A 144179-nucleotide genomic window follows, 5' to 3' on the forward strand; every position below is an offset into this window, starting at 1 on the left:
GCAGTGGCCCAAGCACTTGGGCCACCCTCCGCTGCCCTCCAGGGCCACAGCAGAGAGCTGAACTGGAAGAGGAGCAACTGGGACAAGAACCCAGCTCTCATATGGGATGCCGGCACTGCAGGCAGAGGATTAACCAAGTGAGCCATGCCACTGGCCCATGAATGTGTGTTTTAAACTAAAAAGTATCCGCACTAAAAATAAATAATGGTTCAGGCACCACCAGAGGCTGCCCGTAGGAGTGCTGGTGTTGGTTCATAATATAAAAACAACAGAAAAAATCAACAAAAGCCAAAGTTGCTTCTTTCAAAGGTTCAATAAGAATGAAAACCCCTTATATAAACTTTATAAAGAGAAAGAAAAATCAAATTATTAAAATAAGAACAGAAAAGGGGGCCATTACCATCAATTTTTTTTGATTTTTGGTTTTTTGTTTTTCTTTTTTTTTTAACTTTTATTTAATGAATATAAATTTCCAAAGTACAGCTTATGGATTACAATGGCTTCCCCCCCGCCCCATAACGTCCCTCCCACCCACAACCCTCCCCTTTCCCACTCCCTCTCCCCTTCCATTCACATCATGATTCATTTTCGATTCTCTTTATATACAGAAGATCAGTTTAGCATACATTAAGTAAAGATTTCAACAGTTTGCTCCCACACAGAGACATAAAGTGAAAAATACTGTTTGAATACTAGTTATAGCATTAAATCTCAATGTGCAGCACACTAAGGACATTACCATCAATATTTTTTCTTCTTTTTTTTATTTTTTTTTCTAATTTTTTTCTTTTTTTAATTTATTTTTAATTAATTAATTTTTTTGACAGGCAGAGTGGACAGTGAGAGAGAGACAGAGAGAAAGGTCTTCCTTTGCCATTGGTTCACCCTCCAATGGCCGCCATGGCCAGCGCGCTGCAGCCGGCGCACCGCGCTGATCCAATGGTAGGAGCCAGGTACTTATCCTGGTCTCCCATGGGGTACAGGGCCCAAGCACCTGGGCCATCCTCCACTGCACTCCCAGGCCACAGCAGAGAGCTGGCCTGGAAGAGGGGCAACCAGGAGAGAATCCGGTGCCCCGACCGGGACTAGAACCCGGTGTGCCGGCGCCGCAAGGTGGAGGATTAGCCTAGTGAGCCGCGGCGCCGGCCATTACCATCAATTTTAAGAAAATGAAAAGGATTGGCCAGCGCCGCAGGTCACTAGGCTAATCCTCCGCCTGCAGCACCGGATTCTGTCCAGGTTGCTCCTCTTCCAGTCCAGCTCTTTGCTGTGGCCCGGGAAGGCAGTGGAGGATGGCCCAAGTGCTTGGGCCCTGCACCTGCATGGGAAACCAGGAGGAAGCACCTGGCTTCTGGCTTCAGATTGATGCAGCGCTGGCCATAGGCACCATTTGGGGGGGTGAACCAACGGAAGGAAGACCTGTCTCTCTGTATCTTTCTCTCACTGTCTAACTCTACCTGTCATAAAAAGAAAATGAAAAGAATTATATTATACCATGAACAAAAGTATGCTAACCAATTAAATAACTTAGATGAAATGAAGAATTCTGAGAGATATCAATCACTGTATTTAGGAAAAAGTAGAAGGCATGGATAGACTTTAAGAAGCAGAGGGATTTTTTTTTTTTTTGGCTAATGTTAAAAATCCTCACAAAGAAAAGTCTAGGCCCAGAATCACCTTATTGTGAGTTACACCAAACAATTTAAAAAGAATTGAGATTGGACATATAGCTTAGTGGTTAAGGTGCCTGTGTCCCACATCAGAGTTGCTGGGTTCAGTCCTCAGCTCCAGTTCTTGACTCCAGCTTCCCATCAGTGCAGAATCTAGGAGGCAGCAGTGATAACTCACATAATTTGGTTCCTGTTACACACATGGGATTGTGTTTCTAGCTCCTAAGTTTAGCCATGGCCCAGCCTGAGACATTGTTCACATTTGGGAGGTGAACCAGCATATGGGAGCTCCCCCTCTCTCATTCTCTCTGCCCCTATAAAATGAATAAAACTTTTAAATGGACAGGGATTGATAAAATCAGTCACAGACATTTCTGAAACAGAAAAGGAGGAGATACTTTCCAACTCATTTTATATGGCCAATATAATCCTGATACTAAAACCAGATGATGACATCACTAGAAAATAAAACTGTAGATCAGCATCCCTTGTGAAAATAGATTCAAATATACTCAACAAAATGTCAGCAAATCAAATCCAGAATTTTTCAAAAATGATTATACACCATGATTTATCCCAGGAAGATAAAGATGGCCAATATGCAAAAATCAGTCAATGCATCACACCACAATAATAAGAAAAGGAGTGAAAGTCATATGGTCAATTCAGAAGATACAAAAAACACATTTGACCAAATCTAACATGCTTTCATTATAAAAACACTCAATAAACTAGGAATAGAGGAGAATGTCCTTAGTGTGATAATTGGTATCTATAAGAAACAGAAACTGACACCAAGAACAACACAAGATATCTGCTCTCACTACCTTTATTAATATTATTGTGGGTTTTATAACTGGAGTAATCAGGTAAAAAAGAAAAGGCATGTGGATTTGATAGAAAAAAGTAAAACTACCTCTATTTTTAGGTGGTATCATTTTATATACAGAAAAATCTTATGATTTCAGTAATATGCTGCAAAAATAAAAAATAAGTTAAGCAATGTTTTAAAACACTAGTTCATGATATAAAAATAAATTGTATTTCCATACACAAGCAATGAATAATGCAAAAGCAAAATTAATAAAGTAATTATATTAACGATAACAAAAAGAAGAAAATTAAGGAAGGAATTTCAGATTTTGTACTCTGAAAACCATAAAACATCATAGAAGAAATAAAAAAGTTCTAAGTAAATCCGAAGACATCCTATGTTCAGGGATAGGGAGACCTATTACTGCTAAGAAGTCTCTACTTCCTACAGATTCTGTCAAATTCTCAACTTTCTTTATTGTATAAATTGGAAAACTGATCCTAAAATTCAAATGGAAACTCAAGGGACCCAGAATAGTCAAAATAGAAAAAGCAAGAGTCACACTTCTGAATTAAAAATTTTTACCCAGTTGCAGTAACCAAGACACTGTGGCACTGGCATAAGGATGAACATATGGATCAATGGAATAGAATTGAGAATCTAGAAATAAATGATTTTCTGTGATTACTGATTTTCAACAAAGGTTCTGAGATAATACAATGAGAAAAAAATTTTTTAACAAAATGTGCTGGGAAAACTGGATTTGTATCTGTAAAAGCATTTTTCCTAATAATATATATTTGTCCCTTTATAACTACAGAGAGTTGCTTCCAGGACATCCTTGGAAACCACAATCTTTGGATTCTCAATCCCTCATATATATAGTGTTTCAATGTAATTGAAGTATGTTCTCCCTAGTATTTTAAGTAATCTCTAGAATACTTATAATACCTAATTAAAATATATGCTATGTACGTAATTGTTAAGTTGTATTTTCTAGGGAATAAGGACAAGAAAAACTCTGAGCATGTTCAGAACAGACAATTGTTTTTTCTTTTCTTTCTTTTCTTTTCTTTCTTTCTTTCTTTCTTTCTTTCTTTCTTTCTTTCTTTCTTTCTTTCTTTCTTTTAACAGGCAGAGTTAGTGAGAGAGAGAGAGAGAAACAGAGAGAAAGGTCTTCCTTTTCCGTTGGTTCACCCCCCAAGTGGCTGCTATGGCCGGCACGCAGGCGCGCTGTGCCAATCCAAAGCCAGGAGCCAGGTACTTCCTCCTGGTCTCCCATGCGGGTGCAGGGCCCAAGGACCTGGGTCATCCTCCACTGCACTCCTGGGCCACAGCAGAGAGCTGGACTGGAAGAGGAGCAACTGGGACAGAATTGGCGCCCCAACCGGGACTAGAACCCTGAGTACCGGTGCCGCAGGTGGAGGATTAGCCTAGTGAGCCGCGGCGCCAGCCCAGACAATTGTTTTTTCAAATATTGTTCATATTTTGATTGAATCAGAGGATGTGGACCTCATGTACATGTAGAGCCAACTACACATAAAAAATAACTCAAATACATTGTATAGCTAAATTTAAGTTTTAAAGCCATTAAAACCTTAGAGAAAAACTTAAGGATAAATTTCCATAACCATGAATTATGCTATAGATGACAAAAAAGTGTACACAGCAAAATAAAAAGTAGATAAATTAACTTCATCAAAAGTAAAAATTTTTCTATTGAAGGTGATACCATCAAGAAGGTGAAAAAAGTATCAGCATTGTGGCACACAAGTTAAGCCACTGCTTGTAACACTGACATAACATATCAGAGTACCAGTTGGAGTCCTGGCTGCTCTAGTTACTGTCCAGCTGTCTGCCAATGCACCCAGGAGGCAAAAAGTGATGACTCCAAAACTTAGGTTCCTCCCATCCATGTGCAAGGCTCAGTTGGACTTCCTGGCTCCTGGATTTGTCCTGGCCCACCCATGGCTGTTGTGGGAATTTAGGGAGTAAACTAGCAGATAGATCTCTCTGTGTTTCTCTTTCTCTCTCTGTTGCTATGCCTTTCAAATAAATAAATCTTTTCTTATAAAAATTGAAATCACACATAAAAATGTGAATGTTAATAGTAGCTTTGTTTATTTATTTATTTTTAAGATTTTATTTGAGAGGTAGAGTTACAGAGAGTGGGAGAGACTGAAAGAAAAGTCATTCATCTGCTGGTTCACTCCCCAAATAGCCACAACAGTCAGCCAGAGCTGCGCCAATCCAAAGCCAGGATCCAAGAACATCTTCTGTGTCTACCACGCGGGTGCTGGGGCCCAAGTGCCTGGACCACCTTCTACTGTTTCCCCAGATCATAGGAGAGAACTGGTCGGAAGAGGAGCAGATGGGACTAGACTCGGTGCCCATATGGGGTGCTGGTGCCACAGACAGAGGATTAACCTACTCAGGCACAGTGCCAGCCCTAGTAGCTTTATTTATAAAAGTCTGAAACTAGAAATAATTAAAATGTACATGAACTGAGGAATTGATAAATAAATGTGATATATCCATCCAATGGAATATTATATGACCATAAAATGGAATTAACTATTGATACATGCTACAACATAGGTGAACCTTGAACATAAGCAGTCAGTGAAAAAAAGACTACATATTTCATTATTCAAATTATATGAAATGTTCATAATCAGCAAATCCAGAAAGACAGAAAGGAGATTAGTGGTTGCCAGGTTTGGGTTAGGTGGTAGAAGGGAAACAAGGAGTGACTCTTAATGGATCAGGATTTCCTTTTAGAGTGAAGACAATGTTCTAAACTTGGATCATGGTAATGTTTGCACAGCTCTCTGAGTGTCCTAAAACCATTAAATCATATACTTTAGACAGGTGAGTTTTACACTATAAGGATTATATAACAGTACTATTTTGGAAAAAAAAAAAAAGCATAATGATGCTGATTGGCAAGCCTGTCCAGGCAGAAGAAAAACAATGGAAAGTGAAACCACCGTGGCCCCAGTCCTTGGGCTCCTGTCACACATGGGGGAGACAAGGACAGAGTTCTGCTTCCTGGCTTCATCCTGACCCAGATCATCTGGCTATTATGGTCATTCAGAGAGAGAACCAGTTGATGGAAGACCAATCTTTCTCTCTCTAGGTCTCTCTTTGTTTCCCTCTATCACATCTCTCTCTCTGTTTCCCTCTCTCTCCCACATCTCTCTCCCTCTCTCTCTCTGTTTCCCTCTCTCTCCCACATCTTTCTCTCTCTCTCTCTCTCTGTTGCTTTGCCTTTCAAATAAATAAATAAAGCTTTAAGGAAAGTACAATGACTAGAAGTAAATGAGTCTGGGGTTAGATGCAGTCTGCCTGACTTGAAAGGCTTACATGACTTCCAGCTGCCATTACAAAGGTGTGGGCTTTGGTAAATGTCACACGGAATAAAGTTCAGATGTTTGCTGACTGAAAATCTGTACTCAGGCCCAGGACTTCTGAAAGTCATAAAGAGCTTTATAAATAAATATAGATAATTAAAAAGTTATATACCTACATATCCATAAATACAACTATACATAAAATAATATATGTGCATTTTTCCTGAATAAGTATCTTGCTGTCCCGAATCTGCCAAGGCTGCTTCTCCCCAGATGGCAGGCAATGGCTGGCCTGGGTTGATTCTACACCCTTCATAAAAGCTCTTTCTTCCCCCTACACCACCTACACTTCTTCCAGGAGCTGCCTACTGTTCCTGGTCCTACAGCCCAGTCTCCACCTACATCAGCCAGGCCCAAACCAACTTGGATCCTAATTGCCGTGGAGTTGTGGGTAACCAGGGAAAAGTCTTGATGATTGATCTGTCTTTCCAGAGGATGCTAAAGCTGAGGCAGTAAGATGAAAATCTCAATGCTCCCCCACTTCCTAACTAGAAACCTTCTTTCCTCCCCCAAGCTCCTTTTTTTCATTTCTTTTTCCCTCTTCTCTTTCATTTTTTGGCCTGAGACACCTTGTTAATTTTCAAAGATTAACAGGCCGTTTAGCATGAGAAGAGTGTGGCAACGGGTCGCAGATGAATGAATTAATACCCAAACTTCACACTCAGATGGAAATCAAAGCTGTCTGTTTTATTGCTTAAAGTATCTATGGGTGCTGGGCAGGAGGAAATTGGTATCTCATTAAAAAAAATGAGAAAGTGAGGTAGAGAGGAAGCTGAAAGCTCGTTAAAAGTGGTGGAAAAGCCGTCTTAATTATGCTTTTCCATTTGCTAACAAGAGGACATTTGTTATGAGTTCAGGACACTTTATCCCAAGCAAAACAAACAGAGTTAACGACATTATTTTTGTCTTTTTAGCCAGCAGTGACTCTGGAGTCCTGTTTCAAAATAAAGGTTTCGCTGTGGGAAGTCAATTAGACCAGAGAATACTGGCAAAGGGTCAACTGCTTTCACTTTCCAAGATTGATTTGAGAGCTGCTACTCAACCTTTCACCTTGCTCCCTTGTAAGGGGGAAGGTGGGCAAGGGCTGCTTATTAGTGCAAGAATCTGTGTGTCTGGAGAGGCATTTAAAGGCCAAGCTGAGAGGCAGCCAGTCAGGAACAGCGATGGAGAGTCTGCTGCTTCTGTTAAGCTCTAGCTTTCTGTCTTGAATATTGGAAATCCCAATAACTTCGTGGTCTGGGTGATTAAATGAGATGTTACAGGAGAAAACACATGGCAATGACTGAGAGCTCCAAGGAACTTTAATCATACTGGCCATCTCTTAATGATGTTTTCTATGAGTTTAAGACATTATCCTACTGAATCTTCACACAATAACCATATGTAATGTTAAATCTCTATGAGTAAAAGAATATTAGATTACGTGATTTCCCACAAAGTCAACAAACAAGTGTGACAGTGGGCTTTGAATCCAAATCTGTCTTACAATTTCTGGTGAAAGTTTGCAGATATGACAAGGTCTGACTTCAAGGCCTATAGTGGAATAGAAACACATTTCAGTAATGAAGCAAGATACGATGAGTGGCCAAAATGATTTAATGTGCTAAGATAATTTAAAGAAAAGAGATTATTTCTGGATGGAGAATGATGCCACGGGATGGTATACAATGTCCAAGAGAATATTTGTACACACACACACACACACACACACAAGAACTTATTTCAAATGCCAGATTTCTTGGTTTCTGTAAGCTGTGAATTGCTTTTTTGAAAAACAGGATGTGTTTCATAGAAGAGGTAGTAAATTTAGGAGAGTCCTGAAGGACAGTGATAGGATTTCAACAGAGACATCTGAGTTTGGAAGGAAGTCTGAAGTGCCTCAGGTACAAACCTGCCTCATCTTACTGCACTGCACTTCCTTGCATTTTTGTTTACAAGTGGAAGATGAGTGGTGATCCTGTGTCCAGCACATTGACGGTGCGGTTTTCCCGATGCCATGTGTTCACTTTGTGTCTCTGTCACATCCTGCTAATCCTCAGGTTATCGTCATTATTATACCTATTCTGGTGATCTGAAAGCACACATCATTCCTGCAATTGCCATGCTTGTTTGGGGGCACCATGAATAGCACCCATGTAAGCCAGTGAACTTAACTGATAAATGTTATATCTGTTCTGATTGTGCCACTTACCACCTGTTCTCCCATTTCTCATCCTTTTCTCAGGCCTCCCTATTCTCCAAGAAGGATGATATTGAAATTAGGTCAATTAATAGCCTTATAATGACCTCCAAGTGTTCAAGAGAAAGGAAGAGTCTCACCTCTCTCATTCTATTAAAAAGCCAAGATGGTGAAAGTTAGGCCTTTCATGCCAGTTAGCCAAGTTTTCAATACAAAGGAAAAGTTCTTGAATGAAATCAAAGTCCTGCTTTTAAAATACAGACAATAACAAATAAAATAGCCTTATTGCTGAAATGGAGAAAGTTTCAGCACTCTGGATAGAATATCAAAGCAGCCACAACAACCTCCTATGAGAAAGCCTAACCCAGAGCAGTCCTAATGCTCTTTAATTTTGTGAAGATTGATAAAAATGAAGAAGTTACAGAAGAAAAGTGTGAAACTGTCAGAGGTTTGTTCATGAGGTTTAGGGAAATAAGTCATCTCCAGAATATAACAAGTGCAAGAAGGGGCAGTAAGTGTTAATGTAGAGATTGCAGCACGTTATCCAGATCTAGCAAGATAATTCATGGAGATGATTACACTAAGCAACAGATTCTCAGTGTAGATGGAAAGAAGAGGTACTCATTTAGGGCTTCCAAAGCTAGAAAAGAGAAATGAACATCTGGCTTCAGAGCTTCGAGGGACAGCTGCTTCTTCTTAGGAGTTAATGCACGTGGTGATTTGAAGTTGAACTCAATGCTCACTTGCCATTCCAAAAATCCTAAGGCCCTTAATGATACTAAATCTACTCTGCCTGGACTCTATAAATGGAACAGAAAAGCCTAGATGTCAGTACATTCGTTTACAACCTGGTTTCCTGCATATTTTAGACCAACTATTGATACCTAATATTCCGAAGAGAGTTCTTTCAATATATTATTACACATTAACAATACACTTGGTCACCCAAGAGGTCTGATGGAGATGTACAACAAAATCAATGTTATTTTCATACCTGCAAACATGTCCTTCATTCTACAGTCCATAGATGAAGGAGCAATTTCTGCTTTTACATCTTATTATTTAAGAAGTATAGTTCACAAGATTATAACAGCAATAGATGAATGGATATATAGATGATAGATCGGTCTCACAGATATGAACAAAGTAAACTGAAAACCTAATAGAAAGGCTTTACTCTTCCAAATTCCATTAAAAACAACTGTGATTTGTGAGATGAGGTCAAAATATCAATATAAGCAGGAATTTGTAAGAAGTTGATTCCAATATTTCTGGGTTACTTCAAGGGTTCAATATTTCAGATGAGGCAGTTAGAAATGTGGTAGAAATAGTATGAAAATCAAAGTTAGAAATGAAACCTGAAGATATGATTGAATCACTACAATCTCATGAGAAAACTCAGAAACAGAGTTGCATCTCACAAGTGAGCAAATAAAGTGTTTTATGAGATGGAATCTACTCCTGTTGAAGATGCCATGCACATTGCTGAGGCTGTAGAAACACAATTTTATTTATAATCAATTTAAAAATCTGGCAATAGAAATAGAGCTGTAGGCAAACCAGATATTGGAATGCACTAATTAAAGTCACAAATATATCACTGTAAACAACTGGGAAACTGAACAATATATAGGAAGTCAATAGTGGACATTAGACAACAAGACTGTGGTTCCTGAGAAAAGAAAAGCAAATTAAATGACCTCTGTTTTTACACAGATTTTTTTTGACTGGTCATAATTTCTGAATTGTGGTATAGGGATAGATACCCAAATATACGTCAACTATCTTGTCAAGTTGAAAAGGCAAAGAAGGAATGTCAAAGATGATAGAATTTGGGCAGCATACTCAAGAAGATGGATGTACCCAGAGAAAAGGTTCTAGAAGTCTTCATAGAAATCCCACTGAGTATGTAGCTGAATACCAGCCTGTGTTTATATGGATTAAAATGCCACAAGATCAAATAAGAACTAAAAACTGAAGGGCATTAAAATTCCTTGTATAAAATGCTGTAGAATTTGCATATAACCTCCTTATATTCTCCCATATACTTTAAATATCCCTAGAATACTTACAATCCCTATCTTAATGTAAGTAGTTGTTATTCTATATTGTTGAGAGAATAATAGGAAAAAATTGTGTTATAGTACAGTTGCAACTTTTAAAAATATTTTTTTCATTTGTCCACATAAAGAAAATGTACAAGATACTCAAAGATGGCTGAGTAGGGTTTAGCCCCTTAAGCTGGTCTAGGATATGAAAAGAACAAAGGAAGGACTGCATTTCCAGGGGGCTGACTGATGGAAATTTTGGTAAATAAATTGGAAAAAAAATCAAAAATGAAGATTCCTTGACATAAGAGCAGAGGACAGACACACCCCTGCAGACAGCCACACAGCACAGCCAGCTGCCCGCTGTGAGCTGCCTTCTTTCCAAGTCAAAGTAGGCAGAAATTGCCGTGCACCTCACCATTCAGTTTTACCTCAGAGGGATTTGCATGGTCACCCCCTGACTTTTACTCCAGCCTGGAGAGCTGACGGGAGTCTTAGCAGCGGCTGGACTTGGAGCAGGGAAGCCACCTTGCTTCCTTCCTCTCCCTCACTCCTGCAGAGTGCCATTCTTGGCAGTGGAAAGTCACACAGTGCACCACTGTTCTCCCACCAGCATCATAGTCAGAGTCAGGGCAATGTGTGGGGTCAAGGACCGATCCTCTGCAGCCTGCAACAGTGGGAGATTTTGGGCATGAGCCCCAGAGCTACACTCACACACTCTGTGTGAACAAGGGGGATTCACTTTAACTTTTAGGGGCTAACATCAGAAGCAGCTCATAAAAAAAATCTGCTGCGGGGGCCACTGCTGTGACATAGCAGGTAAAGCTGCCGCCTGCAGTGCCAGCATCCCATATGGGCACCGATTCAAGTCCCGGCTGCTCCACTTCCAATCCAGCTCTCTGTTGTGGCCTGGGAAAGTGGTAGAAGATGGCCCAAGCTCTTGGACCCCTGCACCCATGTGGGAGACCCAGAGGAAACTCCTGGCTTCAGATCATCTCAGCTCAGGCTGTTGCGGCCAATTGGGGATTGAACCAGCAAATGGAGGACCTCTCTCTCCCTCTCTCTCTCTCTCTCTGTCTCTCTCTCTGCCTCTCCTTCTCTCTATGTGTAACTATGACTTTCAAATAAATAAATGAATCTTAAAAAAAAATCTTCTCCGATCCTGGGAAATCTGGGTAATGACCCAAATATACCCTGCAATGCCAAGACTGTAAAAATCCTAAATTTCTCAGTGCCACAGGTATCTACCTAGTGGACATATGGAGAAACTTGCCCGCATACACCTCTCTGGACTCATATCCTCAGGAGTAAAATCTCCTATATACCTTGTAGTCACCCTGTATGACTGGAACAGGATTCAGTTCATATCCCTTGGCCTTAGGACTAGAGCTGTTGGTATTATAAGTCCCAGCACCAGTTGGACTCTCCTAACAGGACCTGTGGAAGCATCCATCCATATCACACAGTCCTAGAGTCTTAGCGATTGGTGCCACAAACTTCAATATCCCTCAGGGTTCCCAATAGGACAAGGGGCAGCCACCCCTGCCTCCCTCAGCACCAAGAACAAGGCCTTAACTATCACATTGACCAGGGAGGCTGACACTGAATGCACTATGAACCTAAGAGACACACCCAGGGAAATCCTTATTCTCAAAGCCACACATCTATCCCTATGAACTTCAGCAGATTAGTCTACTATGTCGCTTATGGACACAGCTGACATTGATTAGGACAAAAGAATCACTCAGAGACTATACTTCTGGGTTAACCTAGAACCAGCCAAAACAACAAGGCAGGTAATATCCTAAACCATAAACTCTTTTATGTTAAAATGTACTCCATATAAAAGAAGGGATGAATATACCAGATAGGCAGACAACAATATAGGGACACAGAAGACATAAAGAATCAAGGTAGCATGACACCTCCAAATGAGCACAGTACTCCACCAGAGTTAGATCCTGTATTGAAGGAAATGTATACAGTGAAATACTAAGCCTTTTTACTGTGATTTAAATTAATATATGTTATCTCAAAAACTAAAAACAAAAACAAAGGAGAAAGAAGGAGGGTGAGAGGGAGAGAGGGGGAGATGGGGTGGGGAAGGAGGAAATATTATGTTCTTAGAACTATATCTATAAAGCATATTGAATCTGTTAAAAACTAATTAAAAATTAAAATAAAAAATTTTTAAAAACTTACTTCTCATGTGGGATCTGTCCTTAATGTGTTGTCCAATGTGAAGTAATGTTATAACTAGTACTGAAACAGTATTTTACACTTTGTGTTTCTGTGTGGGTGAAAACTGATGAAATCTTTACTTAATATATACTAAATAGATCTTCTGAATAGAAAGATAATTGAAAATGAATCTTGATGTGAATGGAAGGGGAGAGGGAATGGGATATGGGAGGGGTGCGAGTGGGAGGGAAATTATGAGGGGGAAGCCATTGTAATCCATAAACCGTACTTTGGAAAATTATATTTACTAAATAAAAGTTTAAGAAAACTTAAAAAAAGAAACAGGTATCAGAAAACTGTAAAAGCAGCAATTCCAGAGCTTCCTCCAGGCTGGTAATCATTTTAACTCTTCACAGTCACTGTCAAGAAGCGTCACTGAGAGTAAGAAGTGTTCAGTAGAGACTGAAAAAGGGAATGCCTCAATGGGACTAAATCACCCCATGAACAAAGACCACTCTAGAACGTCCTTAAAGGAACTTAAAGTCATATTTTAAATAATCAAATTAATTTTTCATTATCCATCTATGTTGCATCTGTAATATAGATTTTTCACTTAAATATGGTTTATTTGCTTTTTTCTCTCATTTCCCTTGACCATTCTTACCAGAGATTTGCATTTCATTAATCTTTAAAAAATAACCAATTGTGATTTTTTTTAGTTTATGTGTGTTTTTGTTCTCTATTAATTTATATTCTCCATTACTTTTCCTCCTCTGCTATCTTTGGTTTTATTCTTTCATTTTAAAAAATTGTATGTAAGCTTTTCAATCTCTTAAATTGTCTAATATAAGCATTAGCAGTAAAGCTATTCATTTTCCTCTAATTACTGCTTTAGCTGTAGTCCAAAAAAAATTCACAGGTACTATTTTCATTTCATTTAGTACCACATATTTTCTAGTTTCTCTTATGGTGTGTTTACCAACAAGTATACTATTTACAATAATTTTTTTCTTTTTAATTTTTCTTTTTGTCATTGATTTCTATCTTATTTGAATGGTGGTTAGAAGCTGATGTCTATATGATGATACTCATTCTTCAAAATTATGGAGACTTGTTTTATGGACTAACATATGTTCAGTTTAAAAAAATATATTCTGTGTTCAGTCAGTTGTCACCGATCAGGGAGAACATATGGTATTTGTCCCTTTGGGACTGGCTTACTTCACTCAGCATGATGTGTTCCAGATTCCTCCATTTTGTTGCAAATGACTGGATTTCGTTGTTTCTTACTGCGGTATAGTATTCTAAAGAATACATATCCCATAATTTCTTTATCCAGTCTACCATTGATGGGCATTTAGGTTGGTTCCAGGTCTTGGCTATTGTGAATTGTGCTGCAATAAACATTAGGGTGCAGACCGCTTTTTTCTTTATCAATTTAAACTCCTTTGGGTAAATTCCAAGGAGTGGGATGGCTGGGTCGAACGGTAGGGTTATATTCAGGTTTCTGAGGAATCTCCAGACTGATTTCCATAGTGGCTTAACCAGTTTGCATTCCCACCAACAGTGGGTTAGTGTCCCTTTTTCCCCACATCCTCGCCAGCATCTGTTGTTGGTAGATTTCTGTATGTGAGCCATTCTAACTGGGGTGAGGTGAAACCTCATTGTGCTTTTGATTTGCATTTCCCTGATTGCTAGTGACCTTGAACATTTTTTCATGTGCCTGTTGGCCATTTGGATTTCCTCTTTTGAAAAATGTCTATTGAAGTCCTTGGCCCATCTCTTAAGTGGGTTGTTGGTTTTGTTTTTGTGGAGTTTCTTGATCTCTTTGTAGATTCTGGTTATTAACCCTTTATCTGTTGCATAGTTTGCAAATATTTTTTCCCATTCTGTCGGTTGTCTCTTCACTCTCCTGACTGTTTCTTTTGCAGTAAAGAAACTTCTCAATTTGATGCAATCCCAATAGTTGATTTTGGCTTTGACTGTCTGTGCCTCCCGGGTCTTTTCCAGAAATTCTTTGCCTGTGCCAATATCTTGAAGGGTTTCTCCAATGTTCTCTAATAACTTAATGGTGTCAGGACGTAGATTTAGGTCTTTAATCCACGTTGAGTGGATTTTTGTGTAAGGTGTAAGGTAGGGGTCTTGCTTCATGCTTCTGCACGTGGAAATCCAGTTTTCCCAGCACCATTTATTGAATAGACTGTCCTTGCTCCAGGAATTAGTTTTAGATCCTTGATCAAATATAAGTTGGCTGTAGATGTTTGGGTTGATTTCTGGTGTTTCAATTCTGTTCCATTGGTCTATCCATCTGTTTCTGTACCAGTACCATGCTGTTTTGATTACAACTGCCCTGTAGTATGTCCTGAAGTCTGGTATTGTGATGCCTCCGGCTTTGTTTTTGTTGTACAAGATTGCTTTAGCTATTCGAGGTCTAAACCTCCTGAAGTGAAATGGACACTATGAGAAATGGTGACTTGATCAGCATAGCCCTGACTGCTAATGGACAACTTAATACATTATCCCTCATAGTATTTTTTTTTTTTGTCTGTTCTACTTAATATGACTGGTTTAATTCTGTAATTATCACACAGTTATTCTTAAGTGTTGAAAATTAACTGAAATGTGATCCCTGTTAAACATAAAAGTGGGAATAAGAGAGGGAAGAGATGTATAATTTGGGGCATGCTCGGGCTGACTTGCCCCAATTGGTAGAGTTGGAAACATACTAGGGGATTCCAATTCAATCCCATCAAGGTGGCATGTGCCAATGCCATCTCACTATTCCAAGTGATCAATTTCAGTTCACAATTGATCATAATGAAAGGACTAAGAGTCAAAGGGAGCACATAAACAAGTCTAGTATCTGCTAACACTAACTGATAGAATAAATAAAGGGGAGAGTGATCCAACATGGGAAGTGAGATACTCAGCAGACTCATAGAATGGCAGATGTCCTAAATAGCACTCTGGCCTCAGAATCAGCCCTAAAGGCACTCGGATCTGGCTGAAAAGCCCATGAGAGTATTTCAGGCATGGAAAGCCAAGACACTCTGGCAAAAAGATCTCTGTGAGTGAGATCCCAGTGGAAAGAACAGGTCTTCAAAGAGGGAGGTGCCTTTCTCTGAAGGGAGGAGAGAACCTCCACTTTGACTATGACCTTGTCTAAACAAGATAAGAGTCGGAGAACTCAAGGGGCTTCCATAGCCTTGGAAACTCATGACTGGTGCATAGGGAGATTACTGATGCCATAAACAGGAGTGTCAATTTGTAAAGTCAACAACAGGAGTCACTGTGCACTTACTCCTCATGTAGGATCTCTGTCCTTAATGTGCTGTACACTGAGGCTTAATGCTATAACGAGTACTCAAACAGTATATTTCACTTTGTGTTTCTATGGGGGTGCAAACTGTTGAAATCTTTACTTAATGTACACTAAACTGATCTTCTGTTAAAAAAAAAAAAAGAAAAGAAAAGAAACTATCAATTCCCAACTTGACTCTCACTGGGATTAAACATGACAATAGGTCTGATCTGATTTCATCATCATTTAAAAAAAAATCATCTATTATTTTTCACTTTATGTTTCTGTGTGGGAACAAACTGTTGAAATCCTTACTTAAGGTATACTAAGCTGATCTTCTGTATACTAAGATAATCGAAAATGAATCTTGATGTGAATGGAAGGGGAGAGGGAGTGGGAAAGGGGAGGGTGGTGGGTGGGAGGGACGGTATGGGGGGGAAAGCCATTGTAACCCATGAGACGTACTTTGGAAATTTATATTCATTAAATAAAAGATAAAAAAATATATATATATATTCTGGTTTATGGGGCCAGCATTGTGGCATAGCAAGTAAAGCCACCTCCTACAACACTGGCATCCCTTGTTATGTTCAGCCTTCTCCACTTTGGATTGAGCTCCCTGATATCAGCCTGGCAAAAGCAGCAGGTGATGGCCCCAGTTTTTGGGCCCCTGACGCCTAAGTGGTAGACCTAGAAGAAGTTCCTAGCTCCTGGCTTCCACCAGGTACAGCCCTAGATGTTGTCAACATCTCAGGAGTGAACCAGCAGATAAAAAGTCTCCCTCTCTCTTTCTGTAACTCTGACCTCAAAATAAATGAATAAATAAATCCCTTTAAAAATATATTCAGGTTTAATAGCAAATAATTCTGGTTTAAAAACAGAAGATTTGTTTAGATTTTTACCCAAATCCTACAGCATTTAACTTGATAATGTAGGGAGAAGTGAGGATTCATGATTTGAAAACACCATTTTAAAATTATAGTTAATGTTACTCTACATCAGCAAATGTGATCCTTATTCAGAAAGTCAGAGAAGCAGTAAGCAGAGAAAGAGATGGGACCCATGACCTGGTGGTCCCTCAGGACAGGAGAATGAAAGAATCAGAAGTTTATGTTAGATAGTGGGTTAATTGTCCAATGGACTCTAACCTAACATTGCTCTGAGGTCTGACCTTCATGCACAGTTACAATCAATGCTTATCTTTTCTCCTTAAAAAAAAATATTCCTCTGGTAGCTCTACATGCCAGGCCTGCCAGCAACTCTCAAGTGTATCTAAATCCTGATGACAGAAATTAATGTATTCCATCAGCACCCATGTCTTACATACAGCTGTTTTTGTCTGAAATTTGCCACATTTGAGAGTCAGAACACTACCCCCTCCTCACAAGCCCCATCTTTCCTCTGAGCGCCTTTCCTCTTCTGTCTGGAATAACTTTCACTTAATGATTAGTGACTTTATCCAATCCATCAACACTGGTCAGAATTACATCAGTCTCTCGAGCATTCAGCACAATCCGACCTTACGGAAAACTGCCTAACAAAGAAATTCCCAGTCTGGAGCGCAGAGAGGAGGTAAAAAGGATGGCACAAAGAACAAGGCAAAGACTGAGGCTGAGGCGCAAGAAAACCTTGGGTAGAGAAATTGTCAGCATATGAAATGAAGCTTTTACTATCAAAGGAGAGGTTCTTCAGAGCTGGTTTTCATAAAAGCAATTGTGTTTAATCATTAAAAATGGTCATATTCTCGGCTTGTTTACTTTTTCCTTGCTCTTATTTAATGTAGAGAAATACTTTTTCGCCCCTAACCAGACTTGGTGATGCTGTTTTATTTTTTCTCTTGAGCAGTATTTTAAAATCAAGGATTAGATTAAACCTGCAGGGACAGGAACTTGAAGCCTGATGGTGTACAGAAGCTCCAGGGCTTTATGGGAGTAATTTGGGATCTTTAATCACCTGTGGAACTGTAAGTGGAAAACCATATGATGGGGTGTCTTTCCAGTGATGGAAGCCAGGCCACTTTCTTGAGTTTTCTGGGAGGTTGAGAGCAAGAAGTCAGAATTATCAAACAGGTTCCATTTGGTTTGTACTTGGTTGTCAAGTGGCCTAGCATACAGGGATCTATACAGGAAGTAGAGAAGCAGACACTTGGTTTCCCTTTCGTTGATCTCCAAGTTCACTCAAGGTCTAACCCACACTTTCTAATGGTTCTATCAACCAATAGAATTGCACTTGTGTTGTTAATTCTGTCCTTTGGATACTGAAGCATGGAACATCATGGTCAATGACTTCAGTAAAGACATTATTGTCACTGCTTTAGAAGGCCAATGTGTGTTGTGTGTATAGGATAATAACAAAAAGGCCTATAATTACCAATTTAGCTATTTCCTGTCCCTCAGCAAAATAAAAAACAATCCCAGGAGGATGGAAAGCTAGACTGGTAAGCACTGGTGGGAACTCTGCAAAAGAATGTGCTAGTTAATGGTGCTAGAAAAAGCAACCAGCCCAGGCAAGTGATGTAAATTTAAAAGCAGACGGCAGCTATGAGTGGGCTATGAGAAAGATATAGGGGTATCGGGATTATAAGAAGTTTATACTTGGGTTTACAATGACAAGCATTGAAAGCACAACTTGTCTACTTTTAAAGTCCACTTCTTTTCTTCTTTTCTTTCTCGCTCTGTTTTTAAAGATAGAGAGTTAGAGACAGATCTTCCATCTGCTGGTTCATTCTCCGGATGGTCACAATGGCTAGAATTAGGCCAGACTGAAGCCCAGAGATAGGAGCCAGGAACTTTCTCTGGATCTCCCACATGAGTGCAGGGGCCCAAGCACTTGGGTCATCTTTTGCTGCTTTTCCCAGGCCATTAGCAGGTTGCTGGATCATAGTTGAAGCACCTGGGAAATGAACAGGTGCTCATATGCCATGTTGGTTTTGGCAGGCGTCTACCTTATCTGAAATACCACAACACTAGGCCCTGAAATTTACTTTTTTTTTTTTTTGATAGGCAGAGTGGACAGTGAGAGAGAGAGACAGAGAGAAAGGTCTTCCTTTTGCCGGCCCTTAAATTTCTAATGTTAAAAAACTGTTCAGGGACAGTGCCGTGGCTCACTAGGCTAATCCTCCACCTAGCGGCACCGGCACACCAGGTTCTAGTCCCGGTCGGGGCGCCAGATTATTTCCCGGTTGCCCCTCTTCCAGGCCAGCGCTCTGCTGTGGCCAGGGAGTGCAGTGGAGGATGGCCCAAGTGCTTGGGCCCTGCACCCCATGGGAGACCAGGAGAAGTACAAGGCTCCTGCCTTCGGATCAGCACGGTGCGCCGGCCGCAGTGCCGGCCGTGGCGGCCATTGGAGAGTGAACCAACAGCAAAGGAAGACCTTTCTCTCTGTCCCTTTGTCTCTGTCAAGTACATGGGGTGCAGGGCCCAAGTACTTGGGCCATCCTCCACTGCACTCCCTGGCCACAGCAGAGAACTGGCCTGGAAGAGGGGCAACCGGGACAGAATGCGGCGCCCCGACCTGAACTAGAACCCGGTGTACCAGCGCCACAAGGCGGAGGATTAGCCTAGTGAGCCGCGGCGCTGGCCTGAAAGAGGCTTCTTTAATAGGGGAATGATCCCCATTGAATTGGCATTCATATATAACATAATATAATGTAGTATCATTATATATGTATCACCTATAGCTATATTTGTATTACGGTATATGACATGTGGGGGTCATATGTAGATACTTCTGTATAGCCATAAATATAGCCTCAAAATATCCAAACATTAGAGAAAAAGAATAGTATATCCCACCATCAAGTGGTTGATTTGTTTATATTGTTTTATTAAGGTATAATTAACATCCAATGCACATTTTTAAGTATTTTATTTATTTGAAAGGCAAAGCTACTGAGAGAGAGGGATAAGCAGGCAAACACTTGCACGCACACACACACACACACACAGCTTGAGAGAGAGAGGCAGAGGGACAGAGAGAGAGATCTTCTATCCACTGGTTCACTCCCCAAATGGCAGCAATGTTTAGGACAGGGCCAGGCTGAAGCCAGGAGCCTGTAACTCCATCCGGATCTCCCATGTGGGCCCAAGTATTTTAACTATCTGCTGCTACTTTCCCAGGCACATAGCGGGAAGCTGGATCTGAAGTGCAGCAGCCAGAACTTGAACTGGTGCTCCAAGCAGGCAGGAGCTTAAATTGCTGCATCACAATGCCAGCCCTATCCACAAATCCTAAATTATGAATTCAAGTACTGGCAAAGGCATGTAGCCATGTAACTCATTGCTGACTCAGAAGGTGAAATATTCCAGTCACTCCAAAAAGTTCCTACCGTGTCAATCAAGTCTTGCCAGAGACACCATTGTTCTGATTTCTTTTGCAATATGTTAACTTTTTAAAAATAATTTTTACAAGTGGAATCATCCAATATTACTCTTTGGCTTCTCTCTTTCAGAGTAATGGTTTTTATATCCTGCCGTTTTGTTGTACACTCCAGTCCTTTCTTCTTTGTTTTTTACTGGGCAATATTTCATTGAATGAATACATATCTCTCTATTTGCTTTTATGTTCTCCAATTGGTAGACTTTGAGCTGTTTCCAATTGGCTATTATTAACAAAGCTGCTATGACATTCTCACGTAAGACATTTTGTTGTCATGGGCTTTCATTACATTTGGAAAAATTCCTAGAGGTGGAATTGCTGAGTCATAGGATAGATGTATATTTTTATCTTTGTAGGAAAGTGCCTTTTTCCCAATATTGTACCCTTGTTCTACTGACTCAAGCAATGTACAGCCATTCTTGTAGTTGGACAAACTCTTTGATATTTGGTTTTCCAAATCTTTTCATTTTAGCCTTTCAAACTGTTTATAATAATATTTTATTTTAATTTTAATTTGGATTTTCCTTTTCACTAATGAGCATTTTTTACAGATTAACTGGTCATTTCTCTATCTCTTTTGGTGGAGACTATGACCACCTTTTTTTTTTTTACCCATTTTAATAAGTTTTTTTGTCTATAATTATTGGGGGAGAGTCTTAAAATATATGTGTATTGAAAATGTTTTCTACTGGTTTGTAGTTTGCTTATTGTTTACCTTTTTAGATTTATTTATTTATTTTAAAAACAGAGTGGTAGGGAGAAAGAGAGAGAGTGGGAAGAAAGGGAGAGAGAGGGAGGGAAAAAAAAAGTCTTTCATCCACTAGGTTATTTCCCAAATGCATGGAGACCAAAACCAGGAGCCAGGAACTCAATCAAGGTCTTCCACGTGGATGGTAGGAACACCAATGCTTCAGCCATCATTTGCTGCCTCCTGCTGCCTTCCAGGAAGCTGGAATGGAAGAAGAGTCAGGAGTCTATCCCAGACACTCTGATAAAGAATGCAGACCTTTCTAGTGTCAGCTCAACACACCGTGCCACAAAATCCACTTCCTATTGTTTTTCTGAATGGTGAATTTGTTGAATATAACTTTTGAATTTTAAAAGGCTCATTTTTAAAAACTATTTATTTATTTGAAAGAGTGAAACAGGAGACGCTGTGGTTCACTTGGTTAACCCTCCTGCGGCACTGGCATCCCATATGGGCACCGGGTTCTAGTGCTGGTTGCTCCTCTTCCAGTCTAGCTCTCTGCTGTGGCCTGGGAGGGCAGTAGAATATGGCCTGAGTGCTTGGGCCCCTGCACCCGCATGGGAGACCAGAAAGAAGCACCTGGCTCCTGGCTTCAGATCAAAGTAGCTCCGGCCATAGTGGCCATTTAGGGGGTGAACCAACGGAAAAAGGTAGACCTTTCTCTCTGTCTCTCTCTTTCTGTCTAACTCTATCTGTCAAAAAAAAAAAAAAAAAAAAAAGAGTGAAACAGGGAGAGGAAGAGACAGAGTTATCTTCTATATATCCCTCTCTCTGTCTCTATGCCTTTCAAATAAATAATATAAAATAAATTTAATGTTGTGATGCATAAACAGTATATTTCTTCATTAATACAGGTAATCTAATTTCTTTCATTAATATATATACTTAATTTAATGAATATGAATTGTATATAATATTGTTAGCTTACACAAAATATAACAATTTTAAATTACTATTCCAAAATTTTATTAAAGGCACATAAAAATTATTAATCTTAGACTATTGATGTTGTATACTGTGATCTTGAGAAATTTTCTTAGTTCATAGATTCCTCAAAATTTTCTATGTGCACAGACACAAATATAGTTTCATTTCTTTCCACTTTATTTTTCTTTTTTTCCTCAACTAATTGCATTGGCTAAAATTTTCAGTACAGTGTTGAGCAGGTGTGAGAGCAGATATTCTAGGATAAGCTTTACTTCATCATGATATATTGTGTTCTTTTTGTATTTTGTTTAATTTGATTTGCTAATATTTTGTTGAGATTTTTCAGTATATATTCATGAAGTATATTGGTCTTAAATATTTTTTTTTGATTTTGGAAAAAGGGTAATGTAAATTGAGTAAATAATTGACTTATTTCAATAAATAATTAATGAATTAAATGTTTTGTCTCCTCTACTTTGTAAAACTAATTGGAAGTACTTATTATTTATTTCCAGCTTGAAGAAGATTGTTCAAGCAGAAAAGCAAATAGGAATATGCCATTCTTTGCCTCCCAATCCCAGGTGTGGCTTTCATGGAATCTATGGAAGTAAATCATCTTGAGAGTCAGCCTTTGAGAACAAAGGGGCACCAAATTCCAAAAGATGCCTCTGAATAGATGAAAAATGAATCTTAGATGTTGGAATATTGACTTTTGTCATTATCAATACCATAGACAGGAAGATATGTAGAGAGGCTGACAAGCTTAGAGAGCACCTGCCCTTGCTCTCTTCCTCTTGGTGAGGCTGGACTTTGGAGAGAGAGGTTGCAGAAAATAGATAGATGGGGGTAATCTGAGGACAGCAGAAGGAAGAGGGCTTACTGTTATACCTTCCAGGGCACAGGCAGAGAATACTTTCTAAATCCTGTGGCAGCAGCTACATTTAATGCAATATAGGGGAAAATGGTGGTGCCCTCATGATAGCTTAGAATTGTGTGAGACAAGTATCTTTTGGGCAGCTTCAAAGACTCCTGCACAATTAAGTGTGTTGTGGAAGAGGTGGCTGCACTTCCTAAGCCTCTTTCTCAAGGTACCCACAAGTCGAAAGGCTGAGGATAGAATGAGTGCAAGGCCTACAAGGACTTTATTATCCAACACAGGGTCAGGAACTAAGAATCAAGCCTCTACTCCAAAAATTGGGTTCAACCAGTCCTGTCTCAGAAAATACATCAGATGCCCTGGCCAAGACAAGATCAACCAAATAACATCAGGGACCAGTGAATGACATAAACAAGGAAAAGATGTGAGTCCCATTCATTTTCTGTTAGAACATAGAAGCTTTTATTTACATTCAGAAGACATCATGACTGGCAGAGGGGGATTAGAAAGAAAACATTACTTACTTCCTGAAAAACCTATCTGAGTTAACTAGAAAACTATTGTTTCAAAGGAGATTCTGAATTTCATAATTTTCTTTAACTGGTAAGTATAAAATTCTGTCTCCCAAATATCTCACCTCCCTGGAGAACAGGAGCTATAGACGGCAAATTTTTCAAAAGAGAAATAATTGGTTGGATTGAGATGATGGACAAAATGGAGATAAGGCTTCCAAGTAGCTTGATTGTATGGTGGAGCCACTAAAAGAAAGAGAAGAGAGGTAGCATGTTTAGGTGGGAAAATGATAACTTCAAACACTGACACACTGATACTGAATAACTGTCAGTGAACTAGCCAGACAACAAGATAGATATGGACAATATGATATTAAGTCTTAAATCAGGCAGGCACCGCGGCTCACTAGGCTAATCCTCCGCCTTGTGGCGCTGGTACACCGGGTTCTAGTCCAGGTCGGGGCACCGCATTCTGTCCCGGTTGCCCCTCTTCCAGGCCAGCTCTCTGCTGTGGCCAGGGAGTGCAGTGGAGGATGGCCCAAGTACTTGGGCCCTGCACCCCATGGGAGACCAGGATAAGTACCTAGCTCCCGCCATCAGATCAGTGTGGTGCACCAGCTGCGGCGGCCATTAGAGGGTGAACCAACGGCAAAGGAAGACCTTTCTCTCTGTCTCTCTCTCTCACTGTCCACTCTGCCTGTCAAAAATAAATAAATAAAATAAAAATAAATTAAAAAAAAGTCTTAAATCAAAAGTTTGAAATGTCTGGATTGTGATTATAGCCATGATAGTAGTTAAATAACATGTTCATAATAGATAGTTAACATTAAAGGATACTTATTTTGTGGCAAATATCATGATGAACTCTGTAAATATTGTCCCAATTATCCTCACCAATAATTCTGGAAAATTGAGAATCAGAGTGGTTTAGTCTCTTACACAAAGTCAACCAACTAGTAAATAGCATAGCTCAGACATAAACTCTATTTTGTTTTGATCTAAGCTCATGTCTTTTTAATACTTCTATATCTAAGAAGCCATAATTATAGATATGAGGTTTGAGTGGACCAATGGACCCGAGAAGATACCTACGAAACACTGGCATATATGAGAAGTAGGAAAAGGAATTTTTGTCAAGGAAGAAGCAAGAGAAAAAAAAGAGACAAAAAAATCAAAAAATCACAACAGTATAGTGTTAAATATACCAAGAAAATTGATTTTTTAAGTTTGAGGACAGAATCAAGATTGTCAAATTCAGAGTAATTAGGGTGGCCTTAGCTGCAATCCACTACAAGACAGAGATGATATATCCTACAGTGAGCAGGAGTATGACCAGAAGACACCAGCAACACACATGAGCAAAGATGTCCAGACCTGTTTCACCCATTTTGGGCACTCAGTGCCCCTCCCAGCCCCTGCCTGCAGTAGAAGGAGCAGGCTAATCTTGGTTGATGGATAAATGGTCTGAAATGTGGATGGAAGCCAAAAATGAATGGTAGTTGCATTTGAGAAGGCTTCAAAGACAGGCAAGAGAATCTTCTGGGGAAACCCAGGCTTTAGGTGATTAACCTGGTCATTTGCTTTGATTTATGGAAAAGTATCCCTAAATTAGAATATAAATGGATTAGTCAGCTTTGCTTTTACATTCCAAACTTCGGAAGAGCTTCTGCCTGGATATCTTTCAGCATTAAAAAAAAATCCAATTCCCTCTGTGTCCAAAACACAGAGAAAATATTCTGAAGTTAGAGAGTGGGAGAGGCCCACGACAGAATTTGCAGAGATAAGGTTCTGGTTTTATGGAGCAGTGGGTTAAGCAATGTTGGCATCCCATATTAGAACACCAGTTCAAGTCTCATCTACACTGCTTGCAGTCCAGCTTCCTGTTAATGCACTTGGCAGAGTTGTGCTGTAGAGTAAGAACCAAGAACCGTTACATGGCGCCTCAATGGGGCAATGACTAGAAGAGCTGCAGGGACGAAGCTGCAATGGAGATCCCAGAAGGTAGAGCAGTTAGTAACACAAAACACCCACTTGGGAAACTTGGAAGCAATCTGTTACGAAAACCGTATAAAACTGTAGATATCCTCATGCAAAGCCAGCCTAAAGAAGAAACCGCAGGGGCTGTGACAAGACAAGCCCTAGGAGCAGGGCTACATAAGCTAGTGGGAGCTCATCCCTCGACTACAGTCCCAAATGCCAGACTTGGAAAATTAGCATTTGATCTTCACCATACTGAGTTGATCTTGTTTTGGGCTGATTGATCCTTTCATCTTATCAGTCACCCCTTTGGGGAATGGAAATGTATACTTTGTACCTGTCCCACCAGTGTGTCTTCAAATTTTACAGTCTAGCAGCTGAAAGAATTTGTTTTGAGTCTCACATGATAATTTGGATTTTGAAAACTTAAATTAAAACTGAACTGACTTAGGAGCTTAAAATTATTGAGGTGGAATGACTGTATTTGTTGTGAGTAAAACACAAGTTTTAGAGGGTCAGGAGTGGTTGTGATTTGGCCCTTAAACTTTGAATTTAAGCTCCAAATCATGAGTTAATCTTACTAGTGGTTGCAAACCTAATCCAATTCTGGTGTTTAAAAGGTAAGCCTAGTGGAAGGTCCTTTCGTCACTTGGGTGTGCCCTCAGAAGGTTAATTCTCGGTACAGGGTTGTTATGAAAGTCTGAGTTGGACCCAGTCACTCTCAGCTTCCCAGTTTACTGTGTAATTCTTCCTCTGCATGTCCTTCACCATTACCATATGCCAACCTCACAGAGGCCAAGCCAATAAGGACACATGATCGTGGGCTTGAGCTTCCAGAACTATGAGCTAAATAAAGATTTTCTTTTTATAAAGTTAGTTGGTCCAGGTATTTCATTATAGTGATGAAAATATGACTAGTACAGGAGGTGCTTAAGAGCCGTATGAATGACATTATGCAAGTGCCCTTATGCAAGAGATCCTAGGGGACTTCCTTCTCCCTTCCAGCATGTGAGCACACAGCAGGAACACAGTACCTACAAACCAGAAAGCGGGCCCTGAGAGACACTGAACTCTCTGGCTTCCTGACCTTGGGCTTCTTGGTGGCCAGAAGCATGAGAAATAGGTTTCTGCTTGTAAGTCATCCAATGGATGGCATTCTGCTAAAGTACCCTGCATACACCAAGAAAACTGCAGATTATGCTTTCCATTTTAATATCATATGAAAATATATTTTATACTTTTATATGAAAAATAAAACAGTAAATAAAATGACACAATGAATTCTTTTCTCTTTGGATTCTTCGGCCCAACAACATGTTCATAATCTTTAAAAATGTTGTTACATAGAGTAGATAAATTATTTTCACCATATTACACAATTATGATATATAATAATTGGTTATACCATATTTATTTTCTCCCAAATTTTAACCTTTACACTCTTGCACATATTACTTGGTTTATATCTGGATATAGTATTTGGTATATATGAGGATAGTTCAAAAAGATTATGGGAAAATGGAATTAAAGATAAGTTTATTTTAAGGCCAAAAATGTTTGAAACTGATTATTTTTAAAATCAAGCATTTTTCATAATATTCATTTTCCCTGAAACTTTGGAAGATTCATTATATCTGGGAATGAAATTGTAGTGTATTTAGATATGTGTATCAGCTCTAGTAGATAAATCATTTTCCTCATGTAGTAGTACCAATTTACAGTCTTATCATCAGTAAAGGGGATTTTTCAGTTGGTCTACATCCAGATGTTTTAATGATTCTGGTGAATTTATGGTAGTGTTTTATTTTGGTTATAACATGCATTTAAATAGCAGATTATACATATTTTTGTTAATATAGGAGCTCATTCTAGATACATTTCCTTTGATAATACTATGTTTAATAAATGCAGACTCTGGTCTTTGATTTCTCTCATCACCCTTTTAATGGTATCATTTGATAAGAAGACATATTTAATTTTAAAATACTCCAAGCTATCGATTGTTTAATTTATGCTTAGTCCTCTGTGTGGTTTTAAAAATCTTTGCCAATTCAAAGGTAATGAAAATCTTCTGCTATACTATGTGCTAGAATCTTGAGCCTTTTTTCTTACACATTAAGATGCAACAATTTACAACAATTTACCATCAGACAATTTTAGGAAATTCGGAAATAGGGGCTAAAATACATTTGCCCCCCACATGAACAGCCAATTGCCTAAGCACCCTTTATACAAAGAACACCAGCTGGTACAGCCTAGATGGAGGCTGAGTAGGAAGTTTCAGAAATCACTGCCTTCAAGTGAACAGTGTTACGCATACATGATTAGTCATCAGAGAAATGCAAGTCAAATCTGTAATGAGGTATGATCTCCTTTCAGTTAGAACAGCTGTTATCAAAAAGATAAAATGCTTAAAAATGCAAGTGAAGATGTGAGGAAAAGGTAATTCATATACATTGTTGGTAAGGATGGAAATTAGTAAAGCCATCATGAGAAGAGTATGAGGATTCCTCAAAGACTGAAAATAGATCTTCCGTACGATCCAGTTATTCCATTTCTGGATATATTTTCAAAGGAAATGAAGAGATACTTGCACCTCCATGTTTATTGCTGCACTATTCACAAGAGTTAAGACAGAGAATCAACCTAGATGCTTGCCAATGGGGATGAACGGATAAGGAAAATGTGGAATATACACAGAGTAGATAGTATTCAGCCATAAAAAAGAATGATGTCATTTGCAACAAAATGTATGAAATTGGAGTACATTATGTTATGTGAAGTAAGTCAGAGATTAAAAAACATTACATATTCTCTCTTGTATGTGGAAGATTAAAAAAATCTCAGCATAGAATAGTGGTTACTAGAGGTTGGGAAGGGGGCGGGGGAGATGAAGAGAGGTTGTATAATGGGTACTCAAAGTTAGATGGAAGGGAGAAATTCTAACCTCTTATATAGTCCATGAATAACTAGAAGAGAGGAGGTCAAATGCTCTGACTATAAAACAATGAAAGAAGATAAAAATGTTAATTACCTTGATTTAGCAGTACACATTAATACATATATTGAAACACCACATTATACCCCATAAATAAATATAATTAGCATATCTTAAGCAAAATAATTTAAAAATCATTAAGGAAATTTTCATCACACTTTGTATACATGTTTTGAAGTATCAGAATATATCCCCAGACATGACAATATAAATGTTTAGGAACAGCAAAAAGGCACAAATTACAAATATTAGAAATGTAAGAGAGGGGCAGGTTTGGATACGATCTGAGTGGATCCCCCAGGTGTCCATATGTTGGAAACTTGGTACTCAGTGTGGTGATGTTAAGAAGTAGTGGAAGCTTTTAGAGGTAGAACCTAGTGAGAAGTAATTAAATCATTAAGGGCACTGCCCTCTGAAGGGAAAAAGGTAATTCTTATGAGGCTCCTGTTAGTTCTTATGAAAGGGTTGTTGTAAGTGGGGAACCTTAACCCCCAAATCAGTTTCTGGCTTGCTATCTTACCATGTGATCTTTCCTTCATGGAAGCGCTTCCCCTGTGTTGCCATCTGCCAATGATATGTCTCAGAACCAGCACTAAATAATTTAGATTTTCAGCTTCTAAAACCATGAGCTTAATAAACCTCTTTTCTTTGTCTAGTCCTGGGTATTTCATTGTAGTAACTAAAAATGGACTAATACAGCATGCAGAAGACAGTAAAGAAATATTATGAACAATTTATGCTAATACAGTTGACAAGTTAAAGGGAATGAGAGAATCCTTGAAAGACAATAAAGAAAACCTGAAAAGCAAGAACTAGAAAACCTGAATAGCATTGTAACTACTAAAAAAATGAGCTCATTACTAAGCACTTTTTCACACACATCTAAAAAAGCTTAGCTGGTTAATTCTGTCAACATTTATTTAAGAAAGAGCACAGTTGGGGCTGGTGCTGTGGCATAGTGGGTAAAGCCGCTGCCTGCACTGCTGGCATCCCATATGGGTGCTGGTTCAAGACCCGGATGCTTCCACTTCAAATCTGGCTCTCTGCTATGGCCTGAGAAAGCAGTGGAGGATGACGCAAGTCCGTGGGCCCGTGCACTTGCATGGGGGACCAGGAGGAAGCTCCTGGCTCTGTCTTCGGATTGGCGCAGCTCTGGCCATTGCTGCCAATTGGGGAGCAAACCAGCGGATGGAGAACATCTCTCTCTCTCTCTCTCTCTCTCTCTCTCTCTGTCTCTCCTTCTATCTCTATGTAACTCTGACTTTCAAATAAAATAAATCTTTAAATCAAAATCTTTAAATAAAAAATCTGTAATAAAACAGAAAACATGAAATTCACTCAAATATTTTATACTCCACTTTGCCAAATATATTCTGTTTTCCTCTTCTGATCCACTCTTCATCCTTTCCAGACCTTCTCTCTTCCCCAGAAGAGTAACCTGACTGCCTTGGGCTTTCTTGCCTGTTGTCTTTAGGTTAGGGTCCATCAACAGGAAGCACCAGCAAAAGTTCTGAGGTTGAAAGTAAGTGAAGCTGGGGTTGTTGCGCTCCCAGCCTGTCCAGCAGCTCTCTAGCACAGTCACAGCTTCCCATCACCATTCTAGCAACTTCTCCCTCTCTGCACCTTCAGACCTAGCAAAGGTCACCTCCCACCTCTCACTAACTCTCCAGCAACATGCCATTCTTTGTTTCCCTGCATACCTCACAAATAACCCCTTAATTCAACTCTCTTTAAATTCTCTCAGGACCAGTACTGATAAACCTATCATACCCATATGATTTTATCAGCATGATTTGATCCATATTCCTTCAAGGTAGGACTTATAATGCTTAAAATTATCTCTATCCCCTCCCCTCATCATGAGAGTGCACTCAATGCCTTCTGAACGTCTTTATTGAGTTATTCATCTGCTGTGGACTGGACACTGTTTTAGGCATTGTGAATACAGAGATGAATAAACATCATATTCCTTTCCCTGTGGAGTCTAGACTGCCCTAACTCTATAGAAATTTTCCCATTAGAGTCTGCAATTTTTATTTTTTAAAGATTAGTTTATTTATTTGGGAAACAAAATTACAGAAAGAGAGAGGGAGAGACAGAGAGAAGTCTTCCATTTGCTGGTTCAATCCCTTAATGGCCAATCTGAAGTCAGGAGCCAAGAGCTTCTTCCGGGTCTCCCACTCAGGTGCAGGGGCCCAAGGACTTGGGACATCTGCTGTTGCTTTTCCCAGGCCATCAGCAAAGAGCTGGACCAGAAGTGGAGCAGACAGGACTCAAACGGGTGCCCTTATGGGATGCCAGTGCCACAGACAGAGACTTAACCTATTATGCCACAGTGCTGGCCCCTGAAATTTTTAATCAATAAAATGTGTAAATAGTTATTGATTATCTTTGTCACATTCCTTCTAAAAAATCTACTTCACCTATATCCCATTTGGTTATGAAAAAGAAGAGACATATATAAGTGAAATGTGAGGACGCAGAAATTGTGATTGAGCAGAGAAAGCAGGCTGGTATACTGGTAGAGTAGAGTATTGAAGGAAAAAAGGACAGAAAGAAATATGGATGCCATGATTAGTTGAGAGATCATTTGGCTTTTGCTCTTTTTGGAGTTCCCAGGAAGCCCTAATCTGCTCTCTGTTCTTAGCTTTCTAAGAATTTCATATTGGGGTGGGCATTGACCTGCATCCCATATTAGAGTATGTGGGATGCAGCTCCCGACTCCAGCTTCTTGCTAATTCATACCATGGGGGGCAGAAGTAATGGCTCAAATAGTAGGATTCCTGCCATCCACATAGGAGATCTGGATTCAGTTCCCATTTACCAGCATTGGCCTGGCTATCCTTAGCTCTTATGGGCATTTGGGGAGTGAACCAATGAGTGGGAGGGAGTACGTGCTCCCCTCTCTCTCTCCTCTCTCACTTTCTCTCTCTATCTCGCAAATTATAAAAAAAAAATAATTCCATGTTGATATTTTACAAGACAACTTCCTTCGCTTGGAGTACTTTGAGCAGCTCCTAGATCTTTACAACAAGATGATCTGAGGAAGCATGCTCCCTCCCCTCCATTTGAGTTTGATATTGCTGCTGCTAATGAGACAAGGGAACAAGCTGAACCACTGGGGGGCTGCTCTACTTTCCTGGCTGTGTTCAGTGAAGACTTGCATTGACCTACAGACAAAGCCATTGTTTTTATCATCTGTCACTACTTTGCTTCTCCAGTTAGGCTTTTAGGCAATCCTGCTCCATGAAGCACAACCTTGCAGTGTGTTTTTCTTTTCTAGACCCTCTCACTCCACAGCCCATCTCATCAACATTTTTTCCTCTGTATGATGGACAACTTCCAGGTGGATCTTTTGCTTTGCTTGATCCCTGGATCATTTATACACCTGTTGCTCCTGCTGATAGTTTTGCCACTGGGATTCCACTGTCTGAGAGGATGGCCAAGGTGCATTTGTCATATCCATGGCTCTTTGTCACAGAAACTAAGAGCAAATCCGCATCCTGAAACGTAATTACTGAAATTACCTCTAAGAGTCCTGTGAAGCTAAAAGGCAATTATGGAATATGTCCCAACATCATATCTTAAAATAATTAACTCTGTCAACCTTCTGACTGCCATTCTCCCATGTTCTTCCATCTTACAACTGGGAACTCATTTTTGAAATCTCAGCCCGGTGCCATTCTCTGAGATCAAGCTCCCCAAGAGCAGGAAGAGAGTACATGACCCCTAGAGGCTGGCGTTGTGGCGCAGTAGGTTAATCCTCCACCTGTGGTACTGGTATCCCATATGTGCGCTGGTTCTAATCCCAGCTGCTCCTCTTCCAATTCAGCTCTCTGCTATGGCCTGGGAAAACAGTGGAAGATGGCCCAAGTGCTTGTGCCCCTGCACCCATGTGGGAGACCTGGAGGAAGCTCCTGGCTCCTGGCTTTGTATGGACACAGCTCTGGCAGTTGCAGCTATTTGGGGAATGAGCCAGTGTTAGGAAGACCTTTCTCTCTGTCTCTTCCTCTCACTGTCTGTAACTCTACCTCTCAAATAAATAAAATCTTTAAAAATAAAAAAAGAAATTCACCCCTAGATAAACCTTGTATGTTCTGCTCTGGCCTTACTACCCAGTGCTAGCAACTGGACTCCTGGTTTGCTCTGAGACTCAATGTCTACACTGTGCAGGAGGCAGTTGGGTGAGTGTAGGAATCAACTCTGGCTGTGCTGAGATGTACCTTGGGAATATTTGAGAGGGCTCCTTGTAATCCCTTTATATTTTTCACAGTGTTTTTATATCCATCGTTTCACTTAACTCTCTCAAAACAGCTTGATTAGAATCAGCATGGTTTATACTCATTCAACATTTTTTTAATAAAGCCCTTGTAACTCCAGAGTCAATGCTATTCTTTCTGGAACATTTATATTCTTCTTTGATATAACCCTGTTCTGGAATATATGGAAATAGACATAAATATAAAGATCTAAATATCTCACATTCTCAATTACTGCTAATATTTAAGATTTCTTTTTACATTTTTGAAATCAATCCCATTTTTATTAAAAGTTCCTTTATTTGTTTGAAAGGCACAGTGACAGAGAGAAGGAGAGACAGAGAGATCTCCCATCTGCTGCTTCACTCCCCAAATGTCCACCACAGTCACATCTGGGCCAGCTGAATCCACAAGCACCACCCTGGTCTCTCACATGGGTGGCAGGGGCCCAGGTACATGGGTCATCTTATGCTGCCTTACCAGGCATATTAGCAGGGAGCTAGATAGGAGGAAGAGGAACTGGGATTCAAATCAGCACTCTGATATAGGATGCTGGTGTCGCAGGTGGTGACTTACTACACTTAATACAGTTTTGCATTCAGCTGATTTTGAAGTTTCTTTTTACATTGCTACATGTCGATTTTAGTCCTTATATGAAATTGGCAACGAGACTGCTACATCTCAAATATTTTAAAAATGTTTTTATTTCTTTATTTTCATTTGATTTGAAGGGCAGAGTGACAAAGAGACAGACAGACAGGGAGAGATCCTCCAGCCAGGGCTGGACTAGGATGAAGCCAGGTGCCTAGAAACCAATCCAGGTTTCCCACATGGGTGTCAGGCACCCAAGTACTTGAGTCATCAACTGCTGCTTCCCAGGGTGCATCTTAGTAAGAAATTGACATCAGAGTAGATCTGAGACTTGGGCTCAGGCACTCCAGTACGGGATACGTGTGTATTCTAAAAGCAGCTTCTTAACCACTAGGCCAAATGTCTGCTCCTCAAATTATTTTAAAGCAAAAAGAAAGGAAAAAAATCTCCCGATTTTCCTAGAAAGTGCCCTATACTTTTGTAGGGAAACATTCCTTAGGTCTGGCATGTTCTTCAGACCAAAGAGAATGGTTTGTAGACAAACACATGTAAAATAAAATATTACGATGGTCACTTAAACCTTACTGGTTCAGGAAATTTCTAGTTCCTATTAAACTGTCTGGAATCCTAATATTTCTTTCATAGTAGTCAGTGTAAGGTTAGACCTTTTCATAACATGGCCCCAGTGGCTACTCTTAGACAGTATATACCATGACATATGAAACAAATAAAGCAAAATATTCCTTCTGAAGAAGGGTACAGATTATGGGGTAAAGTGTGCCTGAAAACAGTCTTATCTATGAGCAATATCAACATAAAATTTAGGTGAGAGAGGCATCCACCTTTGTGGTTTGAACACAAAAGGGTCCTAGAGCCTGCATAGCCCTTTATCAAGTGTAAAGTCTCTGTATCCCACAATTCATCACTCTTTTTTTAAAAAAAAAAGATTTATTTATTTGAGAAGCAGAGTTACAGACAGTCCAAAGGAGAGACAGAGAGAAAAGTCTTCCTTCCATTGGTTCACTCCCCAAACTGCCACAACAGCAGGGGCTGCGCCGATCCAAAGCCAGGAGCCAAGTGCTTCTTCATGGTCTCCCATGTGGTGCAGGAGCCCCAGCATTTGGGCCATCTTCTACTGCTTTCCCAAGTCACAGCAGAGAGCTGGATTGGAAGAGGAGCAGCTGGGACTCAAACCGGCGCCCATATGGGATGATGGCACTGCAGGCAGAGGATTAACCTACTGTGTCAGGGCGCTGGCCTCTACTACTAGTCACTCTTGTATTGAGGTGCTAAAGAACTTTGTTGTAAAGCAAATGTGTCATTGGAGTAATCAATTACTCACTTCAAGCTGCCTGTTTTAAAAAAGTTTGCTTATGTGTATTTATTTATTTGAAAGGCAGAAGAAAGAGAGAGAGAGAGAGAGAGAGACCTTGCATCTACTGGTTCACTTCCCAAATGCCTACAACAGCTGGGGCTGAAGTCAGGAGCCAGGACTTCCATCAGGTTCTCCTACATGGGCGGTAGGGATTCAAGTACTTGAGACATCATCTGCTGCCTTGCAGGATGCACATTAGCAGGAAGCTGAATCAGAAGCAAAGTAGCTGGAACTTGAACCAAGTACTCTGGTATGTGATGTGGACATCCCAAGTGGTAGGTTAACCTGCTTCACAATGATGGCCACCCTTGAGCTAACAGCTTTGATTAATGCCTAATGCATAATGGATATCTAATGCCATTTTTCACTAAGGCGGGAGTCTGGGCACAGAAGAATGAAAAGGAACACAATATGGGTAACTCTACGGGGGCTCTGCCAAAGACCTGAGTTGGGGAAAAGGATGAAGAACCATGACAGTGTGTGAAAACTTTGGGAACCCAGGAGTGCTGGGAGAGGAGGAGGAGCACTGGGAGGGAGAAGTGTGTTGAGAACAGCTTTTGCCATTGTGAATTCTAAGGAATAAAGACACAGGTCAAGAACCTGTAAAGAACCAGGCTGCTTCCTGCTTAGAAAAACTGATTCTGTAGATGTTTATTTTTGACATCAATTTCATCTGTGGGTGAAACATAAAGCCTTCCTTGGGAGCAGGAGTAAGGTTCAGCCATGGCCCAGCGCCCAGACCACTGGGCAGAGGCCCTTCCTGTTGGGAGAAAGAGCCACATTCCCCTGTTATTTGCGACAGCCTCAGGACCCACAGGCTGCCTGCAATGTGCAGACTGCATAATTCAGCACAAAGGTTGCCAACAATTTTTGGCCTCAGTTTTTCGACTGGTTTTCATTTAACAACAATTTCATTTTTTTTTTCCAGTATAGTTCAAGTTTTAATGAAGAAAGATTAGGTGAACTTTAGTCAACTTGGCCAAAGACAGGGTGGTGGGTGACCAAGGTCCAGAAGAGTATTAGAGAGTGTACTGTCCCCATTAAAATCCCAAAGTAGTCACTGGCACTTCATTCTCATGTGGTTTGAGAGAGAAGAACGTTCTGTCCTTAAGAAATGACAGTTGCTCATGCTCATTGAGTCATGAGGCCGTGCCAGCATTAGCGAATGTAGATGCAAGACTTCTGTTGGTTACAAAAAGAACAACATTACTTCTTGAGTGAAATGATGCCAAAATTTGGGGTTTAATCCCCACTCCTGTGCCACACAGCTTCCACCACAATCTCTTGGGGTGCATAATTACTGGGCAAAAATGGCCATATAATTGAGTACTCAGACTGTCAATGGACTCAGTGTATCTCATTACACTCCTCGAAGAAACCATAAACTTCTTCCCACAAATAGGGCTGCCTGCACCTTCTTCCACACCACCACATTTCTAGCATAAAATTGACACCAATCTTTTCAAAAAGTAGGCTTCCGGCCACTTGTAGACATTTATTCATTGTCTTAGTACAAGGTTTCACTTGGTCACCAGGATTTTCTCTTGCAGAAAATGTGGTTGCTCTGCAACTGCAATGGACCTTCCAGCCTGAGCCCATGGCCACAACAGGGGTGGGCCCATAAGTGTGGGCCTGATCCTTAGCCAGCAGAAAATGTTCAACCTTCTTTCAGCTTTTGTTCCTCGAGGTTTCAATTAAGATATAGCTCAGTGGCTTCTCAACTTTGTTCTCCAAATGCAGAAAGGATGGGCAGACTAGTTTCCAGTTCAACTAACAATATGGTGCCACCATCATGGACAACAGAGCTCTGCCCCTTTGCAGACATCTGCTTGGAATAGACTTTGGGGCACATGGTGTTTTCTTGCTGCCTACATTCAACAAGCACAATTCCAACTTAAACTTCCTTGGTCTACACTTTTGATTCACTTGGAAGTTTCACTTTAAATACAGAGCAGAGGCTTCCAAATGTCTTTTATAACTCTGCTTTTATGACATCTACTCTTCTCAACTGCCTTGAAAAGATGAAGTTTTTTGATCACATGTGATAAAACAAGGTTGATTAAGACTATGCGGCTGGCTGGCGCCGCAGCTCAATAGGCTAATACTCCACCTGCAGTGCCGGCACACCGGGTTCTAGTCCCGGTCAGGGCACCAGATTCTGTCCCGGTTGCTCCTCTTCCAGGCCAGCTCTCTGCTGTGGCCCAGGAGTGCAGTGGAGGATGGCCCAAGTCCTTGGGCCCTGTACCCACATGGGAGACCAGGAGAGGCACCTGGTTCCTGGCTTCGGATCAGCGTGGTGCGCCGGCCACGGCAGCCATTGGGGGGTAAACCAATGGAAAAGGAAGACCTTTCTCTCTGTCTCTCTCTCTCACTGTCCACCCTGCCTGTCAAAAAAAAAAAAAAAAAAAAAAAAAAAAAAAAAAAAGACTATGCAGCTATCAAATCTCTTTCTTAGCAGATAGCATAGCCATAAACCTTAAAACAAACCTTTAAAAATTATTTCAATGACTATGTGGTTAACATAATACAACTATAAGGTCACTGAATTAAAATTAATTTGGAATGAAAAAAAATCTATACTATTGTGGTCACCATTATTGCCAGACACCAAGTAATTAAAGCTTTCTCTTCCAAAACAGAGTTAACTAGACTAGTAGGATTGAGTAGAATAATCCTACTCTGGGCAAGGCTTTTAAGAGCTGGAGTGCAATATGCCACCTTTCCTGTGAATGAAAAGAAACACTTCAGGTAGAAGTTGCTCCATCATTCTTGTCCTGGAATGATACTGATATAAAAATCCTAACCAATGTCTAGTAGATATATTCTGAGAAAGAGAAATAAGCTTTTGTGGTTTTAAGTTATTGGGATTTTGGAGGTGTTACTACAGCATAATCTAGTCGTTCCTGACTCATAAAACCACTTATGTTCTATTTTGCAGGTGTGGATGGGAACACAAAGGAGACAGGCACAGAGCTTCTGAGTCTGGATCTTTGTTAGAATCTTAGGGCAATGAACTCTCAAATAAAAACATATGGTGGTCTGTCCACCCTCTCTTTGGTTCAGCAGCCAACTCAGAGAATAACTTAAGCCAAACTTGCTGTGACAATGACAGAGAGGGAGGAGTGATTTAGCATCTCTTATTGTTTCCTGGTGTCATTGTTTTGGTCTGCTATCAAGTAACTGCATGTGTGGGAGAAAAAGAAGGACAATATGTTGGATTGTACTAAATGTTGGGTCCCACTAGACAAGTTTTTTTTTTTTAATAAGAAAAATGCTATCATCAATTGTATTAAAAAAAAAAGCACTGATAACTATGTAAACAAAAATAATTTTAATTATTTTGTGGAAAGTGGGTCATGCTGATTTTAAAAGTCCATACAACATACAAAAGCATATAAAAGAAAGTAATTCCCCAGAATCTACCACCCAGAGATAGCCTTGCTTATACTTCAATGAGTGTCCCTGTAGGCATCTCTCCACACATGTATACAGATGTGCACTCATCATTTACATAAATGGGAACTTGTCATTTCAGTAACATCTATCCAATTGAATTGAATGTTCATAGATCTAAAAAGCAGGATGCAGTTTTGAGCATGGTTGATAACCCCCACACTTCTGGAGATTACTATCTGGATACAGAGATATAGCTTCCATAATATCTTTCCAGAGAAGTCAGTGTTACACTGAGGACAATCCAAGGTGCTGTGCAGCCACAAGGGCTTTAACCTAATGTGAATAATCAGGGGAAAACTTCCTAAAGAAGTGACTTTTTAAAAATTGATTTTAGTTTACATCAAAAATAATTCTGCATCATAACTTTCAGTGGCTATGTAATATATCATTGTCTGAAATTATGTACATTTGTGATGTCTTAGCAGCCATCATTAGTAGATATTCAGTTTGTCTCTTTGTCTCTCACACAAATTGTAAATCCTTTTGTATACATTTCTTTACATTTCTTTGGGATAAAACTAGAGGAATGAGATCACTGGATAAGAAGTTATGTAATTTTATGTGTATGTTTTATAAATATATACACATTTGATCTCTTTGTACTTATATTGCTAACTATAAATGTTTGCATATATGTTCACATATATGTCAGATATAGATATTGCTGTGTTACCTATAGACACATACTGATTTATATGCTTACTATTAAGGCTTAGAACTGGCAATTTCCCAAATTCTAGAAAATTTTAAAAACTGTAAATAAACCATTAAATTATTTTGCAAAGTTTACCAACTTTATAGGCAATAAAACTTTAATTTTTTGTTCATTTCCTGAATCTCTGTGAAGTTAAACACTGGATGCAGTGAGCAGGAAAAGGTGCCCAAGTGACCTAGTGAGAAACAAGTAAGTCGAAGGGTGAGTGATAACCTCATGAAAATTCATGAGCCTTGGGTGTTGGTGAAGTTATCAGGGGTGCAGTGGTTGGCATAATGTATAAGTTATTGTAACTTGCATCCTCAGTCAGTAGGAAAGACACACAGTGTCTCAGATTTAAAGGTAGCATAGACTACCCTTGGGAAAAATGCTTTAGCCTACTTACCAAGTGACTCGGAAGGATGTTATTTTGAGCAGGCCCCCAAAAGAGAAAAGGATCCATAGCAGGCCCTCTGCATCTTGGTCCATATGACCCAGCAAAGCCAACAATGCTACAGATCCTTAAGATGGTTTGTGTACTAGATGGATATGCTAATGTGGAGCCCCCTGCAATCTATACTAGGAGATGTTTGGGACATATGCCTAGTGTTTTAAATCAAATCCACATTTGTAACAGATAATTATCCACCATTTGATAAATAACGGGTTCCTAGGAGACACTAAGAGCCTCACCATGGGGCCGAAGTGACTGTAACTAGAGTATTTTTCCATGACCTATCTTTAGATCTATCAAGTCATGTGGTTGAGAGAGCAACAGGAATTCATTGTACAATGGAAATGGTACATCTAGGATGAGGTCTGACAGGGTCAAGAAGGTGCAGTTCCATTAACAAATAGTTCAGATTTCCAAGACTCATGCACCTGTCTCCCTCAACTGTCTCAGGAAGTGCAGAGTCAGGTCTCTACAACCAATTAGAAAACGGAAGGAAGATCTCAAGCCTAGCTCACAAGTGAATTGGCATGATGGCACAAATGAACCCCTGCCACACAACAGCTGCCCTCAGGGGAATCTCAAACATGTGGTGAAGGGAAATTTCCCAAGAAGCAAAACTACAAGCCATGTAATCAGGTGGCTCAATCCACATGAAAGGAGAAATTGCCTGAGACGTATGTATTCAAGAGGCTCCTGAGCTGTGACAAGGGGCTTCAGTGGTTGGTCAGGAAAATGGCTAACACATATGAGACAGAGCATTGCAGGGGAAGAGGAATGTGGTTAGGCTTATAGTGTTGGACACAAGAAGAAAAGCTGAGAAGCAGTAGTCTCCTGGGAAACGTTCACTGTGAGTTCTGCAGGTCTGGAGAACAGGGTAAAGGAGTGGGTGTCTGTTCACAGCAGTCTCATCAACAGGGCTTTTGACACTCACCTGAGTTTCCTTGTTGAGTCAGGACTGGCTGATTCAGACAGGACAAGCAAGCGTCTCCTCAAAGCAATACTGGATAAGAGACAAAACTACATCAGGGATTGGGCCCCTCTTCCTATGGCTTCTTCCCCCATTTGGCCAGGAAATCCTAACAACTTTTAAGTAAAGTTCCTACGTTTCATCTTCCTTTACCCTCTGTAATTTCTATAGCATTGATTTAGGGACAAAGAGCTGAGGCTTTTCTAGTTCCTTGTCTTCTTGAATCACTGCTTTCAGCTTCTTCAATAAAAGGATTGGGGTGAAATAAAGTGCATAGGAAAAAAAAAACGGTAAAGCACATTCAGAAAACAAAGGAGGGCTATGGGGGGAAAAAGATGCTGGATGAAGGGAAAATATATACAGTTCCAGGGCTTTTCATATACATTCGTGGTTCAAGTTCAAGTCATTGCCTGACTTCATTGGAACAAATTAGGTCCAGTTTCCTAAATTCAGTCTCCATGGTCATATAGATGACAAGTAATCACCGGATCATTTCTTCCACAACCACTGGGACCTTATTCTTGAACCTCTAGGCTAGATTCAGAAATGTGTGAACGGCGGGGCTGAGGCTGGTGGGAGATTCCCCACAGAATTTCAAAGTCTGAATTTTCCCAGAAGGTGTAGAATGCAGTCTTGTTATTATTCCCATGGCTTGAAGCTGATATTCTCGGGTATTATTTTTGATAAGTAGCACCCTGGCTGTTGCCTTAAAATTAGATATTTCAAGTATTTTCCTTTTCTTTTTATCCTTCCCTATGCATAGTGCTGGGAGGCACACACCAGGGAAGTGTTTTGATTTCACTGTCAGTGTGTAGGATTTCATTGTTGTCATTACTGTGTTTATCACATTCCTCCTGGTTATGGGCCATTAGCATTCCACCAAAAAAATATAAATTCTGAAATGCAAGGTAATTCAATGGGCTCAATATCCTGGAAGCCCCTATCCCCATCTCAGCACTCATAGGGAGGCCTCTCCCATCTGGCCAGACCTAGCAGCTGAAATTCACCCCCCGGGGCTTCTCACTCCTGTCAATCACAGCATCCTGCTGTGAACCCCATGCAGCCATTCCTCTCACACAGACTCTCAGGCTGGCAGAGCAAGTAACCACATGGGCTCAGGTCCATGCTGCTAAAGCCCATGACATTCCAGGAGATAGCAATGAATCAATGCACGTCACCACTATAGCATCTCTGCTCTGTCCAGAGTTCTTCATCCCAGAGAGTCCCCAAATATTTTGCAAGTTGATACTTTGTCCAAGCTGTGCATAAGCTTCTCACTTCATCCACCACTGGAATCCATGCACAGCACCTCGGTGGTGGAATGCAGCAGCTGTTCTGCAGCCGCACCACAATCCCATGGACCTCAGTTGGGGACAGGAAGCCAAGAGGAATACCATATCCAATTGAAAGGACAGGGGGGAATTTCAGGAGGTAAAATTCACTGAGTCAAACTGGAAGCAAGCCAGGACACCTGGTTAACACCCTTCCTCTCCTCGGAAATCATGGGTCCCTCTGACTACCAACAGCCTGACTCGAGGCCTCACTGGCCCCAGGCATCAAGCAATGTCTTCCTAAGGCTAATTCTAAACTATAAGTCATGTGAGGGAATAATGGAAAAATATTGCAGAATATGAGGGTGTCTCATATACATGCTAATCTTAGCTAATGTCACCATAGAAGGAACAGAAACGTCACTGGGGCAACAGAGATGGAGTGAAAGATTGCCAGGGTGGCTAGTCGTACTTCCTTCACAACATCATAAGATCATCCAAATCCATCATCTGATGTTCAGAATGAAGAGTACAAGTTAGAGCCAGAAAGGTGAGTACTCGCCATGATGTCAGCCGTAAAGGCTGAGTGAGATACAAGATACACTGAAAGCAACAAAGTACTCTTCATGAAAAATCTGTTTGTAGAAGTGTTCACCTAGACAAAAATAAAAGCACTGATACTGCTACTGCTGCTGCTATGACTACTAATACAATAATTACAATAAATATTTGAATACTTCTTACATGTGAGGTGCTATACCAAGCACATCAAATAAATTCTCAGTCTCCCTAATAACTATAAAATAAAGACTGTTATCAGCATCATCTTGCTTATATGGGAGACGGAAGCATAAACAAGTTAAGAAACTTGGCCAAGACCACACAGAGAGTTAGTGTTGGCATCAGCATGTGACCTCAGATACTCCAGCCACAGTGCATGTGGTCACCATACCCTGCATCATCCTCTCCTCACCACCCTATATTGACTTTTACAAAAGGAGCCACGTGACATCACAAAGGTCTTAAAACCTCATGGTCCTAGACAGACATTGTATGCAGAATAAAAAATGTTAAGACTAGTTTTAACTGGGAAAAATAGATTCACTTCTTCCTTTTGTGCACATTTATCAACATCTAGAAAGTGCTAGAGTTGATAGTGAGTAAAATAGACATGGCTCTGCTTCTGTTGGCACTTACAGCTTAGTGCTCATCTGTAACACTACTCACACTCTCAGTGACTTCTTTATGGGGAGCTTTTGAAGAAAACTTATTATCATACCTAAAAAGCAACTTCTGGAATGGAATTTTAAGCTGTGTTTTTCAATTGTCCTCTTAATTTTCCACTTGGGAACCATGAATCACTTATATCTCAATCACAGCTTTTTATTACATACCCGTACATGATACTTTAAAGAGCATCTTTGATAGAAAGAAAAAGCAACGTGGGGAAGCACTTTAAGAGCATTTATTGACTGGGATGAGCATAATGCAATTTATATAGAACTCACATATTTGCTTGATGGCTTTATAACTTCAAATAACTCTTGTCTTTTGTGATGGGCAATTTTATGTGTCAATTTGTTTATGCCACAGAACCTAAATATTTGGGCAAACATTATTATAGATGTTTCTGTGAAAGTATTTTTTGATGAGATTAAAATTTAAAGCCGTAAACTCTGAGCAAATCAGATTCTCCTGCATGATGAGGGTGGGCCTCATTCGATTAGCTGAATGCCTTGTTGGAAAATGAGACTGACCTCTCCTGAGGAAAAAGGAATCTTGCCGGCAGACTGTTTTTGGATTCAAGCTGTAAGATCATCTCTTCCCTGGCTCAACAGCCTGCTACCATGCTCTGCAGAGTTTGCACTTGTCAGGCCCCACCATTACGTGAGCCAGCTCCTCCAAGTAATGTCTGCTTCCTCCTCCCCTCTCCTCTTTCCTTCCTCCTCTTCCTCCATCCTGTGACATCACATGAGCCAAATCTTCCAAGTAAATGCCTGTCCTCCTCCTCATCCTCTTTCCCCTCCTCCTTCTCCTCCTCCCCTACTCCTCCAGTCTCCACAATCAGAGGATCCAATCCTCAAGGAAATGCCTGTCCCCCCCTCCCCCTCCACCCCCTCTTACTCCTTATCCTCTTCCTCTCCTTTCTTCTTGTTCTCTTTCTTTGTCAGTGATAGAACTTGATGTGCCATGAACATTTTACTGCTGATTATGCGAAGTTTAGGAAATATTAGCTCCTGACTGTGCTATGTTTGGAGAATAACAGAAATTTGTGGGTAAAAACCCAACCCATATAAAGCTTATTCTATTTATTTATTTTTTATTTATATAAAGATAACAGATTTCATGTAGCAGATACCTACAATTTCAAGAATTTAAAAATATTTCCCATCTTCCTTCCCACCCTCTCTCTCCCTTTCTTTATTTTTCTTCTAATTTTTGTAATAACACACTTTCAATTTACTTTATAATCACAAGCTTAATCCTTCACTAAATAAAGAATTCAATAAGGAGAAAGTAGAAAGACCACTGTTCCTCAGGAGTACAGGCAAGGACTATAAACAATAAGTAAATCTCAAGATGTCAGTTTCACTCATATACAATACATTTTTTTGTATTCTATGTATTAGCTACCAGATATTAAAGAAAACATATTTGTCTTTTTCGGATTGGCTTGTTTAACTAAGCACTATATAGAGAGAGGGGAAGGAGAGAGAGAGAGTGAGGGAAAACGAGAGAGAGGCACAGTTTTATTAGACAGTCATCAGTTGTGGACATCTGGGTTGAATTCATGCCATAGCTACTGTGAATTGAGCTGCTATAAACATGGGGGTACAGATAATTCTTTCATATGCTAATTTCAAATCCATTGAGTAAATTCCCAGGAGTAGATGGCTGGGTCTTTTAGTAGATCAATTTTCAGATTTCTTAGGAATCTCCATACTGTCTTCCATAATCGTACTAGTTTACATTCCGACCTGCAATGTATTAGAGTACCTTTTTCTCCACATCCTTACCAGCACTTGTTATTTTTTTGATTTTTAGATGATAGGGATTCTAACTGAGGTGAGGTGAAACCTCATTGTGGTTTTTGTTTGCATTTCTCTGGTTACTAGTGATCCTGAACATGTTTTCGTGCGTCTCTTGGCCATTTCTATCTCATCCTTCAAAAAATGGCTATTCATATCCTTAGCCCATTTCTTAGATGGATTGTTTTATTGCTGTTGAGTTTCTTGAACTCCTTAGATATTCTAGACATTAACCCTTTATCAGATATACAGTTTGTAGATATTTTCCTCCTTACTGTCAATTGCCCCTTAATTTTGTTGAGTGTTTCCTTTGCTGTTCAGAAGCTTCTTAGTTGATATAATCTAATTCTTCCATTGTTGCTTTTATTGCCTGTGCTTCTGAAGTTTTATCAAGAAGTTCATGACTATGTCAATGTCTTGCAGAGTTTCCCCTATGTTTTCCTCTGATAATTTGATGATTTTATGTCTTAGGTTTAGATCGTTCATCCATTATTAGTTGATCTTTGTATAGGGTATAATGTAGGGGTCATACTTCTGCCAGGGGAGATCCAATTTTCCCAACATTTGTTTAAGAGATTGTTCTTTCTCCAGGCAGTAATTTTAGCTAATTCCTCAAAAATTGGTTGGTTGTAGATGTGTTGGTCAACATGTCTGTCATTATACCAGTACCAGGTTCTTTGGATTATAACAGCCCTGGACTATGTCTTGAAATCTGGTAATGTGATGCCTACAGCTTTGTTTTTATTATTTAAGATTTCTTTAGACATTCAGAATCTCTTTTGTTTCCATTTAAATTTTAGAGTTCTTTTTCCTAAATATGAGAACAATGTCCTGGTATTTGCTTGGCATTCCATTGAATCTGTAATCACTTTGCATAGTATGGACATTTTGATATTAACTATTCCAATCCATGAACATGGAAAATTTGTCCATTTTTGTATCTTCTGTTTCTATCCTTAATGTTTTGTCATGTTCATTGTAGAGATCTTTCACATCCTTGCTTAAGTTTATCCTAGGCCATTTAGCTTTTTTGTAGGTCTTGTGAATGGACTGATATTACAGGTTCCTTCTCAGACATGGAATTGTTTATTTAAGGAAAGACTATTGATTGTTGTGTGTTGATTTTATATCCCACAACTTTGCCAAACTGTTATGAGTTCCAATGATGTCTTGGTAGAGTTTTTCATTTCCCTATGTATAGATCATGTCATCTTCAAATAGGGATAATTTGACTTCCTCATTCCCATTTGTGAGCCTTTGATTTCTTTTTATTTTTCTGTCATTTGCCTCTTCACTGTGTTGAGAATATCCTTTGCTGTGCAGAAGCTTCTTAGCTGATGTAATTCAATTCATTTATTGTTGCTTTTATTGTCTGTGCTTCTGGGATCTTATCAAGAAGTTCCTGACTATGTCAATGTCTTGCAATGTTTCCCCCGTTTTCCTCTAATAATTTGATAGTTTCAGATCTTAGGTTTAGATCCTTCATCCATTTTGAGTTAATTTTTGTATAAGGTATAACGTAGGAGTCATACTTCTGCATGGAGAGATCGTTTTCCCTGGAATTTTCCCTAATAGCACTAGTTAAAATTTCCAGAGCTATATTAAATAGTGATGGAGAGAGCAGACATTCTTGTCTGGTTCTGAATCTTTGTAGAAATACTCCAGATTTTTCCCATTCAATATGATACTGGCTGTACGTTTGTCATATATTTCCTTGATTGTACTGAGGTATGTTCCTCCTATATCCAATTTGCTTAAGGTTTTTATCATAAAAGGATGTTGTATTTTATCCAATCTTTCTCTGCATCTATTGAGATAATCATGCGATTTTTATTCTTTAATTTAATAATGAGATATATTACATTTATTGATTTGCATATATTGAACCATCCCTGCATACTAAGGATAAATTCTACTTGGTCCGGATGGATGATCTTTTTGATGTGTTGTTGGATTTGATTAGCTAGTACTTTGTAAAGGATTTTTGCATCTATCTTCATCAAAGATATTGGTTTATGGTTTTTTTTCATGGTATCAATTTTTTGTTTTATTTTTGAATTAAGGTGATGTTTGCCTCATAAAAAGAGTTCTGGAGTACTCCCTCCATTTTGATTGTTTTGAATCCATCCATTTCTTCCAGATTTTCAATTTATGGCATATAGTTGTTTGTAGTAATTCCTGATGAGTCTTTTTATTTCTGTGGTATCCACTGGAATGTCTCCTTTTTCATCTCTGATGTTATTAACTTGAGTCTTCCTTGTTTTGTTACTTGAGTCAATTTTAGCTTATTTTTTCCAAAAACATCTCAACCATCTTTTGTACAGATTTTTTAAATTTCCTTATTTCTTCTCTAGTTATTATTTCTATCCTCTTAGTAATTTTGGGTTTAGTTTGTTCTCATTTTCCTAGGTCCTTGAGATGCATTGTTACATCACTTACTTGACACCATTCCAATTTCTTGATGTAGGTACTAATTGCTCTAAACTTTCCTCTTAACACTACTTTTGCTGTATTCCATGAGTTTTGATATGTTGTTTGTCATCTTCATTCATTTATAGGAATTATTTGATTTTTTTAAAATTTTTTCTATTACCCATTGCTCATTTGGGAGCAAGTTGTTCAGTTTCCATGTATTTGCCTATTTTCTAGGGTTTCTTAAGTTGTTAATTTCCAGTTTCAGTTCATTGTGGTAAGAAACAATATGTGGTACAATCTCAATGTTTATGATTTTTTGAGACTTGTTTTATGGCCTACCATATGGTCTATTCTAGAGAAAGTTCCATGTGCTTATGAAAAGAATGTATTCTGCAGCACAGCTGTGGGATGAAATGTTCTGTACATAGGAATTAGATCCATTTGGTCAATAGTGTAAATTAGCTCTGTTATTTCTTTGTTGATTTTTTGTCAAGTTGATCTGTCCATTGATGAAAGTGGGGTGTTGAAAGTCACCGATAGAGGCCAGTGTAGTGGCACAGCGGCTTAACGCCCTGGCCTGAGGCACCGGCATCCGTAGTTCTCTGCTTTGGCCTGGGAAATCAGTGGAAGATGGCCCAAGCCCTGCACCCATGTGGGAGACCCAGAGGAGGCTCCTGGCTCCTGGCTTCAGATCAGCGCAGCCCAGCCATTGCAGCCAATTGGGGAGTGAACCATCAGATGGAGGATCTCTCTCTCCCTCTGCCTCTCCTCTCACTGTGTAACTCTGACTTTCAAATAAATAAATAAATATTTAAAAAAAGAAAAAAGAAAGGAAGTCCCCAATTTTTATTGTATTGGGGACTATGTCTCTCTTAAGATCATTAAACAGCCAGGCAAGCTGGCATTGAGTGCATATACATTTACTGTAGTCTCATCTTCCTGCTAAATTGATTCCTTAATCATTAAAAAAAATCCTTCTTTGTCTCTTTTAACAGTTTTTGTCTTAAAATCTATTTTTTAGATATTAGGGAAGCTTATTCTCAATCTAACAGTACATGTCTCAGATGGATGATTGCATTTAACAGCAATTAACATTTTTCTGTCATGATTAATTGGGTTTGTTCACATTCTATCAGTTAGTATTCCAATGAAGTGCTTATCCAAATTATTTTCTCTAAACCTGACTAATATATGTAGGACTCTTCATTTGCTACCCAAGAGACCTAAGACTTCAGAGTACATGGAGTAGCTATTCAGAGCAGAACTTCCAAAATTTCCTGGCTATGAATTTTAGCTGTGCTAATATATTGATCCCCTCAGGCCTGGCAGTTTATCATTTGATCACTTTCTGTTATTGCATTGATGTAAAAAGGATTGAGAAACAGTCATGTGGATGAAGGCCTAATTTATCATTGATTAGTGACCAATTTTACACTTATGTCTGTCTGGTTCAGTTGGCCCCTTAGATTCCCTACTACGAGGGCATGTGTAAATGGCTGAATTCAATGAATATCTCATCATTTTAGCTTCTGAACTAGTTCTGTTCATCTGTATGTGGCCAACACTATCTCATGCACTCTTAACTTTTCAGTCTAGATCCATTCACTGCTAATAAATCAGTTCCTCTTGAATGTTTCATCTTAAAAGTATTTGTACCCCCACCTCTAGCTAAATATTTACATATGCCTAATTAAAAATACATATATATATATATATTTGTACTGCAAGAATATAATTAAAGTTAATGATAAGTTAAGGAAGAATCCAAGAAGCTTCTCATTCACTCTTCTTACCAGAAATCAGAACAAAGAAGACTCTTGAGAGTCACTCCATGTGCATGATTTCTACATACTCATATTCTTCACATGTCCATTAATTTATTCCACAAACATTTCTTGACTAATGCTATCTGTCAGGCACTATGCAGGACTCTTGGCATACAAAAGTAAATAACAACTAGTTCCTGCCCCTTGAGAAACATTTAAGTGATTGAAGATGCAGATATGAATATAAATATCTATATTGCATTGGAAAAGTAAACACTTTAAGAGTGTTAACTACTTCCCTCTAGCTATTCATATGCTAAATGTTTATTTTTAAAAATGAAATCACCACTGCCAATGTTCATTTCCACTGTGTCTGATCTGTACCTGAGTTAGTTCCAGGTGGAACAAGGAAGAACAAAAGAAGCTTCTAGTTCAGGCATATCCATAATAAAATCACCGCATCAGCTGTATTATGCAAGCAAGAGATGGCTCCACTTCTCAAATTCTTTGCATAATGAAATAATGAATGCTTTATCTTTTTTTTTTTTTTTTTTTGACAGGCAGAGTGGACAGTAAGAGAGAGAGACAGAGAGAAAGGTCTTCCTTTGCCGTTGGTTCACCCTCCAATGGCCGCCGCGGCCTGCGCACTATGGCCAGCGCACTGCGCTGATCTGATGGCAGGAGCCAGGTACTTATCCTGGTCTCCCATGGAGTGCAGGGCCCAAGCACTTGGGCCATCCTCCACTGCCTTCCCAGGCCACAGCAGAGAGCTGGCCTGGAAGAGGGGCAACCGGGACAGAATCCAGCGCCCCAACCGGGACTAGAATCAGGTGTGGCAGCGCAGCAAGGCAGAGGATTAGAATAGTGAGCCGTGGCGCTGGCCATGAATGCTTTCTCTTTAAAAATAAAATATTTATTTATTTATTTTGAATGTCAGAGTTACAGAGAGAAAGGAGAGACAGAGAGGGATCCTTCATCTGCTGGTTCACTCTCCAGATGAATGCAACAGCCAGGGCTGGGCCAGGCTGAAGTCAGGAGCCAGAAGCTTTCTCCAGGTCTCCCATGTGGGTGGCAGGGATCTAAGTACCTGGGCCATCCTCTGTTGTTTTTCCCAGGCCATTTGCAAATCCAGAAGGGAACTGGATTGGAAGTGGAACAGCTGGGACATGAACTAGCACCCATATGAGATATTGTCATCATAGGCAGTTACATCCTGCTATACCAAGATGCTGACCCTGGGATTGTAGTTATAACTATAGCTAATAAAGTGAAGGCATCTTTGGAGTTTGGTAACTGGTCAATGTTAGATGAATTATGAGTATCAGACTTTGAAAAGCTTTGAATCCTATAAGCAGAATGCCATAAGCAATTTTGTTTTAGGCTTAGAAGATAAGACATCTAGAAAAGAATTAGAATATCTTAAAGAGTAGCTAAGCAGTTGTGACAGAATGGTGATTGAAATGTGAACAGTAAAGGCCATTGAATGTCTTTATCTTAAAAAATCTTAATTGCTGTCTTATTTGACATGAATATGCTTTTTTTTTTTTTTTCATCCTGAATCCCATCTCACTGGAGTCAAGATGTTCTTGCCCTGGTATTTGATTGTGCCTCCACCTTAGCACTTACCACAGACCTACAGTCATGGATCAGGTATAGGAACAAGGTGTGAAATTCTTTTAGATTTGGCTCCAAAGGCAGGATTTCTCCCCTTTGTACCTCGAACTGCCATGAACTCATGTATAAAGTGACTTGAATAAATTATTCTTCATTAGTCAATCCATTTTTACATGACTTATCCAACAAATATTTCAAAGTACAATGAGTCAAATGGCTCTTTTGAGATTATTCACAAACTAAAATAAATGAAAAGATTAAACAAAGCCATGCTGCAGGTATTATAAGTTGTATCTAAACTAGGCTCTGTAACTTTATTGCCACAAAATTATTGAAACCCAATCCTTGCTCCTTTGGGATAAATGCTAACTCCTCTTTTAAAAACGAAGTCAGATGTCAAATGCCTAACAGCATGAACATTCTTACTTCAGACAATTCTGGCAAAATGATATAAGCCAAAAAGGTGGAACTGATTTTAGACTGTATTTACCATATCAAAGAAATTTTCTGCTCCTTGGAAAACACCATACCAAAAATATTTTAGATTCATCATCCAAGGACTTAGGACACCCTAGTGTGTGGTGACCATGATTCCATGGCCAGTCAAAGGGATCACACAAATAAGACTAGTGTCTGCTAATACTAACTGATAAAACAAAAAAGGAAGAGAACGATCCAACATGGGAAGCGGGATACACAGCAAACTCATAGAATGGCAGATGTCCCAAACAGCACCCTGGCCTCAGAATCAGCCCTTAAGGCATTCAGATATGGCTGAAGAGCCCATGAGAGTATTTTAGGCATGGAAAGCCAAGACACTCTGGAAAGAAAAAAAGAAAAAAGAAGACCTAAATGAAAGATCTCTGCTAGTGAGTTCCCAGTGGAAAGAACGGGACCATCAAAGAAGGAGGTACCTTTCTCTGAAGGGAGGAGAGAACTTCCACTTTGACTATGACCCTGTCGGAATAAGATCGATGTTGGCGAACTCAAAAGGCTTCCATAGTCTTGGCAACTCATGACTAGAGCCTAGGGAGATTACTGATGCCATAAACAACAGTGTCAAATTGTTAAACCAACAACAGGAGTCACTGTGTACTTACTCCTCATGTGGGATCTGTCCTTAATGTGTTGTCCAATGTGAAGTAACGCTATAACTAGTACTGAAACAGTATTTTACACTTTGTGTTTCTGTGTGGGTGCAAACTGATGAAATCTTTACTTAATATATACTAAATTGATCTTCTGTATATAAAGATAATTGAAAATGAATCTTGATGTGAATGGAATGGGAGAGGGAGGAGGAAAGGGGAGGGGTGCAAGTGGGAGGGAAATTATGGGGTGGGGGGAAGCCATTGTAATCCATAAGCTGTACTTTGGAAATTTATATTTACTAAATAAAAGTTAAAAAAATAAAAAAAAAATTTAAAAAAAGAAAAAAATCTATGAATCAGAAAAAAAAATGAAAAAGATATAGAGGGAAAACTCCAATCTTAAATGATGGACACAAAGTAATTGAAAATTGAATCTCCATTCACAATACACAGACCAAGTTGACCGGAAGATGTGGTGAAATAAATTAGCCTGCCAGTCTATATCGTCTGACTAATCAGAAAGAAACTCTGAAGGACATATGAAGCAAGGACTAGAGGAAGAAACTGATGCTGGGAAGGCTGATGAAGAAGATATACAAACAGGTCAGGTCTGAGGTAGCAACAGCCTGAACATTTCTGACTAGCTTCTATGCAAATTCAACCAAGAAGAGGAACAGGATGAAGACTGAACAATAAAAGGATAGAGGGAACCAAGGTTGTCCCCTTGTTCTTTTCTTCTATGTGACAGCGGCTCCTGGTTTTGCTAACTATGCCATTTTGCTTCTCTGCTCCATTACCTACTTAAGCCATTTACTGAACTGCATCCTCCTGTAAGACACACCTAGAATGGCACCTTTTTTAAAAGAAAAAAAAAAGTACGTATTTTTATTTGAAAGGTAGAGTGGCACAGAGAAAGGAACACACACAGAGACAGATCTGTCTACTGATTCACAACTTTGGCTCCCTCAATTTTTCTTGACTGGACAATAGGATAATTAGTACAAAAGAGAAAATTCATACAACAGGAAATATAGGAGAATTAATGACTGGGTATGGAGATGAAGCTAAAGGTGTCAGTGAGAACATCTCAAAGTAGTAAGCCTGGGTGAGAAAAATTATGCTAGCAAAAATTTCATGTAGAGTTACCAAAAGCCAGAAAGCATTCTAAGTGCTTTACAGACAGAAACTTGGTTAATCCTCACTGAAGCCATCTGAGGTAGATACTTCATATTTACACAATTTTAGAAGTCAGAACAGCTGAGGCTTAGAAGATTTCTGTTATTTAATTTGAGCAATTTAACCAGTTACAGCAGTGTGGTCGATAACAAATAACAAGAGTGGAGAATATTGATCAGACAAGAGCTCAGATCTGGACTTGAGGTGCACAAGGTTCTTGCTGAAGGCCAGTTATTCTGGAATTGGAAATACAGTTTGTATCTTAAGAGACAGATTAAGACTGTAGACACAGAGGTGTGAGTCACTGTTACATAATAAAGTGTTTACATTTCAGAATGCCAGGTGGAAAAAGACCCCAAAAAAAAAAAAAAGATTTAAAACTTTGGCACTGAATATGAATTGAACCATTTTCTCTAATATAAAGGCTATAGACAAGATGAACACCAATAAGATGCTTCCCAAATACCATGCCATGCTTTTATGATATAATCCCCCAATTTCTCTGTTGCATCACTAACTTGTCACCACTTCATAAATTAGATTGAGAGTTTCTTGGCAGCATTGACTGTATATAGTTCAACCAGTCAATCAAACAACAAGTATTTACTGAGCTCATGGTAAATGACTACTAATATATTAAATCCTATATGGGATTTAAGAGAAGGCCAAGATACTCTCTTCCTCCAAAGCACTTCACACGTGCAGATTTGTTAAATATTCTCTACCACTGCCCTATGACTTCACCTGAAGCACTCCACATCTTGAGACACTCAGTAAATATTCACAGAATTTCAATGACAAGGAGGTATTGAAATTCTTGCTCATTCAAAAAATCTGTTTGACTAGGATTTAGGACACTTTAAAAACATCTAAGATGTCTAATAAATAGTAGTCTTAAGGAACTGCTTTTTTTTTTTTTTTTTCAAAAAGTTGTAAGTCCTCACATGAAGTAATTCATTTCACATTTATTGAACTCTCTCTGCAAATGACAATGGGGCAGATGCCGGGGATGCAAAAAAAAAAAAAAAAAAAAAAAAAGGCTGAAGTTCTATCTTGCCCTAGTGAGATCCCCTGAGATCCCCCCAGAGTCAAAGCAATGATGAGGCAGGATGTAAAGTGCTACGACGGGGCTGCTCATTGGCTGCTGCCAGAGAGCTCACAGAAGTGTCTAACGGCCTAGGTGCAAGCTTCAGGATGGATCCGCAGGAGAAGGCGGGGCCAGAACTGGGTCTTGACAAATAAGCCCACGTTAACTGAGGAAGGAGGAAAGGACATTCCAGAGAGAGAAAAAAAACCTCCACGGTGTGGAGGTGTCAGAGCTCGTGGGACATTCAGGGGCTGCGTGTAGGTCGGAGCAGCTAGACAGACAGACGTGTTACAGAGAGCTTAGAGCTGAAAGGCCTTGCTAGTCACAGGAAGGAAGAGAAGGGGACGTCAACTAGAGAAAAAAAGCCATCGTATTTACCTCTAAGTAAAATCATTTCAATGGTAGATGGAGAACGTATTTTCTGCTGGTTGTGGGGGTGTGAGTGGGGAATGGAATGTGAGGCTGAAAGAGCATTTAGGAGGCAGTTACAGAAATCCAGGCGAGAAATTACGAGAGTAATGCTTTTCTCAAGGCAGCCAAGAATGCTGTTCACAATGACCTTTGCTTTGGATGTGTAAACAGGGGGGAATTTATTTTCCCTATCTTTCTTTTTTAATGGTTATTATTTAATGTAGGTTACAACCCTTCCTGGAACGGTTCACTAAGACCCCCGGAAAGAGGCAGCCATTAAAATTAAGCTGAGTGAGAGGGAAAGTGGACTGTAAAACCCTACCACAGCCACCTGGAAACGGAAAGCATCAAGCCTGTGCGTCCTGGCAGGCTTCATGGGAAGGAACCGTGAACTTCACCAAAGAAGAGACCGTGAACTGGAGTCCTATGATTTGGAGTTTTCTCTCTTGTCTTTTGTTTTGATATGAAATTAAGCGGAGTCAGGAGAGTATAGGAAAGGATCAGCATTTGCCTTTCCTAATTCTAGGACTCCTTATACTGAAAAAGCAGTGAATGTTAATGGAGCTGTGGAGAAATTGCAAAGTCAGGAGTGTTTAAGTGTAATTTTTCACAAGGTAAAATCATGAATCTCAGGAAAACATAAAATGAACACATGTCACGGATTTTATTTAATTCTTTAATTAATGAGGGAACCAGTGGTATCTCAAAACTGTTTCTAAATTTATCTGAGAAACTGAGCATATACAGACAACTTAACTAATTGAGGGGTTAGCTACAAAACTGGTTAATGGGTCTACAAGCCATTAGGTTGTATGCTTTGCTACACAGAAATTATTTGCGTCCTTACTAGACAAAATTTTTTCATGGTAACCTTGCTCCTAAAGAGTTGTAAAATAGACAGTCAGTGGAAATTCACACACCACTCTTCCCTGAAAGAACATACCACAAATTAGCCCTATTTCCAATTGTTGGGTAACTTTTCTGACTGCAGAGTGGAACTTTACATCGAGCATGCAGGAAACTACCAAGTTTGACAAACTCTTACTTGACACAGAAAAATGTCAGGACATGCTGGTAAAAAAAAATGGTTGAGCAACTAAACTGACAAATTAAAAAAAAGAAATAAAAATGACAGATAGACATACTAAAAATGTTCATTCTCACAAAGAGCTGAAGAAATGCTAGATAAAACAAAATAAGGTATCAGTTTCCCGAAAAAGGAAATAAAAACAAGCATGGATGATGATATCCAGTGTTAGCAAGACTGGACGGGGTGTGGGTGCACAGCAAGGGTGTCGCTCCCCCATTCGCGGAGGAACGACACAGGACCCTGCGCTGTTCTTTCGTCTGCTCGGCCCTCCCCGGGTTTGCTGCTGGTCCTTCCCGGGTTGGCTGCCGACCCCTCCACCTCCGTGGAGGGGCGGCTCCCCCTGCCACTTTCCCCACTTCCGTGGGGGAGCAGCACACCGCCGGCCGGCTCTCTCGGGGGCTGCTCAGATGTTAGCCGGATGTTCCTGGTGCATGTTGTCTCTCTCCTCCTTTATAGTCCTCTTCCACCAATCCCAACTCTGCTACCCACACGCCGAGCACGCTGCTCTCCTCCAATCAGGAGCAGCTCCTGCAGTTTATTGGTCGAACTGGAGGCAGCTGCGTAGAAGCTGTTTACTCCTCTCCCAGCGCCATATTGTGGGAGAGCAGATACATAGAATAAGTCTTAATTCCAGTAACTTAGTCTAGTCCGAGTTGCTCCCCACACAAGGGGACTTCTGTAACCAGCATATGGGAATATAAATTCAGAGCAACTCTCTGGACTTGGCATTAGTACGTCATTCCTCAAGGCTCCTGTTCAGTGTGTGCATCACTACCACACATGCCAGCACAAGTGTGGAAAAATGACAGAAACCTCAGAGCTCAGGGAACTTCCTTCTTCACTCTAGACCTAATCTTATACTTGGGCAACCATTGTGTTATTCCCAGATATCATTCCCCCAAAGCATCCGCAGTCTTCTTCCAATAATAGTAATGATAATACAAACCTTCCAGTCATACCATGCTGGGAGCCACTGCGTGAAAGGAACACAGGAGAGGAAAATTTGCCATGCCTTGGAATTGGGAAGCTGGTGCTTTCGCCTTGGTGCCCCTTGTTCTGTGCTCTTTTGTCTTATGGCAACCTCTGTCCCAATTCTGTTTCCTTCCTTTGGTCACCCTACTTCCCTCTCATCACATTTCCTCTCTCATTTTCTCTCTATGTCTCTGTCTCTGCCTCTCTCTGCTTCTATCTGTCCCTCACACCACACACACACACACACACACACACACATACACACTCACACACACATCAGACCCCTGGTGGTAATTTCCTATCTAGAAAATAGATCTGGTAAACTCTTTCGCCTAATGCTTCCCGATTTGTGTTACTACTTGCAAAGGTGTTTGTATTTCAAAAGAAAATTTCTACTTATACCATATTTGGGCAATATTTAATCCAAAAATCCACTTATAGAACTCCAAACCTTCTTTGGTTGGGGGAGGAAAAAACAATCATTCTGGCAGAAGTAAACGCTTTGGAGACCAAGTGCATGAGTTATAGACCTTCAGGAATACAAACAGTCCTTCCCTCTTCTGTGTTCAGGAGTGGCTCCCTGGGGTGTGTGACCAGAGGATTTTTTTTTAAATATTGGAAGCAGAATATGGATGCTCTTGGGAGCACTCTGATTTATAAAATTTAAGAACAACACAATGGTTGCTCAACATAAACTGAGATGCAGAGCAGAGATTGAGGTCTGGCTCTGTCTCTGCCATTTGTCTACTCTTCTGTAGGCATGCATAGGAAAACACTGTGAACAGGAGCCCTCAGGAAGGGCATACGAATGCCAGGTCCAGAGACTTGCTCTCAGCTTGTATTAACTTATCCTCAGTTAAGGAATGCAAAATTATATTGTAGTCTTTGAGAGACCTTTCTTGACCAAACCCTGAAAAAGCTGTTTTCTCATTCTTTTAAGCATGATGATCCAGGCAGGAGTTACCATTTTTCCATTATCACACTGAGTGCTGAGGACACTCAGTTGAACAAGAGGTGGTTCTATGACCTTAGAAAGCCATGAAATCTAGAAGTACCAGTGAATTTAAGCTAATAATAGCAACAGGCATAAAATATCCAACATTTGTTAAGTGCCTACTGTGTTGTGGTTATTCTAAATTCTTATCATACATTAACCCATTCCTATCTTGCACCAAAAAGCAGCAACACTGAGAAGCATGCACCACTACTGTTCCCATTTTACAGGAAAGGATACTAAAACATAGGGACCTTAGGCAGCCTACTGAAGGCCACTCAGCCGGTAAATGCAAACACGTTCCACCATTAATAATAGAAACCTACCTATAATTTTATGTGTATATATTTGACACATGATATTACTGTATTTGAACTACCAGGGCAGACAGTCTAGAATTTACTTTGGGGCCCAAACTCAGTGGTCTCATGGGCTTAGTAATTTAGGTGGGGGGGCATTTGGTCAAGGACTAGAAGATAGCGATATAATAGAAGCCGCTGGCCCCATATGTTATCGCGACACTGATAGGAACACACACTTCATTGCAAACCCCCTTCCTCTTCAACCATACCATCCACACGCAGAAGGAGGCAACACATGGCCCAGATGGCACTGCACGAGCTAGGCAGAGCAGAGAGTCTTGAAGCAGGCAAGTTCTGATGGGATGAGGAATGACGTCATCAAGGCGTGGGCCAAGAGAAAGAGCTGATGTAGCACTAACAGGTGGAAGGGAGCACCCCAGTCTATGTGGTGCAAGGAGAACTACAGAGAACAATGCTATGCTGATGGTGACAGACAGAAGCTTTTCTACTTCACTCGGTGCTTTTCTCACTCAAAGGCTGGGTGCAAGTATGTTGCCATTGCTGTGCTTGCTTCTGTGGGCTTCTGGCCAGCTGCTGCTTAGGGTGAGTACTTCTTAGTGTGAGCACTGCTTAGGGTGAGTACTTCTTAGTGTGAGCACTGCTTAGGGTGAGTACTTCTTAGTGTGAACACTGCTTAGGGTGAGTACTTCTGGCTGGAGTGTCAGAGCCCAGAATGCACCTTGAGAAGCTCACACCTGGCATCACATCTGAGTTTCAGCTGCACCTTCAGAGCTCCAGCAGTAGCTGAAGAGTGTGAACACCACCAGACTCACCATCAGGCTCTCTGGAGGCTGCATCTGAGAAGTTTGAGCCAGTGGTTGGTGAGGATCCTGTGAGAATCCCTGGAGACTCCCCAGCAGGGCACCACAGCCCTCTGACAAGTCCGATGAATGCCAGACTGTCTGGAACTGGGGAGAACCAGATCCTGTTTACACTTTCAGACTGGAAACCAGGCAACTCTGGTGAATTGGCAGACAGGCTTTGGAAAGAGAGGGCCAGTTGGGGTGGTGGATGCTTCCTTGTGTTCCGTAGCTGTAAATGGTTCTATTTCTAGAATTAAGATTCTCATTAAGCAACCAACACCAACCCACCCCCCTACGCACACACACACACACACGCACACACACACACACGTCATGTGGTTTTCCAACTCCAAAATTCAGAGGAGTAATTGAAGGAATAATTTTTACAAGGTGCACATTGAACCCTGTTTTTCTTACAGAACAAAAGTGGAAACAGTCTGATCAGAGGAAGTTTGCTACAATTGCTTCAAGAAAACAGCTAGCTTAGTCTGTGAATATTTTAATTCTGAAAAAATTTTTAATGATGAAGAGATGAATGAAAGGAAGAGACAGAGACAATGGGGTGATTTCACAATGTGTTTTCATTTACTCAGGGTAAAAGAGCTTGCATTGCTTTCACAGTATCTAAGCAAATCAAAGTCTAATTTCTATGATATTGTTCCTATTTTTGCCTTTTTCACTAAGTCTTGAACAAAGTAAGTATATAATTGGGCACATCAGAGAGATTAATGTTGAATGGAAGAAAGAAAATACACTGGTATACTGGAATAGGGGAAGAGATGTATAGATTTGTTATAAATTATTAGTTAAGAAAAGAGAGCATCATCTATCCTGAAATTTTGACATTTGAATCAGATTTTCTCTCCAGATAAACCCAAGATTTTGCTATGTGATTCTCAGTCTCCTATTGCCTGTTTGCTCTGTTTCTTTCCATGTAGCAAAATTTCTTACCTTCTGGGCTTTTGTTCTCATGTCTGCATCAAAACCATTACTTTACATAACTGAATAACCTCACATTGCATGATCTACGCAATATCCCCTCCATTTTTTTGTGGTTTATTTTCATTTATTTGAAATGCAGAGAGGGAGAGGGAGAGGGAGAGGCAGAAGGAGAGGCAGAGGCAGAGGCAGAGGGAGAGGGAGAGGGAGAGGGAGAGGCAGAGGGAGAGGCAGAGGCAGAGGGAGAGGCAGAGGCAGAGGGAGAGGCAGAGGGAGAGGCAGAGGCAGAGGGAGAGGCAGAGGCAGAGGCAGAGGGAGAGGGAGAGGGAGAGGCAGAGGCAGAGGGAGAGGGAGAGAGGGAGAGGGAGAGGGAGAGGGAGAGGGAGAGGGAGAGGGAGTGGGAGAGGGAGAGGGAGAAGGAGAGGGAGAGGGAGAGGGAGAGGGAGAGGGAGAGGGAGAGGGAGAGGGAGAGGGAGAGGCAGAGGCAGAGGGAGAGGCAGAGGGAGAGGCAGAGGCAGAGGCAGAGGGAGAGGGAGAGGGAGAGGGAGAGGGAGAGGGAGAGGGAGAGGCAGAGGGAGAGGGAGTATCTTCCATCCTCTGGTTTACTTGTCAAATGGCCACAACGGCCAGTGTGGCCAGGCCGAAGCCAGGAGCCAGAAAGTCCATTCAGGTCTCCCATGTGGGTGGAAGGGGCAGAAGCACTTGAGTCATCCTCTGCTGACTCTCAGGATATGTTGGCAGGAAGCTGGATTAGAAGCAGCGCGGTGAGGGTGGGAGCCACTGCCCCACAACACTGCCCCTCCCTGCAGTTGTTTCCTCCACACTTTCTGTGAACTCACTAGGATCTAAAACCAAGTGGCCATGATAACTCACTAGGTTCTATTTTCTTTTTCCTTTCTTTACATTCACGACTTTGTTAAAGAAAAAGACCTTGGGTTACACATGTAATATAAAGCCTTAAAGTGTTCTACATATTTCAGAAATGCAAGTGATGGTTATGATGAAAGACTTTAAATAGTTTATCAGAATAATGTAAGGCCATATCTCTTATCTATTAACATCAGCATTTAACATCATTTTTACACTTGATCTTAGTCCAAAGGCTGAGATGCAATTGTTAACATAATTTTTAAAACTCATAATATTTACAGTCAATGCCGTGTTTTAGGCAGTTATCAGAGAACAAAGTGTGCTGATTAGCCAAATGTAATGATTAAAGGAAATTACTTTATATTGCATACAGATTGCTGGTTTTTAAGAAATTGCACTATAACACAATATTATTATTATTATTTAAACTGTGCTGAAATCTTAATTTGCAACATTGATATTGCAAACAATTTGTGGTATCTCAAAAGTGATTATTGTGAATTTTAGTGACCATCTCTCTAGCTAGTAGATAAATCACACTGTCTTGTTGGTCAGAAGAGTAGAGTTGTAGACCTATCCTGAGCAGCTGCAGTGAGACCCAGGTAATCATCTCTTTTCCTGGGCTTCCTTCCTCTGAGCTTATGCAGGATTATTAGGCTAGGTGAGCTGGGGATTCTCTTTAGCTATAACAGTCTATGTTACCACTGAGAGAAGTAATCATTTAATCTATTTTGAGCTACTAGAATGCCATGTTATTGAAATTTTGTGATAATTCCAAAGGTCATAAATCACTAACAATAATAGTAGGAAAAACATCTAAGAATTTGAGGGCTAGAATGCTTTTAAAGTCAAAGACAGTGTCTACAAGACATCCAAATTTCTGGTTGAAAACTAAGGAAAATAAAACATGTTGTGTCCAACATCAAGTAAAAATATTTACATCCACAGCTGTCAACTAGATTTACCATCATCCAAAGAAAAGTGGATGAAAAAGCATGTATCAAGAGGCATGGTCACAATCATCCATGGGTGTCACAAGGCTGGTACAGAGAGGACTCAGACCAGTTTAGATGCTAAGCAAAGACTGAAGCATGTCAAACCTCATGGAGACCTCAGAGGTCATCAAACCCACCCTGCTTTGGATAGAGTTAGTGGCCAAAGCCCAAAACAGCTAAAAAAGCATTATTTCCATTTATTTTACTTAATAAATGCTTAAAGAGTTTTATGTAAATTATTCCTACACCAACCCCAAACACAGACACTATGATTACCTCCAATATACAGCTAAGAATGCTGAGGCACAGACTGTTAAGGAATTTTCCCAAGGTCACATCACTAGCAAGTGGTCTAGCCAGGGTTTGAATCATTTACTGGAGTCTAATGTGTGACAATGAGAAACGCATTTTCATAGGGGGAAAATGAAGAGTCTGCAGTAAGTTTATATTATTCTTCAATGTCAAGAAACTATGAAAATGCCATAAGGTCTCTGGTGACCACGACACTGAACAGAGAATAAACAACAGACATAAGCCCACTGGGTGTGTGAATTGACTATTGTTAACCAAAATACAGAATTGTTCAGTAAAATGTGCACTTTCACCCGAGAAACCTCATGTATTGCAAAAGAGGAACTAGTTGCAATGATACAAAAGATCATTTTAAAAATAGAAAAGAAGATAAAGAAAGGATGAGAGTAGTATAGACATTAATGTTATGGTTTCCTAGAAAATTATTGTTTTTAAGTCCTACAATTGATGCTCACAAGAAACAGCACAGAAGATAAGGGCAAATGTGTTGAGATTTACAGTGGACAGAACACTTGGCAAGAAAGAGTAACCTCCAACTCTGACTCTTGCAATGGTGGGGCTTATACAAAACTTTGGAGTTGTCTGCATCTGTGTCTTCACAGCTGTGTACCGTGAGGACAACGCTCTTTATACTGCTTCCATCAGATTCTATTCTGAATCTAGTCTTCATCTGTATATGGCATCACAACTAATTTTAAAAATGTCTAGCACATGGACATTTAATTCATTAATAAAAATTGTATGCAAACATGAGATAATTACAATAACAGAATAGGCATTTCCCCCAGACTAAAACAGCTTCAAATAACTGTGGAGAGATTCTGGATTAGAGCAAAACAGCCATGCCCTTCAGCCAGCTTGACAAGATATTTGACCTGCTCCTAGCCAGCTTTTCTGCCCCTTGAAGGATGGTAAAGAGCAGGTGTAACTGCGGAGCTTCCATTTTCCCCATACCCACCTCCTGGTTTTAGTACACTGTAATGTTGCCCAAATTATTATTGCTACCAGAAAGAGCCAAGTTTCCACGCTGCTTGCCATTTGAAGAGCCAACCCAGCCCTGATGATTTCACTATTTTAGATTCTGGGCAGGGTATTGGTTTCTTCCTCCAAGTCCCCTCAGCTCCACACAAACCTTCACTTTCCCAGGCACCCTTTCCCTCCCTCTACTCATTGCTGTACTTCCTCTTCCCACATTCACTATGGACTTTTTCTTAAGTCAGAGTAACACACATTCCTTTTCTGTTTGCTTTGTGTACCACTCAGAAATAATCCTAATAAATCCACAGGGCCCTCTCCAATCTCCCACCCTCACATACACCTTCACCAAGCCATTTTCTATTTCCCTCAACACTGACAATGTCATTTGAATGTCAAAACTATTAAGTCCAGGACAAATAGTCACACATCTTTGTAGCTATGTTATGCAAAGTAATTGTCCAAAGAGTCAGAATTTGTTGGCATATCGTTTCATTTCGTAGCAGATTTCTGTGATGTTTTACAATAAAAACCAAGAATTTTTGAAATATTATTTCACTCTAATAACACAATAGATTCCTAACATAGAGATTATTCACTCTTTTACCTTTGAAGAATATAGTGTCCAGAAAGGTGAAGTGATTTATCCACATTTCTCATCAGTCAGCCAGACTGAGACTGTTTGAAATATCTCTTCTCCCATGTCAAATACATAAAAATCCCCCTCTCCCCAAATACAGGATAATTAAATACAGAGCCATGCTCAAGTAAAGAAAATGCCCAGGTGCCCGAAAGGATGAGAGAATTCTTTGATTTTCTTACATCAAAGAAATGATACAATGTTGAGGTGCTCACAGGGAAATTGGAAGGTTATAGTTTTAATTCCCACACCCATCCAAGACAGAGAGGAGGTGAACAACAGGGAAGTAAAAGAACCCTCATGAAGATACAAGTGGAAAATGTGAGAACTGGAGCTTCAGTCTGTGTCATACTAGGATGTGAGGTTCATGTACCCATGTGACTGGAGTTAACCCAAACTGAGAGGCTAATTTGAAAACTGGAATGAGTTCAGGGAAACCAAGGGGCTCCTATGGGATACTGAATATGAGAGTATTCCCAACACCTCAGACACACAGAACTCCATCAGAGAGCATTTTGTGCTGAAGATGATGTCACCACACACGTCTAATGATCAAATGAATCAATATTTGAGAGAGATAGCAGATCCCACTTTGAAGGAAAATCTGCCAAAGAATCAGCTGGTAGAGGAATTTGAGAGTAACCATAAGTATGAAAATGAAACTAATGATGTACAATATAATACTTTATCCCTTCTAGTATTTTTTTTTGTTCTAGTACTATTGGTTGAACTCTATAATTAACACACAATTATTCTTAGGGTTTAAATTTTAACTGAAAAGTTATCCCTGTTAAATATAAGAGTGGGAATAATAGAGGGAGGAGATGTACAATTTGGGACATACTCAATCGGAATTGCCCCAAATGGTGGAGTTAGAAACGTGCCAGGAAGCTGGTGCTGCAGCTCACTAGGCTAATCCTCTGCCTTGCGGCGACGGCACACCGGGTTCTAGTCCCAGTCGGGGCACCGCATTCTGTCCCGGTTGCCCTTCTTCCAGGCCAGCTCTCTGCTGTGGCCAGGGAGTGCAGAGGAGGATGGCCCAAGTACTTGGGCCCTGCACCCCATGGGAGACCAGGAGAAGCACCTGGCTCCTGCCATCAGATCAGCGCAGTGCGCCGGCCGCAGCGCGCCAGCCGCGGCGGCCATTGGAGGGTGAACCAACGGCAAAGGAAGACCTTTCTCTCTGTTTCTCTCTCTCACTGTCCACTCTGCCTGTAAAAAGAAAGAAAGAAAGAAAGAAAGAAAGAAAGAAAGAAAGAAAGAAAGAAAGAAAGAAAGAAAGAAAGAAAGAAAGAAAGAAAGAAGGTGCCAGGGGATTCCAATACAATCCCATCAAGGTGGCATGTACCAATGCCATCTCACTAGTCCAAGTGATCAATTTCAGTTCACAATTGATCACACTGATAGGTCTAAGAATCAAAGGGATCACACAAACAAGACTAGTGTTTGCTAATACTAACTGATAGAATAAAAAAGGGAGAGAACAATCCAACATGGGAAGTGGGATACACAGCAAACTCATAGAATGGCAGATGTCCCAAACAGCACTCTGGCCTCAGAATCAGCCCTTAAGGCATTCAGATATGGCTGAAGAGCCCATGAGAGTATTTTAGGCATGGAAAACCAAGACACTCTGGAAAGAAAAAAAGAAGAAGAAGAAGAAGAACTAAATGAAAGATCTCTGCTAGTGATATCCCAGTGGAAAGAACGGGTCATCAAAGAAGGAGGTACCTTTCTCTGAAGGGAGAAGAGAACTTCCACTTTGACTATGACCCTGTTGGAATAAGGTCAAAGTCAGCGAACTCAAAAGGCTTCCATAGCCTTGGCAACTCATGACTAGATCCTGGGGAGATTACTGACGCCATAAACAAGAGTGTCAAATTGTTAAGTCAACAACAGGAGTCATTGTGTACTTATTCCTCATGTGGGATCTGTCCTTAATGTGTTATCCAATGTGAAGTAATGCTATAATTAGTACTGAAACAGTATTTTACACTTTGTGTTTCTGTGTGTGTGCAAACTGATGAAATCTTTACTTAATATATACTAAATTGATCTTCTATATGTAAAGATAATTGAAAATGAATCCTGATGTGAATGGAATGGGAGAGGGAGCGGGAAATGGGAGGGGTGTGAGTGGGAGGGAAATTATGGGGGGGGGGGGAAGCCATTGTAATCCATAAGCTGTACTTTGGAAATTTATATTTACTAAATAAAAGTAAAAAAAAAAAGAAACTAATATGTTTAAAGATATAAAAGAGCTAACAAAGTAGAAACAAGATTTTTTTTAAAGAAAAAAATGTAGATTTTAAAAATAACTAGAATTTTAGAATTAGTCAATTATTTAAAAAATTTGATGTATGGCTTAAGTAACAACTAGATACAACAGAGGATCGAATTAGCAAATTAAAAGAGAAATATAAGGGGGTCACAGAGAAATTCAACAAGGAATGTATAATGAGATAGAAAATATAGAAGAAAAGTTGAGACAAGAAAGGAAGAAAAAATGAAATTTTGTTTTGCTTATCTGAGTTCTAGAAGAAAAGAAAAGAAAAAAATAAATTTTAAAGTGGAAAACATCATGGATATAATTTTAATTTTAATTTTTATTACTAATATAAATAGAACAGATTTCATGTATTTCATAGATACAATTCCAAAATCATGACCATATTTCCCTCCTTTCCTCTTCTCCTTCCTTCCTTTTTTTTTTAATCTTTATTATAACATACTTCCAAATTTCTTTCTAATCACAAGTAGAAAGTATAAAGACCACAGGAATGCAGACAAGATTGTAAACAATAAATCATAGGATGTCAATTCCACTCTCATGTATTGAGGTTTTTTTGTACTCTCTATATTAACTACCACATATCAGAAAAAAAACATGAAATTTGTCTTTTTGAGTCTAGCTTATTTCACTAAGTATAATGGTCTCCATTGCATCATTTTGTTGCAAAAGACAGAGGTTCATTCATTCTTAATGGGTGAGTAGTATTCTGTCCTGTATTTAAACAACATATTCTTTACCCAGACATCAGCTGATGGACATCTGAGTTGATTCCATGTCTTAGCTATTGAGAATTGAGCTGCTATAAACATGGGGGTACAGATGACTCTTTCATATGCTGATTTTATTTCTTCTTGATAAATTCCCAGGAGTGGAATGGCTGGATCATGTGGTTGATCTATTTTCAGATTTCTGAGGAATCTCCAAACTGTCTTCCCTTAATGCTTGTAGTAGTTTATTTTTCCACCAACATTATATTAGGGTACCTTTTACCCCATATTCTCTCCAGCATTCATTATTTTTTTATTTTTGAATGATAGCCATTCTAACTGGATTGAGGTGAAACCTCATGGTGGTTTTTATTTGCATTTCCGTGATGTCTAGTGATCCTGAGCATTTTTCATGTGTCTGTTGGCTATTTGTACTTCATCTTTGAAAAGTGCCTGTTCACATCCTTTGCCCATTTCTTAAACTCTGTTGTTTGTTTTGTTGCTAAATTTCTTGAGCTCCTTATATATTCTGTATATTAATCTTTTATCAGATGCATAGTTTGTAAATATTTTCTTCTATTCTGTTGGTTACCATTCACTTTATTGAGGGTTTTCTGTTGCAGAAGCCTTTTTTAAAATTGAGGAAATATGTAACTGTATTTAAGAGGCATACTGAGTTAGCAAAGGTTAAATAAAGATAAAACCACATTCAGGCAGATTTCAGTGAAAGTACAGAGTATCAAAACCCTTAAAGTTGGAGCTGGTGCTGTGGTATAGTGGATAAATCCACCATCTGCAATGCTGGCATCCATATAGATGCCAGTTTGAGTCCCAGCTGCTCCATTTCTGATCCAGCTTCCTTGTAATGCACCTGGTTAAGCAGTGGAAGATGGCCTAAGCCCTCAGGCCTCTGTACTCACATGGGAGACCCAAATGAAGCTCCTGGCTCCAGGCTTCAGCCTGGCTTAGTCCTGACTGCTGTGCCCATTTGAGGAATGAACCAATGGATGGAAGAGATCTCTCTCTACCTCTGCCTCTCCTTCTCTGTAACTCTGACTTTCAAATAAATAAATAAATCTTTTTTTAAAGCCTTAAAGTTGTTAGTTAATAATTAACAGATTACTTGCAAAGAATGGCAATTAGAGACAACATAATTAGCAGTAACAGCAGATCCAAGTTTACAGTGGGTTGAATACCTTTAAAAGGCCAAGGAGAAATAACTGTCCACTTGGAAGTGTATAAACAAACATAAAAAGATTGTAGTTGCTACTTTAAGATCCTTGCTAAGATATTTGTAAAAAAATACACTTTGGCAAAGAGAAAACTTTATCTGAAAACAAAGAAGAGGAAAAAAAGATTTGCAAGTAAGCAAAGAGACGGGCAAACAATTTGTTTAATTTAAATAACTGGTATATATTTTAAAATGATAATGACCATTGGATAATGGATCTACGTAATTGGAAACTAAAATTTTAAGCAATAAGAACATGAAAGATGGGAGCAAATGTTTAGCTTGTCAGTTAATGCCCAAATCCCACATCACAAAATCTGTTCCAGTCCCAGCTCAGGCTCCTGACTTTACCTGCCTACTAATGAAGACCTTGGGGAGCCAATGACGGTGGATGACTCAAGTAATTGGGTTCCTGCCTCCACCTGGGAGACCTAGGTTGTATTATTGGCTCCTTGCTCCAGCTCTGTCACAGCCCACATAGCTGTGGGAGTTTAGAGTGAAGCAGTAGATGGGAGGTCTCTATCCTCTCTCTCTCTCTCTTTCTCTCTCTATCTCTCTTTCTCTCTCCCTGTGTGTGTGTGTGTATGTGCATGCTGCCTCTCAAATAAACAAATAAAAAGACTTTAAATAAAATGAAAAGAGGTAATTGCTTTACTTAGCTGTTAAAAATGTCCACATTTTTGGGGGCCCAGGGCCGTGGCTCACTTGGCTAATCCTTTGCCTGTGGTGCTGGCATCCCATATGGGCACCAGGTTCTAGTCCCCACTGCCCCTCTTCCAGTCCAGCTCTCTGCTGTGGCCCAGGAAGGCAGTGGAGGACCAGGAGGAAGCACCTGGTTCCTGGCTTCAGATTGGCATAGCTCTGGCTGTAGCAGCCATTGGCGGGGGGGGGGGGGGTGAACCAATGGAAGGAAGACCTTTCTCTCTCTCTCCCTCTCTCTCTCTCTCTCTCTCACTGTCTAACTCTATCTGTCAAAAAAAATGTCCACATTCTATGTAAGAGTGCCTGGCTCCTGACCCTGGTTCCTGCTAATGCAGACCCAGAGGGGCAGCAATGATGATTCGAGTGATTGGTCTCCTGCCACCCAGGTGGGAGACTTGGATGGGAGACCTGGATTGAATTTCTTGTTTCCAACTTTGCTGTCTGGCTCAGCCTACCATTTTGTAGGCATTTGAGAAGTGAAACAGTGGATGACAACACTCGCTCTCCTCCACCTCTTTCCTCTGTCTCTCTGCTGCACAAAATAAATAAATAAACTTTTAATAAATTGCATTAAAGTGTTAAATTGCCTAGGGTCCTTTTGTTTAGAAATACATGTATGAATATATTGGTGGCTAACTTTAAGCTTTGTTGATTCTGCATGTTAAAAATTGAAAAGCATGAATGTACATATATATACATATATATATATATACATATATATATATATCTCCATTCCACATTTGAGAGCAATTTTGCACCCACATAAACTTACCTTTACTTCACTATTTCACAAACCTACAACATGCCATATACTCTTTGATCTCATTTTTTAAGTACTAAAATGTGCAAGACCAGTTTTTTTTGTTGGAAATCATGATAATAGCTATTTTGGGAGAGGAAGAAAGGGGTAGTGACAGTGAAGCATACTGGAAGGCCTCAGGGATACAAATAACGTTCTATTATTGACTAAGCAGGTGGATATGTGATACATGTATTCATTTTATAATCAGACTGATGTATAATTATTATTTTCATTTTTTGTTTATTATAATTCAATAAAAATAATTTTAATATTAAGTTATCCACAGACTTTTAATATTAAGTTATCCACAGAATATAAGGAAACATCACAATGTTTATGGAAAATAGAACTAAAATAAAATTCAAGATAAAACCTTTGTTAACCTAAGCTCCACCAATTGAGTTCAAGACACTTTTGCTAGTGAGGATACCAGTCACTTTGTCCATTCCTAAAGAATTGAGGGCTCTGTATGTTTGAACATGTCAATACACTCTTTCTTGAATTACTAACTGAAGAAAAGCAAGTGACTTGAAAGATTTTTTTAAGATTATGGAACAAAGAAATCAGAAGCCAACTGTGAGGTAAATACCTAATGATTTCCTAGCGAAATTCTCACCAAATTGTCCTTATTTAAAGAGGGAAATAAGCAGAGCATTGTCATGGAGGAGTCTCTTGTGAGGATTAACCAAGTGTTTTTCTGCTGAAGCTTTGGCTAATTCTCAAAGCACTCTCCTAATAAGCATATGTTATCATACTTTGGCCATCCAGAAAAGCATCAAGAAAAATGTTTTGAGCATCCCAAAAAAACTGTTGCCATGACTTTTGGTCTTGACTGGTACATTTTTGCATTGACTGCACCAATTTTACCTCCTAGTAGCCATTGCATTGATTGTACTTTGTCAAAAGGAGTGTACTAGGAAAGCCAATTTTCATCTCTTGCTGCAATTCTTCAAATAAATATTTCAGGATCTTGATTGCATTTGTGGTAAATTTTCACTTTAGCTTTGGCACCCATCAAGCAGAAAGTTTGCTCTGTTTTAATGTTCCAGTTAGAACTGTGTAAACTGTTTCTGCTGCTAATCATCTGTCCTTATTAATTAGGACACCAAGAAGATTAACTTTTTCCTTGCAAATTGATGTGGATGATCTGCTGCTTTGGGCCTCACCTTCAACATTGTTTCATCCATTCTTAAAATGAGTTATTCAGTTGTAAACTGTTAGTTTCTTTGGGACATGTCCCAGTACACTTTCTAGGATTTCACTGTTCTTCCACCCCAGCTTCACCATTGATTCGATACTTGCTCTTGTTTCAACTCTAGCAGAATTCCTCTTGCTCTGATACGCGCTGAAACTGATATTATTATTGCTTCAAACTAGATCCTGATCAGCTATAAATCTGCTTATTTTGCTGCAAACAAATTTCAAAATCTGTGCATAGATTTCCATAATATACCCTATCCAAGAACATTTGAAGACCCCCAGAAATATATAAATTGTCTAAATTTAAACTCAGTGTAAGGTGCAAGTATTCTGATGCATCAGGTTAAGTCATCATTTGTAATGCCAGCTTCCTACATCAGAGCACCAATCTGAGTGCTAGCTGCTCTGCTTTGGAATCACTTCTAAGCTAATGCACCCAAGAAGGCAGAAGAAGATGGCACAAGTACTTGGACCCCTGTTACCTATATAGGAGACCAGGATAGAGTTCCTGGCTTCTGGCTTCAGCCTGGTGCAACACTGGCTGTTGTAGCCACTAGGGCAATAAACGAGCAAATAGAAAATCTCTCTCTCCCTTTCTCTTATACTCTACCTTTCAAGTAAATAAATAGATCTTTTAAAAAAAACTCAGTATAAGGCAACAAGAATTTGAAAAGTGACTAAACAACACAAGGCAAAAAAAGAAATAGAATAAAAAAGGATAAATATTAGGACAGAAATAGCATAAAAGAAAGTGATTGAATTAGTTTTAAGGAACTAGGTTGATGCTATCTAATTTTTAATACTATATTAACTGCTACTGCCGTGCAAACAATGGTTCAAAAATGAAGAGTGGTTTCTTTGATACTGTAAAAAAAAAATAGCACAACCTTATGGCTTAAAATCAAACAAACTTGTTGTCTTGCAGTTCTTTAGGTTAAAAGTCCAACCTGGGACTCACAGAATAAAACAAGGTGTCAACAGGACTGTACTTATTTCTTGAGTCTCCTCACTTTTTCCAACTTCCAGAGGCTTCCCAAACTCCTCAACTTGTGACCCCCACATCAAAGACAGCAGTGCTGGTTGAGTACTTCTCACATCGCATGATTCTTAACTTGCTTCTCTCACTGCATCACTTTGTGTCTCACTCTTCCACTTCCTTCTTCTACTTCTTCCACTTTTAAGGGTCACTGTGGTTATGTTCCCCAGGGACATCTCCCTGGACAAGGTTATTTAATGAACAACCTGAATTCTACCTATTACCTTCATTTCCCTTTGGCATAAAACCTAAGACACTTACAGATGCCAGAGACTAGGATGTGGACATCTTTGGGAAGTTACTGTTCTGCCCACCAGAGCCACATTTGGCAACTAGTGATTCAAGACAGCTAGTGTGGGAATGGTAATAGCTGGAAGAACAGTATTTAAATCAAAAGACATTAAAAAGGGACAGGGATAAAATCTACCAAGAAGATACACAATGTGATTGTACAATAAGAATCAAAGCCAAGACTTGGCCCCAAGTTTGTGTCTACTGGTCCAATGTTCCCACTAACAAAAACCTCTAAAGAGTACAGACCAATAAAAGCTTCTACTTGAAGCTCACTGTTGGAGTGCTGGTAAATTTCTTGCCCCAAATGAAAATAATAATTATGACCTAGACCACAGGGCTGTTGTAAGAAATACTTTAGGACTGAGGCACACTGCAGCTATCATATAAATGTTAAATAAAAATAATATTTCCTGTATCCTTACTAAGGTTGGGCAAATCCAGATGTATATTGTACTTTTCACATATTTCAAAATATTTTCAAATGTTTTGGTTTGGGTTCAATAAAAACCTCAAGAACATTTTGCCAAGTGCTTTTTCCATTAATTATTCAATCCATTTGTATTTCAAGGGAAATTCAGTCCACATGTTTCTAATTCATTTAGCACTAACTCATCAAAATATTGTTTCTCTCAGTGCTATTTTCTATCCAAAAGATTTTTCAAGCCCTATCTTCCTATTTTTTATTTCTTAGAAACAAAAAGATATTTTTCCAAGGACAAACCCAAGTAAACCACCAAATGTATTTACTAAATACCACAACTAGAATTCATTGAGTTTGAAGAGACTTCTGTCAATCCACCCAGGTCCCTCTCTCAGTTACTCCCGGACTTCTTTGCTTTTTACTGTCTTTGACAAATTTCTGCTCTGTTTACATTATCCCTCTCCAGATTTCAAGTTTTCTATCATCAAGGCACACAGGACTACAGACACCTTAATTCTGTCTCTAAATACAATGGATTTCTATGCCCTTCCAAAGTACCTTCGTCGGAACCACAGTCAACCTTAAAATAGATACATGAACAAGATCTGACCTTTGAAGTGTGTAATATGTGTATGTGATATTTTATGTCTGATTCATGTTGTCTTCAAGTGTAGCTAAAGGGTAGGGAACCTGATAGTATGTTCATTGTGAGTACTCCAAAAACAGCAAGAGCTGTACTTAAGAGTGAGTTCCCACATCACTTATGGAGTATTCTTGCCAAAAACATTTAACTTGAACCAAATCATAAGGAAATTGTGGAACATTCTACAAGACAACTTGTCTGGACTCTAAAAACGTCAATGTCATCAAAGAAAAATAAAAGCCGTCAGAAAATTCTTCTAAATGAAGGGAAATTAAAGAGACATAACAACCAAGTGTATTTTATTATTGATTGAATTATGGATGCTAGAAAAATAGCTATAAAAGGCACTCTTGAAGCAACTAGAAAAACAAGTTTGCTATGCTTCTTGGTTACAATAGAGATACTGTGATTATATAGAAAGGCATCATTTATCTAGAAGCTAGAGTTTAAAGTGTTAAGGGAAGAAATGCCTGGGATCAAGAACTTTAAGCAAACGTGTTGTTAGCTACTGCTAAAGATATTGCAAAGGAGTATTTTTGCTTTGTGCCTAAATACATGTAAAAATGGTAGTCTCAATGGTTAATGAAAGGATAGGCCTTTGAAAGTCTAAGAATAAACTGAAAACGTGTGTCTACACATTTTTCCTGGTAGAGTATACATGGTTTACAAAAGCAACCAAAAGATGTGCAAGTGCCTTAAAGATTGCTTAACTGAGCATTCTCTTTACAAGAGCAATCTCACATGAGTCTCTTATTTGTCATTGCTAATAATGCCTATGGCAATTTATAACAAGAAAGTCACAGTAGCTAATAGAAGTCCTTCAGTAAAATTGCAGCCCTTTCATCAGTTATACACATTAGGTGTCAACATGTGCAGAGACTGCTCCTTGAGAAGCTCAGCACATTGGTAAGATATTTAAATGATTATTTTTCAAGCCAGAGAAGAGGAAAGAAAGATAGTAGGAAAACTAGAAAGCCAAGGAGTGGCTGAGCTTGTGCATTTTAAAGATTGCAGCATGCAGCCCCCCAGAGTATGGAAGGAGAACTGACTGTGCCTTCTAATTAGACTGGAATGAACCTCAGCAGTGTAACTTTTGTTTTGGAAGGGGATTTGGGACATCACTGGTTTATGGGACACAATTGTGTGCCAGGTGGTCCTAGTTAGGTGAGAGGTTTTATGTAAAAATAATCCTTCTTTGGCTTTATTCAGTACAATAAAACCGCTAAGACGTTTTCCCATATGAAGTATTTCTACAGGCACATTCAAAATGTTAATCCTCTTTTTTATATGCATTTTTTTCATGACTCCTAAGAAGTTTACCAGGTTGGGATATTTGCAAAAACTGGTCCCCTGACACAGCATAGGATGTTTTTTACCGTAACAGGTTTGTTTTGTTTTCATGTGAGCCCAAATTTCTTTCATAACATCCCCAGCTATGGACGTCACAAATAGGATTAAATATTGTTATCCTAACCTTACAAATGAAGGCAAGGGTCTCTCAGTGACTTTTAAAGACTATCAAATCCTGAGTTCATGTTGCACCTTCATATTTGGGTAAGCAGTTCAGAATTTTACCCATGCCGAAAACATTCCTGTACCTTAAGTTTCCATTAATGAAACTAGTAAAGAGAAATTTTGTTCTACAAAATCATAATAGTACAATATAAGTTTTTAATGTATTTATATATGTGAATATAGCTACAGTCCACGAGTTGATATCTGGGAAATCATCTGAGGCGCCAAGCCGTTCTTAAGCACCTTTAGAATCTTCACTGAAAGCTACAAGCATTGAGAGGAGACATCTACTCCTTCGCAGTTTGTTGTAGTGGAAAGAATTTGGACCTGGATTTGAATTTTGAACCCAGCATTATTACTTATGTGATCTTGAGAAAAGTTATTTCGTCTGTGAGTGTTATCTGCTTCCTCATCTATAAAATGCTCAGCATTATGACCTCATTGTGTTATCAAGAGGACTAAGTGAGGCATCTTTTGGTCACTCTCATTTAATTAAATTATCCAATTAAGCCCTTCTCCAATATGCTTCATAGTACGTTCACCTGTGTATCCTGGCCACTTGAAATACAAGCACGTACTCTCTTCTCTATTTCAAGTGCCAATCATCCACATGAGTATATAAGAGTATTTTAGGCACAGAAAAAGAATGAAACCACAGCTTTTGTCCATGTCCTATACCACATTAGTAAAAGTGTCAGGAAACAGTACGTATGATTAATGCTGCTGAAATAGGCAGGAAATTATTCAGGTGGATTCAATCAACCCAGCCAAGCATATAGGTAGCTTATTAAAAGTTGGACAAAAGTCTACAGGCACTTAATACATAACGATGACTCTAGACCTAAATTAAGAGCACTGCCCACCCCCACGCTCCCCAGCCCTTAGAACTCACGGCCTGCAAGCAGCCCCTCTTCTTACAGCTAGTTATTGGCCTGCTTTTCTTCCTCTCTGAAAGAAAGACTCGTGACCTTTTCTAAGCCCCTAACCCCAACCCATGGCTGAGACCCTGTTCTGTTGAGTTTGCCCTAGAGGCTGCCTCTCACCAAAACAATGGCAAAGTGAATTGATGTGCAGCTTGTTTTCAACTACACTCAGGCCTGTGCACCTTTCACTACTCATGGGGATTTTTGAAGAAAAAGAAGTTTACCTTGTTCTAGTGGGGCTGGAAAAAGATACTTTTCTAGACATGAGATCTTTTACCTAGCTCACTGGGGATGCCTTAAATATTTAAAGCAATCATTCAGGATGCACAAGGAAAAGTAGTTTTCAAAGTTAAACATTGTGATCACCATGCCTGTGGCACGAGGTATGCCCTTTCCCCTTCCTGTTCTTTAGGATCAAAATCAGTCAGATCTGTAAGAGGCAAGTCTTCTCCTTTGGCCAACCCCATCCTGAAATTCCCTTTGTTACCACAGAGGAGTCCACTCCTTTAAAATTAGTCCAGAAAGGCATCTTCAGGTGGCAATAAAGGCTCTTTCTCCAGTCCCAGTTCCTAACAAACAGGAAGTAAATAAGAATAAAAGAACCAGTATTTAAAATGTATCATCCATTTTAAGAGTAAGAAATACGTGTGTAGCATACAGGTCATCTGAGAATGCTAGAGGACTAAAAATTTTAACTAGAAAATTAAATGCAGAAATAATAACAGCAAACGAACTGACACATGAATCCTGGGCTCTGTGCAGCTGTGCAGATCAGGCTCAACCCAGGGCTGAGGAAAAGGCAACAGGGCAGGGTGAGTTCTGGTCCCAGATCTCTTCCTCACCATCTGGGTGTTCTCGGGCAAGTTAGTAAACATCCCAATCCCCCGATTTTTCTCATCTGCAAAAGAGGGGTATCAAACTAGATCAACAGGTACCAAAGTGTGTTCCTTGGGACCTGCATCCTATGGGTGTTGCTTTCCTACCTCCACCCCCACTTCCACATAAATAAACAATCTGTCATGAAATACATTTGAAGACAGTCTTGACTGCAAGTTTATCTTGTCAACACACAAACGGGGTAGTTACTGGTCAGCATTTTCCAAAATTCGGACCATTCTCCAACAAATTCATTTTTGGAAGCAAGAGGAGAAAAGAATTTAGCAGGCAGTATACCTATTGCCATGCTAAAGTAAGGCTTTTTAAACTGGGCTTAGTGCAGCATGATTTGGTTGCCAGATATACTGAAAGCAGAAAACAGGCGGTTTCAACTCACTGCATTAGTTATTTTCCCTTTGGTTAATAGCAAGTTATCTTCATCCACGCTGCCATTTGGCTTCAGGAGGCCTTCCTGAGTCACTCACCAATTGTCCCAGTTAAAAATAGTACCAGTCATGTGGGAGAGATCACCACCAACAGCAAGCATGACCTTGGTTAACATCACACACTTCCACATAAAGCTCCTGTCTCCTAGTTGTTTGAAAATCCCACAAAGACCCTGAAAATAATCTTAATAGTGCAGCTATGAGTCATGTTCAAGTAAGGCAGGAAAAATTTTTCTAAAGAAAAAGACACACACACACACACACAAACACACTCACACACCTGATATCAGGTTTTTTGTAGAAAGTAGTGGAAATAGGAAATAAGCTGTCTGGGAAATATTTTTCTTCATAATTTGCTTTGTTGTGTTTTGTTTTTAAACACTGGAGGAGTTTGTGTAATAAAAACCAAACACCATTCTTTCATAAAATAATGTGTTCTCTGAGGATGGAGGATTACACTCTGCTATCACGTCTAGAGCCCTGCCTGAGTTTCACTGCTGGTTCATTCAATGACTATGATCCAGGTAATCCAGGTGCTTACTTTAATGTATGAATGTGTGTGCGTGCTTAATTACTTAAAACACTTAAATATATAAAACAACTCACCAACTTTAGAAGAGAGAGGAAAATATCACTCCCACTAGTTGCAGATGAACATAGGGGTTATGATTTTGTATGGCCCTTGTGTCTTTTTTTTTTTTAGAGATTTTTTTTTAATTTATTTGAAAGGCAGAGTTACAAAGAGTTAGAGAGAGAGAGAGAGAGAGAAGAGAGAAAATAGAGATGTCTTCCATCCACTGGTTCACTGCCTAAATGGCTGCGATGGCCAGAGCTGGGCCAATCCGAACCAAGAACCAGTAGCTTCCTCTGGGTCTCCCATGTGGGTACAGGGGCCCAAGCACTTGGACCATCTTCCACTGCTTTCCCAGGCCATAGAAGAGAGCTAGATCAGAAGTGGAGCAGCCAGGACTCGAACTGGTGCCCAAATGGGATGCCGGCACTGCAGCCAGCGGCTTTACTCGCTGTGCCACAGCGCTGGCTCCTCACTTTTGTAAGTGTGCCTATTATATACATATTTGTAATTCCAAAGTGTATAAGATTTCTTATTTAAGATCCATTTACATTGTATCTAATTTCATTTACACTATATCATATACTTTTTCCTAAGATAGTGCTCAAATCTGACAGCTATCATTGTATGAGAAGTATTTAAATTTTGTCAGTTTATATACTTGACTCTCACCTTATTGTTTTAATCACATCGAGTTTATAAAGTACTTTGTGATTAGCACCTCTGTACACTTGTCTTTTTCATATTTTAAGTACTGGGTCGGATGAAATGAACTGTTGTGCATCTTGTTATAAAATATGTAGTTGCCTTCTCAAATTGTGATTTTGCCACTTGGCTAATAGCTTTAATTCTTAACATTAAAAAATGTACTAACTTAAAAGTATCTTTGTTTACACTAGCATCTCTTTGATTGCTAACAAGGTTACACTAACGTTGGAAATCAGATCCTAATCCTCTGACTGAATAAATGGGGATTTCTGGTAATGTCTGCATTCTCCTGCACAGTATTTTAATAATTTGCGAGTTGGTAAACCCAATGCTGGAACCCTCAGGTCAAAGTCAGGCCTCAAGTTACAGGGCAATCAATCAAGAAAAGCACTAAGCAAGGCTTCTAGCCCTGCCCCCTGCCAGAACAGAAGCAGAAATTGTTCCTTTCAAAGAATGCCATGGGTTCACAGCTAGGTATTCTACTACTTTTGTTTTCCTAAAATTTGGGGTTTGTCTTGGCTCCTTCTATGACATTTTAGTCCTGTGTACTAAAAAAATTCCTGAACATCTATTTGGGGCCAAATAAAAATATAGGCCCATAGATTCAAAAATGAATAAGACATAGGCTTGCGCAATATGTTTAAACCCCAGAACCATGGTTCCCAAACATGGTTGAAAATAGAATCTTCTGGGGGAATTTTCAAAACAGTTTCAAGGATTCACCTCAGACTTACCAAATCAGACATTTCTGTCTTCTGTGTTTCTTTTTTTTAATTATTAATATTGGAAGATCAGATTTTATGTATTTTATAGATAAAATTCTAAAAAGTTACCATAATTCTCTCCCTCACTCACTCCCTTAATCCCCCTCCTTTTCTTTTTTTTCATAAAGTTTTGTAATGATATACTCTCAATTTATAATTGCATGCTTAATCTACCACTAACCATAATGTTCCACAAGTAAAAAGAAGAACACTGTTCTACTTCTGTTTCTAACAAGCCACACAGAGCAGCTCAGAATCCAGACAATAGAGCCTGTCTTGGCATTATTCTCGAGACCGCAACATTATAAAGCAAGATACAAACAGGCATTTGCCTGGTGGAGAACGTGTGGAAGATGGAAGAAATCAGCTTAGTCCTATAAGAATGATTGATCCCATCAGACTGAAGAGCAAATTGCACACTGCCTATTATCTATTACCTTTGAAAAACATCCTTTCTAGACAAAGGTGGTGCTTCTTATTCCATAGTAATGGAAAAGTCTTGGATTTAACTTTTCCCTGGGTGGGTGAAAATGTCTTTCCCTTCTTACCTCCCTGCCCCAATCCAGCCTCCGTGCCATTAGAGTAATCTCAAGCATGATGGGCTCCCTACTGCCAACAAACAAGCTCTTGCATTCTTAACCTGGAATCTAGGTTTGTCCCCAGATTGCTTTCCCATGTCACAATGTCTAAATCAGTTGGGAGTATTTCTAGAGAGTTTTTGCTTGGAGGACAACTTATGTAATCTCCATCGCAACTCTTTACCTAAGTCTCAGTTTCTGAAGATTCCCAGTGCTCTCTCACCCCATTCCATAGCATGGATAACACCACACATGCCACCTGGAATGCCCTTGCCACTCCTGCTCTGATCTCACATCTCTCTAAATCCTTATCTCGTTCTATCAAGTACCTCTATCCCACCACCTCCTTTTATTTTATCTATCATTGTTAGCTACCAATGTTAATCTATCATTGTTAGCTACCATTTCTTGAGTAGTCACTTTGTACTGTGTGCTCTACTAAAATCTTACATATACTACTTCATAAACACACCACGAATTCATGAATTGTATATGTCCATTTTTCAGATAAAGGGAAATAAAACTCAGAGAGATTAAGTGCAGTATACAATCTTACCCAGCTAATAAGGGATAGAGCATAGAAAGGAGCCCGTCTAACAACAAATCTTGCTCTGTAGCTGTGACCCCACCCCAACCTGCTGACTAACCCCCATTGGTCTTTATTTATCTCGGAATCATCTCATTCCATGTTGTGTTAGCTACTTCTAAATGAATTGGGTTTTCTCGCTGGGTTGCAGTTTCTCAGGGGCAGAGATCCTAATAGGGATTAGTGTTTAACATTCCCCTAGAGAACTTAAGTTTTACATTTCAGTAAGTTCTTAGTAAATATAAGTAAAAGCAAATTACTGTAGTGCAAAACCAAAATTGGTACATCCATAGCCCCACTAATGAACTTTGCTATGAAGTACACTAACTGCTTTTCTGTCAAATACTATTATGTATGCTATAGATTAAACTGACTCCGAGATTCTTGGTATATTAGTCCTAAAAATGTAGCAAAGCCAAAAGGCCAAGACTGAGATCAGAGTGAGTGTGCAAGTGCTTGTTAGTCTTCTCCCTCAACACCAGCATTATGAAAGGTCTTGCAGGATTAGCACTTAAAATGCCATGCATTTAAAGCACTTTAATAATTTTTTAGAAAGGCCTTGGCTTCGATGTCACATATGATTAATAAATAGGAAATAACTATTAAAAGACTGCACGTGAATAGTATCTACTATGAAAACTGGAATGAGATTTAACACAATGGATTCTGTTCTCTTTTCCGTATTTAAAGACCTGTATTTCATCTTCAGAAAGTTAATATGCCATTGAAGGAGCAAGACAATGGAATCCCAGGACATTTCAGGGTCATCTTTAATCAAAACGATCCCTTACTCTGTATTTTCTCAAACTCAAGGCTTTTAAATTTTGTGTTTTGAATTTCTGAGCCTTAAGCATTGCTTTGCTTTTGCAAGTAAAACGATAGAGTATCTGCTTTTGAAACAAAGCCAACCTCCAAAGGCCAAGAGAACTGCATCGTCTCAAGGGTTTCCTATAAAGGGAATACTGTTAAAGCCAAGAACGGGTTAACCCTGAGTCACTCCCCTCCCGCCTCCTCTCTCATTCTCCCAGATACCATACAGCTGTTGAAAAGTATCTGTCAACAAAACTATTACTGTCTTTCCTGGGATCAACACTATGTCCTGGACCCTCAAGGTCAGTAAAGCCGCCTTCAGAGCAAGGAAAGGCAAAAAGCAGAAAGCTCACAAGACCAGTGAAATACAAGTGACTCTGGCAGGTGGAAGGCCTTCCCCAACCTCTAAAAATTCTAAAGGAAAGGATAGGGCTCAAAGGGTATGGACTGCCCAGCAAGATAAAACGTGTTTCCCTAGCCTGAAAACTCTTCTCTGGAACATCCTAAACAATTCATCTTCCTTTACACTTTCTTACTCCACCTCACGCTTCCATTCATGTAGGAAAGAGTTATTAAGAATGAATGACTAGAGATAGTAATAAAAATATTGGCAAATGATTCAAAATTAATTACTATGCTTTCCATGCAATCTTAAACCATTTTAATAAATCATCTTAACAAAAAAAAAATCCTACAAACAAACAACAAAAAATCTTGTGAGGTGGATTCGATAATTTTACAGAGGAGGAAGACAGTTTAAGAGAGGTTAAGTACCTGGCCCAGAGTTTCTGAACTAATAGAATGAGGGGCCAGAATTTGAATCAAAGACCATGCATTTATTGAGTATATTTCCACCTTTCCGTAATACTCTCCCACTGTGGAGGCAAGGGCTATCTTGGGGAGGCTTGAGCACAGGACACCCCAATCTCCCAGCCTTTCTCAGGCGGCAAATTTATATCAACAGAGAGTTGTATCCCACCAGTAGTCACACCATGACTCTGAGTGTGCTCTCTGAACCACAACCTTCTAGTGACTTTCTGAAAGGCAACCTCACAATAGTCATCAAAATTCTAAGTAAAAATGATAATATTCAACTTAGCAATTTATTTAAAAAGAGTAAGTAAAGCTATCAAGAAATTTAGGTGGAATTATTCATTGATGTTATTTATAATACCAAAAATTTGGAGTAGGGAGAGAATGAGCTTCAGGCTAAAATCAAAGTATTGGTTAAGTAAAGTACATAACATATTTGAATACCATAAACTCATTAAAAAACAAAATCATAGAAAAGATAGATTAATATTATCTATAGGTGATTAAAATAGTTTACAACTAGCATATAAGCATGATTCTATTGAAATGTATACATGCAAATTTATATTATTCTATATCATACAGTAAGTCAACAATGAATATGAGTGAGTTTATTATTTATTATAGAATCATAAACTCTCAGAGTTGAAAGGGCTCTTAGAAGTGTTTTAGTCCAGAGGTGACCAGGCACATCCCTGACTGACAATACCAAGCACCAACAAGGGCTTCTACTGTCAGCAAGTTCACCACTACCCCATTCACCAAGTTCCAGAGAATGCTTGAACAACACATAAAGTTTACCACACATTCTGTCCACACACCATAGACTTATGTCAATCTTCTGTAGTAGAAAAAGAAGGGAGAAGTGATTATCTGCTAAGAAGCCATTTTCTTCCTTAACTTTCTCTTCAAGGAAAGACGTTATATAAATTCAACTAAGTGAAGGTGATAAACTAATCGAATTTTCCTCTCACCAGCAATAACAATCCCAACAGCTATAGCCAGCCTGTGGATCTGTGACTAGTTCTCATAACCGCATCTTAAAGGCTTCGTTTCTATTACTGGTACTTCCAGAAAATTCTTTCAATGGAGGTCAGGTATCATGGGAGTAAAAGAAGACAAGAGTGAGAAATTTATTGGTTGCATGGAAAATCAAGAGCAACGCTAGTATTCAGGGTATGTCAGAATGTTATTGAGACTTAACTTTTGCTCTAGTTTTGTATCCAATGCATCCCTTAGCTGTGTAGCAAGGTTCTGGCCAAAGTGCAAGCAATTGTCCTGAAACTGGATGTCATTGTGATAAGACAGAGAATTTTTTAATTTGGACCTGCAAGTTAGCCATAAGAATGAGTGTGTGTTGATGGAGGGAGCTGTTGGTTCACAAATCCATTCATTCATTCACTCAGTCATCCATCCACCTATGTACCAGGCATTCAACTAGATGCCAAGCAATGGGGCACAAGACCAGTCATTTCTCACTTGAAGCAGTTCCCAACATCACATGACAAGTGCTGTGGTGGCAAAGGCCTGCAAATGGGAGAACACACTCAACAGAAATAAAAAGAACAGAAAAGAAAAAAATGTGTGAGTATTCTAGGAAGAGGGAAGGGTATCAGTCAAAGGTCACCTGAAGTAATGGTTTGATAACCACAAGTTCGAGGCAACTGTGGTGCAAGAATCGATGTACCTGAGCAAAGATCAGATCACAAACATTCTTTGGATCTAGTTCAAAGTCAAAATTTATGATCAGAGTGATGGAAAGTGATTGGCAAAACAGTACATTCAATCTATTTTTCGAATAGATTGAATTTTATCTGAATATTATCTCTTCCCTTACGATTATCTTGAATCACTACCCCTTTTGACAGGCAGAAACAGCAATTTTCTAGAGTTCAAAACAATAAAACAGTAGAAGTGTCGGTTCTAATTTGTGAAGTGTGCACCCAAAGCCTTCTGGGGTTCCATTCATTATAGTAAGGTGTGAAGGAGCCCTTCCGGAGTCCAGCCGCAAAGGCAAGGCAGGGCTGCTGACCGCTGTCCGAAGGCGATGCCTGCATAAGCTGGCAGCCAAGGGCAAAGCAGGCCTAGGTCCAGGCCTGGGAAAGGTACTGGTCTCAGTGCAGCTCTTGCTCAGTATCCTTAGAGCCCGCCTCCTTTGCAGTGCCTGCCCTGTTTGTCCTGTCCCTGTTTTTGGTCAGAAAAAATGTACAACTCAGCAAGGCCTGCAGCTTATGTCATCCCCCAGCCATCTGATCCTGCTGGAGGAATTCCTGGCAAACAAAGTCCCATGCACACGACCCACAGGCCTCTTCTTCTTTCTCTTGCTCATTCACTCCCTTTCTTTGGCTCAGGAATCTGCCTTCCCTGGTAAGGCAGGGATGAGCTTTCTGAATTGTGTTTATTTGTTGGCGCTCTGGTGTGAAAGCGTTCCCCGTCAACTGCATATTAATCTTGTCAGCAGTCTGTATCTATTTTCCTCTGCCTCCCTCCCTTGACCTAATTTATGGCTTTCCTTTCCCTTGTCTCCTATTGTCACAATGACAGGAGCACTCTGTTATGGGTGCTTGGGCCTCAGATAGACACAAGACCTGTTCTTATAAGATGAGCTGCCAGAGGGGTGCAAAATGCTGCAAATTATGTGACGGGGCTAAATTTAGACCAAGCCTCCTTTGGTTGATGTGTGCCAATCAGCCAAGTGTGAGGTGCTATGTACTTAGTGCTCTTGGCAAATAGAAGAGTTAAGAGACCAAGGCCCACCTTCTAGTAGAGAAGATATAGAGAGCAACAACCATGCAAAGCAGTTAGAATGTGCATTTTAATTGCTGAATCACAGATTTGAAGAGCACAGACTTGGATTCAGATAGAATGGGTCTAAATCCCAGTTAAGATGCTTTCCATTTGTGTGTTTATCTGTAATGAACATGTCAACTACTATTCTCTAACACTCAGTTTCACACCTCTACAATCGGTGTACTAAGATCTACTTCATAGAGTAGTTATGTGCATTGCATGATAGAGTGTGTCTTAACCCTTGTTTTAATGTGTTCCAAATATGAAGCACTCAATTTGTACTATACCTTTTTTTAAATGTTTGTCTGTTTGAAAGTCACAGTTACAGGGAAAGAGAAAGACAGAAAGAAAGAAAGATCTTCATCCACTGGTATCATTCTCCAGATGGTTGCAATAGCCAGGGTTGGGCCAGACCAAAGCCAGGAGCCAGGAACCAGGAGCTTCTTCCAGGTCTCCCAAATGAGTAGCAGGGGCCTAAGCACTTGGGTCATCTTCTGCTGCTTTTCCCAGGACATTAACATGGAGCTACGCTGGAAGTACGATTGACATGAACTGGCACCTGTTATAGGATGCCAGCATTGCAGGTGGCACCTTGACCAGCTAAACCACAGTGCCAACCCCTGTGCTATCCTTTTCTATGTACTATTATTTAAAACATGAAAGTGAAGAAAAGGAAGGAAAATAAATTCATGAACTGGCATAATTAGGAGAGTTTTTAAGTTATTTTTGAAGGCTTGGCAATTAACATAAAGCCTGAAGTTAATGCTAGGTTTCTTATATTATTAGACCCCAACAACAGATTGTATGCTTGAAATCTTGATAAAACCTAGAGTTGAGAGGCCTTTCCTGTCACTGCTCCTGTAATGATACTAGGACTTAAACATTTGCTGTATCTAAATCCTCAGAGGCTGTCTTCCAGGACCGTGTATCCTGCACGGGGGATTTCTTCATGATGTTAAGTGGCTAAGATGAGCTAAACTTGATTCCATGCCTCAGTGAGGATTGCTCTTACCAGTGTCAAACCTGGAGCTATTTTTCTAGTCATCTTCTATAAACAGAGGTCATGGTCACAGCCCAAAATTAGACTCAGCCCAACAAGCTATGAGTGCTTAGGTTGAATTGTAAAAGGGCAGCCCAGTGGGTTATAAGATTTCAGCCCACAGTCTCCCATCAAAAGGCCCCAAGCTCCTTCCAGAAGACTTGGGCTCCATTCCTCCCAAGGTGAAATCCCAAGTGGAGGTATTCAATTCTTCTGGGAAATTTCCCTGATCTCAGTGTTTTTGTGAAATTCTTGGAGATCATAGGAATTCAGATTGTTCCGGAATTCTGAGAGCCTTTAATTTAAATAATAATGATGATAATAGTAATAATCCCAGTGCTCACTCTGCTGCACAGATGTTTGAGGCAGACAGAGAGAATGAGACAGCCAGCCAAGCTCTGCAGAGCCTGCCTCATTCCCTGGCCCTTCTGCTCTTCACACACCCACCCCACCTAGCCAAGCTAACTTATCCCTCAGCTCTCAGCATGAATGCATTTGGCTCCAGAAAGCCTTTGCTGATCTTCCAAGTCTGTCCCCCTGAGTTTCCCCTGCTTTCCCACATCACACTCTGTCTTAGTTGCTGTTTGTCTGTTTCCCCCACCACACTGAAAACTCAGTGATGACTGGGTGGTGCTTGTCATATTCGTTATTTACAGCAGCCCCCTAGCAGAGTGCCTGGCTTGAGATGTGTATTTATTGAAGAAAGGAAGAAGGAGAGGGAAGGCTGTAGCAGTACTGAACACACAGTGATCCAGCCTAGATGAAAAACACGTCAGCAAATTCCTTCATTTCTGGACCTGGGATGCTAACACCAAGCAAAGGCACCCTGTGTGTCCAAGAAGCACTCCAAGGCACCTGAAGTGAGGTGAATTCCAATCTGTGCTTATTTGTCTGTTGTACCTTTAGAATTCATCTCCATCACTCTCAACTTGCATGGGAGTTTTTCTGTCACCCTGGGAATGGAAGTCTCATTCTGATTTCTAGACAAACTTTTGGGCTCAAAAATCATAATCATTCTTGGTTCAGTTTGCACTTGTGGCTAGGGCTTATTTTTTGACAAAAACACTTCAGAACTAAGATATATTATTTTTTGGGTATTGTTAAGTAGAAACATTGGATAAATAAGTCAGTCCAGAAAATCAGTGCAGTTAAGAAACACCAAAATTCAAAAGCAAATCACTGTTCAAAAACCAGCCCCCAGTACACATGTATACAAACATATACACACACCATCAGAGTATCAAATTAGAAGCTGAAAGCCATCACTGGAAGTATAGACACAGGCATCTAGCTCCAAACCTACTAAATTTAGGCCCCTGGGCAAGTTATTTGGTCATACTTTCCCTGGGTCCCATTGTCTATAAAATTGTAGTAATAATGTCTATCCAGTAGGATTATTCATAAGATTAAAAATAATATCTGTAAAGCACCTCACACATAGTAGACACTCAATAAAAGTACAGTGAAGGTGATAGTGATGATGATGCATCTGACACTCACCAGGGAGGAGCTGGGGGGGACCAAGCTTTCTGGCAAACCAAACCCAAGCCTACAGGGAAATCCTGAATTGGGACAGGAGGTAAAAGAAAGCTCTGGATTCCTGGGATGGTAACATGCAAACACCATGGAGACATCTGCTTACGTGACTTAGCACTGATTTATGGAACTTGCAGGCTGTCCAGAACCCGAGGGCCTGCTACAGTCCAGGACATACCTGGCTGTGAGTGTTGGCGGAAGCGCCTCTGCACAGTGACACTTCACAAAGCAAACTGGCCCTGGCCATTCCTTTGTAAGTCCTAATTCAGACAACTGCAGAGGGTTCTCAGCTCTACCAAACACTTGAGCTAACTCCATTTTGTCTACTTGTATATTAAAAACTGATGGTTTTTAACATCATAACTTAGCCAAGGATGCAGCAGAATATTCCCCTTCAAACTCTCAGAGTTAGAGGTTGTAGGCCTGCACGGCATCTGAACTAAAAGATAGATGGTCTCTGTCCCTTTGTTCCTCTCAGGGGAGACCACAGAAGTCCTTAGATAGGCACAGTCCTGCAATGTTCTCTTCCAATTTCTTATACCCTCTAGGAGGAATCTGTCAGGTCCAGTTGATTTTTACTCTAATATAATGCATATCTTGTCTACATAAATATTTACAGAGTTGAAATCAGAATAGATGTGCAAATTTGAATCCTGCTTATCTTCATTTAGCATGGTAAATATTGTGAGTCTTTCAAAAATTAAGGAAAAATTTATTTTTATGGAAGTACAATATCTCATCACCTAAAGAATCAACATCTACTCAACATATTCTGCTGTTGAATATCTACATTGGCACATCCTCTCTCCCATGCCTTTTCTTCTCCAATATATTTAACACAGTGCTAACTCTACCAGAGAAAAGGTAAAGGAAAGGAGTACATGAGGGTCTCCTGGAGTCTTTGGAGAACCTATATTTGGCCAAGGATTCAGGACTCACTTGTTCTAAGCTTTCACAGACAATTGCCTAAAATAATGTGATCCCAGTGAATGTAGCAGGTTCTGGTATTTTGCAGCACCGTGTGGTAACTGTGGATTTTGATGATATGAAGAACTGGAAGAGACAAGCTGGTAGGTGTTCATCCCAAAGGAAAGATAAGGAAACAGAAAGTCTGGTCACCTGCTACAGTTGACTGGTACAGTTGATTTAATCTACATGTAGGTGCTGAAAAGTTGCATCATACCCCTTTAAAATGTACAAATATTACATGCTAACCCAACATTTACAAATAGTTTTAAAAACAATGAAATCTCTGGATGCACAGCCACAGAAAACAAAGATATCCAAGGCTCTGCAAGCAGACAAGAAAGGGGAGGAGTGAGAGATTCAGGACTGAGTCCTGGGAGACAGAGCATGTCCACCAAGCATCTCCATGGCCGCAGTCATTGGGAGAGATTGGGATGCCAGAGGCTGGGGACTTGGTGGATAAGGGCAGCATGGGGCCAGGCTAGTATTATTCCAGAGACTGCTTAGGAGGTATCCTATTTACTTGGGGCAATCACTCTGCATCAGCTTTTACACTAGGGGCTAAAGATACTTTCCCCCTTCCCTTAATTAATGCTATCAGAGGAAACTACTAAAGCAAGTCTCACAATCCCTTCATCTCTGGCCAGAATGCATCCCAACTATAGAGCCAGGTGTCATGTAGCAATAAATCCTAGGTAGGAGAAATAGTTAAATATAGAGGATTCTTATGGAGGGGAGACAGGCAGGCTGTTACTGCTAATCATATCTAGGTATTAAATAAATAAATATTGACTGGTTAACCATACAAGAGGAGTTTTTGGTATTATTATGTTTTGTTTCATTTTGTTTGGCCATTGATGTCTGTGTGTTCATGATGGCTAGTTCCCCGAGGCCTTGAAATCAGAACAGAAGGAACAATTTACAAAGGAGGCAGGAGTGGGGTGGTAAGAAATGTAGTGAAAGGGAAATCTGTAAATAGAATTAAAACTACTGACTATATCTGCTTTCCTGCTGGGAACCCTATAAAATCACAAATAAGATAGGGCACCCACAGGGACATGGCAGATCAGTTTTTGAGATCTCCCAAGATATTTTAACCTTCTGAATAAGGGAGCCTAAAATGACAGTGTCATTACCCTGCTTAAGACCACTCAGAGGCAGACCTGTGACATTGATACCAGGCTCCCATTCCCCAGCCTATTGTTTCCAATCTGCCTACAAAGTTTCCATAGGGAACATAAAGGTTGTGGAATTAACACTGACATGGGAACACCAAGCAGGAGAGGATTCTTCCAGAAGACTGCTGACTTGACAAAAGCTCAGAGAAAGTCTTGAGTGCCCTAATTTACCCCTCTGTGATAAGAACCAGGGGTCCTTTCATGAAGGAAAGAGACACCAACAATTAAAATAATTAAATAATCCCAACAAGGCTGAGCCAGTTGGTATGATTTGTTGCCACTGGGGAAGTCCAAGTCAAACACTGTACTGAGTCTGAAAACAACAGGGTCATTTAAAGACCATTCCTTGCATTCATTTCAGGTCAAAAGAGGATAAAGATCAGAGTAATCAGGGCTGAAGTTTCAGAACACGATGTGATTACGATGGTGTTCACCCTGTCATGTACAGCCTTCCCAGCTGGCACTGGGCATTATGAAATTCCTTTCCTTGGGCATGTGGAACCTTCACCACACAAGAGATTGGTGGGAACATCCCCATGGCATGATCTATTACTCTATTCCCATAACAGCAACATGGGGTTCAATAGGCCCCTTTTCGTAAAGCAAAAGAGAGCCTTAACTAACCCTCCCTTGGCCGCAGGGTAATTCAATGAGGCTAAAACCCAAGGTCTGCTGTATGGTTTAGAAAAGTCTCATGCCAAATTCTTTAAACAGATTAGGAGTAGTTCTGGCCTGGATCGGTCTCTGTGAGGGAAAGTAGAGAGAGACAATTAAAAAAAAAAAAAAATTAAGCCCGCTAATCCTACCCAGAACTGCCCAAGACTACTTTGGGCTCCGGACCACATGCTCAGCCTTCAGAGATGCATATGGGTGCATTTTGTTAATCCCCATCACTGCATGTCAGGGATAACTGATCTACAACTAAAAATAGTGTGAGGACAGCAATACCAGCCATCTGGGGCTGAACTGAGGACACAGTGGAAAACTTGACAGCAACACAGTAGAACCTTCCTGGCCCTGGGCCACAGCTCAAGGGCGAGGGGTCAGGTTCACCTGCTGGGGAGGCATGATTGACAGGCTGGCCTCCCAAGAGTGAATTTCAATGGTGGTAATCTCCTAACACTATGGAGCAACTTCTGAGTGTGGGGAGAAGTACTAGGAGCCGGGGGCCTAATGGTCTAAGACACCTTTCTTCCCTGGAGAAAGCTCACACTATGAGATGTTTTGGAAGGATATATGACATAAGATAAGAACCCTCTTGCTTTACTTCACTGACTACAGTCTAAATTGTGTTTCCAGCACACACCCAAAGAAGGAAAGAAATCTAGACTGCAAGCAAAGAGATTAAACTTAATCTTGGTCCTGGTATAATTCCTTGGAAAGGAAGGAGGAAGGAGCAGCAGAAGGAAGCCTCAGGGTCACATTTACCAATCTGTTCAAACGAGTTACATGTCATTAGTATCAAAATTACTGGTAATCCTTTCCTGCCACCAAACATTAACTTTGATACTTACAAAAACATTGAACCTTAACGTCTTCCTGCTACATAATTACTAAATGCATTCCATGAGCCAGATACTTTTAACAATTGCCTTTAACACTTGTTGTAGGGATGTTCCCCCCAGATGTATATACTACAGTTTGACAATAGTATTGCTAGGGAAAAGGACTGGCTATACGTAGACTATGGATTTTACTTCAACATTTTGGCATTCCTAGAAAAGACCCTAAATGATCTATGTTCAGAGTGGTCCCATGACCGTTCCCCCTCAATGCATGTGCCACACTGAACTGATGACTTTATGTGCTTATTGTTCCCACTAGCCTGTGAGCTCCTTATAAAACAGGAACAGTGCTGGCTCTTTTCTATATTTCCTTGCTTTGCGTCACTGTGGAATAAAGCAAAGAGAGCAGACATAAAACATGAAACTTCACTTTTATGCACACTGAAATTGAAAGCTTAAATAAGGGGATGTGTGTGTGGATATGGGTGTGTGCATGTGTGTGTATGTGTTTAGATGTGAATATTCATCTGGCAATTGTTAAAACTAGGCTGTAGTTTGGAGAAAATATGGAGGCTAGAGATATAGATTTAAGGGCCATTTGTACATGTCGATAATTGAAATGATAAGAGTATAAAGCATGACTAGAGGAGAGATTGCATTTATTTATTATTTATTTATTTATTTTAGCAGCATAAAGACAAAGAGGGCAGACAGGTAGAGAGAGCTCCAACATATTGGATCCCTCCCCATATGCCTTCTATAACTTAGGCTGGGCTATAGCCAAAGTTAGGAGCCAGGAATTCAATTCATGTCTCCCATGTGGGTGGAAGGAATTCAATCACTTCAGCCATAGCCATTGCACCCCCTCCCCCCAACTCAACCCAGAGTCTGCATTGGTAGGAAGCTGAAGTTAGGAGTTAGAGCAAGGAATCAAACTCAGACACTCTGGTGTGAGATGTGAGCACCTAAACCACTAAGCTAAATACCCACTTCTGAAGATGAGATTTTTAAATAGAGAACAGGAGGAGGAAGGGGTATCTGTATTTTCTTAATTCTTGCCCATTTTCTCCACAGATAGAGGCAATTGCTCCTTTTTCACATTCCCAACAGGTTCAATTCTGGGATCAATTTTAGCCATAGGGAAATTTAAGGAGTTCTGGATGTTTTCTAAGCTTCATTAATCTCTGTGTTTAGCCTAGGATATAAACCAGGACTGGGACATGGATTGCTGACTTGTTCCCCAGTGTCTCCTCTTCTACAATAATCCTCCCAGAGTCTCCGTTTCTACTCCAACATGACCATGAGGTGCACATCAGTCATGATGAATATGCAGGATTCAGAGAAGTATGATTAAATTAGCTGAGGGATAAACTGGTGACACAAAACAAAATAAAATCCAAATAGGCTTCCAAGCTTTAACATACGAATCTAAACCAAGGAATGGATATCAATGCAGTATCAGTTCCCGATCTATCCCAGCAGAAGAGACAAAGCACAAATGTCAGAGTACACAGGAGCATCCAAAGTCAAGAGGCAACAGAATTTGCAAGTATAGGTAAAAAACTAGTGAGATCCAAGACTCTTATACTCTGCTAATGGAAATATGTCTTGCTATTAACCATCTTGGAGGATAATTGAGAAATACATTCTTTAAAGATTTATTTATTTATTTATTTGAAAGGCAGAGTTACAGAGAGAGAGAGACAGAGACAGAGAGAGAGAGACAGAGAGATCTTCCATCTGCTGACTCATTCCACCAAATGACTGTAATAGCGAAGGCTGGGCCAGGCTGAAGCCAGGAGTTTGGAGCTTCTTCCAGGTCTCACATATGAATACAGGGAACCAAACACTTGGGACATTTTCTGCTTTATCAGGCACTATAGCAGCGAGCTGGATCAGAAATGGAGCAGCCAAGACTGCAACTGGCTCCCATATGGGGTGCCAGACTCACACACAGCAGCTTAACCCACTATGCCAAAGCTCTGGTCCTGGGAAATATGTTTCAAAAGCATTGAAGAAGTGTTTATCCTTTGATCATGTTATTACACATCTCAAGGAAATAATGGACATTGAATTCCTAGGAAGGATGCTAGGAGATAAGATAGAGAGGAAAATGCAGTCAGTTGCTAAAGCTGTATCAGAAGGTGCATCAGTCACTAAATCATATTCAGGTGCTTGGAATGTTCTTCCTGCATATTTAATTGTTTTGATTTTTTTTTAACCTCATATCCTTCAAGTTTGCTCAGGTACCCTTTCAATGTGGCCTTCCCTGAACATTCTTTACAAAGACAACCATCATCTCCCCTCCTCTATGCCCTCCCTCTTTTCTGTTTTCTTTCTTTTGTCTTTTTGAATTTTATTTAAGGTATACAATTTCATGTATTTCATATATACAGATTTAGGAACATAGTGATACTTCCTACCCTAACATCACTCCCGCTCATGCTCCAAACCTTCTTTCTTCTCCCTCTCCTATTCCCACTCTTAACATTTATGAAGCTCTATTTTCAGTTTACTTTATACTCATAAGGTTAACCCTACCCTTACTAAAGAGCTCAACAAATAGTATGAAGAAAAAAACACTTTTCCTCAACAGTAGAGACAAAGGCTACAATAATCGAATCACCAAATCTCCATTTTACTCCAATACATTACATTTTAGGCACTCTATTAGTTACTACATATCAGGGAAAACATATGGTATCTGTCTTTTGGGGACTGGCTTATTTCACTAAGTAAAATGTTTTCTGGTTGCATCCATTTTGTTGCAAAAGACAGTATTTTTTTCTTGCAGCTGAGTAGTACCCCATAGTATATATATAATTTCTTTTGCTTTCTTGTACTCTATAGCACACTGCCTTCTACCACACTATAATGATGTGTTTATTTAATCTTTCTGATGAATGGTAACCTGAGTGGTAACCTCCACAAGCAAAGGATTCTTGTCTATTTTGTTTGCTATTGCATCCCAAGCCTAAAGGAGTAATGGCCCAGAATCTCTTAGAGGCAAGTTGGAGAATGGTCTGCCCCCTGTTGACATCTCTAAAGGTTTGCAGTGTTGAAGGAGAGGAAGATGAAGTGAGGGGAAACTGCCCACAAATGACTTGATAAAACATAAAAGTGACGGAGTCATGTTCTTCCTTTAAAACCCAAATGAACAAACCCGTGATGCTTTTGAGAATTTGGCAGAGGACTAGTGGTTCCTGAAGGAGTGGATTTTGTTAATGCCCCCTGTATATTTCTTCATGAAAAATTTCTAACTCCTTAATTCACAGTCCTGCCTACCCACTCTCTCCAGGTTTTGTTGCCTATACCTCCATCTTGCAGCTTTTACACAAAGCCAAGAGAAAGCCTCCCCACTGGCAAGTTTCCTGAATTAGATGCTCATGTAAACTATGTCTGAGGCTAAAGTTTTGTTAAAGCCTTATTGGAATTCTGTACAAAAAAACTCATTAATTGTGTGGGAAGTAATCACCAAGCAGGGGGAGCTTATTTGGTTGGCCATTCATGCAAGTTTTATTTTACACCTCTTACTTGATGTGGAGGCAGGAAGAGTTCTGAGGTGAGTGTTGGCAGCTTACAATAGGTTCAAGTTGCTCTTGACTTTCCAGGAAAGATCTAGCAAAGCCCTGGATGACCCATCCAACTCCTGACATCTGTGAATGAAATAACCAAACCTGAAATCACGTATCAACTGCTTCACTAGAAAACTTAGATCCACCATACACCCAACACTCATCGCTCTGTCATTGCTCAATACAGAGTGGTTGTAAAATGCTGTTTTTTTGCACCCAGAGTCAATTAAATCACAGCACACCATAAACACAGTGATAGGTTAGGTTTGCAGGTCAGCGGCATCAATGATAAATCCTCCAAATTCAGTTTACCAGCTTCACTTCTAAGTAAATAAAAAAAAAAAAGCCCCGAAGAACCAAGAATCAGTCTGATGCCCGTGTTGCTTAGTCAAAAAGAGAACTGTACAGCTCTGAGTAATGTCAAACTATATTTGTCATTGAAATTATTCCCAGAGAAAGGCACATCAGAATGCACCAGCACACTGTATGAGAACCCTGCCAGTTACCCAGAACAAAAAGAGAGGACAAAAATTTCTTAAGAGTGATGGAATATGGCCGGCGCCATGGCTCACTAGGCTAATCCTCCGACTGTGGCGCCGGCACCCAGGGTTCTAGTCTCAGTTGGGGTGCCAGATTCTGTCCCGGATGCTCCTCTTCAAGTCCAGCTCTCTGCTGTGGCCTGGGAAGGCAGTGGAGGATGGCCAAAGTGCTTGGGCCTTGAACCCACATGGGAGACCAGGAGGAAGCATCTAGCTTCAGATCAGCGCAGCGCACTGGCTGTAGTGGCCATTTTGGGGGTGGACCAACAGAAGCAAGACCTTTCTGTCTGTCTCTCTCACTGTCTAACTCTGCCTGTCCAAAAAAAAAAAAAAAAAAAAAAAAAAGAGTGATGGAATAATGCTTACTCTACTTCTCTAGGGTTTCCTTCCAGAAAATCTCAAAATATTTGACAAAATAAATTATATACCTGTAATTAGGTTTTTTCATTGGTTTCTGAAGAAAGAATGAGGTGAGAATTCATTGAGTGCTTCCCTTATGCCAAACACTGGTAGCTGTTTGGAAAAAATTAATCAAATGTTAAAATGGAAGTTAATGCTGAAACATTGTGTTAGTCTAAGTTCTCCAGAGAAATGAGACCTACAAGATACTTACACACACACATTTCAAAAAGTTCATGGAAAATGGAATTAAAAGATGAGCTTATTTTGGTGCAAAAATATTGAAATCCAGGCATACCTATTTCTAATCTGTATATTCAAGGTGGAACCAAGATGGTGACTAAGAAACTCTGCTGGCCGGCGCCACAGCTCAATAGGCTAATCCTCCGCCTTGTGGCACTGGCACACCAGGTTCTAGTCCTGGTTAGGGCACCAGATTCTGTCCCGGTTGCCCCTCTTCCAGGCCAGCTCTCTGCTATGGCCCGGGAGTGTAGTGGAGGATGGCTCAAGTGCTTGGGCCCTGCACCCGCATGGGAGACCAAGAGAAGCACCTGGCTCCAGGCTTCAGATCAGTGCAGAGTGCTGGCCGCAGCGGCCACTGGAGGGTGATCCAACGGCAAAGGAAGACCTTTCTTTCTGTCTCTCTCTCTCACTGTCCACTCTGCCTGTCAAAAAAAAAAAAAAAGAAAGAAAGAAAGAAAGAAAAGAAAAAGAAACTCTGCTGACCATCTCTGAAATCTGCTAATTTGAACATTTGTCCTCTTCACAAAAGCTATGGAAGCCAAGTGAAAGACCACAGTACCTCATCTTGTTGTAATCCAAAGAAAAGTCACATTAAAGAGAGCAAGAAGGAGTTAACCATGTCACCTTTTCCCCAGCTCTGAGAGCACAGTGGAAAGACACGTCCCACCTGGGGGAAGAGTGACCTAATCCCAGTGCCAAGCCCACTCAAAAGAATTCAGCTGGACTGACCCTCCCCTGCCCACAGGCCCAAGCCTGCTGAGTGAGTGTTTGGAATCAACAACCAGGTAGCCTCCACAACCCTTACCCTAACAACCAGAAGAAAGTGGAACTACAGGTCAGACCTCCACCTGGGAGTTCAGAGCCAGGCCTACTGTGCTCAGACCTCACACCTGATAAAGCCCAAAGGTTTTTGGATCCAAACTGGTGCTCACAGAGTGGCATCAGGCAGAGACCTGTACTCCAGTGAGAAATATTCACTTTGGCAAATGTTACTGTCAGTCTCAGGTAGACTTGGGTGGGCACTCTTGGGTCTTTGTGGGGACCTAGTCCTGTGGGACCCAGGTATGACCAGTGTGGGGCTAGTCTGGGCAGCAAGGGGCCTGACTTTATCACCCTCTTCCTGCCTTAAGCAGACAATAAGGGGACAAGGGACTATGTCTTGGAAATCAATTCTAGGCTGTTAGAGTTCAACCCTGGGCCAACCCTAATGATTTCTATCCCTAGGCCAGTGCCTGTGGACAAAGTCTCTGGACTTGCCCCAATATCAAGCAGAGACCTACACTCTGGTGAGACAGAATTGTTTCACTGTTTATAGCTACCAGCCTTTTGTGGGCCTGGTGTACAATCCTAAGTTTGCACAGAGCCGGTTGACTGTGAGAACAAAGTGTGAGCCATCTAAGGTCTGACCGAGTGATTGAGGGGATGCCTTTATCATCGCTCTACAACTTGATTCGGACAATAAGGAATCAAAGGACTGTTTGGGGACTCAGGGTCAGGCTGAAAAACACCAGCACTGAGCATGTGTTATGATCCAGGCCAGTGTTTGCACACAGAGCTTCTGGACCTGCTTCATTGCTCAATAGAGCTCTGTGGTCCTGATTGGGTTGTCTTACAGACAGCCTTCCCAGTAGCTTGTAGGTGTGGCATCAGACAATGAGCCTACCTTATCTGCAGACAGATGATAGGAAGGTAAGGTTTGGGCATATCTCCAGGCTGCCCTTGTCTTGGTGGGCTCCATATATGAGCTAGCATTACAGCATTTGTGTGCACAGGATAAGGAGACTGAGCCTAATACAGATCTAGGAAGAAGCTTTCAGGGATGTACTTCACTTTTAGACACTTCCCAAGTTTATATTGAACAACATATCGATTACAGATTTGGGAAAAATTTGAGTTTGTGGAATATTGCAGGAACAAATAAGTAAAATCATACCAATATTGGACCTGGGATAAACCTCCACACAGTGCTGAAATAGCAGAAGTATCCACAGGCTCAAAGAAAATAAATTGATTGCTTAGAATGTCTATAATGACATCCAGACATGAAGCCAAATTACTAAAACAAATCCTTCAAGAGGTAGATGATATCATACACCAATAAGCATTAAGAACTTTCCAGGAACAATGACCTCACCTAAAGAGGAAAATAAGGCGCCAGAAACCAACTACCCAGGAATTGAGACTTCCAATTGCTCGTATGAAGATTTCAGAAAATTCAAGAGAATGCAGAGAAATGATTCAATATTCTAACAAATTTGAGAGAAATGGAAGCAATTAAACAAGCAGAAATGCTTCAACAGGGAAGTATAGTAAATGAAATTAAACATGTGACAATAAGGCACCATCATAGAATAGATCAAACAGAAGAAGGAATCACTGAGATTGAAGACAGGCTATCTGAAAATACACAGTTGGAAGAGAAAAAAATCAAGACAAATAAAGAAAGCTTATGGGAGATATGGGTTAGCATGAAAACAGCAAATATTAGAGTTATTGAGATTCAAGAGAGACAAGATAATGCAAAAGGAGTAGAAAGCATATAAAGAGATAATGACAGAAAAGCTCCCAAATATAGAGAAAGATACAACTACCCCAGTACAGGATCGTCAAAGATCACCAGTCAGATTCAACCCAATCAAGCCTACACCAAGACATTTTATAATCAAGTCCTCTAAGGCTAAAGATAAAGAGTACTTTTTAAAGATTTATTTATGTATTTGAAAGTCAGAGTTACACAGAGAAAGAAGGAGAAACAAAGAGAGAGAGAAGAGAGAGAGAGAGAGGTCTTCTGTCTGCTGGTTCACTCCACAGTTGGCCACAATGGCTAGAGCTGCACCAATCCAAAGCCAGGAGCCAGAAGATTATTCCAGGTCTCCCCCACGGGTGCAGGGGCTCAAGCACTTGGGCCATCTTCTACTGCTTTCCCAGGCCATAGCAGAGAGCTGTACTGGAAGTGGAGCAGCCAGGAGTTGAACCAGTGCCTATATGGTTTGCCAGCACTGCAGGCAGTGGATTTACCCGCTATGTCACCATGCTGGCCCCAAGAGTATATTCAAAGCTGCAAGAGAAAACAAGTAAATAACACATAAGGAGGTCTCCTGGTTCATCTGCCTACAGACTTCTCAACAGAAACCTCACGGTTAGGATGTGGTGAGATTAGGCTTTTATAGTACTGAGACAAAAATTTTCCAGCCAAGAACAGAATGTCTAGCAAGACCTCAATCTCACACCATATACAAAAATCACATCAAAATTAATAAAAGACCTAAATCTTAGACCCAAAATTTTAAAACTATTATAATAAAACTTGGAAAAAATAGTCAAGGCATTGGAATGGCAAGAATTTTCAGGATCATTTCAAAAGTACAAGAAATACAAGCAAAAATAGACAAATTAAATTTCATCAAACTAAAGAGCTTTTTAAAAATATTTATTTTTATTTATTTGAAAGTCAGAGTTACACAGAGAAAGAAGAGGCAGAGAGAGAGAGAGAGAGAGAGAGAGAGAGGTCTTCCATCTGATGGTTCACTCCTCAATTGGCCGCAACGGCCAGAGCTGCACCGATCTAGAGCCAGGAGCCAGGAGCTGCTTTTGGGTCTTCCACGTGGGTGCAGGGGCCCGAGGACTTGGCCATCTTCTACTGCTATCCCAGGACATAGCAGAGAGCTGGATAGGAAGTGGAGCAGCCAGGACTTGAACCGGCACCCATATGGGATGCCGGCACTTCAGGCCAGGGCATTAACCCACTGCGCCACAGCACCGGCCCCAAACTAAAGAGCTTTTTAGAAAAAGATTTATAAATATTTGAAAGGCAGAGTTGTGGAAGCAGAGGCAGAGAGAAAGAGGCCTTCTATCTGCTGGTTCACTACTGAAATGGCCTTAATGGCTGGAGCTGGGCTGATCTGAAGCCAGGAGCTTAGAGCTTCTTCCAGGTCTCCCATATAAGTGCAGGAGCCTAAGGTCTTGGGCCATCTTCCACTGCTTTCCCAGGCCATAGCAGAGAGCTGGATCAGAAGTGGAGCATCCAGGACCCGAACCAAAGCCCATATGGGATGACAGCACTGCAGGCAGTAGCTTCACCCACTATGCCACAGTGCTGACCCCAAACTAAAGAGATTTTGCACAGCAAAGGAAACAATCAGCAAAGCAAAGAGATAGTCTACAGAATAGGACAAAAATATTTGAAAACTGTTCATTCAAAAAGGGATTAACATCCAGAATATACAAGGAACTCAAACAACTCAACAACAAAAAAACAAAACAAAAACAAAAAAACCAAACAATCCAATTTTCAAATGGGCAAAAGATCTAAACAAATAATTCTCAAAAGAAGACATGCAAATGGCCAATAGACACAAAAATACTCAGTATCATGAATCATCAGGGAAATGCAAAGCAAAACAACAATGAGATATGACCTCACTCATGTAGTATTGGCTTTTATCAAAAATACAAAAAGATAATGAGTGTTGCCAAGGATATGGAGAAAAGGGAACCCTTGCACACTGTTGGCAGGGAGGTAACTTAGTAAAGCCATTGCAGAAAACAGTATGGAGCACACACAGAAAACTAAGAAGTTGGAAACAAGTAAGAAAGAAAAGTCATAAACTTTTGCCGGCTCATGACCCAGGGAAGTTTCCAGCCACAATTTAGGGACTAGAAACCTAGTTAGAGGCTGACAGTAGCAAAAATTGAGAATACAGAGCTGGGAGTCAAGAGAGCTCAGAGCAAGCAGAGTTTAAAAGGGAGACATCTGCACAGAGAGGGAACTCCAACGGCCACAGCCCTGCAAGTCTCCAGCACACATGTGAGGAAAATGAGATCATGGAACTACACAAAAGGAGCAGAGGGAGAAACATTGGCAATCACAAAGGGCTACCAATAGTCAATATTTCTATTAGCCAGAGTAGAAAAATACCATAATTCACAAGCACTGGAAGGTTAACCACAGCACATTGTCTCTAAAGATTTTGTTGTCTTTGAAAATAAAGAAGAAGAAAAAAACCAGAGTAGAAGCAAGACTTGAAGGAATCGAACTGTTTCCAAATAACTGTGTCCAAGAGGAAAGCTTCAGAGTAGTTTTGGGGACATAAAAGTATTCTGCAGCCACAACGTGAAATTCACAGGATCTTGCATTTAGTTCAAAATTACCAGACAAGCAGACGTAAAACATTATCAAGCTGACCCACAAGTCACACAGATGTTACATTAGCAGAGAAAGGCTTCAAACATGTTTTTGTACTTGTTTTCTATATGTTTAAAAGCTAAGTAGAAATATGGAAGATATAAAGTTAAGAAGACACAAACTGAATTTTTGGAGAAGAAAATGCAATGTCTGAAATGAAAAATATACTGGATATGATTAACAATAGGTTACACATGTCGGAAAAAATCAATGAAAATAGTGATGTAAGCTATTCAGAATGAAGCTCAGAGGATTTTTTTTAAAAAAAGATGGGAAAATGATCATAATATTAATGACAACTTCAAATGGTTTCATATATGCAAAATATAAAATTGAGGATACAAGAGAACATTGGGGGATGATGGATACGCTCAAGATCTTGATTATAGTGCTGGCTCATGGCTGCATACATGTGTCAAAACATCTCAAATTGAACATTTTAAATATGTGCGGCTTATTATATTTCATTTCTACCTCAGCTGAAAAAAGAAGAAAAGAATACAGTCAAGGGTATGTTCAACAATGGTTCCTTTGTCTTTCCATTTCCCTGCCCTATGGTCTCTCCCTCAGTCACCTCCATCGCTGAGACTGACAGCCCAGTCAGAGCAGTGCTGGCTCTCTTCCCAGTCTTTACCCCTGCAGAGGATCCCTTTAATATTCCCTAGCTCCCTTCAGCTTCAGCAGCAGGGACCCGGCCAGGGACAAATTGAACATTCCTCAGCGTGCTGCTAAGAACACAAAACAAAAATCAATCAAGAAATCTTCACAGAATCTTCAAAAGCTGTTAAAAATCACTATAAACATTATAAATAGTTTTTAAAAGATTAGTAAATCTAGTAAATTACCATTTCTGTGAATTAGCAATTTGGCAAATTGGTTCTCAGGGAATTATCTTTTGGTGAATTGAGATAGAGCTGTCTGGCATCAACATCCTTCCTTTACTGAGGGAAATAGATGGACTAAAAATAGTATTGTTGTTACCGAAAGTACAGTGAGAAACTATGTGTCCCTTCTGGAAGACAGAACACATTTGCAAAATGAAAATATACTATTATTGGGGCCGGCACTATGGTGCAATATGTTAAGCATTCGCTTGCAGTGCCTGCATCCCATATGTGTGCCAGTTCAAGTCCCAGCTGCTCCACTTCCAATGCAGCTCCCTGCTGATGGCCTGGGAAAGCAGTGGAGGATGGCCCAAGTGCTTGGGCCCCTGCACCCACATAGTAGACCTGGAAGAAGCTCCTGGCTCCTGGTTTCAGGTAGGTCAGCTGCAGCCATTGCAGCCATTTGGGGAGTGAACCAGTGATGAAAGACCCCTCTCTCTGTCTATAACTCTGCCTCTCAAGTAAATAAATAAATCTTTAAAAAATATTTACTATTATTTGCAACATTCTTTTCTATAGGAATTATACTCTCTTGTTTCTAAGATTTCTGTTTTTAAAGTGGCTAGAGAGCTGCATAAAATATAAAAATTCATAATTCAAAGGAATGGTGCTACAGTTTCTGCCAGGGCTAAATATAAAGACATTAAAATGTGCTTCAAATTGTTACCAGAATTGATCAAGAAGATGAGAATAATACAGCATTCAAATATGCTTTAAAGAAATAAATTAATTGAAAACAATCTGAGTGGGGATTTTTTGCCTTCTAGTTAAATTAGGGGATAATCTTTGAATACAGTCACAGAAAAATTAGGGAAAAGGGTAAGTTGAGTCTAGGGATATAAGATGTGAAAACCATCTATCTAAGGATATGGACAGAGTCTCTATTGGTATGGGGCTATGAAGAAGCCTCAGTCCTCCCTCAGTACTTCTTGTAACATCACTTTGCATTCAGCAGCTCAGTGGTCCTAAGTGCCGGTTTGCCTAAAATTTGAGTTAAATTGGTCTCACCTATTTTCATTCAGCTGTTACAAATAACTCAAGATATGGGATCAAGAAATCATCATAGATATTTACCTCCCCACATCTCCTATTCTTGTCTCAGATCTTTAACACAAGAATGAAGCAGCTTGCTTAGGACTAAAAATGGTTCATCATCATAGTGAAACTCCCTTTTCAATCCTGGGAAAGGTGAGAATTTAGTATAGAAACAATGAAATGAAGCAATATATTCTATGGCAATTTAAGTCACTTTTAGGAATAATATTATATGTTTGTGATTTAATATGTCTTTAATGCTGAAGAAAATCTGACATATTAGTTGAGCAAAATCTAATTATATGATAAAGGAACTGTGCTTTTCATAATAACTGTCCACACTGCTATAGGTAGTTTATAAAAATAAACACAAATCTTGTTTAACTTTTGACAGGATAATAGATTAAAGATGAATTGTGCTATACTATGGCTCTATTTTTCCTGCCAGATCTTAAGTTCACACAGCTAACAACATAGTAAATCTGATTGAAGAAATAGTTATAGATTGGGAAACTGTCATACAGTTGTCATTGACGATGAAACAATCAAGATAAAGCAAATTAGGAGTCACAAACATAGATATTTTATTCACATCTTTCCACAGGGTGTTCAGAAATAAATTACAGTGTGGTATAAGGGAGCAGAATCACAGACTGAGTCAGAAAGACAATTGACCACTGTCGTCAGCCAATGGATTTTATAACTAACCTGTAGTACAGCAAATGCTCCAGGATGATGAAATCACAGATAGTATACATTTGAGAAGCAATTCCAAAAATGACAATGAGGAATCCGTGCTTCCTAATCTGCAGATTTCAATACTTAGAGAGTAGAACCCAACATAAACAATGATTGCTTGAAGGCAGCAGCTTCCTGGAAACTGCTACAAAGTAATCTGCTGATGTACTCTGAGAATTCAATATTTCTTTTATGAATCTTGTAGTAAAGTGACTCGTACCACTCGTATACAGTGATCATTTTCAACGTTTGAGTGTCTGCAAAGAAAATATAGATAAAAAAGCAGAATCTAGTTGTTTTGGAACCCAGTAATATAGGTTCATTGCTACAAGTATACATCAAAAGAGAAAAAAGTCTCAAGTCATGGAAAAACAGCAAGTTTACTTCTAAAATATCCAGAAAGCATATTCAAGGAGTGTACAAAGTTTCAGTCTGAGTGATTCCTTCAACAAGTTGGTGACAATCATTGTCCAGGTCTTCATAGTCAGGGAATTAAAAGGAATCCCCATAACTTCAGCTTACCAAAATAATATTTTTAGTTCTTCATTGATCTTAGTTAATAGAGGGTATTCACATAGTATCAGAAATGACAAGTATCACTTTGGGAGAAATACTTCCAAGAACAGATTGTCCCTACATAGTAATGCCAAACTTAAATTTAATCACCATTTCTTTCTTATGATTTGGAATGTTTAATTTATTTATAAATAATCATTTTAAAGTCTTTTATTTATTTCAAAGACAGAGTGACAGAGAAAGAGAGAGGTGTCTTCCATCCACTGGTCCACTCTCCAAATGGCCACAGCAGTCAGGGTTGGGCCAAGCTGAAGCCAGGAGCTAAGGCTGGGTCATGACAAAGCTAAGAACCAGGAACTCTATCCAGATCTCCCTTGCAGGTGGCAGGAACTCAAGTGCTTGTGCTATTATCTGCTGCCTCTCGGAATGGGTATTGCAGGAAGCTGGATTGGAAGTGGAGTAGCTGAGGCTCAAAGTAGGCACTCTGATGCAGTAGTAGGCATGCAGCAAGCAGGGGCTTAACTTGCTAGGCCATGTCTGCCCCTGAATAATCTTTTTAGGAATAATTTAGACAGTTTTATCCTTCTATTGTGCATACAAAAGAAGGAAACTCTAAGCAAAATATATTGTCACCAATGACTGTGAGTCCAACTCCTCTAAATCAGTTTTGTCCATACTCTCTAGGCAATTTCAACTTCCACACCACCACAAACATGTAAGGCAATGTTCCTTGGATGAGCACTCCATGGTGCTCTCCTGTTCGATTAGCAGGAAGTTTCTGAGAACTGATGTTTCACGCCTTCGTGACAGCCATGCTGCACACATGAAACGGTCACACCATTCACTGTCTTGTGGCTTTGAATTTTCTAAGGCCTATTCCAAGGATTTGGAGACTTCTGCTTCAGAGCTACCGCTTGGAAAATAAGAAGTCATCATTTTACACAGACCTGTCCAGCAAACACAACTCTACCACATCTTCTAGTGTACATAAACTGAAGATATTTTAAATAATAAGTAAAAATAGTAGTTTCTGAAGTTTTTCCCATTATTCATATCCCCAAATGATGGGGATATTTCGTGTAAGCCTTGAGTTTTAGCCATACATGTGCACTTCTAAAGCCCAGCTATTTGCTCTACTGTCAAAATGCAGATTTTGTGCAGTTCTCCCTTTTATGTACTCTCTTGTTTGCTCTCTCAGCATTCGTTTTCTCTGTGTTATTTTCTCTACGCCCGACAGAAAATCACTGAGTCAAAGTCTTTCTTCTTGCCAATACTGCTTCTAAGGCTCAGGATCATCCCATTGCCATGAGAGAAATTCCAATCAGCATGAAACGCACGTGGCCAACAGCACAGCAGACGAGCATGCCCAGAACCACTGACGACATCGAGTCATTGGATGAGCCAACTCGGATGTGTGTCTCATCTTTTACCTTCCATTTTTGTGTGCTAATACATTTCCTTAAAAAAAAAAAAAAACATGGGTATTAATGTAATTGTGGCTGAAATCATTCTAATAAATGTAACCTATTCTTTTTGGTTGACCATAATGACACTTTGAACTAAGTTCCTTCACTGATTTCTACAGAGATTTGAAATTATCAGTAAGACAAATCAGAAATGGATCTGGTTTTAGCAAGACGAGATCCAGCAAAACATCTGGATTGTTGAATTGTGCCATCAATATTTAACATTGTCTGTCCCAATTAAATGATCTATTCAACATAGCAAATTAGTCACTCGGGATGATGGAGATAGGCTTTGCCTAAACATGCTTTGAATTTGAGAAGTTTACTTTCTCTTCACCTCAGTGAAACCGTTGTTTGCATTAGGCTGCCAGTTGTTGTGGCTCTGCCTCTAGTGATGTCTGCTTGTAGCTTAAACAGTTGTATGAGGTGATGCTGACTTATCAACTTTCGAATCCAAAAACATTATACTTTTCTTCCAGTAAACCCAATATCAGCTTTTACTTTCTGATTAAATTTGAAGCCAACATATTTTTGTGATTGAAAGACTCTAGTTTCTTTTCCTGTGTTTTTCTTTTCTCTCTCAAGCTCTGTCATACAGCAAATATTTACTGATTTTACGCTATGTGTCAGACATTCATGGGGTGAAAGAAAGTCAAAGATAAAGAAGACCCACAACCTGCCCTATAAACCCTCTGGCCCAGGGGAGAGTTAGACACATCATCAGATAAGCACAGAGGAAAAAGTGCAAGCCACACTCTACAGAGGAGGAGGGAACAAGGGATTCTTCCCACTGCATGTGAAGGTGCTTTCCACAAGTCTTTGACTCCTGCTTTAAGATATTTTTATTTTGACCCATGATTTACTTAAATATCATCCATCATCCCACACTTGACTTAGTCTCTCACCCTACCTGTTAAACGGAGCTGGGTCTCTTCTAGTCAGTCTCAACAATGACTCCTGTAAGAATGGCATGAACAATTAATGAAAATCTCATCGTGTCTGAAAGAAGACCTTCTTGGGTCTCTTTCTGGAGGTTGGGACACGGGGAGGTTGGGATGAGAGAGTAAAAAGTGATAGAAGATCTCTGAAACTATGAATTCTTACTGTTTTCTGGACCAGGCTCATAGAAAAGTACTTCTCTGCTTCATGGACATGACATGCCCTTTTTTCTTTTGTCTTTAAGGTGAAAATTTTGACAACCAAGTCTGCCTTCTCCTTTAATATTAGTGAAGCCCATGTCTAGCTTTCTTCTGCTTTATTTTCAATGTTTCAATCATTAAAATGAAAGGTACGGTATTTAATTTTCCACTCGATCTGAAAGTTCAACAAAGTAAGTTACTCTTTATATAAGTAAAATCTCATTATTCTGGCAGTCGTAAAGGAGAGACCCTTCATGTTTTAATGGGAATAATAGATCCTGTCCTAGTAAATGGCCAAATCTCAAAAATGCTTTGAGCACTAATGGTAACTCACTCTGACTTTTCCTTTAAACCAAGTCCTGTACGTAGAGACACTGCTTCACTTGCTATTACGTATACCTATCCTTAACTGCAAGAGTACCCCTCTAGCTGCTGTGCCAAAGAATGAGCATCATTGGTAAGGCAATAATGTATGTGCCCAACTCACACCTTGAGAGTTATTTCCTGTTCTTGAAATGCAACAAAGTCTTGGGATCAAACTTAAGCAACAATTGTAGGCAGGAAGGAGGTAATTGCTTCAGTAGGCATAGACAATGAGATTAACAGGAGTGCTAGAGGCTGGAAGCTGGAGAGGGTACCCTTACAGTCGCAGGCCCTCTGGAACTAAGAGAACTTTGCACCCATTGCAAACTTAAGTTCCTTAAGTGCTTAATAGAGGAGAGGGACAAAAAGAGAATGCATGTAACATTAATGAACCTTGTACCATGTGACTAGCACAGTGCTAGTCTTTTTCATGTATTAATCTTCAAATGCTCCAAGGACTCCCAAATGCCTCCCAGCTAGTGACTGGCAGAATTGGGAATCCACCCAAGCTCAATTGACACCAAACTTGTCTTTAAATTATCCTTCCTGAGGCATACCTCTCTGTGTGTTGATCCTTTCCCTGAACCTCAGGCAGCCATGTTTATCCAGACCCTGCAAGTGTAAAATTGATGACATAATCATGTGATGGTGTCTACGGGACTATTACAGGAGGATTAGGCTATTATCAACAAATCGGGGACTAGTATTGTTTTATCAGCATGGGAGTGTTTTCAATTAATTTGTAATTAAATAAAGGAAGCAATTTACTGGGTCTTGGAGGAGTCAGGGCTGTGGAAGGTTTATCTCATCGGTCTCAGCTGTGCATTCCTCCTGCACCGGCTCATGGTTTAGATCACAGCTCTGATATATGATCCCACCTATAGGAGTAATTCAATAAAACATCAATATTTTCCTTCCTTTAACCCATGGTGCTGTGATGACTTGAGAAATACGCCTGGAAGAGCCTCCACCATGAGTCAAGAGCTACAGCACTAGTCTCACTGTGCTCCCAGCTGTTTCCCTCCAAAAGGGTCTGACCATGTTAGAAATGAACAGACCAGGTTCGTCCAGGGTACAAGACAAATGGACTTCGTGGGTTTGAACTTGTTTGAAATGTCTCTGCACCTAGATTTTCCAGGCACAATGTTGGCCTCTTTTCAGCCATGGCCTGGTATAACTATTTCTCAATTACCTTGCCAGGTGGACACTCCTTTCCTCATTTTGTCGGATGACCAAATTTGGTTAGCTGGTAGCTAAGCCAGGAATAGTACTCGGGTCTGTAGTATTCTCAGAGCCCAGGACTTTTCTACCTAGACTTCCCAGCCAAGGAATATGCATGAAAAGTGAAAATGTGGCTGGTCCCCCGCACCCCACCCAGCCAGGATACTTTAGTCACTTCTTGGTGGATATCTTTTATTCAGAGTTATTAACTTAATCATCATCCAGGTATCTAGAAGACTCAGCACAGATATTTTACTATTGATACACATAAATATCAAGTTTTTTGGTATAACAATAAACTTATCTTTTCTTAAAGATATATTTTATTTATTTTTTTAACTTTGTTTAATAAATATAAATTTCCAAAGTACAGCTTTTGAATTATAGCGGCTTTTGCCCCCCATAACCTCCCTCCCACTTGTAACCATCCATCCCATCTCCCACTCCCTCTCCCATTCCATTCACATCAAGATTAGTTTTCAATTATCTTTATATACAGAAGATCAATTTAGTATATACTAAGTAAAGATTTCAACAGTTTTCACCCACACAGAAACACAAAGTGTAAAGTATTATTTGAGTACTAGTTATACCATTAATTCACATAGTACAACACATTAAGGACAGAGATCCTACATGGGGAGTAAGTGCACAGTGACTCCTGTTGTTGATTTAACAATTGACACTCTTATATATGGCATCAGTAATCACCTGAGGCTCTTGTCATGAGTTGCCAAGGCTATGGAAGCTTTTTGAGTTTGCCAACTCTGATCTTATTTAGACAAGGTCATAGTCAAAGTGGAAGTTCTCTTCTCCCTTCAGAGAAAGGTACCTCCTTCTTTGATGGTCTGTTCTTTCTGCTGGGATCTCACTCACAGAGATCTTTCATTTAGGTTGGTTGTTTTTTTGTTTGTTTGTTTTGCCAGAGTATCTTGGCTTTCCATGCCTGAAATACTCTCATGGGCTTTTTAGCTGGCTCTGAATGCCTTAAAGGCTGATTCTGAGGCCAGAGTGCTGTTTAGGACATCTGCTATTCTATGAGTCTGCTGTGTATCCCACTTCCCATGTTGGATCCTTCTCTCCCTTTTAATTCTATCAGTTAGTATTAGCAGATACTAGTCTTGTTTATGTGATCCCTTTGACTCTTAATCCTATCATTATAATCAATTATGAACTGAAACTGATCACTTTGACTAGTAGTCACATTTAATATGTACTAAGCTATAAGGAAGGAATGGCAATTGCACACACATGGGGTGAGAATGATGTCAGTGCCCTCACTGTCAGCTAATTGAAATTTACTTGAATCTCTCTGGTTTACTTGTGTGCACAGATTATAATATCTACATTAATCTCAATTAGCTTCTCTAAGGTGGACAAATGATTTTTAAAAAATTAACTCCTGGGGCCATCATGTGACACAGCAGGTTAAACTGCTGCCTTCAGTGCCAGCATCCCCTATCAGCTGCTCTATTTCTTATTCCATCTGATGGGCCTGGGAAAGCAGCAGAACAGGGACCAAACACTTGGGTCCATGCCACTGTGTGAGAGAACCTGATGCAATTCTAGGTTCCTGGTTTTGGCCTACCCAAGCCCCAGCCGTTAGGGCCATTTAAGGAGTGAACCAGTGGATGGAAGGTCTCTGTCTCTTCCTCTCTCTCTCTGTAACTCTGCCTTTCAAATAAATAATTTTTTTAAATTAACTCCTACAAAGAAACATGGGTCTGAAGATAATATGTACAGTGCAAGCACAAGTGAACAGAAAGGCAGAGTTAACACTTTTCACCCAGCAAGTAGTCACATTACAAAGCACACCTGATCATATCTGATAAGCTAATGCTTTTATTTTTTTTTTGCAAATGTACAAGAAGATGCAGAAACAAATGTGAATGACATTAATTTAGAAGAATCATTTGATCTAAGCACAGAGTGCTAATTGTGCCTTATAAAGCTTAAACGTATTAAGTAATAAGGGCACAGGCTTCTTAAAATAGCTTGAAGTAGACGTTGATGCCTGTTTAGCAGATTTGTGTTTCACATTTTCCTCGTGTTGCCAACCCCCTGGGTGGATAGTGAATGCCTGCAAATCTTTTAGCGAGTCCTGAATTCATCATCATCTTTCTTGAGACACAAATGTTGCTCTTAGTGTTTTATTAAACTTGGACTTCCAATTTTTAACTTACTGTTGCTAAAAGGGTTTACTACAAAATAAAAAAAGTGTTACCAAATAATAAAATAGCTGTAGATTTATCACATATAATAAATGACAAAATCTCTCTAACAAAAAACCATAAACTGTTCTTTGGTACTGTATGACAAAGCTATTAGGCTATGTTTCATGCATGTATTTTGGTTATACCTAACCAATGATTTTCCATGTTTCTTCTGTTCCTGGAAGACTCTGCCTTTGTCCATAAGTTTTGAGCATCTCTTACAAGACGGCACAGTTGAAGGCATGACTGACTGGTATGACAAATGGCCATAAAGGCCATTGGCAATGACTGCTTCTGCCTCCAGCAGCCAGAGCAAAGGTGATCTTGCCCTCATGAATGTGAGGGCACTGTGATTTATCAACAAGGATCCTCGAAAGGGGGTGTTAGTTACATGGCACCAAGAAGGCTCAGGAAAGAGAGCTGTTATCACTGGTGTCTTTCAGATTTTATGACGTGTTAAAGTGAGAACTCTGTTTATTAACTAGGCTTCTCACATATTGCTAAACAAATCCAACCATGGCAGAAACAGAATAAAAAGCAGAGGTTTACCAAACCCATCCAAGTCTACTTTAATAAAAATAATAAATCATTGAAAAGAGGCAGACTGACCTAATTACTGTCCTCCAAAATATGCCCTTCACTTAAATACATCCATATCTTTGTTGTTTCCACACCCTCTGCCTGCAGTGTCCAAATGTTTCCCACTTCAGGATGCAGCCCAAACTCTTTGAATGTTTCTCGGATCTTTCAGTTAAAGGAAACTCTACCCTCTTCTCAACGCCCATAGCCGTTTACCTATACTCCTTTCTGGCACTTAACATTTTTAACTTACGTTCAAGATGTTTATACAATGGATTTACTTTGCTTACCTTTTCTTAAAGTCTGTGCCTTGCCCATGTTTGTATTCTTTACACTTTCTTATGACAATGTCTGACTCATGGTAGGAAGCCAATGAATGAATGAATGAGCTCATGGTATCTGAAGACTTCCCTCTTTCAAACAGGTGTTTTAAACTGATGTCATGTTTTAAGCAGAGACAGTAGAGCTACAGTGCATCCCACTCTCTCCCTCTCCTTCCCCAGCTGCTGGCTTATGGAATACTGAAGTCCCCAGCTGTGGACAGCTGTGCCAGTTGTTCAGGCCTGGCTGAGAGCTAGCTACATGCGCAGAATGAAAACACCAGGCATGGGTGTGGCTTGTCTTACTGATTACTAATTTTGCTTTAAGTAGTTGTATCCCTGGGAAGTCTATCCACATTTCTCAGGCTTCTGGGTGGGCTTCTGAGCATTAGTACCACTTGTTAGCTACAGTATCAAGAAATGCTTTGGTCTTTTCTCTTTGTTCCCTTAGCAAAGGAAGTCCTGTGTCGTTGGACCCTTGAATTTTCTGGATTCTATGCAGATAGTGGCTGGGTCATGCTGGGTATGGTGGGAACACCTGTTATAGCATGGGGTTATTATTTATTTAAACTCTTCCTTCTTCTATATGATTTTAGAAGGATTGCAAAAAATAATAGTACAAAGTTTTTAAACTGAGAAAATTAATAAAATTAAAAATAGACATAGAACACAAAGATGATTGTCATGGTCTGAACATGGTTACCTCCTCTGAAATTCATGCTGAAATTTAATTCTCATTATGAGCTATTAAGAGGTGGGACAGGTAAGATCTTTAAAAGTGTTTAGGACCCTGCCCTCATGAATAGGCTAGTCCTTTCTTGCCAGCAGTGGAAATACTGGATCAGTGAGTTAAGGGCTAGCTCAGGAGTGAGTCGGATCTAAAAGCCAGTTTAGCTAGATCTCTCATGCAGCCCTGCCTCTTGCTGAGCTGCCTTGGGTCTTTGTCAGCAAGAAAGCCACTAGGTGTAGCCCTCAATCTTAGACAAGAATCATTAGCCAAAATAAGATTATTTTCTTTATAACATATCCAGTCTGTGGAATTATGTTATTAGCAACAGAAAATGAACCCAGACAATAATTAATACAGAAAATGATTGATGTAAAACATAAATGCCTTAAGATCCTAAATATTTGCTGCACATGGACTGTGTATATGACTGCAACCAGAAGAAAAGGGGGAAAGATAATCAATTACAGGAATCACAGTGTCTACATGATTAAAAAAAAAAATCAGTTTCTCAAAGGAGCATCCCCTTTCCTGTTCCATGAGAGGATCTTATTCTGGGGCATTCTATGGAGAAGTCTCTTGCAGGATACAGACAACACTGTCCTAAACAACACTGGAACATATGAAGCATGATAACTGAGTAACTGGGCCTGATATACATCCAACATTGGTTGTGTATCTATGATAAGGAGCTGCTGTAGAGGTCAGTGCTCTCTCCTGTTCCTGGCAACTTCAGCCCAGTGAACACTTCTAAAGCAGCTATGCACGGCAGCCAGGAGGAAAGGTTTCCAGGAGCCAGAGAGCAGAAGAATACACTGAAACCATCTGCACTTCTACTTCCTTAGCTGGAATTGGCTTGCACTAATCCAGTCACAAGATCTCATTGTGACCCTGGGGCTTGCTAGGCCCTGTGTCGTGAAACCAAGAGGTATGGTCCAGAGGACATGACTCAGACAACTGGCCCACATGTAAACAGAATCTGATATCTACCGAGGGTGGGCAGAACAGAGCAGTCTCTTCACGTAGCAGTGAAATTATTGCTTCCTCCTCGATAAGCATTTGCTGAGCATTTGAGATGGATACAAACTGGGGAAAGGTGAGTAACGGTTCCCAGAAGAACTGTGTGTGGCTGTCAGTCTTAGAAACCTCACGGTGCAGTAGGGACTGAGGAGAGCCTCAGCCAAAACCCTCAGGGTCAGAGAGGTGGTTGCCTCTAGGGGGAGGCCTTGGCCTGACACAGGCCCTCCAGCAGCCCTCAGACACCTACATGATGCTCTACATACCCAAGGATCTCATTCTTCTTAGAAAATCTGCCTAACTCGTTCCAATAGCAAGAGAGAACAGAAAGTACAACGTCCTAGTGTGACCTTCGTGGTAGAGGGAGACAGTAAGAAACAAGACCAGAGAAATGACCGGGACAGATCACAGAGCTCCTAGAGGTAATTGTTAGGACTTTCACAATGAACAACATAGGAAACCACAGGAAGGTTTTGAACACAGGGGATATACTCAGATCCTGTTAGAAAGGAGGCCTCTGGATACTGGGCTGAGCATTCCCTGTAGGGAGCTGAGGGCAGGAGCAGGGAGGGAAGGTAGGAGGTGATTCGGGATCATCCAAGTGAGGCATGAGAGGGCAGGTGGGTTGGTAAGGTGGAATGAGAAGGAAGAGCTCAGACAACTGGGGAGATGGGAGTGATCAGATTTGGGCCAAAAGAAACTGATCTGGCAGTAGGATTAAGAAGAAATGCATTGGTAGTGGGAAGAAATTGGAAGCCCTGAGACCGTACTTCTCAAAGGTGGGCCACAGACTACCTACATATGTGTTACCTGCAGGCCTTGTTGAAATACAGATTCTTGGGTCCCCACCAGGAGCAACGGAATTAGAACCTAAGTGGAAGCTTTGCAAGGCCCTCTCTGGGCTATTTTATTGTACACCAAATTTGGAAACCAAACTGGATGTCCTTGAAATTGAAAAGCAACAAAGTATCCCAGAACATGAATTTCAAATCTAAAGAGAAATATTTTGGAACATATGGATGAGAGTCAGATTTTTCTACAATAACAACTGTCTTCGTAGGTTCAGGCTGCTCTAATAAAACGCCAGAGACTGGGTCACTTTTAAGCATCAGAAACAATTCACAGTTCTGGAGGCTGGGAAGTCTAAGATCAAGGCGTCAGGTGATTTAGCATCTGTTTAGAGCCCACTTGTCATAGATGGGGTCTTCTCACTGGAACCACCCCTGGCAGAAGGGGAAGAAAGCTCTCTGGGCTGGCCTCTATAAGGGCACTATACCCATCCATGAGAGTGCCAGCTTCATGATACAATCATCTGCCCAAAACCCCTAACTCCTCATAACACCACCTTAGGCAAGGGTGGGGGTAGTTTGAGGAGATACAGACACCCTGTCTGTGACAATATTCTTTACTAGCAATGGTAGAAGCTACTGTTCCAGTACATATTTTGTGTGCTAGATACAGCCCTAAATGATTCACCTACAGATCAGGGAAAGGATGTGACAACACCCACGCCACTCCCATTCCTCCTAACCAAGAGAAGGTGGACCCTTGGAAGAGGACTTTGCTGAGTAGGGCCACGGATAGAGAGCTGCCAGTTCCAGGCTCCACCAGTGCAAGTGCAGCAGTGTTCTGCGTGAGATCAGGAATGGAGACAAACCCTGGGATGATCAGGCGTGGTGCTGGAGTCAGCTGAGAGCAGATACCAGAAGGGAAAGGAAGACCTAAGAGCTAGCCCTAGAGAGGAGGACCAGGGAGAGAGGAAACATAAGCAGCGAGAGCCCAAGGAGGACTCTGGGAAATTAGCAGAGATGTTGAACAGGACTCTATGGAGCTCAAACAGCCTGGGATGGGAACATATCATGCCATCACCTTGGCACCTGTTGCTCCCCGTCTTCGTGGAGGAACGACACAGGACCCTGCGCTGTTCTTTTGTCTGCTCGGCCCTTCCCGGGTTTGCTGCTGGTTCTTCCTGGGTTGGCTACCGTCCCTTCCACCTCCGTGGAAGGGCGGTTCCCCCTGCCACTTTCCCAACTTCCACGGGGGAGCGGCACACCGCCGGCCGGCTCTCTCGGGGGCTGCTCAGATGTTCCTCAGGTGTTCCTGGTGCATGTTGTCTCTCTCCTCCTTTATAGTCCTCTTCCACCAATCCCAACTCTGCTACCCACACGCCAAGTACGCTGCTCTCCTCCAATCAGGAGCAGGTCCTGCTGTTTATTGGTTGAACTGGAAGCAGCTGTGTAGAAGCTGTTTCCTCCTCTCCCAGCGCCATATTGTGGGAGAGCAGATGCATAGAATAAGTCTTAATTCCAGTAACTTAGTCTAGTCCAAGTTGCTCCCAGTTGCTCCCCATAGCACCAAGTCTTTATCAGCACTGCCCATTGCACTGTGCCAGGGACTGCAGCAGTGTGCCAGTGAGGTGGCACAGGCAAGAACAGGGGCCACTCCATTTTCTCCAGTTTGCATCCCCTCCACTCACACACGCTCATGACCACTCATTCTGTGGAGGTTGCCAACTCTGGCCCTGCAGCGCTGGCCGGCTCGCCTCCACCCTTCTCCCACCTTGTGTTGCTTTCACAGAGACTGTGTGGTGATTTTATTTATCGCCCCAGTGGTGTCCAGGCGGAGAATCTGGAATTAGAGTGACCTTTAGCCCACAGCAGCTGCTGATTTATCACAGGATCTGTGAAGAGTCTCCTCCAGATGTTGATGTTCCTGACATGAAGCCGTTTAATTTGAAATTGGCTCAGCTGGAAAAATTAGGTTAAGGGTTTTTATTGTCTCAGTTCAAGGCAGAAATTTTACCCATTTGTGAGACCCAAGGTGCTGGTGGTACAAACCACAGTCAAAGAGGTTTAGATTCTGAGCCAGGCAACGTTAAGGTGTATCTGGAAGAAGACTAGAATGTGGGGGGCAAATTCCATTGTTCTTACTGGGAAGTCACCGCTGGGGCCTCAGGAACGGCTGCCAGAATCCATAAAGAGACTGCAGATGTGTGGGAGCCTCGGTGTAGCTCAGGTGAGAGGAAGGGGCAAGCCCCCGCACACAGAGGGAGCGTGGAAATCTGCTTCTCCCCGCTCCCTCGAGCTCCGGGCTCCCTGGGCTGCTTAACTGCCTGCCAGCTCAAACTTTCCATCGTTAGGTGGTCCGGGTACCTGTCAGAGCCCCTAACCTATTTAGTGCTGCATAAAAGTTTCAGAGGCCTCACCTTGCCCTGGAACCCTGCCAGAAGCTGGGTGGTAGTGGCTGCCGCTGCGAGGAGCGGTGAACCCTGCTGGAAGCAGGAATTGCTCAAGTGTGTGTCTGTCGTCAGAAAGCCGGGCCTCTGGGGTGAGGATGAACTTGGAGGTGGAACAGACACCAGGGTGGAAGACATCTCTGTCTGGCCCCAAAAGCCCCCTCCCACCTTGGTGGAAAGCTGCCAGGCTCCAGGCAGAGTTAGAGCTCCAGGGAGGGGGTCTGGTAGTGTAATGCTTTAGGAAAAGCACAAGAAAGTGGCACGCATGCAGGGAAGGCCTCCTGATGGGGAGCAAAAGGTGGCCAAGGAGTCTCCGCTGACGTTTCAGGAGGAGGGGGCAGTAAGGGGTAAAGCATGTGACCTTATTTCAGATGCACCCAAAGCCCGGACTTTTTACCGATCAGCTCCTGAGTGGATCTGTGGTGCCAGGGGGAAGGTAGGGTTCAAATGGGAACCACAGAGACTTGGATTCCAAGGTGACTTAACAAGATCTTCCAGCACTGCCCCATAGCCAGATGGGGAGTGGACTTGAACATCCGATGGACCTGTTCCTTAGGGGTCCTGGAAGATCCTGCTGATCCGTGATCCCAGACCTCAAATCTGCCTTGAAAATGTTTTCTGCCTCTTCAGTGAACTTTCATTCTGGTCATTTGATAAGATAATAAAACTCTTTTCACTAGACTACTGAGAAAACGTGAAAGGTACCATGTGTTCAAGGTCTCAGATCTTTCAGTTTTTCATCTAATTATCTTAGGGGGCATGTTAAGCAGATTGTGCAGAATAAGAGAATTGGGGAGTGTGGATATTTTGAAATATTTACCACAAGGCTACAGCCAAGGAAGATTCGAGTTCCCGATTCTTTCCCCCTTGAATTTCTGCATCTGGATTCACTTATGCTGGGATAAATGCCCACTTCCTGACCCACAATTCTTCATGGTAACAATGAAGCCTCCACCAGGACCAGCGTCTTCACCTCAACCTTGGTCACACTAGTGAGTCAGGGCTTCTCCTCACACAGTGGCTGAGCCTACCAGAATCTGTGCTTTTTTAATTGGCACACACTCAGGCCACCACAATTATTTTTTAAATTAAAGCGGTATGATGAAAATGTTGGCCATAGAGAGACTCGCTCGTTATCCAGAAGTATTGTCCACACTTGCCAAACATCTGGATTTGGTGGAGAAACATCTGAGTGATTCGACTGGATTCTTCTTTTTCATTTGGATGTTTTGGTGTCCCGTAGACTCAGCCTCAGTCAAGATGTGGAGGGAAAACTTGGCAGAAACGAAAGCGGAATGTCTCAGTGTTAGCACTGAAATTCTGAACAGAATAAAGGGTTTTCATTTGTGATTGTCGTGATGCAGGAGACACTGGAGGAGAGCCACTTTTCTGAATAAGCCAGTGAGTAATGACCAGCCACAGAAAACAACGGACTATATTCCTAGATCTCTTTCACAATTCGTGCAAATGATTGGAAAACTAGGAAGCCATAAAAATGGCACAAAATAAGGGGAACTGTAAACCATTTTAGCAGGTTTTTGGAAATCCTGATAGCAAAAAGTTTAATAGAAAACATAACCTACAATCTTGACATGAAGAAGTGTATGAAAGAAACCATTTATGAATTTTTGCTTTTATTTGAGACGGAGCGGGGAAAGAGAGAGAGAGAGAGAGAGAGAGAGATGGGGGAGAGAGGGAGCATTCCCATTTACTGGCTCACTCCCTGAACAACAGCAAGAGCGAGGACCACAGGTGGCAGGAACTCAATTACTGGAACCATCCTCGCTGTCTCTCAGGGTCTGCATTGGTGGAGTCAGGAGCCTGAGTCGGGGATCCACCCCTGGCACGCTGAAGTGGGACAAGGCATCTTAACCACTGGGCTAAGCACTCACTCCCCAGTTATAATCATTTTAAAGGCTAGCGATGAATGGAGAGCAATTCCATGATTCAATCTAAAATTAAGTAATACTAGTAGGCCACACTCAGAGAGGATGAGGGGATTTTAAACATTGTTATTCATTAAAATACAGTTCTGTGGCCTGGGAAGGCAATGGAGGATGGCCCAAGTGCTTGGGCCCTGCACCCGCATGGGAGACCAGGAGGAGGCACCTGGCTCCTGGCCTTGGATCAGCGCGGTGCGCTGGCAGCAGCGTGCCAGGCCATAGCGGCCATTTGGGGGGTGAACCAACGGAAAAGGAAGACCTTTCTCTCTGTCTCTCTCTTTTACTGTCTAGCTCTGCCTGTCAAAAAAAAAAATAAATAAATAAAACACAGTTCTTTAACAGCTGAACGTGAATAATCCTCACAGAGGATCAGGCAAAGGGAGAGTGCATAGCATGTGCACCATGAATGAATCTCAGGGAATGAGACCCTTGGAGAATTAAATTCACCCCACAGTTGTGCAACTCTGTAGCAGAGCAAGGAAATGTATGATGATGTTATTTCATCCTCACTCATCCCTATCCTTATCTTTGCTATACTACATTCATGTTAGCATGGCTCTTTCTGCTCTCTCTCTTCTCCATGTATGGAAAGTGGAACCCTTGGATGCTGGTTTCTTCCATATTCTGACCTGGGCTTGTTTCTCCATTTTTAAAATGAGAATGTTAAATAATATTACTCTAATAACAGCATCCAAAAACAGGAGGCTAAAACCCATAAGAACTAAGACATTATTAGAAAAAGAAGCAACATCTGGAATTCTAAATGTGTTTGCCAAGAGATTTTTATTATTATTGTTAAAAGGCCAGGGCAATCCAGAATCTGAGCACCATCACTAAGACCAGGCCCCAAGCTATGAAGTAACATGTAAAGAGACATGGAGGGAGGGACCAGCCCCAGTGTTCCTTAAAAGACATTGATAGAGCATACAGATGATCCCGAGCTAAAAGAAGCAGACCCCAGTGTGGGCAGGCAGTGAACACATGAATGATATTAAGAGATTATGGAAATATGGGTGGAAAAGAATGAAATGAGATTCAACTTGGAAAAATGCAAAGTAATGCATTTGGGAGCAAGTAACCAGAAACATATGAGTTTGCAATGTTCTGTGGCAACAGAATTAGCTGGAAACAGAATCGTCAGACCAGTGAACAGAGGATGGAAGATCTCCGCAGCTCCAGGGGAGGCCACCCTTGGAATTCTGAGTTCAAATTTTCCCCCTTTGAAAGCAAGGAATAAGAAGGAAAATTGGGAAAGAGGTCAGAGGAGTGCAGTACTAACAATTGGACAATTAAAGGTGATAGACTTAAGGTGAAGGTTTCAAAACGTAGCATGGTGGGCTGGCTGCCAGCAGGCTGTGACAGGAGCACAGAGCATGGGGAAGCCCAGTTTGCAAACTGTTGTGGAATTGGGGAATCTCAGAGAAGGAACCTACTCTACCCTCCTCTCTATTTTACAAATGAAGCCAAGAGTCAAACAGTTCAGAGCAGACTGCAGCTTATGAAACTGATTTCTTGAGCAATAGAAGCAACTACGAAACCTCAGGGCCTTCCCCTTAATCTCTGAACGCAGCATTACTTCCGAGTGTTCTCGTCATTGAACAGGAATGAGTCTGTCCTTGCGCTGGCTCCTTTCCCCTGGGTCTCTTTCCCCGGTCCTTCACTCTGTAAGGACCACTCTCCCCCTCCCCCATACCTCCCTTTTAATAGGTACTCCTTCTTCAGCTCATTGGAAGGTCTGTTCCAGCTCCCTGCTAATGTGCCTGGAAAAAAGCAGAAGATGACCCAAGTGCTTGAGCCCCTGCCACCCATGCTGGAGACCAGGAAGAAGCTCCTGGCTCCTGGTTTCAGCCTGGCTCAGTCTTGTCTACTGTGGCCATCTGGGGAATGAACCACCAGATGGAAGATCTCTCTTTCCCTGTCTCTCCCCCGCCCCCGTAACTCTGACTTTCAAATAAATAAATCTTTTTTAAAAATGTAAATAAGTTATGAATTTAATTACACAGGCACAGAAAGATATGTGGATACCTGAGTGGTCACTTGGGAAAATAGCACCCTCTCCCCTTCCGTGAGAATAACTCTTTTCAGAGGGGCAGGTTGTAAGTAGTCCATCACCTGGCCAAGCTTCCATTTGAATGGAAATTTCCTCACTTGACAGAAAGGAACTGAATATCTGTTAGCTAACATTTTTTCTCTAATTACTAATTATACCAGAGAAAAGGGGCTTTATGGCCAGAGTCCTGTAAATGTGTAATTTGATCAGCAGAGATTTGCAGTAAAGATGGAAGATTGATGTGTGACGTCAGACAGCTGGCCAGGAGGCCCGTCAGGCCAGGGGGCCAGCAGCTGCTCACAGCGGATTTGAGAAGGTGGGAGGAGGATCCGGGAAGGGGGGATCAGAATGGGATCTGGGAGAGGAGAGATAAGAAGAACCATGTTAACAATTTGGCTTCCCCCTCCTCGCTTTCTGCCATTTCAGATAAGAACACATGCTTCCTCTGAGTTTGAAGCTATGGCCAACAGGTGGCAAGGCCCGTCCTGCCCAGAGGCAGCTGCAGGAACTGGGTAAGGGTGCCAGGAAAAGGAAGGTTCAGGTGGGAATCTGCACAGAGCCATTAACCTTCACCCTAGGACACACCCCCACTCCACTCCCACCACTCACACGGGAGATCACGACCCTGGGGCTCAGACACTCAACATTCCCCAGGCAGTGATGCCAAAAGGGTAGTCCAGGGACCAGCTGCAGTGGAATCGACTGACCTTCCCGTCAACCAAGCAGATTCCCAGACCTCTCCCTTCCCCAGTCTCCGGTGTCTGAACCTCTGAAGGCACAGTAATCATCTCCCCATTCACTTCCTCGCACATGCTCCCATTAGTTTTCTTCTTCACCGCTAAACCATTATCTGAAGTGATAATGCATTTGTTTTCTAGATTCCCCACACTAGGATGTGTCCCAGTGAAGCAGGAACCCCCTAGCACAGAGGAGGGCTTGGTAGGTATTTGCTGAATGAACGGATGAGTTGGAGAGAAAGTGGGGGGGCACTCAGAATGTCTGCCCTAGAGAATAACGAAGCCACAGTGAGCTCAGTCTCCAGACCCTAAGGACCTCAGGCAGTATGAGTCAGGGTAGACAGGAGTAAAGGAGTTTGCTCCTCATCAGGTGTTAAAACTGAGGATTTTAAAAAAGTAATGAGTACTGGCCAGCGCCGCGACTCACTAGGCTAATCCTCCACCTTGCGGCGCCAGCACACCGGGTTCTAGTCCCAGTCGGGGCACCGGATTCTGTCCCGGTTGCCCTTCTTCCAGGCCAGCTCTCTGCTGTGGCCAGGGAGTGCAGTGGAGGATGGCCCAAGTCCTTGGGCCCTGCATCCCATGGGAAACCAGAATAAGTACCTGGCTCCTGCCATTGGATCAGCGCAGTGCGCCAGCCAGGGCTGCCATTGGAGGGTGAACCAACGGCAAAGGAAGACCTTTCTCTCTGTCTCTCTCTCTCACACTGTCCACTCTGCCTGTCAAAAAAAAACCACAGTCAGGGCTATGCTGATCAAGCCACCGTTTCCCATAGTGTCCACCTCACTCCAACAGGTTTCCCTCTTGGTGTTCAGTCAGTCGTCACCGATCAGGGAGAACATATGGTATTTGTCCCTTTGGGACTGGCTTATTTCACTCAGCATGATGTGTTCCAGATTCCTCCATTTTGTTGCAAATGACTGGATTTCGTTGTTTCTTACTGCGGTATAGTATTCTAAAGAGTACATATCCCATAATTTCTTTATCCAGTCTATCGTTGATGGGCATTTAAAACAAACAAACAAACCAAAAACAAACAAACAAAAAGTAATAAGTCCTTAATCACTCACACATCCTGAAAAAGAGAGAGAGAAAATTCTGCAAGGTAACAAGTGGCCATAGCCAAACAAGAATACCCCACCAGCTCCCAGTCCATAGACATGAACCACCCTGGTACACCTTTCACTTTCTCAAATTCTCCCTAAGACATCAATATGTGGCCAGCATAACCACCCCTGATTTTAGAGCTTCAGAAATTAAGGCCCTAAAAGTGATGACAACTTGCTGTAGATCACGAAAACAGAAAGAGGGAAAAAGCTAAAGCCTGGTCTTCCAGCCTCATAAACCAAAAACCATAACTGCTTCACTTCCTACATTTTCAATCTGACCACTTCCTACATTTTCTTTCTTGTTTATTCTTAAAGCCACTACATGCTAACATGTTATATTTATCTGCCTATAATTCTTTTTTCTACTTTTATACAATAGAGTTTTAATGCTCATAATATTATCTTAGAAGATCACTGCAGGGCCTACAGATATAGCCTATTAAAATATAACCCCTAAAATTTGCATGGACCCATGAAAGACCCTAAATGGCCAAAAAATCTTGAGCAAAAAGAACAAGGCTGAAGGTATCACACTATCTGGCTTCAAATTATACTACAAAGTTACAGTGTCACCAAAGCAACATGATACAGGTATAAAAATAGGCACACGGGTCTTTGGAAGAGAATCCAGAATCCAGAAATGAACTTGTGAACTTACAACCAAGTGATTTCGACAAGGGCACCAGGGGGCTGTGCCATGGCTCACTTGGTTAATCCTCCATCTGCAGCACCAGCATCCCATATGGGCACTGGATTCTAGTCCAGGTTGCTCTTCTTCCAGTCTAGCTCTGCTGTGGCCCGGGAAGGCAGTGGAGGATGGCCCAAGTGCTTGGGCCCTGCACCCACATGGGAAACCAGGAAGAAGCACCTGGCTCCTGGCTTTAGATAGGCACAGCGCCAGCCATAGCAGCCATTTGGGGAATGAACCAATGGAAGGAAGACCTTTCTTTCTGTCTCTCTCTCTCACTGTCTATAACTCTACCTGTCAAATAAAAAAAAATTGAAAAGACAAAGGCACCAGGAACATGCATACCTGAACAAGAGCACTCTCCAATAAATGATGCTGGGGAAACTGGATGCCCAGCCACAGAGGGATGAGACTAGTTCTCTCTCTCTCTCTCTCTCTCTCTCTCTCTCTCTCTCCATATATATATATATATATATATATACACACATAAAACACTGAAAAGTGAAGACTTCAGTGTAAAACCCCAGATTCTACCACTACAAGAAACACAGGGGGAAACGCTATATGTAACATTGGTCTGGGCAAGGATTTTCTGGAAAACAACATGAGTGCACAGACAACAAGAATGATAAATGGGATTATATCAAACCAAAAAGCTTCTGCACGCAAATAACGAACAGACTGAAGAGGCAACCTACCAAATGGGAGAAAATATTTGAAAACCATTTGTCCAACAGAACATATAAGAAACTGAAAATACTCAACAGAAAAAGAAATGCAGTTTAAAAATGGGCAAGTTATCTGAATAAACATGTCTCAAAAGAAGATATACAAGGGGCCGGCGCCGCGGCTCACTAGGCTAATCCTCCGCCTAGCGGCGCCGGCACACCGGGTTCTAGTCCCGGTCGGGGCGCCGGATTCTGTCCTGGTTGCCCCTCTTCCAGGCCAGCCCTCTGCTGTGGCCAGGGAGTGCAGAGGAGGATGGCCCAGGTGCTTGGGCCCTGCACCCCATGGGAGACCAGGAAAAGCACCTGGCTCCTGGCTCCTGCCATCGGATCAGCGCGGTGCGCCGGCCGCAGCGCGCCAGCCGCGGCGGCCATTGGAGGGTGAACCAACGGCAAAAGGAAGACCTTTCTCTCTGTCTCTCTCTCTCTCACTGTCCACTCTGCCTGTCACAAAAAAAAAAAAAAAAAAGATATACAAGTGGAAAACAAGTATATGAATAAATGCTCCACATTACCAATCATCAGGGCAATCAAATCAAAGCCACAGTGAGATATCAGCCCACCTCAGTTAGAAAACCTATAATCAAAAAGATTAAAAGTGCAAATATTAGCGAAGATGTTGGTAGGAGTATAAATTAGTATGACTAGTCTAGAAAGTGGTGTGGAGGTTCCTCAAGAAATTAGACATAGAACTATCATACGATGCAGCAACCCACTACTTGTTCTTTATTCAAAAAGAATTAAATAAGTGATTAAAGAGATAACTGTACTCTCATGCTTATTGCAACACCATTCACAGTATCCATAATACAGAACCAAAGTGTCTGCTGACAGACGGATGAATAGATGAAGAAAATGTGGTATACATACACCATGAAATACTATTGAGCCATGAAAAATGATAAAATGCCATCATTTGCAGTAAAGCAGATGGAACTGGAGGTCATAATATTAAGTGAAATAAGCCAGGTGCAGAAAGGCAAACACTACATGGTTTCAGTCACACACAGAACCTAAAAGGCATGTTTATAGAACTACTGAGCAGAACAGTAATGACAGAGGCCATGGAGGGGAGGCAGTTATGGAAAGAGACTGCTTAATGGGAATACAGCCAGAAGGGAGGAATGGTGTTGGCATTCTATCTCACGTAGAGATAGTCAACCTATTGTATCAGATAATATAAAATACCTAGAAGAGAGGATTTAAGTATTCTGATCATGAAAGATAAACGTCTGAGATGATAGGTAACCTAAGTATCTTTAATACAGTAGTATTGATTCACACAATCATCACACTGTATACTGTAATGTAAAATTGTATGTCAATAAACTTTAGTAAACAAAAATACTCATTCTGTATAACGTTCCAAAAATTACAGTTAAATGTTACATTTATGTTATATGGGATGCTTCCATGAAACTCCATTCTGTTAAAACAGTCTTTAAAACACTCACTCCCGTGAGATGAAAATAGTGTCCTCCTGATTTGAGAGTTTTCGGTGAACTGTGAAGTTCAAGGACCCTGGGACCTTGGATCTGGTAGGACTCTGGATAATCATCTGACCCAAGTCCTCCTCTCCTCAAGAAGCCACAGGCGAAGCAGCAGAGTCTCGGAGCTTCACATGGCACGGGAAGCAAAGTGACCAGCACTTCCGTTTTCTGCGGGACATTTTATAGGAACCCCATAATTTGGCATAATAATTTTGAGCACTAAGGTGAGGTCTGGTGGGCACATTCTGGCATTTTCCCTTTTCATTATTGACTGATTAGACACCGAATTCGTATCACCCCGAGGCTTTGAACTGTGCCTTCTTCTGTCACTACATCATGCTCTCTCCATCTCTAGGGCAGCTTTGTCCACAAGGAGGTTAAGGTGGCTCTAACTTATGGGAGCTAAAAGGGGACCCTCACTGGCATGAGTGTGTAGAGCTCTCCAAGTGGCTGAGTCTGAGCTCACCCTGCTAGGGAAGTTGTGTAAGAAATCCCTCTTGCCCCCCACAATGGGTAGGAGTAGGGGATTCTGAGCCTCGATCCCTGGAGGGTGACATTCACTCTGGGTGCCACACAGCCCTCACCCACGGCAACTGTGAGAATGATCACTGCCACAGCTGTGGGAGCCTCTGCACCAACACAAGTCAGGAGAGGATACAGTGGCCATGCGTGGGTCCCTCTCCTCGCATTTCCAGGAGAAAAAGATGAACAGCGTTCCCTGGCATGGGGAAGTAGCCATCGGGAGTTCTAAGACCAAGGCAGCATCACTTTTCTGTTGGGGCTGGAGTGCTTTGGTGTGCACAGAAGAGCTGTTCTCCTAGTCCGTTGGGTTTCGTGTATCTGTTCTCAAAATCTTTGCAGAGTGCTAAGCAGAACACAAGATCGCTGCCCCCTTTGAGGGGACAGAACAGGAATTCCTCTTTTTCCCTCAAATTCTCTCATTGTTAGGTACCTCTGGGATGCACTGTCAAATTCTCCCTGGACTCTCCCAGAGGGAGTGAGGCTCCTTCCTGTGGGCTCCCGGGGTACTTCCCACATTCCCTGGTGACAGCCCTGTCTCGGATTCCGATTATCTGCTGTACAAAACTGTGCTCCTCTCCAAAGTATGAGCAGGGCAAGGGTTTGGTTTTTTGTTTTCTGTTTTTAAATCTTTTTAGACCTTACCCTCTGCACTCACCCATCCTCAACTCCCTACCCCCACATCCAGGTTGGAGTTCTGGCACATCAAAGAGACTGACACCTTAAATGACTTACCCAAAGTCACACAGTAACTCAGCACCAGAGTTTTTTGTAAAAAACTCAGTCCTAGACAAGGCTGTCATCATGCTCATTTGGTTGTCCACAAAGAGTGACACATATTTTGGAGAATATTTTACTGCTAAAGCAATGAAGAACATACAGCACAGGCCAGTGAATTCTTAGATATGATTAGACGATGGCTTATGGGCTCCATCTAAGCTTTAAATCAGGATCATTTTCAGGGCTAATGGAAATTACATGGTGGCTTTAGCTTCACAGGGAAGGAACTCGGAGCTAATCAGTCTCGGGAATGCCACCATGTGAGATGCCAAGGCTAAAGCAAAGGAATGCAATCGATTAAGAATCCCCTGTCAAGAATGTTCCAAGATTGCAATGCTGCTCAGATGAGATGGGACTGGAATCCCAGCCACGGGCTTAATTGCTTTGCAAGGGACCACAGCTGTTGCTGCACAGAACAGGGTAAAACCTTATTTTCTTACTTTTAACTTTCTGCTGACCTTGTCAGAGATAACTCTTTCTGAGCTCCTGATATCCATGCCTACACCCAATGATTATCTCGTCAGTGTCCTGTGTCTACTCTTCGCTCCTCATTATATGCTCAGCACTTAATATAGTACTTGCAATGTGGTACTTGCTCAGTGCATTTGATTTCACTAAGGAAGCAACCAAAGGTAGATAGTTATAATGAAATAATTCCCTGGCACACAAAAATACTCCTCTTTACTTTCCAAAATAAGAGTGTCCTTGGTTCTTTCACTAGAATACAAGAATGCAAATAAAGGAGAAATAATATGGAAAACATAAATTTTATTCAGGCTATGATTCTGTCTACATCAATTTTCCCACCATATCATCTATATTCCATGACCAAATCAACCATTTTCAAGACTTCTTTTCTTCTATAATGACAACCAATCCCTGAATAATAAATGAATTGCACACATTTGCAAATTCTTCCGGCCTTTGAAATAGCTAAGATGACCTAAGGCCTAACAGAAGAGTGGCACGTATGGACTTTGCCAGAAGTTGGGCCCATGGGGTAAGATCTAGAGAGTTATTGGCTTAAGTGGTGTTAAGCAGTGCCTGTGATTGGAAAACGAAATGAAATAGAATCCCCTCATAGAATCAAGAGTAGCTAGGCCTTGTCCTAAAATAAACAGGACAAAGAAGCATGGGTGGCAATGGCTTAATCCTCAAACCTGTTCCTCCCCTTTTTTTATTTCACTCGGGTTTCCAAACATTTGTCTCTGCCTTCTATCTGCAGCCTTAGATCCAAATATGTTTTAAAATGTTCTGCCCTTAATGTGGACCAATCTGCTGGATGCCTTCTAAAACTCAGTAGAGTAGGAAAAAGCTCTGGTTTATAATGAATATTTTTAATGACTTTGGTTTTTCTTTGTTGTTATTACTTCATAAATTTGGAAATTGGGATGATCTTTTCCTTGTGAGCAAAAAAATTAATTTTATGAGTGCATAAAGAATTTTTTTCACTTCACAAGTAATACAAAAATATTTTCTCTTTCTCTCTAAATTCCCCAAGTAGAGCAAAGAAAATGATTGATTTTACTGGTTCCACTAAGCACTGTGGTAAATCCAATGGCTTCCACTGCTCTACTGCATATAACACAATAGAAATTTGAAGAAAATAAATATATGCCTTTATTTTCTAAAAAGATTTATTTGTTTATTTGAAAGGCAAAGTTACAGAGAAGCATAGTCAGAGAGAGAGAGGTCTTCCATCCATTGGCTCACTTCCGAAATGGCCACAATAGCCGGAGCTACGCCGATCCGAAGCCAGGAACCTAGAGCTTCTTCTGGATCTCCCACGCAGGTACAGGGGACCAAGGACTTGGGCCATTTTCAACTGCCTTTCCAGGCCATAGCATTGAGCTGGATCAGATGTGGAGTAGCCGGCACTCGAAGTGGCATCCATATGGGATGCCAGCACTGCAGGCAGCAGCTTTACCCACTACACCATAGCACCAGCCCCCAAAATATATACCTTTAAAAATACCCTCCCAGAAGCCCTTTAAATAATAGTAATAATAACACTAATAATAGACACCTTACATTAATACAGCTTTTAATAAATTACAAAGTATATCATTAATTTTTGTCAATTAATCTTCATAATGATCACTTGAAATATGGTTTAGACATGTTTTATAGAGGGCAAAATTTAAATTCAGCAAGTGTGACTTGTTAGAGATAAATAGCTAAGCTGAATAAGATTAAAATCCATATTTACTTGTTTTCCCTATAGAAGTGGTACCCCTCATAATTTTCCCATTGAAGGTAACTTAAGAAGATCAAGACTTAAGCATTGTATAATCAATGTTTCAAGGTGAACAGGGCCTGGGAGGCAGGAACAGCCCATATGCCTGAGTTGGTATCCCAGATAAGGACTTCAAAGTTCTTGGTGACAGCACTGAGTGTCAGAGTAAAGAGGACAGAATGGGGCAGGGAAGGTGTTTTTAGGATAAATATTTGCTCCCTGAAATGACTGATTTTCAGACTTGACTCCAAAAGTAATAGAAAACCATTACTGAAAACCTCTTTTCTATCATGTGTCAAATCTCTGAGATCGACATTTTCAGGGCTCTGAATTTCTACTTTTAGCTTGGGGTATTTTTTATTCATTTACAGCAGCCTCCACTCCTGACACAGCCTCACAGATGAAGTGAAAACAAGGACCCCAGCCATTTGTAATTATTTAGGGCTTCACGCACCTTTTATGAGAATTGGCTGATTAACGTTCACGATCTCAGCCTATTTCCAACATGACGAGAAGTGTGCTTCACGGTTGCCTGCCTGCCCCTGCTGTGGCCACTCTATGTCCCAGTCTGTTACACAGAGACACAGTTCAGGGACTTAGCCCTGGCAGGCTGGGTAGAACTGTTGTGAAAAACTCATTCTCACTCCGATTTAATTTAGGACATCTGAGGACCACCTGGATGCAGGAAACCAAATTTACTCCTGCCTTCAAAGGAGGCTAGAATCAAGGCCTTAGGAATAATTTACTTCAATCAATTTCAACTTCACTTCCCTGGGCTGTTTTTTAGACCCAATAACTTTCTACTTACTGTCAAAGACACTGGCCCTGGGCACCGAGCAAATGCATTTTTCAGAACACCTGGTAGAAACCCACCTGTAGCCATGGCTTCACTGCAGGTCCTGAAGGGCAGTTTGAAAGCTAAATTCTCACACCCATATGTTAGCTTCCTTAAAGTTACAGCCTCCCTAGAAGTCCTATAAATAGTAATTATGAATAGTTTAAAAAGAAACATCCTCACGCTCTTCAGTCACAGCTGAAAGAGTGAGGGAGAGAAGAGAGATGGAGCAGACAAGAAATTTTGCCAAGCTTGGCACCTACTCACGTATTATGTGTGTTGGATTTCAAACCATCTGGTATTCCAATTTGCATAGCCTTGGCCATAAAAGTGAATCTGTCTTAGCACAAAACATAAATGCCCTACTGGACATCAAGTGGCACTTATTGAGTAACCTGAGTTAAAAATGAAAGAGTCTGAAACAATGTAAGTCCGCAAAGAGAAAACATTATGCAGAACATATTCCTAGGAATAAAGTAACCCCTTGGCTATAGTAAGTAATATTAATGGCAACAAAAAGATGCAACCCTAGGTTTTAACTTTAGAAAATAAATGGTTGCTGGAAGCATTTTTAATTTGTTCTTTCAGTAGAAATATCATAAGAAGAATTGATTATGATTAGTTATAAGATTAGTTTCCTGGAATTCTTAATTGGTAATACTTAAGAAAGACGTAAGATTGCACATTTCTTCTCTAAAGTTGAGAAATCCACATAGATTATATTTCCATTTACAAGATTGCTAAGAAGTAAACACCTCTTAGAAAATGATGTCTGAGGGGCTGGTACTGCAGCTCAGCTGAAGCTGCAGCCTGCAGGGCCAACATCCCATATAGGCGCTGGTTCAAATCCTGGCTGCTCCACTTCCAATCCAGCTTCCTGCTAATGCACCTGGAAAAGTAGCTGAAGATGGCCCAGGTCCTGGGGCCTCTGCACACATGTAGGAGACCCAGATGAAGCTCCTGGCTCCTGCCTTCTGCCTTTGGGGAGTGAATCAGAAGATGGAAGTGGTCACATACTCTCTCTCTCTTTCCTTCTTTTTCTCTGCAACTGTCACTCAGATAAATAAATAAATCTTTCAAACAAAAAAGGAAATGATGTGATTTCCTAATTTGGTATTTTACCCCTCACATGCTGATTTCTTCATTTTAGTGATTTCTTCATTTTGTCATAAATTTACTTGCTTAAAAATATACTGGAGGGGCTGGCTCCATGGCTCACTTGGTTAATCCTCCACCTGCAGTGCCAGCATCCCATATGGGTGCCAGGTTCTAGTCCCGGCTGCCCCTCTTCCAGTCCAGCTCTCTGCTGTGGCCTGGGAAGGCAGTGGAGGATGGCCCAAGTGCTTGGGCGCCTTGCACCCGCATGGGAGACCAGGAGGAGGCATCTGGCTCCTGGCTTCGGATCAGCATAGTTCCGGCCGTGGCGGCCATTTGGGGAGTGAACCAGCGGAAAAGGAAGACCTTTCTCTCTGTCTCTCTCTCACTGTTTATAACTCTACCTGTCAAATAAATAAAATCTTAAATATATATATATATATATACTGGAAAAAATGGTGTCCATTCCACTAATTTTGTTCTGTCCTTGCTCACTTTCATCTGTATTATTTCTTCCTGCTCCCACCAATTACTTCCCCTTTTGATTTGTTCTATTGCGAATCTAATAAGAGCAAGCATCTATCTTAAAACATTCACTATCATCATAGATTAGGCAGAGGGAAGAGAGATCTCTGTTCTAAAGAGACATTGGAAAAGAAAAAACCTGAAATAAATGGGAGAAAAAGATATGAATGTAATTTGGAAAGGGATAGTAGGAGGAGAGGAACTGGAACCTTTGGCAAGCACAGGCTTGGGATAAAGTTGTGATTTTGCTACATAAAAGAATATGAATTCAAGATTATGATCATAATGATGAACCATGGCATGAGTGATATAGTAAGAGTATGGAAAGTCAAATAGATGATCCAAAGCATTGATTCCCAAGGATTTGAAAATGTCATGAATTATTAGAGGCATAGTCTTTTTTCTTTTTTTGTTTGTTTGTTTTTGTTTTTGTTTTTGTTTTTGTTTTTGTTTTTGTTTTGACAGACAGAGTGGACAGTGAGAGAGAGAGACAGAGAGAAAGGTCTTCCTTTGCCGTTGGTTCACCCTCCAATGGCTGCCATGGCTGGCGTGCTGCAGCCGGCGCACCGCGCCGATCCGAAGCCAGGAGCCAGGAGCTTCTCCTGGTCTCCCTTGGGGTGCAGGGGCCAAGCACTTGGGCCATCCTCCACTGCACTCCCGGGCCACAGCAGAGAGCTGGCCTGGAAGAGGGGCAACCGGGACAGAATCCAGTGTGCCGGCGCCGCAAGGCAGAGGATTATCCTAGAGAGCCGTGGCGCCGGCCATAGAGGCATAGTCTTAAAGAGCAGAGTTTTAGCAAGTTGCTGAAATATTCATGGGATAAAGACGAGTAGCCCTGAGGAATGTAGCTAGCTGGCTCTAACAAGAAAGGGTCAATAGCATCTGACAGTGCGAACTTGTAAGGAGCTGAGGTGAAAGGTGTAGGAGGGAGAGAGGGAGAATGACCTGGAAGTGCCAATAAAGAATAGTGAACAAGGAGCAAGTGGGACAGCTCATGCGTCCTGGGTGCAGGGTAGAAAACAGACACTGCCTGAGAGCACCATAGAGAAAATACCCTCCAGGAAGAGCCAGGGTTGAGTTAAAATGAGAAAGTCAAGAGGAGGCAGACCAGGGGATTTTTGCTGAATGCAGTAAGTTCCAGAAGTGCAGTGAATGCATCTGTGGTTGGAGGAAGCTCTGCAAGTGTTTCAGTTCAGAAGAAAAAGGTCTAGGTGACAAGGGATGACCTGGGAGTCTTGGATTTCCCATCAGACTGAGGTACAGGGATGTCGAGAGAGGAGGAATAAACTGAGAGTAGCTAAGACAGAGGTGGCACTGCTGAGAGGCAGACGGCGGGGTGGAAGGCTGCTGCAGTCACAGCAGTGCCCACTAGGAAGAAGCAGGTGGGGTGCACAGGTGTTACAGGCCAGGTACAGGAGATGCAAAACACTCTGCCAGGGAGTGTTTTCAGCATCTCTGTCCAGGGTAAGCTAGCTGTACATATGTGGACTCATTTTTGCAATTTCTATTCTGTTCTGTTGGTCAATGTGTCTATGTTTATGCCAGCAACACACTGTTTTGGATACAGCAGCTTGGTAGCATCTTTGAATCTGGCATTATGAAGCCTTCAGCTCTGTTCTTATTTTTCAACACTGTTTTAGGATTTTGGGGGGGGGGGAAGCTTTTTGTTTTCATTTGAATTTAAGATTTTTTTTTCTAATTCTGTAAAGAATGTAATTGGTATTTTCATGGAAATTGTGTTGAATCTGTAAATCACTTTGGGTAGTGATTTGTGCATTTTAATATTAAATCTTCCAGTCCATGAATAAAATCCACGTTTTGTGTATCTTCTTCAATTTCTTTCATTCGTATTTGTAATTTTTCATTCCAGAGATCTTTCACAATCCTGGTTAAATTTAGCCTATGGCATTTAATTTTGCAATAACTATTGTGAATGGGATTTTCCTTGTAAGTTTGTTTTCAGTGAGTTCATGATTGCTATATAAAAAATCCCAACTTTCAGGGCTGATTTTGCTGAACTCACATATCAGCTCTAATAGTCCCTCTATGGAACCTGGGTGGAATAGTCTCTCTACAGAGAATTATGTCATTTGCAAACAGAGATCATTTGATATCCTCCTTTCCTATTGTATGTCTTTCATTTCATTTCTTTAGCTCTGGCTAAAACTTCCAGAACTATATTGAATGAGATGGTCAGAAGGAAAATCTTTATCTGATTCTAGATCTTAGAAAAAATTCTTTCAACTTTTCTCTATTCAATATGATGTTGACTGTGGATTTATCATATAAGAACTTTATTGTGTTAAGGTATGTTTCTTCAACAGCTAGCATATTCAATGTGATTTTGTTTAAGATCATGAATGGGTGTGGTATTTTAACAGATGCTTTTTCTGTTTCTATTAAGATGTTCATATGATTTTTATCCTTCATTCTGCTGATGTATTTATTTACATATGTTAAACCATTCCTGCATCTCTGGAATAAAATGCACATGGTCAGAGTGAATCATCTTTCCAATGTGTTGTCAGATTCCATTTGCTATTATTTTGTTGATAATTTTTGCATCTATGTCCATCAGTGATATTGGCCTCTAGTTTTCTTTTTTGTTATGTCCTTGCCTGGTTTTGGAATCAGGGTATTACTACCCTCATAGAATGAGTTTGAGAGGGTTCCCTCCTTTTCAATTTTTCTTTTTTGAAACAGTTTGAAAAGAATTGTTTAGTGAAGCCACCTGGTCCTGGGCTTTGACTTATTGAGAGGCTCTATTCAGTCTCATCACTCATTATTGATCTATTCAGATTATCTCTGTCTTCATGATTCAGTTATGGTAAATTACGTGTTTCCAGAAATCTGCCCATTTCTTCTAGGTTTTCCAATAATAAATAGGACATAGTAAATGTCTTAGCTTTTTAAAACTATAGTAGTATATAATCCCTAACAATTTTTTGACAAAGATTAAAACAAAGTTTGACAAAACACTGTATTTGCAGCAAAACTGATAGGCACAGACATTTCTTTCTCTTTTTGTGTTTCTGTTTTTATATTTTTTAAAATTTTAGCTTGCATATATAAGGGAAAATATATTTGTCTTTCTGTGTCTGGCTTATTTCACTCAACATGATATCCTCTAGTTCCAACCACTTTGATGCAAATGTGTAATCTCATTCTTTTTATTGCTGAATAATATTCCATTTTCTTTATCCATTCATCTGATGATAGAAACCTTGGTTGATTCTTTATTTTAGCTACTATAAACAGTGCTGCCATAAACATAGGGGTGCAGGTATCTCTTTGATACCATCTCAATTAGTGCAACCACTATGGAAAGCAGTATGATGATTTCTTTATAAATTAAAAATAGGTTTTCCATCTGATCCAGCAATTCCAGTACTAGGTATATTCCCAAAAGATGTGCACAGGGCTAGCACTGTGGCTTAGCAGGTTGTCGCTCCCCGTCTTCGTGGAGGAACGACACAGGACCCTGTGCTGTTCTTTTCTCTGCTTGGCCCTCCCCGGGTTTGCTGCTGGTTCTTCCCGGGTTGGCTACCGTCCCTTCCACCTCCTTGGAAGGGCGGTTCGCCCTGCCACTTTCCCCACTTCCGCGGGGGAGCGGCACACCGCCGGCCGGCTCTCTCGGGGGCTGCACAGGTGTTCCTTCAGATGTTCCTGGTGCATGTTGTCTCTCTCCTCCTTTATAGTCCTCTTCACCAATCCCAACTCTGCTACCCACACGCCGAGTACGCTGCTCTCCTCCAATCAGGAGGAGGTCCTACAGTTTATTGTTTGAACTGGAGGCAGCTGAGTAGAAGCTGTTTCTTCCTCTCCCAGCGCCATATTGTGGGAGAGCAGATGCATAGAATAAGTCTTAATTCCAGTAACTTAGTCTAGTCCAAGTTGCTCCCAGTTGCTCCCCACAGCAGGTAAAGCCACTGCCTTTTTGAGCACCAATTTGAGTCTTGGCTGCTCCACTTCCGATTCAGCTCCCTGTTCATGCACCTGAGAATAAGCAGAGGATGGGCCAAATACCTGGGGCCCAGAAGAAGCTGCTGGCTCTTGGTTTCAGCCTGGCTGTTGTGGCTGTTGTGGGGAGTGAACCAACAAATGGAAAAATCTCTCTCTCTCTCTGTCTCTTCTCCTCTCTCTCTAACTCTGCTTTTCAAATAAGTAAATAAATCTTTTAAAAAGACATGTGCACATTGTATCCTAGTTTTTTTTAAAGATGACATCCGATTAGATGCTTCCTCGCCATGGAATTTCTTGAATGGGCCGACTTTAGCAATTTGTATGTGCATATGTGTGTTTGTATGTGTTCATGTGAAACATGTAAGTACAGTGCAAAACAGCTCTTATGGGAACTCACATATGAGAGCATCCGTCTGGGGACAATGTCTCAGGAAAATGGTGAATGTAGTGCTCATAATTTAACTTTTACACCGCTTTAAATAATCAGCAAAGCACAAATTATTAAATTATTGCTTCTTTTTAGGGCTAGGTTTGGAGTGGTTACTACACATTTTTTTATATTCCATTTAATATTTTCTTCTTACAACCAGAGGTTGTGAAGGCTCAACACCAGAAGAGAGGCTTCCACTGTATCCTGGAATAGGCATTGCTAATGTAGCTAAATTATGCAAACTTCCCCAACTTCCAATACCTTATCTGCAAAAAAAAAAAAAAAAAATAGGGGAAATGTACTTATGAGAGGCTTATTTTGTTTTCTTGAATATCCTGCTAAAATATAAACTCAGGATATGTTTAACAAATACTTCTGAATTTAATACAATTTGAAGTATTGACCTATCAGTAGACAACTTTGTCATAGTTCTCTCAAGAAAGGACCCCAACAGAGGAGCCTCACAAAACCTCGACCCCTGAAAATTCTGGGACCTGCTGCTTGAGTAGCCATGGCCTTGAATGGATAGTTGAACCCTGGCAGATATGGAAACTGTAGATACACTTAACATGCAGGTGTTTGAATGATATTAATTGTACCAAGTATGTGTTTTTAATAACACATACTCATACACCAAATATACAAGGCATACATGTTGTTTTACACCCTCTAACCCTGGAGAACAGATTGCTATAAAGTAATCTTTCATCAGTGGTCATTCTGTGGCACAAACTTTTCTAGATCTCACAGAAAATACCTAAAAGTGTCAGAAATGAGACTCATCTGTAATCCCTGTTTACCCACCATTAAGGAAGCTCATCTCTTTCCCATACTCACTCCCCACCCTACCCCAAGCCACGTCCCTTAAAGGTCCTGTGTCCTTTACTTCCATTTCCAAGGCAGCAGCTCTTCGTGGGCCACCCGCTGACTGCCTGCTCTCCTCCCAACAATCTGACCCCATCCCTCAGAACTTCTGGTATGGGGCTGCCCCCTGGAGGTTACAGAAAGTGTGTTCCCTCAAAGGCAGGCCAAAGGACCTAACCAGAGGCATTTTAGAAGTTGATGCTAAAAGAAGTCATTTGACTATCTAATCCAAGTCTCCATAAATGAGGATATCAAGGTTTGAATCCAGGAAGGCAGCTTGCACACATGTGGTCACTTTCAAAGTGTCCAGCCAAGGAATGTGACCATCGGGAAACTTAAAATCAAGAAGTGGCTGTATCTATTGATGAGATCTAGATTGTTCAAGAGAGATCATTCATTCCTTTATACATTTATTGAACATCAATGGTAGATAAAATAATAAGATTAAACCATGTATATATTCCAAGAAAAGCCATTGTATTTGGTATAAGTGATCATATCTCTCTAGTAGAATGACTCATTTTTATTTTCTCGGAGAGAATCAATAAAAAAAAGAAATGGAAAAGCACAACACATTGAAGTCCCTAGGAGGCAGATTCCAGTTCTTCACAATTGGTGAGTCTGAAATCAAAACAAGCATTAAAGTGAGGGAAGAAAGAAGCACTGGCCTGGAACTAGTGATTCTTGCTCCCCTACAGAGAGAGAGAAAAAAAAAAAAAAAACAATTCAAGACTTGCTATCATTTTTTTTCTCTAAGCAACAAGCATACTCTGGAACCAGTTTTGAAATAGCAAAAATTGTATTTTTTTAAGATGTAGGCTGCTGAACTCTATTTCATATTAACTAGGCTGAATGTTGTCCAAATCCTTTGAATAAGAGATTTAAGGATGAGGGCCATACCACTTTCAGAGGGAGATTTCCCTTCTCAGTGGAGCTAAGCGCTATTTCCAAAATATCTGGCTGGATCTTAAAAGTCATTCATGACAGGTGATAATTGATTACATATTGAGTTTTGCCAGAACCTCTAATGTCATTGGCATATAGAGACTCGGCATTAACACAGTGTCTATGTGCAGAGAACTGGAACACAAATACAGAGCTTCATAAATTAAATTTAATGTTTCGTAGCTCTTCTTTAACTAAACAAAGTAGGTGTAGAAATTATTTTAAGTTAAAATTTATTTCTGGGCAAAATAAAAACCAGTCTCTGTGCATATATGTGGAATAAGAAAGCAGAATTTAAGGTCAAGTATGGTGCTAACTGAACATTACAAGAAAGAATTTTTGCTTCCAAAAGAAAAAAAAGTCAACCATTGAAATTTCAAATAATTAAATGGGCTGAACACAAAATAATTATCATGACAATTGCAACAGTTACAAGGACACATGCATGTACGCACAGAGGCACACACAACAACAAATAGAAAAGATATCAGTGGGTGACTTTTAATTGGATATATTCATTTGTGTATTTCATCTCAAATATAACATAGTCATTTATTTTATTAAAAGGTCAAATTCTTTATCACTGACAAAATATTATGCAAACATTCCTATTGAGGGACGAAATTGAAAGTATAAGAGGAAACTCAATGACCTAGAGTGAAATCAAATCTACACTTAAGACAGTTGCCACTTGTTTTTTTGGTTTTGTTTTGTTTTGTTTTGCATTTTTTAAATATTTTATTTATTTATTTGAGAGGTAGAGTTACAGACAGTGAGAGAGAGAGACAGAGAGGTCTTCCTTCCATTGGTTCACTCCCCAAATGGCCGCAACAGCCGGAGCTGTGCCGATCCGAAGCCAGGAGCCAGGTGCTTCTTCCTGGTCTCCCTCGTGGGTACAGGGGCCCAAGCACTTGGGCCATCTTCTACTGTGTTCCCAGGCCACAACAGAGAGCTGGATTAGAAGAGGTTCGTCCAGGACTAGAACCGATGCCCACATGGGATGCTGGCGCCAAAGGTGGAGGATTAACCTACTGCGCCACAGCGCTGGCCCCAACAGTTGCCACTTGTTAAAACATCTTGCATTGCATGCTGTCCCCTAGAGCAGAAGTGACATAACAACTGACCATGGGGAAATTAAGTCCAGACTGGTTTTACTTGTGCTATGCAATAAATTTTGTTTTCTTTTGCTACTGTCATTTTTGCTGCTCCTTTATAAAGACTTTTATAGATTGAGTGTACAAAGCTTGCACGCTTTATCAGTTTATCTGCAGGCTAACTATTGTCATCTCCAGACATATTCACACATTTATAGCAGCTATTCAGTTTCTATGTGAGTATTTGCTAACATTCTTTTATTTTACTTTTGTCTTGGTGTCTGCGCCAAAGCAGTTGATTTCTTAGACTGCCAGCCACCACTCCTTGGATGCTGTGACATCTGTCAAGTGGGTCTGGGGTTAGGTTTGTTTTCCAAAAACTAGAAGAGAGTAGAAATTGGCAGTGGCACACAGGTAAAAGGGCAAGTCTTATGTTACAAAGCTTTTGTTTCATGCACAAACATGTATGTGCAAGTGCACACCTACAGATTATAAATGAAAATGTATTTCTTAAAGTGAGTGGGAATCTCAAAACTTTGAAAAACATTCTAGAGATTATCTCAGAGAGATTGAGATCATCCTTAGGATTATATTCAGATTATACAGTCCAAACAGGTGTATATTCCACAAATTATATCATTCCTTAAATGCAGATTATATTCATTCCACCAATAATTATTTTATACTACCACGTAGGCCAAGGATATTTCAAATATCTCTGTGTTGTTGGAATTTATGTTTGTAAAGTTTAGGATACATTATTAAAATATTTGATTACCTACAAAATCCTTTAGGTCTTTCCTTATCCCCAGCCCAAGCTCTACCCATTTCCTGTTCATCTTCCCCATCAATTCTTTCTAAGTCACAATGGCTAAAAGTGAATATTTGCTTCTTACTGCTTTCCTAGGCCACTCATTCAGCTGTTACTGCACAGTGTTACAGCACTTTTTCTATTGTTTTAATAAATACCATTTAAATCATGTTGGCAAGCACAAAAAAAAAGTATTGACAATATTTTCCTTTCCTTACTTTCTAAGGAGAATCCTCTGTTGCACCTCTTGACTCTTGAGCACTTATTGTGCTGAGAAAAGGAACAGGCCAAGATGCACAACTAAAAAGCAGAAAGAATTTTATTGGCCATGGTATGTAAGAAAAAGCATTATTATATCTAGAGAATAAAAAAAAGATCCAGAAAGTAGAGAAAGGTAAGAAAGAGGAGGCAGTAATGAATTAAATACTAGAGCCAGTTGTTCTGGTAGAGAACCATAAAACTTCAATTTGTTTCTACACAGATAATGAAATCAGTGCCTCGGAAATCTTTAAAAGGTCTCCCACATGGGGGCAGGGGCCCAAGCACTTGACGATCTTCAAATGGGGGTTTGCTAGAAATAAGTAAGTAAAAGAGAACTTAAGAAGTTCTCTGAACATCAAAAAATCTCTCCTTTGTTAAAAGTTCAAGAGACTGTCAGTAAAAGCTTTTATTATATTTCAAAGCTTTATGGAACCATATTTGTGGTCTTTTAGATACTATACTTTCTGTAAGAATCCCGGATTTACATGGACTATATTATGTTATACTTCCCAGAACTGGGATTAGCCTTCCCAACTGGACTGCAACATGTGAAGTTACTGATCTGTGGTGCTCAGCTTGCAGGACTCACAGTGGAGAGCTGGCTGTTTTTTCCCTTCATCGTGAAAGCTCAGTACCTTTGAAGGTAGTTCTCAACCTACCCAGCGTTCTGGGTTTTAGACTTTGAACAGTTTCATATTCATCAGGAGAAAGACTCTTCACACATACACATGTGTTGCCTAAGTCGCCTTCAAGTATTTCAGAAGTAATCTATAAAAGGCATCAATAAGATATTAGAGAAATTCTTGCAGCATCAGGCATACTCTCCTTTTCTGCTTTGCAAAATGTCAATGAAAATGAATATATTTAGATTTATTATCAATAAATCCAAAGACCTATTATTATTCTGTCCAATTCTCTGACCTCAAGTTTGAAGACCAACCTTGCACATTGACATCAGACAGTATTATTTTGGGAATAATTTCGTGGTTCTCTGCATTAAAGCAAGGCACATCACATGATCATTCCAATGCTGAAGTGTCATGGATACTTGTGTGTACCCAACAGCACTAAAAGTGTCAGTCAATCACCACATGTAACCTATCAGTACAGGAACAATAACCTATCCATATGTGCAATGCTATGTGAGAAAACCTCAGGGATGCTCTCATCGCCAGATTTCAGGAAACCAGTCTCCAGTCAACAGAAGCAAACACTTGGTATTTTGCGTCTTAAATCCATCCTCCATTGGTGGCTTTTATCAATATAAGCATTAACTATACACATTGTAATCATTTATTGTTACAATAATATTTATTGCTTTTAGGATATCATTTTATATGAACTGACATCTCTGGACAATTAATTCCATTTCTATAAGTTGTTTATATTACACAGCCCTAGCCAGTCACCAAGATAATAATGGGCTTTTCTTTGATGTACCTCAATCTGCACATCTGCTTCAATTCCTCTACCAGATGTTCTTATTTATTTATATTCTTTGCTTAAGTTTTTGAGATATTTCTGCTCTGGGGAAAGACATATTAGTACAATAAACTATATTACACAGAATGTCAAAATAGCTAGTGTTCTCACCAGAATTAAAAATAACTGCTTCAATCAACCCAAAGTGATGCGACACTATAATTTTTTAAAAATGCATGTTAATTATGCGCTCTTAAATCCGTTCCTTATTCATAGTTTAGGTCTCAGTAACATTGAAGCATTCATTAGCACAGGCAAACAGTTCTTTTAAAACTGTTTCAACTGCTGCAAATTGTGCAAATTGTCTAATACTCACTTATAGACAATCGATCTGTGATTATTTAGGGCCTATATAGCTATAGCTGAATCATTCTAAAGTTATTTTCATGGCAAAAATTTCCAGCTGTTGATGTGCACCAAACACTTATTGTGTCAGGTATATGTTGTACACTTTACAAGCATCTCATTTACTCCTCATAAAAACCCTAAGAGGCAAACAGCATTATAATTCCCATTTTACAGATGAAGAAACGGGGGCTCATGAGGTTATATATCTGGCAAGTGGCAGAGCAGGGAATCAGGCCTAGAACGGCCTGGCTGCTCCTTTGCTTCTATTGAACACTGTTTCAGTCTCAAATACAATGTTTTCCCCCTTACATCAGAAAATAAATACCTTGTAATACCTGGTATTCTCTAGGTTAACTTGTAGATTTTGAGATGTAAGGAGGCCAGTTGATGGAGCTCTGACTAGGGGTTAAGAATGGTTCCTGGGGCTGGTACCCTGGCACAGTGGGTTAATCCTCTGCCTGTGGTGCTGGCATCCCATATGGGTGCTGGTTCTAGTCCTGGCTGCTCCTCTTCCAATCTAGCTCTCTGATATGGCCTGGGAAAGCAGTAGAAGATGGACCAAGTCCTTGGGGCCCTGAACTCACATGGGAGAACTGGAAGAAACACCTGGCTCCTGGCTTCAGATTGGCACAGTTCTGGCTGCTGTGGCCATTTGGGGAGTGAACCAACAGAAGGAAGACCTTTCTCCCTGACTCTCTTTCTCACTGTCTATAACTCTACCTCTCAAATAAATAAATGGAAAAAAAAAGGAAAAAAAATGGTTCCTACCATCACCAGTTTCTCAAGCTGGGACACACACCCTTATGGGACAAAGTGATGTATCCTCCTGGAGCATTAATTTTTTCTTCAATGATGAGTAGTTTAATACAATAATTTTGGGATCAACATTGTGGCCTAGTGGATTAAGCCTTCACCTGCAATGCCAGCAATGTATATGGGCTCTGGTTCAAGTCCTGGCTGCAACACTTCTGATCTAGCTCCCTGGTAACGTGCCTGGGAAATCAGCAGAAGATGGCCCAAGTGCTTGGGTCCCTGCACCTGTGTGGGAGACTCAGATGAAGTTCCTGATTCCTGACTTCAGCCTGGCCCAGCTCTTGATGTTGCAGCCATGTGGGGAATGAACTAGCAGATGGGAGACTTCTCTTTCTGTCTCTCCTTCTCTCTCTGTAACTCTGCTTCTCAAATAAATAAATAAATCTTAAAAAACATGTTTGATCAAAACAAACAGGGGTGTATTTGGGAATAAATTTTTAAATTTCCTTGAATTTTTAAGTTAAAAGTGAGACTTTCAGAAGCTTCCCCTTTCTGGGACAATTGCTCCAGTTCTCCTGAATCATCTGCCCTTCCACAGTGGGGGTATATTGACCCACAGCTGCCAAAATACAGGAGCCCTTGGAAAGTCTACAACAGGTTCTGGTGGGCCTTTCATTCCAGTGAGTTTGGAAGATGGATATGAAAGAAGAAAGACCAGAGGCAGAGGAAGTTAGAAAGTTTGACAAAAAGGGCAAAACAGGGGTAAAAGACAAAAAAAAAAGCATACACACTCAGCCATTTAATACGCACTCACACCCACACACCCAGCTGTAAAATGAAGATGTAAGATTTAAAGGGTGCATGTCCTATTATTATCTCGGAGCCCTTCAACCTACACCCACTCCTGGCTTCTTCACATTAAATGTTGGCCACATCAGTGTGTGCTGAGCCTGGTTTGCTCATTCAACCTGCCTCATAGGCACAGTCCCTCAACAGTGACCCCGACTAAAGATTTTCACATCCTAGGCAGTTTGCCATGGTCATTTGGTCACAGCCAATTATGGTTCTGGAAGAGTCCTAAGGACGTTTGTGATGTCTGCATAACAGGGCTCTCTGTGGTCTGATGGGGACAAGTGCTTGGAGAAAGAGGATTGCGTGGAGGGAAGGAATGTTTTATTTTTCTCTCTCCTTTTCAGCTGATGACTGTTGTTTCAGGATGTGAGCAACTTCCATTGGTGAGAGAGATTTATTACTTGCTTCCTGGAGAAAGCAATTTTCTCCCAAGTGTGAACATTTCGACAGGGGCATCCAAAAAAATCACCAATTTTTTTCTTTGTAACTTAGGAAGAGAAACTCAAATGTGACCAACCTCCACCCTCTCCTGGGGAATGAGCAATGGCATGCTCTCCGAAGCCACAGGGCAGAGGGCTCCTTCCTTGCAGAGAGAATCACCAGCTGCAGCAAGCAACCCTATAAACCCAAACTAATATAATCTCCCTGACTTTTGGAATCCATGGCAGCAGAAGCACAAAGACACCATTGCCTGTGTGGGAGAAAGCCTGGATATACCTGGGACCACTTCCTTAGCCCGTCTTCCATCACACCTCAGTGACTGCTCCAAAGCTGGCCTTTGATTTTCTAATAGTGTCACTGAGGAGTGCCAAGGAACCGTTCAAACTGCTTGAGCCTTCTTTTCTCACTCTACTTTCCCTCCTTGGCAATCTTACCCGCTCTTGCAGCTTTTCTGATTATTTATAGACAGATGATCAACAAATCCACATCTATAGCCATATCTCTTTGCGGAGCAGTAACACAAATAGCAGCCACCTTAGCAGCCATCTCCCCTCAGATGTCAAATTCCACAAGTCAAATCCTGAGCTCATCATCTTCCCTCTCACACCTGTCATTCTGGTGTGAGTTATGTTTGCGTGGTCAGTGCCATCATCTGCTCACTTTCTCAGGCCAGAAATCCTGAGCACCTTATTCCTCTTGTTCTATTAGTCACCAATCCCTGGCCTCTGTGACTTCAAGATGCTGTTTGGTTGGCTTGTCTCCATCCTCAACTCTGTCACCCATCAGTCTTCCTGTCCCCAATCTCTTACCCTATCTAATTTCCTATCCTACTTTACTTTATTCCTGAAGGAATACTCTAAAAATCAGGTTTAGGTGTATAACTCTCCATCAAAGAAAATTCTCTGATGAATATTGTACTAGTCATCTTTCCAATACCATATTACCTAGTATCCATTACTATAACCACTATTCACTCCAAAATACTTGTCCCACTTTTTAAAGAGAAAATAGTACTCCAATTAAAAAAAGGAGCTGTCCTTACTTCACAGTTCTGGAGGTTCAAGGACACACCATTGGCATGTACTAGGCTCTGGGCAGATGGCATCACACCAGCCATAGTATCTGCAGGAGAAAGAGATCACATTCTTAATCCTTTCACAGTCAGTGACCTGAGACCCTCTACTAGGCCCCACCTCTTCAAAGTGCCATGACCTCCCATCATCACCACACTAAGGACCAAGCCCCAGCACAGGTGTCCTTGGAGGACAAGTCATTTCCAAACCATGTCAGAGAATCATTAACCTAATGAGAGACTTCATATACCTTAACGTATTTTGTGATACTTAAGTGTTGGAGCTATGCTGACCTACTTTACATATCTACAACCTTAACCCCACCCCTAAATTTGAGCATAGGGAAGTACTTGAATTTTCCTAGTTCTGTCTCTTGCCCCTGAGCCTCTGCACACACTGTTGCCTTTGCCTACTATGGTGTCTGTCTTCTTTCTCGTGCTAAAGTCAAGAACACTGTCAAGAAGACACAATAAGGGCCTGGGAACATGGTGAGCACCTGCTTAAATTTTGTGCCATAGATACCTCTCTGCCCTTGCTCTAGTCACATCCTTGCAAATATTTCACATCCTTTTCTCATTATCTCTTTTTTTTCCCCAAAAATGAGTTTGGTGCCCGCTCTGATGTCCTCCGTTCATAGCTACTGTTCACTCTGACTGTAGCATTATCTGCTGGATTGTATTTGGACTTCTACTTGCTTGTTGTTCCCTACTGAACTGTGACAGTGACCCCATACTTAGCATAGTACTTCATGTGTAATATACACTTAACATATAGTGCATCAATGGTAAATGAGTGAGTGTGAATATCCTTTAGCCCTGTACATTGGTAATGATGAAACACCCATAAAATCAAAGAAAACTTGAGTGTGGAGGAAGCCCATAAATCATCAGATCAAACCCTTCATCTTACAAATGAGGAAACTGAGGTTACCGAGGTCAAGCCAAGGCTGCCTCTCAGAATTGCATAAGCTGGAAAGGGATCCTAGTATCTGATTTTTAGCAGGTATCAGTTGCCAGTATAATGAAACATAAGCTGTTCACCAATGATATTTGATATGCAAGCCAAATGTGTGCTATGTCAATCAAAATTATATTATAAATCCTTATATGTTTTCATAAAATGATTTCTTAAGTCTATATGTAAGCCTCGCTACTATGCACCCAACACATTTCA

The sequence above is a fragment of the Oryctolagus cuniculus genome, chromosome 7, assembly GCF_964237555.1.
Source record: "Oryctolagus cuniculus chromosome 7, mOryCun1.1, whole genome shotgun sequence".
NCBI lineage: Eukaryota > Metazoa > Chordata > Mammalia > Lagomorpha > Leporidae > Oryctolagus > Oryctolagus cuniculus.